Source organism: Gallinula chloropus, assembly GCF_964237585.1.
Source record: "Gallinula chloropus genome assembly, chromosome: 3".
In the NCBI taxonomy this organism is placed as follows: Eukaryota; Metazoa; Chordata; class Aves; order Gruiformes; family Rallidae; genus Gallinula; species Gallinula chloropus.
The window spans coordinates 62142-184037 of record NC_140087.1 but is presented as its reverse complement, the minus strand read 5'-3'; the positions used below and the strand labels follow the sequence as shown (position 1 = coordinate 184037).

General features: G+C 50.5%; 2 protein-coding genes and 4 long non-coding RNA genes across 23 annotated transcripts; all 6 read left to right on the top strand.

The window, feature by feature from the left end:
- The first annotated feature begins 2880 nt into the window (after nt 1-2880).
- Nucleotides 2881-56026, top strand: LOC311190272 (ras and Rab interactor 2-like). The gene is made up of 12 exons (XM_084262147.1): nt 2881-2926; nt 12670-12762; nt 23991-24085; nt 30686-30878; nt 31661-31772; nt 34154-34226; nt 37467-37558; nt 40556-41686; nt 49079-49384; nt 51131-51262; nt 52238-52401; nt 55039-56026. Exons 2-12 carry the CDS (start codon nt 12706-12708, stop codon nt 55354-55356), a joined length of 2673 nt encoding a protein of 890 aa, XP_084118273.1. The 5' UTR covers nt 2881-2926; nt 12670-12705; the 3' UTR covers nt 55357-56026.
- A 1876-nt stretch (nt 56027-57902) lies between these two features.
- LOC311190602 lies at nt 57903-63248 on the top strand. 4 transcript variants are annotated; one of them, XR_014617222.1, is made up of 5 exons: nt 58784-58815; nt 58974-59105; nt 60956-61193; nt 61965-62061; nt 62918-63248. It is a non-coding gene; the product is annotated as an uncharacterized lncRNA (long non-coding RNA). The 4 variants fall into 4 exon arrangements; XR_014617220.1 differs by having other exon boundaries at nt 57903-59105; nt 60980-61193; XR_014617221.1 differs by having other exon boundaries at nt 57903-59105.
- A 2096-nt stretch (nt 63249-65344) lies between these two features.
- LOC311190501 (ras and Rab interactor 2-like) lies at nt 65345-71333 on the top strand. Of its 7 annotated transcripts, none has more exons than XM_084262432.1 (6): nt 65345-65414; nt 66734-66999; nt 69041-69278; nt 69846-69888; nt 70050-70146; nt 71003-71333. In XM_084262432.1, the coding sequence occupies exons 2-6, from the start codon at nt 66953-66955 to the stop codon at nt 71028-71030; spliced, it is 453 nt and encodes a 150-aa protein (XP_084118558.1). In that variant the 5' UTR covers nt 65345-65414; nt 66734-66952; the 3' UTR covers nt 71031-71333. The 7 variants fall into 7 exon arrangements, 5 of the variants coding, with proteins under 5 accessions (XP_084118558.1, XP_084118562.1, XP_084118559.1 ...); XM_084262436.1 differs by having other exon boundaries at nt 66734-67446; nt 69065-69278; XM_084262433.1 differs by having other exon boundaries at nt 66734-67446.
- A 2234-nt stretch (nt 71334-73567) lies between these two features.
- On the top strand, nt 73568-79541 carry LOC311190608. Of its 4 annotated transcripts, none has more exons than XR_014617224.1 (5): nt 73568-73622; nt 75267-75398; nt 77249-77486; nt 78258-78354; nt 79211-79541. It is a non-coding gene; the product is annotated as an uncharacterized lncRNA (long non-coding RNA). The 4 variants fall into 4 exon arrangements; XR_014617225.1 differs by lacking the exon at nt 73568-73622 and adding an exon at nt 75077-75108; XR_014617226.1 differs by lacking the exon at nt 73568-73622 and having other exon boundaries at nt 75214-75398.
- A 2356-nt stretch (nt 79542-81897) lies between these two features.
- On the top strand, nt 81898-87871 carry LOC311190314. 4 transcript variants are annotated; one of them, XR_014617201.1, is made up of 5 exons: nt 81898-81952; nt 83597-83728; nt 85579-85816; nt 86588-86684; nt 87541-87871. It is a non-coding gene; the product is annotated as an uncharacterized lncRNA (long non-coding RNA). The 4 variants fall into 4 exon arrangements; XR_014617203.1 differs by lacking the exon at nt 81898-81952 and adding an exon at nt 83407-83438; XR_014617202.1 differs by lacking the exon at nt 81898-81952 and having other exon boundaries at nt 83209-83728.
- A 2356-nt stretch (nt 87872-90227) lies between these two features.
- LOC311189352 lies at nt 90228-101836 on the top strand. Of its 3 annotated transcripts, none has more exons than XR_014617164.1 (5): nt 90228-90282; nt 97562-97693; nt 99544-99781; nt 100557-100653; nt 101506-101836. It is a non-coding gene; the product is annotated as an uncharacterized lncRNA (long non-coding RNA). The 3 variants fall into 3 exon arrangements; XR_014617165.1 differs by lacking the exon at nt 90228-90282 and adding an exon at nt 97370-97401; XR_014617166.1 differs by lacking the exons at nt 90228-90282; nt 97562-97693 and having other exon boundaries at nt 99248-99781.
- The last annotated feature ends 20060 nt before the right edge of the window (nt 101837-121896 follow it).

Here is a 121896-nt window from a genome sequence, read left to right as displayed (position 1 = left end):
TTGACAAAAGTTTACCCAACAGGAGGCTTCAAACAGGTGGCTCTTGGGTCTCAGCTCTGCAGCACTGGTGGTGTGGGAGAGTCAGTGTTTGGAACTGTACAGGGAAGTGCTGGGAGAAACTGTAGGCTAATATACCACTGGCAGGATGGGCCAAATGTGGAAGGAGAAGTGCAATTAAGAGTGAGAAGTTATATGGATGTTTTTAAAGCTGGATTACCATTTGGGTCTCTTCCGCTATGTGTTGGTGAACAATAGATTCCCTGGATGGGAGAGGGACCACGGCAGCTAGCTGGGTGGGCCTGGGGAACTGGTTCTAGCCCTAAGCTGGAATGCACAAGCTGAGCCTAAATGCGGGATATGCAAGCTGAAGGCAGACTGGCAGCTGACAGCTGCCAGCCAAAGCTATGCTCCTGCTTGAGCCCTGCAGCACACTAGGAAGCCCAGATGATGGCAACAGCCCCTGGGGCTGGTGAAGGTGGGTGTGGGATAGCAAACCAGCAGTCCCTCCAGGCTTAGCTTGTCATCATGGTGTTATCAGCACTGCTTTCATTTTAACTCTCAAACACAGCATTCCATCCGCTGCTACAAATGAAGTTAACTCCATCCTGACCGAAACCAGGACAGGCTGTCAAGGCGTACTCAGTATCAAGTGCTGGCTGATTGCTTGGGTAGCAGGGGGTGTTGGCCTCAGCAGGGTCTTTCTGGGCATCTCCAGCTGTCCTGTGCCTGGCTGCTGCTTCTGAGGCCGATACCAGCTCCTGGCTGGGCACTGTTAATCACCACCTTCCCCAGGGGCTGGAGTAGGACTTTGCAGGTAGGAGGAGACACAAGACTGCCCATGTGAGGTCACAGCCAGCAAACTGTGAAAGGAAGATCCTTATTTCCTCCTTGTTTTGCCTCCTGGTGCTGTGGTTTTGGAAGGAAGGCAGATTGGGAAAGAAATCATGAGTTTTAGGGGTGGATTGAGTTCCCCTAGCTCGGTCACAGCAGGTCAGGTTACTCGCTCAAGAGATTTGTGACTCCCCAGAGATGTGGGTTTGTGTTTGTGCGTTTGTGCAGGGGATGCATCATAGCTGGGGTACAGAAAAATGCAGAGGAACCAACTTGTCAGTGTTTATTTTTAAGAGTGGTTGATAGACTTTGAAGGGGTTTTTCATGTTTCTGAATTTATACAAAGAAGCTGTATAAAAATAACTGGCACCAGATGCAAAAGCAATAAAATAATGCTGTGTTAAGTCTTGAATCTGTGGTATGTAACCACAAGAACTCTTTTTACCCGTTGGAAGCTTTCTCTTTATTTGCAGAGAGAGAATAATGGAATTTGTTAGCTGTTACTTTTTCATTTGTGGAAAGGATGGAGTAAAGCTGTACCCCTGTGTGCTTAGTCCCAGCTCCTTGTACACAATGATTGCTGGTGTTTGTTGCTAGTGGTTACGGGAATTTGCTGGTACCAGTGTGTCAGCAAGAATTAAACCTAGAAAATGCCTTGTTACCTGACTGCTGCCTCACTTTCTGGATTTGATCATGTTTTACCTGGATCAGAAAGAAAAAAGTGGCAGTAACGCTTTGTCTTACCTACGTACCCCACATAATCCCCAAGGCAGTGAGCACACAGTCACCGGTGTGCTTTACTTCAGAATGGTCTCTGTTGTCAGTGCCCTGACCCAGTTTCACCATTCCAACAAGTGAGGCACACTCTAAAACACTTTATTTTGAAACACTTTGTCCCAGGAGAGAGAAAACAAATTGTTTACCCAAGCAAACTAATAGTGGTGAATTAAACACCCACACTTCCTCTTTCAGGAGTTCCCCTGCTACTAGTTTCTATGAACTCCCAAATCCAGTGAGCAAAGAGAAACTGTGAGTGGTAATCAAAATGCTTTTGATGTGGCTGCTGAGGAAGCCATCTGTGGTGATGGTGATATTCCCTGTACCAGTGGTGGGGGGGGGGGGGCGGTCAAAACCAGGTGGGACAGAGAAGGAAAAACTGCTCGTCCCAAAATCTGTGGAGGGGGAAGACCTTCTTACTTCCTTATCTGGGTGAGGATGGTCTAGACAAGGTTTTAAGCCTCTCTCTGCTGCAAGAGCTGTTTGGTGGCTGTAGTGATGGCAGTGTGAGCATCAATGCTGGCTGGTGCTATGGAATGCCACGGTGGCTTTCTCCACTGCTGTAAGTGGTGAAGGTTGTCGTTTTTGCACTGATGCTACTTTTTATTGTGTTGTCAAGGGAATTTAATGTGCTGCCTAATACGTAGTCACAGGAGTGAGGACTGAGGATGCAGTAGTGCTGAGTACAGGCCCCCAGCTGTAGTAGTATCCTGTGGGCTGTGTGTCTCTGGATGTGTTACTGTGCAGCTTCTCAGTACTGTGAACATAGAGTGATGTGCAGTCTGACACAAAATTACTATTTCATGTAATATGCTCATAGCTTGAATAAAGTGTGGAGTTGTTCCTAAGTAATGCTTAGGGCTGAAATGCAAAGTGGCCCCGGCAGTTACATGTGTTAAGAAGGAAGTACAATTTTGCCCCTTTCCATGGACTCACCGAAGTAAAGCTGCTGTATCTGTAGCTGCCTTAACTTGCTCGGAGGAAGAGCAGCCTGTACTGGAGAGTAGTGGCTACAGTCACTGGGAGATGTCTGACAAACAAGGTGTCAAGCGTGATCCAGTTCTGGTGACCTGATTCCACAGCCACCAGCTAAAGCGTTCAGGGAGGGTCCCTTTGGCACAGTGTATACTTTTGACTGTCTCACATGGAAGATGAGCTCAGGGTCAGCATCAGAATAAGAAAGTGCTTTCTGTTCCCTAGTTGATCGTTGCCCCGATGTGTCCTGAAGTTGAGGTGTGCAGCAGATGACAGTCGGCATTTGTATTCGGCGGTCTCGGGGTGAGCAGCACAGGCTTCGGAGTAGCGCCTGGAGTAACAGGTACGTTCGGTGGTGTACGGGCTGGGTATAGACTCCTCTTTCGGACCATTTACTGTGCTCCACACTGAACCTTGTTCCAGCACTTGTGGATGCTGATGGCATTGGCTGCCCCCTGAACAACAGCTTACTGCTTGTATCCACAGGCCTTGGTGAGGCCGTATCTCTGCAGCGCGTTTCTTAAGGAATAGTAAAACGGTTGCTTGTAACTATAAAATAGCTATTTCCTGACAGGGAGGCATCACATCAATCATTGATATGACAGACACAGCTGGAAAGCACTGTCGTGTTGTAGTTGGAAGAAGCTGTGCTTGTCATTGGTCAGTGGTGTACACAGTATTTAACATCTGGTTGTATGAACTTTTATAAAAGTGAAAAGCCTGAAAGATATTTAGGGTTATCTATTTATTGGGAAAAAAGTAAATAACACAGCTTTTGCTGTTCTCTTAAGATCAGTTTCTGTCTTGCAATCCATGGCTAATTTTTAAGGTCAAACAAACAATTTTTAATTCTGTTTGCCTTCCCTCCCCTCCCCCGCCCCGCCTTCTGAGCGCTGCTTTGAGCAAGACAGATGGATTCCTTTTCAATTAATTGTATGAAGAAGAATTTTTCAAAAGTAATTTGTTTTGCTCTGTCTCTGAAAAGGGGGTTACTTTTACTGGAATTCATCTGAAACTTACTGATGAGTATTTCTGAAAACTCTGAGCAAAACAAGTGCAAGCTTTGATGCACATAATGCTCTGCTGCACCAGAGAAATGTGTTAAAATGGGGGTCTCGCATGTTTTAGAGGAATTTAGCCACCTGACATTTGTAAAACAGTCTAGACTTGATGAGTGCTAGAAGCATAGTGAAGCTGAGTAACGGAGGGCAGTACATGTAGTCTTGTGCCTGTTCCACTGCTGCTTGGTACCACAGAGGAGGTACTTCAGCAGGGGAGCTACAGATTGAAATTGACTGAAGGAAAGAACATTTTGTGTGTGAATAATTGATGTCCACTGTAAGAGGAGTTTATTGTGTGGTGGCTTTGGCTTATTCTCTTGAGGCAGGTGAACACTCTGCTATTTCAGGTATGTTTTGTGAGGTTTCAAGTTGGCCTGTGAATTTAGGGTATCAGGAGTCAATTTTGGTTAAAACCCGCTTATTGTAAGCGCAGAGCATCAGCCACGTCGTCCCAACTTTTATGTGCGACTGGCCTGGCTTATCCTGTTGAATTTGGAAAGCTTTGATTTGTGCCTGTCAGTCTTTCTGAAGAGTGGCCTGATGGAAGACCTGGGGAGGGTTACCTTGAGGTAGGGTAGCTTCTGTCCTCCGCCTGCCCCGCAGCCAGGCAAGGTGTGGGCAGGTTGAGAGGACCTTTGTGAGTCTCTGCTCTGTGTTCTTCCTTCTTGTATGGATCTAAGTTCAGGTTTCACTTGCTATATTACTGTGTCGTGGGATTTCTTTTTCTGTATGTTACAGACTCAGTGGCTGGTGAAAATAGAGAGTACTGGTCACAAAGTAGTCCTAAAAACTTACATGTCTGGAGAACAGACAGATGCCACGTAGTAGCTTTGAGAATGTTGATGCACATTTTGGAAAGTCCTGATAATATAGGTGAAGGTATCTTCTTTCCTTCCATCAGGTTATTTTAGCAGGAAAATCTTATTTAAACTTTCTCCCCTGTTTTAAGTTTTGCATCTCTACAGTTAGTGTGCGTGCATTTACGAAGCAGTGACGCATGCCTTGGGTGCTGATTCTCAGAAGCTGCTGCAGTGTCCTACCCTGGCTTTCAGCAGGGTCAGCCTTCCTGTATTTTATTTCTTTTAAACAGCATGACATAGAAAATATCATGTGTATCAGTAATTGTTAGGTGCAGAACAATCTATTGTGGAGAAGCATGCTGTCTGAGGCACAGCTATCCGATGCCAGAAAGACCATATCCAATCGGTTAACTCCAGACCATGGCAGTACTTGGGCAGATGGAAGTGCTGGAGCTCACCTGACCAGCAGAAGGTCAGGTCTCTGCTTCCCCCTTGCTGCATGGAGGAGTGTTACCTCCTGCAGCAGTGTGGTCGGTGTTCCTTGGTGCCTCTGTCGGGCTGAGACCCTCTCCCTTCCCTGGCATGTGTGGTACAGGACATGCAAACATGCTTTTCCCAGGTGCCCAAAGTAACCCACGGTTGAGCCCAGCAGTGGTTACCTCGTGTGTCTCCATATAGATGCAGGTGCTGTAACCCATCTTCCTCTGCACTTTGTGCTTAGTTATGTATTCTGAAGCTTCTCCAGACATGGAAGCTATATTGTAATTCAAGTGATTACCTTTCCTTGCCAATTCTAGGAACTGCAGCTCAATGCTAAACTTTTTAAATGAAGTTTGAAAACATATTTCTGAATGTTTCCACTTCATTTTTCACTGTTTTTCCCAAGAATAACACATGGAAGTTACTGAAATACTGCTAGAAATTCTAGTTCTGGGAGATACCCAGGCCAGGGAATTTGGGAAGGGCATGAACCCTATGAAAGGTTCTTCAAATCAAAGCTGATCTTATAAATGTATCTCTGATGCGTCTCAAGGCAACACGAGAGATGAATTTCTCAACCTACAGTCATTCTCTTACAAGAGATGTGGTAGTATCCTTCACGAGTGAGTGCCGTGCCAAAGGAAATGACTTGGGATTTTATTCCTTTGCAGTAATGTGGAAAGTATGCCAGGGGAGCAAGCAGGAAGGGGTTGTTTAGTGGAAGGGAGGAAGAAGAAACTGTTTGGAAGGGATGCAGGGAGACAGCACTAGCAGCAAACATCATCCTCTTGGTAGCGTGCCAAGTCCAGCAAAGCCTCAGGACTGGCTCTTCGGCAGCATGCAGTGTTTGCCTAGCGGGGTGCTCCTGTGGGGAGGTCACTGGGAGCAGAGTCAAGCCAACTCTAGCACGCTCCTCGGATGCTTTCGCTTCTGCCTTCGTGGCTCCAGCATAGACAAAAAGAAGTGGGCAGGCAGAAGTGGGCGGGACAGCAGATCTACCCAAAAACTAACGCGGCGTAAAACCAATCCTGAGTGCCGTGCTGAAACACGTTCAGAGTCATTCCTCTTTATCCTTTAGTCTCTTCAAAGGCTTGCCAGCGAGTAGGATCTGGAATCAAGGGGTAAAAATAAGCCTGCGGGCAAGAGGCTGATTGAGGCAGGAGTGATGACTTGCTGAAACCAGATGCAGAATGCTCACTGTAAGTTTGGCAGTGACTTCCCACGTTAGATTGTCAGATAAATACACTAAGCCTGATGCACAGGCTGGTTCGCAACCCCTGAAGATCTGAGTCTGTCCAGGCGATAGTTCCTTAAGCAGTTGCTGATATCATATGGCTTCATGCATATTGAGGTGAAGGAGTCCTTGGAAAGTGGCTGTGATTTTAATAGCTAGCCAGGATGAGGGGATGCAAATACAAGAGTCAGAAATGATCAGCCAAGGAGCTGCAAACAGCTCTGACCTGTAACAAGCAGGTAAGTTGTCAGTGTTGGGAGTGCAGGAGTTGCTTTTGTGTGTTAGTTTGGTATCTAGAAGAATGTCTCTCTAAGCCTGAGCTATGAACAGGGAAGGCAGTCTGCTCTTTGTTTTAGGAAGGACCACCACTAGGAAAGGAGTAGCTGTACTGCGCCCAAGGGAGGCTCCATCTAGTCTATGATCCTCCTGGTTTTGAGGAGGACATGAGGTTACAGCCCTGCAAACTCTTCGCTGTGCCTCCGGATGCTACACCTTGCTCCTCAAACTTGCATTGCTTCTGCCTCTGTATTCACAGCTGCAGCAGACTTTACCCTCACACCAGCCAAGGCTGTGTGGGGCCCTGGCTAAGTTTGGGTTGTCCCCAGGGAGGGGGCACCGGTTCTAGGAGCCCCAGAAGCTCATCTGCTTGAGGAGGTCAGAGACTTTTGCAGGCTCTGGGGCGCTGCTGCTGGCCAGGTTCTGGTCCTTGCTGTGAGGCACAGGTGACTGAGGCTGCCGGCCCAGGACTGGACAAGTGCTCAGTGCCCTTCTGCTCAAGCTATCCCAGCTGCAGGCATGCAAGGGATGTGCCAGGGACAGGGATGCTGTATGGTGGGGGCATGCTCTGGGGGCTGTGTCTCCTCCCCGCCTTGAAAAGGCATCAGCAGGAAAGGGGTGAAGGGCACTGACTTTGTGTCTTGGTGCAGGGGGAGGCCTCGTGTTTGTGAGCTATCTGGATCCCTTGGCCAGGTCTCAATACTCGGCCATTCCTCTCTCCTGTCAGCCATTTTGCTGTGTTCTCAGCCTTTCAGGGCCTGCCAGAGCCTGGAGCTGGGGGAGCTGGGGCTTCCTCCAAGCAGCCCTTTTGCCAAGCGGAGCAGGCCTGCCAGGCACTCTGCGCTTGTCCCTGCCATGAGCTGTAGGACAGTTGGCCTGCATGGATGCCTACTCTCAGGCAGGCTTCTGCACATGTGGTGTCCACAGCCAGATGTCACTGCCCTTGTCCTCAGTGGCTGTCCCTGTCCCATCCTCTCCCAACCTTTGGAAAGCCAGGTCTCTCATTAGCACTGAGAGCGAAGTGAGAGGTGAGGATCTGTCTGAAAGGCGGGACTAAGTGAGGTCCCTGACCCGAGCTTGTCATTGCTGCTGTACACATTGCTTGTTTTCTACAAGGCACATGCCCTTGCGTTATTTGGAAAAAAAGACTGTAAACCCTTTCTGGAGCCAGAAGAATGATGGAAGTTAGAGGCCTTTTTGCATAATCCCCTGGCTTTTTGCTTGTGGATACAGCTGTGCTAACACAATGCAACATTTGAGTTGAAAGGTCTGCAAAACCCTGGCACCAATGATAGCTTGCAGACTGAGGCTCTTATTTGCTAGACTCTCAAAGTGATACTGTGCTCAGCCATATCTGTGTCCCTGGAAGTAGGCTTTTCAGTTAACTTCTCAGAGGAAATACTTTCAAAGGGAAAAGTTTGGTTTTTGCCAAGAATCAGATAAGGTCAGAGTAATTAGACAAACCAGAGCTTTGTAGGTTAGAGATGAACACAGCCCTCTCCGTGGGGCAGTGCAAATGTGCTAAAACAGGAGAATGAAAGGCACGAGGTGGTTGAGGATGCTTAAATTTGCTGGAAATCTGAAGGGTCTTTTCCAGCCTGGTGATTCTGTGAGGTCCAGTGTGAGTGTCTTAACATGTTCTCAAGTGTAGGGTTTTAGAGGTTAGGGTTTTTTTCACATTCTTTGTTCTAAAAGTAGAATGTATCTATCCTTCCTGTTTCCTGGGCTCCCGTTGAACCCACGAGAAGGCAGGCTCACTGAATCAACTGTATGTTTTATAATTCTGTGTATTGGTAAATTGCTACTATGATGTGATGGCAATACGATGCTAATTCACCACAGGTTTTAGGCTCTGCCTAGCTTCCATGCATTTCTATTAGAACACAGTAGGGATTGTGTTTCAGCTCCTCTGTGGTACCCCACCACCAGCAAAGAGGATGGCCTGAGGACTGCATTGACAGGTATCGATCGGCGCAGGTCTCCTGGCACCAGCTGACCTTTGCCATTTATATTTGAGGTCTGGGCTGATGTTTTCTCCTGTTCCTCCTTGGCTGAATGATGGCTGCCCCTTTCTTGTTTGCTTAAAGTTGTTTCTGAGTGCCTGCTCAGTGGTGGCATGGCCTTTACAGGTTAGGAAGAGGACAGACAGTTCCTTCAGTGGGATAACTTGCACTTACAGTACAGAAAAAGTGAGTTCTGCTGGCTGTGCTGGCCAGCAAAAGCCAGGCTGCGTATCTCTTCCCTCTTTTCCTTATGTCAGTATTTGCAAGCAGAGACTATTTTCCTCAAACAGATCTTGTTAGGTTGGCAGAGAGATCAAAAATCATACTTGGAAACTAAGGCACAGGAAGACGGTGCAGTTGAACAGCCTCAACTGCTCAGACCTCGGAGCAGCAGTGGGGTAAGGAGGGCTGTGGGCAGTTCCCCAGATAGCTGTGGCCTTTGCTCCCAGGCTCAGGGGAGCGATGCAGCCTGTTGGGTTTGTCAGTGCTTTTAGCTAAGGAAATCGGGATGTGTGGCCTTGTAAGAGCATTAAGGGGGAGGATCCTGAGACAGGTAGGAGGGCTCTGATTAGCACTACTGCAGTTAAGTGCAAGAGCATAAGAACATGCAAAATGCCAAATAGAATTGGAGGAGGAGGAGGGAAGCAGGAGCTGTTTTGACAAGAAGTCAGAAGTCTCAGTTACATCCAGGCGCCTGAATGGTGCTTCAGCATTCCTGCCTAAATGAAAACCAGGAGGAGAAGGAAATGGAAGGAAAGATGAAAGGCACCAGGTTCTTTCTGTGTTTCTTCTTGTTTTTTCTGTTGGGTGGTTGGGGTTGTGGTTGTGTTTTGCTGTGTTTGGGGTGTTTTGTTTTGGGTTTTTTTTTTTTTTAACGCAGCTTGCCTGAGTGTCAGCATCCATGGAGCAGCACTGCATTTCAGAGCAGCTTGCCAAGCAAACAGATCCTTCCCTTTCCCTGCCCTCTCTTTTATACATCAGCTTCATCCTGGGTTTGAGGAGCTGTGGGAAGACAGTGCTGCTTCCCTGAGAGAGTAGTGATGCTGAAGGGAGCCACCCAAATGTTGGAGCAGCAGGCAAGAGTCTAGCACCTGCTGCCCTTGGGGACCTCAGAGCCGTGAGACTGCTAAGTAGAGGGCTGACCACTGAAACCCAGCAGCGGCTGCCTTCCAGATGGCTAGACAAAAGGTGCGTGCTGGCTGTGGCAGCTTGATGACATTTTCTGATGGGTTTCTGAGCAGTCACCCAGGCAATGTCTGAAACAAATCTGCCTAGACTCTCTGCCTTGGTCCTTAAAACAGAGGAAGGAGTAAGTGGACATCTCTGGTACGTGCAGGAGGCGGCATCCTTCGCCATCCTTCTCCACCCAGCTTTCCAGGCAAAGGTGGGAGATTGCTTTTCCTTTCTGACACCTCACGCTGTCCTAACTCAGCAAAGAGCATTTCAGAGCAGATGTTTTTCAGCCTCCTCTGGATCTGAATAAGCATCAGGAATGTGTAGTTGTGTGGAGAAATGAAATCTCCTGATGGTGGGTTTGTTCCTCTGCAGCTGTTTGTGCACTGTATGAAGGTACCTCTGAACCCCAGGGCGGGAGATGGGGAGGGAGAGACCCTAGAACCCCCTCACGCATGGAACAGTGTTTAGGTTAACCCCCCCATCAGGCTGTGATTGCACCCTGACCATGAAGGGCAGCATGGATGGACTCGCTGGCTGTGTTGAGAGCTGGGAAGAGCAAGGCTTGAGCCCAGCTGGGGCTCAGAGGTACGCTCGTGGGGACAGTAATAACAGCACATAAACAGTAACAGTGATATCAGCTATGGAAAAGTTTAGGGCTTCCAGAACCTTTTACAAGCAAAATAAGCAGTGATCTTGTTTCAAGCTTTGTTTCTGGCTGAGAGTCGTACTTCTCTTTGAAGGGCAAACTGTTTTTGTGTGTTTGCATTCCTCTGGATGTCTGACTGTGGAAGCTTACAAATTCTGTTCTGTTTTGAAATAAGATGAATGTAGAAATCTTGGCATGATCTTATTTTGGTAATAGGATTGCATGCAGACGTCCTTGTGGTTAAATAAAAAAAAAAATTAAAAACATGAGATTTCCTGTGAAAGGATCCTTGTTTGGGAATGGAGTGATTAATGGCTGAGGCTAGAGACACAAATACAACTGTGTGATCCTCCTCTCACACTCCTCATGTAACTCTTGTAAAGTATCTGGGTTTTTTTCCTGTGGAACTGAATTTAGTTTTGTCATTAACAGAATAGCATCAAAGTGGAAAATGCAGGTTTTATACCAATTCCTGTTTGGGTTTCTTGGGTTCTACCTGCATCTTCATTATTTCAGGTGCAGATTCCCTTCTTAGAAGTCGGTGAAAGAAAACACCACGAATTTTTAAGTTCTAAACCAAAAGTATTTGGCAACCTTTAGGTAGTTTATAATAGCCAGAATCAAATACCAAATGTCTTTAAGGTGTCTGGTGTTCCTCAGGGTGGATCAGCTGCTATGTGCCTGTGTGCTCATGGTAAACAAAGACACAGAGCTTACCCCCTGCAAGCCCACCCGCATCCCTGGACTCCAGTCCAGTACAGGACTGTTGCAGTCACAACTTAGGTACCAAGCAGCGGGGATGGTATTTGTATCCCCGTTTTCTGAAGCAATGCAGTTTCTTCTCTTGTTTTTCCTCTAGTGTTTGAATTTGATGAGAAGGCAGACCTCAGGATTTTGCTTTCAGCCTTAAAAGTCTGTAAGCTCTGCCTGGGACACAGGCTGGTTCCTGAGCTTCCTGGCATGTCTGCTTTTTAACCAGAAACTGGTGTGGAAAAATGTAACCTCCCTAGAGCTCTTGTGGCGTGACCTCTGGAAACGGGGTGAACAGTTTAAAGCTGCTTGTTGCGTGTTGAAACCAAGAGAAAATGTTTCTTTTTCTCCTGCATCCATCTCTCGCCCTTTTCCAGTATTTGTGCTTGCTAGGGCTTTTCACTTCACCCTTTTTCCTTTCAAGCCCCTGCTTTCTCCTTGCTCCTGCTTGCCCTGTGAGCACTCTCATCAGGCTCGGGGGGAGCAGAAGCGTGTCCGTGTGCCTGGGGTACGTGTCTAATTGGGGTGGTCTTTTTAATTCTCAGCATTCTCTGTCCCAGCTGGTATGTTCTGCTTAAGGTCTGCCTGCAGCTGTGCCACTGAACTTGTTTTTCACTGCTGCTTCCCTGACAGTTGTGTTTTACTTTCTGCCGGTGTCAGTTCAAAAGCCATGCCTCTCTTTTAATCTGCAATGCTTTTGCACCTCCAGTATTTGCAAAACAAAAAAAGACTGAAAGTTCCAGAATGTCTGCCTGCTACCTGGTGAGTACATATGTGAGTGAGGAGAAGGGTCAGGCTCTTGTTAAATGCAATCATAAGCTCTCTGTTAAAGACCCTCGAAGGGCTTTTTAGCTGTGTAACTTGGCTGCTGTTTAGTTCAGAAGTTTGCTCAGTAATTACTGGTGTGAATAGGTTGTGACTTCAGAGGAACTCTGCTCCTCAGCTGGAGCTCACCCTGTATTTTTCATTACCTGTGCATGTTCTAGCTCTGTGTTGTTACATCCTTCTGGGCATTGCACTTGTCCAGTTTACCTGATGGTGGAAAATGAGGCTTCTTCCTAACTGCATCTTCAGTTTCTCACCTAGACATGACTCTCAGAGAAGCTAATTGCAACTTGGGAACTTCAGGCGGGATTTTTGGGGAGCCTTTGGGTTGTTTTTGGTTGTGTGTTTTGGGTTTGTTTGGGTTCTTTTGTTTGTTTGGGTTTTTTAACATTTATAGTAATGTATTTTCTCTCTTGCTGGTGATTTTTAAATTCTTTTCGCCTCCTCCTGGCCAGCCCCATTAATACTGTATTATTTGAGTGGAGTGATGTCCAGCATCTCGTTCTGTTTGTACTTCAGGCTGAGGTCAAGCAAACAAAGCATGCAATCATTATGTTTTAGCATTCTTTTTTAATGAGCACATTAAAATCTACTTACAGCGACAGGATCAGCAGTGAGGAGAAGGGAGGAACATGGAGTAGCACTGTCTTTTTGAAGCAGTTTACGGAAAAATAACAGGCTAAAGGCACATGTAAGGGCTCTAGTAGGAAGCAAATGGCACCGTGCTGCTGAGGGAAAGGGCCTTGGCAGAAGGCTTGTTGTGACTGCTTCTGTGGCTTAGAAAGGAATTTTCTACAGACTGGACTAACCATTAAAAAAATGTCTCTGCTTTTAGGACTTCAAGGCATACAGTGGAGTCTTCCCTGGGGAGATGTCATCTTCCACGATGAAAGCCTGTTGTCTGGACAAAAGAGGAAGCTTCTTTAAGGTAAATGGGATACTTGCACAGAACCTAAAGCATGCAGTTCTATGTGAAACGAGTGCGGCAGAATGTGCAGTACAGTCTGTGGTATGTAGCAAGCCTCTCCTCTAAAAGGGGAAGCACACTCTGGAAGCAGTGCTCAGCGTCTCTCTGTACCTATGGTTAGATTGCCACCTGTAATTTCCCTCTGATATTGCTTAGAGTACTCGGTGTAAAACAGCTTTTGGCTTGCTTTGCTGGTAATGCTGGGAACATAAGCTTGATTATGCACAGGCATAAAATGAATAGAGTTTTCACAAACTGGATTTGTGTCCCTTGAACTCGTGGTACAGATTCATGATTTCCATTATTGGATTGAACATTGGTTTTCTTTCCTTGCCTGCTTTAAGAAAAATTGGCAGGGGCTCCTTGCTTGTGCATAACCTGACTAGCTACCAAAGTATCTGTGTGTTCTCCATGTATATTTCAGTCCTTTTGTACAAGTTTTGGTGATTTAGCTTTGTTTGGTTGGGGTTTGTTTCCAAGCCTGAGTGCATCCTGTTTGCAGTCAGGGTGAATGCTGGTGCTTAGCTCACTGCCATACTCTCAGAAATCCAGCAAGGCAGAAGTCTGTATCTCTGTGTGCCTGCATGCTTTGAAGGAGTCCAGTGCTTCCTCCCTTAAGATGCTCAGCCCAGCTTGCAGGCTGACACGGGCACGGAAAGCTGCTGTTTCTGTTCTGGCATGGACGTGCTTAGGGAAACCAGAAGTAATTGCATTTCTGTGTTCTGGGGGCTGTTCTGAGATGTCGTGTGGCTTGCAGCACACCTAATACAGCCTGTTGCACGAGAAAGAGCCTTTGGTGAGACCCCTTCAGTCTTCCCATCACAGAATACAGCTGGTGTGTGGCAGTGTACAGGAGGGTGGGATGCAAGGTGGGATGTGGGATGCAACCTGAGTGTAGAGGCAGGGGCAGAGGCCTCTCCAGACTTGAGCTGGTGCTCACAGCTGCAAGGAGGTGGAACCCTTGGTTGGAAGGACCTCCAGATAGTCCCCAGAAGTGCATTTTTGCCCTGTCACTCTGTGTGACTCTCCCCAGATTTGCTGGGCAGTGGTAGCTTAGTGTGGGCAAGAACAGGCACACTGCAAAATTCAGCATGGGTCACTGTATCTTTGGCCTCCTGCTCTGTGTGAGCTTTGTAAAGGGTAATGGGGGATTGGTCTGAGGGCTTTCAGGGCTGCAGTGACCTTACTGCTTTCTAGGGTAACATGGGAATGTGTTTTGGGCTTTTTATATGATAGAGACTTCCTGCAGCAGGGAGGTTTTGGAGAGCTGTGGTCGTGCAGGTTGGCATCACAGGAAGCAGAGGGGCAGTAGGAGTTATTGATATGGCTTTCAAAAGGTGACTGAGTCCCACTTAGTGTGTTTTATTTCTGTGTAGCAGAGGAGGTCTGAGGGCAGTGCTGAAGTTAATTGTAGAGGAGGCTACAGTTGACTTCTGGCTTTTTTCCCCAGTAAAAAGGTTTAGTTGGTCTGAAAGGTAGTTACCCAAGCCTTCACGTGTGCTGTGTGGGTATGGCTGCAAACACCCTGTACTCCTGGGGAGCAGGGCAGGGAGAATAGCATCTAGGCAGTGCCACTGTGTTGAAAGGGTGCTCGCCTGTCAAGCTGCAGCATTCTATCTCTGGCCAGGAAGATAGTTGTGTGTTCTGATGGGGGAAGAGTAATCTGTCTCATAGACCAGTGTGGGACCAGGGTTGAGCTTTCCTCTTCTGCACTTGAGTTCTGCTGCTGACATGAGGCCAGGGTCACAGTGGCTGTCTTGCTGGGCAGGGCTTGGTTCTGAGGAGCAACTGAGACTTGAAGGTGCTCCCAGCACTTTTCCTGATGGAAGAGGCTAACAATTGCTGCCATCTCAGCTTGTATTATGATGTTAACGTGTTCTTCTTCTGGCAAGGGGGTGTGGTTGACCAGCCCAAGCTCTCAGGAGTGGCCTCTTGAACTGGACTTGGTGGTTCCTGGCTCTGGCTGTCTCTGCAGCCCCTCCTGCACCGCGCTGTCCTGGGGCACGTGTTTCGGGTGTTGCCTCTGCCAGTCCCGCTGGGGCAGTTTCCTCTGGCACAGAAATGCCCTCCTGCTGCTGCCTCAATCCGACCCTAATGCTTGGCAAGGTAGGAGGCAGCAGGTGATGAATGCACTCAGGACACAGGCTGCAGACAAAGGGGAACCAAGCACATAGTGACTGGTGCCTTTAGCACCCCATGGGAGCTATAATGACCACTGGTGCAGTGTGTGGGACCAGTTTCTGCACCAGCAGCTTCATGGTGCTGTTGTAGTGTCACACAAACACATCAAGAGGTTTGTTTTGTGTGTTGCATGTTTTCTTCATCTGATGGCAGCCTTACCAGGCCAGTCTTTAGGAAGCCAGTGATTAGTGCTGCAGTGACTGCTCATCTCTTTGGCTTACTTCATGTGGTTAGCAGTAAACAAACAGGGTCTTCTGGGGACAGGAACCACGGCTCAGTTTTGCAACACACTTTTGTTGTGTCTTGTATCTCCGAAATACAAACATTAACCTTGTTTTAGGGCAGTCCACAGCCACACAGGGAGAATGATTGTATTCTCAAATCATGGCAAGAAACTGTCACCCTTATGAGGACTGTTTCTAGGTTGTCACTTACACCTGTGAATCGTGGATGTCATGATGTCAGGAATCGTGATGTCAGTGGGACTGCAAGCATCTATGTCACTTTCTGCAGTGCCCCTCTGTGTAAGTAATTCCTGTGTGGAAAACACACAGCTCTTGTGTGCCTCCTGTTCATGATGTGGTAGTTACAGTGAGCCAAACCGATCAGGAATGCAGTATGCCTGAGCAGCTTCAAGAATCCAGACTCTTAAGGCTGTGAGAAATGCTGTCAGTTAAGAAACTAAAGCTGTCTGGAGGCTTGAGTAATTCTGGGACTGTGGTCATTCTTGCCAGTGTTTTCAAAAGGGAGTTTGTGGTAAAGCAAGGAACTGAGTGTGTGTCTCTGACAAGCCTCCTGGTTTCCTGAACCATCCTCTTCCTCATCGCAGTGTCCCAACCTCTATTTGAACTGGCATCAGAGGTTTTGCACCATTAAAGCTTTTTTTGGGTCCCAAGATCAGCTATCAGGTAAAAAAAGTTCCTTGCTTGCTGATGAATAAGATAGTGAATATTGTTACTGGTCTTGGGAATTCCTAGCTTGCTGTGCAGAGTCACCAGAAATCACAGCCATGTATCAAAACTGTTTGATTGTATTTGGACAAGTCTGGAAATAGCGTTCCCAGTTTGGCTTGCCTCTGGCACATTGCCACCCTGTCGCACAGGGTGCTCTTTGAGGGTTGCTATGCTCTGCTTATCAAAACAGGAAGGAAGAACTCTGGTGCCAAAGAGGATGCAGGTCCCCAGAAAGAATGGAAAATGAGATGCTGGCAGGAAGGGGGGTGGCAAAAGCTGAGGCTTGGTTGTCTGGGCTGATACTGATCCTCACTGTCCTTAGCCCTTGTTCCCTTACCAGATTAGGAACACTGATCTTAACTTTTCCTCTTTAGCTGCTGTAAATCTCAGGGCTGGGAAACATGCTTGGCTGACCTTGTCTGTCTCTCTCTGCACAGTCTAGGAAAGATGACAGTTCTGTTAATTCTCTGTATGAGTTCATTTACATTCCAACACAAATCCCTCCAGGAATTCAGTTCCATGCAGTGATGGGTGAGTGATTTTTCTAAAGACATCCCAGAGCCATCATCAGAGCCACCTGTCTGCCTCTTGGGAGTGGGGAACTCTCCGTGGGTTGAATGAGTGAGACGACCTGTAGCTCTGCAGAGAGGCACTGGTCTGTGTCTGGTCCTGGGTGTGCGCTTGCCCCAGTGCACGGCAGTGCTGTCTGTGCAGACACAGCAGCTTCAGAAAGGTGACTGTAGCTCTTAGGGAATACATGCCCTCTAGTGAATAGGCTCCCTCTTGATTTTCTGATGCTTCTGTGATGTCCTGAACAACACAAAGCACAGAACCCTAATGCAAGTGTTCTGCTGAGGGAGCACCGGGAGCTGAGTTCCATTTGTGCTCTGTGTGTAGGAACTGTGTTGTCTCCCCTGCCAGCTTCTCAAAGCTGAAATCAGTCTGGTTGAACAAAGAGACAGTTGACGATAAACATTGTATGATACGTTAGGAAAGGAAATGTTGTGGTTTGATGTTTGCATTTCACTACATGTTTGTGGATTTTAGGAATGTAAACAGTACGTGGGTATTTCTGGAGATCTACTGCTTAGGATGTGTTCTGTTAGGAAATACTGTACTGGGTTGCTATGTCAGCTCACGCTGTCTGACTCAGGATTATTATTTTGGTTTACAGTGGCTGTATTGTAGTTTCTTTTTAACTCACAGAACTGCTTTACCAGAAATCAACTCCGAAGGAAAAACATGAGATGCACAAATGCCTGTTTATCGTGCTATATGAGGCCTCTTTTTGATAGTGTTTTAGTGTGAGATAATTCACCACCTTTTGAAACATTTCATGTGAACCTCTTCTTCCTGCAGCATAGCAGGGTAATAACTATATCATAGTCCTAAACAATCTGCAACAGATTTCTTTGCATCACTTTTTAAGTCTTGGGGCTCCTATGTGTTGTTTTACACTGACAGGGGCCTCTGACAAGCACATCTGTCAGTTCAGTTGTATTTTCCTTTAGAAACTCTGCCTTTTTTAAGGCTTGGTTCCAAGTCTGTTGACACCAGTAGTTGATTTTCCCCATTATTTCCAGCAAAATAGGAATCATGCTCTCTGCATTTGTTGGAAGAGTTCAAATATTCTGAGCCTTTCACTTCAAAAAAGAAAAGTGGGAGTAACATATGAAAAATAATTTAAGGAAGATGAATTGCTGTTTGTGGGAAATACTGCCTTTTTGTTGACTAAGGAGAGGCTGCCTTGTGTCATGGAGGGTATGTAGTATACCCAAGAAATTTAGCCTGTAGAAAAATAATGTGAGCATAAGTCTGCTTGAGATGTGCCATTTTGCTTAAGTTCTCTTTAGAAAAATAAAATAAATTGCTGAACACAAAAAAAGTCTGCTGGGGAGAGATGGTTCCTGACAAGCTCCCTTCAGGGCAGACGTATGCGTTAGAAAGGCCTTGACCCTTTCAAGATAAAACTGTTCCTTATGCTATTCCGATCTGCAGCCTTTGTAAGTTAAGACCCATTTTGAAATACTTGTTTTCAAGAACTTAAACCTTTTATAAGCAAGAACTTTTCCCAGACACAGATTTAAACAGCGGTTGTGTTAGAGGCCCAGCGTGGCAGCCGTACAAAAATAACTCCAGAGAGCTTCCAGAGAGAAACTGAATACTGGATAGCACCAGAAAACATGCTGCTATGGTTAGCTTTTAGGTGTAAGTAAGAAAAAGAACTAACCAGAGAATTTATTTTATTTTTATTGTAGCTGGTCAAAGCCATTTACCAGCCAGGCAGGGCCACAGCCAGGCAGGGCCACAGCCAGGCAGGCGCTGAGTCGGTGGCTGAAAGCTACTGTGGAGAGCTCCTCCTGTTGTATACTTCTTGGAGAAAGATGCTGAAAAGCTCTATTGTGCCAACTGTTGGGCTGTGAGCCACTTCCTCTCTGTAGGCGTGTCAGAGGACAGGGAATGCTGGCTACTGTGATGGCTCCTTGTGGCTACAGTGGGTCTGGAGGGTAGGAAGACTAAGGTGATGTTGCCCATGTAGAGGACCCACTTAGAGAGGGCCAGTGGATCCTGCCGTTGTGTCTTGCAGCTGACTTGTGGGGAAAAGCAGCTTAGCGCTGACAGGGTTACTGGAGAGGGAAGTTTTGTAGGGAAAGAAGCCTGAGCTGTGTGCTGACAGCTTGTGACTCAGAAGCAGCTGCTCATGTAACAGAGGGTTGCTCCCATCCTGGTTTTGAAGCAGAAGCACGTGCCTCCCGTGCCATTCCTCATGATACCTGGTGCCTCCATACCTGCGTTCAGCTGCCCAAGGCTACCTTGCCATCTTTACAGCTTCTGTGAGTGTTCACTCATGCCTCTGCTGTCAGCTGCTGCTGCAGTGAGGTGTCTTCCCTGCTCAGCCTGTTGCCTGCAACCCTTCCCCAGGCATCTCTGCTCCCTCTCTGCGAGGGCAGCTCTGGGGAAAGGGACCTTTCCGTCAGGCGTTGGGAGCTGGGCAGAGCTTTGTCCTCATCAGCTTCTCTGGACAGGTGGGCGATGCCTTTGAAGAAGCCCGAGCGCTGCCAAACAGTCTGTCTCCTGCTCCGCATGAGTCTTAAGCAAACAGCTGATGTCTGAAGGAAGGCTGAGGCTGACACGTCTGTTGCCAGGCAGACCTGACAGAATCCCTTTTGGCTGTTCACAATGATTCCTTCAAAGGAAATAGATGGTTGATTCCAGCTTGATTATTCGGAGACTGGCTGTCTTTAAGCTGCTTGTGTGACTGGCCTTAGGATTTACCGTGCCCCATGCTGTGGAAGGAGCTGGGGCTGGGTGCCGCTCCACTGCAGGCCCTCTGTGTTTCCTCATCAGACCCTGCAGTGCGGCATCAGACAGCCTGTGGCACTGCGATGGAGACCTGTTGCTAACTGGGTGCAAAGACTGCTCTGCTGGCCTTACACAGTGCTGTGGGCGGCTGAGCTCTCATCTGCAGCAGGCCTGTTTCATTAACAGATGAAATCCTGGAGTAGTGTTCAGTATAGTACGTTCAGCTTCAGGGAGTGATTCCCATCACGAGTTCATATTTTAAGTAGCCCAATACAGTTGCAGAGGGCTGTGAATCAGTTGCCAGGTATGGTGAGACTCCCAGTGCTGACACACACTTGAGTGCTGGGAGCTGACCAGTGGTGCCTTCCTCCTGAGGTGGCTCTAGGACAGCTGTGACTGGACACCTCGGTATGATTACAGCTGGTGAAATCACTCGTGTGTGGGACCACTTGATGCTTGGAAAACTTCACACCCTCTCAGTGAGTAGGAGGCATCTTCAGGGGATGCTGTGATGTAAAACTAAAATTGAGCCTTGCCTCCTTCATGATAAAAGTTAGGGTTTTCAGCCATTGCTGCAGGATGAAGCACGCAAGGCAGTTCCGTTTCTGATGTGGCTGCGTTCCTGACCCCACAGACAGGGTTAGCGCCCTTGGGGCTCTCTGGTGGGGAAAAGAGAGAAGGCTGCAATCTGGTCAGTACAAATAGTAATTCAGCCCTCGGGTTGTGTCCAGGTTCAACTTTGGGAAGGTTCTACCAGCAGCAGAGAGTCACTGCAGCAAGGGGCTGCATGCTGCCATACGGCAGCAGTTGAGAGGTTACAAGGTCTGAAAGTACTGGAAACCTCACAGTAGACAGAATGAATTCCATGTTACCCATTCAGCTGCTGGACAGACTGGGAGCATTTGGCCTGAGAAACCAGGTGCTCAGTCTGACAGGCAAGAGAAGGGTATTGCCTTAATCTAAGTCCCAGTACTACTTAATCTATAAGTTCCATTTCCTGGGACTGAAGTCAATTAAGATTTTCAAGTCTTGTGTTTGCATACTTGGAGAAGGGGCTAGTGGGAACATGCTGCTCTCGAAGGGAGGAGAGACGATATGGGAAGGGAAGTGGTGAGATGTGTGTCAAGACGTACAGGCAAAGGTGTGAAGTGTGAGGGAGTGTAAAAAGAAAAAGGCAGGCAAACAGGACTGCTATGCAATTATGAGCTGTCTTCAGGAACTGAAATTAAAAGCTTCAGCAGAACCAGGAGGGTACAAAAGCTGTAAAGACCTAGTAAGACTTTCATCAGCAGTGTGCATCTCTAGTAGTAACTACTTGTAAGGTTGTGTTTGACTGCCTCCTTGCAGGTAGCGAACGCGGGGGAATTCAGCAGGTACTTCAGAGTGTCTTCTGCTCCTGCCATGCGTGCTTCTGTCCTGTACTAGAGCAAGCCCCTCTCCTGGGTGCTCCACTGCAAAGCACCACCTGCTATGAAATGTGATTTTTAAGACAGGAAGAGAAAAACCCTAATTGAAGTATTTGACCAACCCTCATTAAACCTGCAGTGGGTGTTCACCAGAGGTGGGCTCTGTTTCGTCTGTAGACCTGTCACACTCCTTGTTTAAAAATGAGGAATTGTATCTTTCTCCCTGAACAGTGTATTTTCTCCTGAACCTGTAAGGTTCCTGGGCTTGTGTTTTGTACATCTTGGTAAGTAAAGAAATCACTTGTGTGTCAGTATTTTAGTTCTGAGCAGCTAAAGGCATTCTGACATCAAGGAGGCACATTCATGTGTAGAACTAACTGAACAGTGTAAGAGTGGTTATTGTAGATGATTCTTCCAGTTCCACTGCTTCACCATGGCTTGGAAGATAAAGGCAGTGTTTCTGTCCTGTTACACTTGTAGTCAGTTTCTCCCTTTCGAATTAATTGGCTATTGAATGGAGTTACTGGATATCTCTCTCCACAGGTACAGAATTACTGTAAGGAAGGATTGCTGTTTAAAAAAGCCTGGCAGGAGTTTGAGCTTGTAGCCAAAGACTTTCTCTATATAATTGTTTGTTCTTTAAAAGCTGAACAGCAATCTGCATGATCCAAAAAATAATAATAATTCTTCTAATGGTGGACTTGAAATCTTGGTGTGGCCTATCATAATCCCAGGTGTTATTTTTAAAACAAAAATGCTTTATTTAAAAATCCTGGGAGCTGTTTCTTAGACTGTCGTGTGCACACATCTGCTCTGAGTGCAGTGCATGGGTACGGGGCTGCAGCTTTTTGCTCCCTGTGGAGTGTCAGCCCAAAAACATGTTTCCTGCTCTTGGGCAGATGTCTGGAAGAACTGGGTGGTCTCAGTTCCAGATAGTAGAGTCTTGGGTGGCCAATCCAGTTATCAGCTAGTTTGGGATGCTGAACCCAGGGCATAGGTAATCTCTTCCAAGGTCAGCGGGTAGCCCAAAGCTCTGGGCTGTTTGCTGGGGTGGGTGAGCAACCGGGAGTGATTGCACATGGGGCCAGTGGGATCTGGTGGCTCACACACTCCCAGCTTTGTGCTGTCCTCTGTGTGCTGCTCTGGGGGTTGTCTGGCCCCCTCAGAGATTGGATTCAGGTCAGTAAGTCAGCAGAGAATGAACTGAAATACAAAGTGAAAGTCTTCAAACCCTCTAGCACACTCAACCAGCTATTGTGGTGAGGTGAAGAGTCAGGCCAGCCTGAGGGAAGCAGAGAGACCTCCATGTTGGGGACAGCACAGCGTGGCATGAAACTCCCCCTCCACCGGGTCAGTGAGAGTTGCAGCTCCACGGTGTTGCAGAGTATTGTAAGGATAAACATAGGAAGGTTGATGCTGTTGAGGCAGTAGAGGCTTTAAAAGAGAAAAACCAATGCAATGTGATCTGCAGAATACAGCCAGCTGTGTGCTGGACAGAGCCTGGTACTGCTCTCTGAGCACCCTGGTCATATCTTCCTTCTGAGGAGATGCTGCTGCCGGTAACTGCTGTCAGATGCACGTGATGATGGAACGGCTTTGTGGGGAGACTCATCCAACAGCAGTGGCACGTGTGCTTCTCACTGTCTAGAGTCAGCGTGGGGGCTGGGTTCATCCCTTCTGTGACAGGGGAGTGCACTTACCTGTGCCTGGCAAGGTACTTGGCTCCCTTGAGGTGCGGCTTTGAGGGAGCAGTGAGCGCTGCGGTGAGGCTGCTCCCTGGGGACAGCATGGGTCCTGCTGCTGCTCTTGCTCATGGTCAGGGAGGCATCGCTCACATCTCATCCCAGTGACTCAGGGGGTGCTTGGGAGTCAGCGGGTGGAAGGTCTTTGTAAGCTGCAGTGCCAGGGGTACGGTGTGGCTGGGAGCTCTGACCGTGGCAGAAAGAAGCCTGTGGTGTGGATGGAGCGTCTGTGAGTCGTTCTCACTTACAGGATGCTTAATGGAGTTGTCCCGTTGTAAGGGGAGAGTCAAACTTCTCCTGAACTGATCAGAGTAATGCTGCACAGTGGAGCAGGGTGTGAGCTTCTGAGGCACAGGAGAATGTTCAGTAAACCAGCATAGGAGAAGGTTGTCTGCAGCTCTTTGAGAACACCGCTGTACTGAGCTACCTGACATTGCTGGACTCGGGGTCATGTCTTGTGGGCAGTCACAAAACTGCTTTAGGCCTGAAAAACTGGATTTATCTCATCTGCTGGGGCTTTTGTTTGTGTGCTCTGAGACTCAGAGGTGGGGGCAGAGGAGATGGCATCAGTGCAGACTTTCTCATTAGGCTTTGCTATGGGAGAGGTGGGCACGGCCAGGGTTTGTGTATTGTCTCATCGTAGTGTGGCAAGCAGGTTTGATGCAGTCACTGCAGAGAGTGTCCAAGGCAACACGCCTTGCAAACTCCACAGCTGGTTTCTGCTCAGCAGCCCATTTCCCAGACACCTGCCAAGCATGATGCCATGTTTCCCATAATGCAGCAAGCTCTTGCCCTCTGCCCAAAACTGGGGTTGGGTTCTTCCTGAGCCTGTGCTACAGGGCAGCTCTCTTGAGCGGGGTCATTCTGCTCAAGGGTAGCCCAAGACCTAATGTCAGAAGGAGACGCCCGTTTTCTTCTTGACCACCTTCTTCATCCACCATATCTTAATGCTGGATTCGTGTTCCCTCTGAAACAGCTCTTACAGATGGAGTTCTAGGTGTGTTTGTTTTTTATTTGAGAAAGTAGGAGGGAAGGTTCAGATTAGATATTAGGGGGAAGTTTTTTACAGAAAGAGTGGTGAGGTGCTGGAACAGGCTGCCCAGAGAAGTAGTAGATTCCCCGTCCCTGGAAGTGTTCAAGACCAGGTTGGATGGGGCCCTGGGCAGCCTTGTGTAGCTCCAGGCCTGGAGGTTGGTGTCCCTGCCTGTGGCAGGGGGGTTGGAGCTCTATGATCCTTGGGGTCCCTTCCAACCTAGACCATTCTATGGTTCTGTGAAAGTAAATGCTGCAAACAAGCAAGTCTTGTTCTTTTAAGCTGTTGTATCGTATGTTGAGGCTGCAGATGTAATATACATAAATAAAAAGCTATCCAACCTGGAAGGTTCTGTACTGGCACAAAAAAGGATTTATTGTTCCTCAGAGAACGACTGTAAGTGGCCCCAGCCCATACTTTTTCCTTTGCAAGGGGAAGTCCAAATAGGATGCGATTTAGGGAAAAAAAAAAAAAAAAGGTTTGTAATCTCTGATGACTAAACTTGCCCAGGCTGCATTTCCACGCCTCTTCCACTCACTTGATGTCATACTATTTTTGTCCCTTTCTCTAGCTCATTGACACAATTGCCTCAGAAATCGGAGAACTGAAACAGGAGATGGTACAGACAGATCTCACGGTGGAAGATGAATCTGCTGATTTGCAAAGGTGATTAAAAATGTTTATTTTCATCGTTTCTGGAGGTGCACCACGACAGGGATATTGTCGTTGTGCTCTCTTCTCGGGTCACTGATGTGTCAGTGCTTTCCATCCTCGCAGAGTAAGGGGTGTAGGTAACCTTGCTCTTGCTTCAAGGAACTTGCCTTTGTGCAGGAGGAGTGCCCAGAGAGTCAGTTGTTCTGAGTATTTGTCTTAATATCTTCTAAAAGCAACTTCACTTCTGCTTTGTTGTTGCAAACCTTGGATGACGGTGATGTCTAAAGTGGGAAACTACTCATGTTACTGCCATTGTCTCTGGTGAGGAGTTTTGCGTGCACACTGTGCAGACAAAACATATCCATTGCTTCAAGCAGCTCTGTGAAGATTCAACGTAAAATAACACGATTTATTTATGTTCCTGGCTAGGAGGTATGGACTGCTGATGCTTCTGTGGCTGTGTGTTTTAAGTTCATTTCTATATGAGTATCTACCACAAAAATTATAGGGGTCATTTCCTTAACCCTAAAAAGACTTGAGATGCATACTGCAGCGCAGGTAAGAGTTCTGGATTTTTAAAAGAGATGATGCCGTGTAGGTGTGGGCTGTAGAAATCTGCAGTGTTAAAAGGCTTGTGCCTTTTAGGGGGCATAGTGGGACCCCAGCCTTTTGGTTTGGCTGTGGCTGTTGCACTTGATCAGTTGTATTAGATATTGGCAGTATCTAACTGATATCTGGAGGACACTGAGTCTTTCAGTCATTGCATTAATGAGAGAACATGTTTTGTACTTACTGCTGAAGTGTTTGTTGCAAGAGGAAAGCAGCTGGTAGAGGGGTTCTGGTTTATCTGGCTGCGCAGTCTAGGCCAGCTCTGGAGCTGCTGGGTTTTCAAGGCAGTGAGTCAGTGAGGTGGGTAATAGTTTGCTAGTTAGAATTACAGCCATGGTTTTAGCCTTTTTTTTTTTTTTCTCTTTCTAAAAGAACTTTTAAAATGTAGTGCCTTTGTTGCACAGGTGGCAAAGAATGTAAGGCAGCTGAGCTCATCAGTGTCTTTGGCTATGGCCCTGCTTGCACCTTAGGCAAGTTCTAAAGGTTTTGAAAACACAGTTCTATTATGGGGATGGAGAGGACACTTTACCCACTTTGGTGTATTCAGCTAATTAATTTCAACAATCATTAGCTAATTTTGAGTTAAGAAAAGCATCAAAGACTAAAATGTGGTTCTAAAACATTGGTGGAAGCACTTAGCTGGAAACAGACTGACCTCCTCTTTTTACACATCATGGGCATTATTTATTTTTTTACAGATTTTTTTTAAAATATTTTTCTTTTAGTTGCTAACTTCAGTGCAAAATATGTTTTTATTAAAATATGTAAGTAAAGCAAACAAAAAGAATAATGCCACTTCTGTGGCTACTTAACTGAATTCAGTCTTGCACTGAAATAACATCATCCAGCAGAAAAGGAGAATTCATTCTTTTCTGTCATTTGTAAGATATGAAATACGAATAAATCAAGGTCCATTTTTTTCTATGGCTGAGTATTCTGAACCGTGTGCTTCTAGGAAAGCAGAAGCTGTATCAAAGCTGTAAATTATACAGTTAGTTGTGTGCTGATGCCTTCTGTTTAGGGAACTACAGAGCAAGACCACAGTAGGTTCAACTGGGGTTCTCCAGAGTTCTTATTTGAACTAGTCCCCACAGAGTTGTGTTTGCTTTGTCTTCACTTTAGCACTTTGGTGCAGGTTGTTTCTGTTACTGTGGGTTCTGCTGTGCAGAAGCTGGTACCTGTCTGTGGTGTTTGTGTTTGCATCCAGAGGAATCTGAGCTGGAAAGAATGTCTGTTTTCCTTGCTGCTCTTTCACTGCAGCATATGTCCATGTGCACCCAGAGCAGTTTTAGCAAGGCCACAGCTGCAAGAGCTCTTGGTTGTACTCAGGGAAAGAAGCGCATAAAATAGCCTGTCGTGGTGCAGGGGTTGTTGGGGTTGTGTTGTAGTGGGGTTTTTTTTGGTGGTTGTCTGGTGACTTTCAGGTTTATACTCCTCCCAGCAATGTTTTGGACTTGTCTCCCTCTTTTTACATTTGTGGCCTGAGTGACATTGAGAATTGACTCTGTGTAAGCACTGCTCAGTGGTAACTAAAGCATCCTCGAGTTCCCAGCGCTGTTCCAGCACAAATGAGAAACACAGCATCATGCTGGCTTCCCTGAGGAAAATTAGCTGTCCTCCAGCCAAAACCAGCCCAGTGGGGGAGCTGTGGGAAGCTGTGTGGGGACTCATCTGGCATTTACCTGTGTGTTGCTGTTCTCTTTACCCTTGTACCTGGGAGAGCTACAAGGGTGGTATTTCTCTCTGCTGGGTAGCAGTGGAGTGGCAGAGCAGTGCCCCTGGACAGAGAGCTGTGTTTGGCAAACCTCTGCACGATGCCGAGCAGTTGGCAACAAGGCCTGTGAAGTGGCGCTGCCAGGCAGATGCTGAGCACCCACTGCCACAGGCAAAGAGCAGATCCCTCCCTCCCCTTGTTATCATGATATTATCACCTGGTCTGTCACTGTGACCCCCCACTTCCTCCTGGCTAGTGAGCACATCTGGGGTGGGAGGCAAAATCCAGAGTTACTCTTTGCTTTGGGATGGTAACTAGCTTTATAGTGTGGGAGCAAACGTAATCCTTGGAATCTGATGGGTGTTGGTCATGTGCACTCAAAGCTGGGAGCCCCTTCTCCGTGTCCATAAGCCCAAGGAGAGAGAAGCCCATTCCTCAGGCCGCTCCCTGTTGATGCAGGAGGCTGGCAGTAACCTCAGAGAGCAGATGGGTTTGTTTTCCCAAGTCCCACAAACTTGGGAGAAACGTTAGCAGCTTATATTTTTCCAAGGGTAGAGGAAGAGACGTAGGTGGGATTTGAGAGACCACAAGGAAGCTGCTGTAGCAAGCAGGAGGAGAGGAGCATTTGCTTTGCAGTTACATGATCGAGGGGTACGCTGCAGTCCTGTGGGCATGAGGGAGAGGATCAGCCAGGTTACAGCTTCACCCTGTTCCCTGTCCTTTTTACTGCGATTTAAGCCTAATCAGGATGCAGCACAGCTTTGTTTACCTTGGCAGTTATCTCTGCTTCACACACCTCTGTAGGTTTTCTCAAAAACTCCGCAAACTGTGTGTTTTCCTCAGTTCATTGCCAGTTGTGTGGAAGCTGCTCTCTTGATAGAGAAGAACCAGCGTGGTACCCCTGTGCTAAAGCAGACCCTCTGCAGAGAGGAATTTGGGTTTCCATTTTGGGTTTGATGTGACCAGGTCAGATTGGGAGTCACTATTAAAACAAAAAGTACCTCCAGGAGAGAGAGTTAATGGTTGGATAATACACAGTATATTTTGCTAGCGTTTAGCTTGCAGCAGGTTCTTATTCCTTCCATGCTGTCGCTCCCAAAGAAATTACATGTCACAGTCACAAATAATTTTACAGTCCAACTCTAAGACATGACACGTTTCAAGAACTCCCACGTATCGGGGTTTGACTGTATTTTTAGTGTCTGCACCATTAAAATAATTCTGAGAATAAAGAACTAACTTGGGCCGTGATGCTCTGTAGTGCCCAGGCAAAGGGGCTGTCAGAGCAGGCTTCTGACTGCTTTTACCTCCTGGGCCCTGGGAAGCAGCTTCTCATAGGTTGCATGTGGTTTGCTGGATGTGACTTTTCCAAGCTATGCTCTTGACAGAGTTCACCAGGTCTGATCTCTTCTCTCTGCCTCTTCCTTTGCTCTGTGGATACTGAATATTTCATTTAAGCACTGCTTGCTCCTAGTTTACCTTCCCGTGGATTGCAGTGGTGCTGTAGGACTGATGCAGCTGAAGTTCCTCGGGGTTGTTTGTCCTGGTGGCGTTTAGGAGCTGAAGGAAGTCTCGTCATGATGGGATACTCACACTCTTTGGCTTCTTTCTTGAGGGGGCAGAAGAAGCTGCAACAAGGAGGTGGGTGTATATCTAGATCAGTAAGGTGTGGGCTCAGGGGTTGCATGCCTCCTCCTTGGGTCTTGGTGTGTGGGAGGGATTGTGAGTATACGTAAGTGCCTGGAGGTAGCAAAAACCCCACAGGTCCCTGTTTGGTTTATAAGGTCAGGGTGTGTTTGACAACATGAAGCCAGCTGTCCCGCAGAGGGACGCAGTGACCCTGTGAGCACCTGCAGCCTGTCACTAGCTGTAGGTTGGTTTGTGCAGCGAGCAGCGCCAGGCCTCCTGGCTGATACCAGCCCTGCACCTTCTTTGGCATGGGATGTAACTGTCTTCTGTAGGCAAAAAATGTTTCCTTCTTGGATGTGTTCCCTCTGCCACACGTTTAGTTTCCACCTCTTGACCCAGGAATAGACATGAGGTCTCTGTCATTCAGCCCAAGGCCAGTGCCAGGGTCTAGGCTGTGCTTTCCCACCACTGCGCCTGCTCTGTGGAGTTGCTGACTGGCACGGAAGGCGTGTGGGAACTCTGAGCAGTATTTACTGGAGGTTACAGCTCGTGAAAACACTTCTGTGATTCACAGTTTGACTTCTATGGACTTTCATACGTTACAACACTAGGTTCTGCTGGGACTGTGGCCGAAAGAGGAACCTGAGATCCCTATTGTGGCAGTCCCAGAGCCCTGTAATAACTGATGTAAGCACTACTTCCCTCCTGCACGCAACGTGTTTGTGTGTAGTTTGTGCTCCTGGAAGGCACACTGACAGCCAGTAAAGGCTTCTGACACTCAGGGAGGGGACATCCTCTGCATTTTGGATGCCTTGCAGATCTAAAAGGTGTCACATCATAAATAAGCAAGTGGAGAAAGAGGACATAAAGGAAGGGAGAGGCCCACAGGGTGATCTGGTAGAGGTGAGTGTGCCTGTTCTTAGCCCCTCATGCAGCGACAGCTCTCTACCCCATTCGCTTGTCTTTCTAGCTGCATCCAGAGATGCCACAAGTGGCTGGCCAAAATCAGAAATAAAGCATTTTGGCTGTTTGGGGTGTTTTGTTGGTGGTTTTTGTTTTGGGGTTGGCCTTGGGGGGGTGTGTGTGAATTTTTATGTGTTTGCTTTTAAGTATTCAGTGCTGCTGTGCCTATAAAATCTCTACCCCCTTGCTCTGGGTACAGTGGGTGGCTTAATGAAAGTGGTGGATGCTGTTACGATGCTCAGATCAGGAGAGCTGCAGGATGGTTTGCAGTGGGGAAATGCAGCTGCCTTGTTCTCTGCTGCTTGGGGCCCCTTCTGACATGGGTAAGGGGCTGCAGGGAGGATGCAGCCTCTGTACCTGGCTGCATAGTGAGTCAGACCTTGGGCCTGCATGATTGTTTTGTTTGTGCTCAAATGCTGTCATCAGGAAGTGGTTACCAGAGGAACTCTTCTGGAGTGACTTTGGGCTTTGGAAGAATCACAGGATGTACGTCTAGCTCACAGATAAGGAGTCTGAACCAGCAGCTCGTGGGCTGGGTGCTCTATATTATGGGAAGGACAGCGAAGCTTGACATAGCAGAAGGAGTTCTCAGTGTATTTTGTTCATTTGGATTGCTGATGCATAACCAGTGTCTGTAGCCTCCAAGCACTGTACTTTGTTACTGAATTTAGCAGTGAGGTAAGCTGCCCTGCCCCAAGTAAATTTTAACCTTAGCCATATTCACGCTCAGTTCAGCCTTTATTCCTCATGTGGGAGTCGATCCAGCCCCCGAGGAATTAGGAGCACAGGTATGCAGTTCCATACTTCTGATCTTAGGAAGTGTGGTATGGGCCTTTCATGGCCAAGTGCAGAAGTGGAAACGTGTGCAGAATTTAGAGCACGGACTATAAAAAAATCACCACAACTTAGGAGGATTTCCTAGTGAGAATGTGCCTTAAGGAGGGTTAGTTGGTGGATTTAACCTCTGCTGCTGCTGTTGTTGTCCACTTTTTTCTGCTCTTTCTCCTTTTTGTTTTCTTCTGACCGAGGTTTCTGATTGCTTGTTAACAGAGAACAGAGATGGATATACAGCTGTGAAGATTTCAGGGCTGGTGGGGAGCCTGGGGATGAGAGGAAGCGATGTGAGCTTGTGGGCTTCTGTTGTGACAATCATCCTCACAAGCGAACAGAGAAAGTGCTTGTGTGTTGGTGCAGCGATCACCAGCAGGTAGTGGGCTGCTTTGTGGTCAGAGGACTGCACAGGCTTTTCTGTGGTACAGGTGGGACAGGACAGAGGAAGATTTCAGCTGGTCTCAGCTTTTGCAGTCTCTCTGGGAATAAAGATATCTGAGGTGAAATGTCAGGTCAATCGTGTATGTGTACACACCTGCACCTGAAGCAACTGCTGAACTTCAACAAGCTGATAGAAGAGTGGGAAGGCTTATCTTAAAGCCAGCTGTTAAATTGAGTACAAGTGAGAGAAAGCTTACAGATATGAGCATTTTTACGTGTACCTAATTATATGAATTGTCAGTAGGAGAAATACCAGTCCAGGGGCCAGCAGTGCCAGCGAGCGGCTGCGTGGTGCCTGGCTCTGGGCTGGGGTGAAAGCATGACACCAGCTTTGTGAGAGTGCTGTTTGCTGGACTGATTGATTGTTTATAGCAGGGCAGCATGTCTGACTTTTTTAAAAACATAATTAATTATTTTTTTTGCAGTATACTAAAGGAGATGGATAATGTCTCTCCTGAGAAGAATGATGGAAAAAGCTGCCCCCGGGACTCTGGATATGACAGCCTCTCCAACAAGCTAAGCATACTGGACAAGCTGCTCCATACGCACCCTGTGTGGCTGCAGCTTGGTCTGAACGATGCTGAAGCCATGGAAATTCTGCAGGCACAGCCTCCTGGGGTAAGAACTTAGGTTTCAGTTCATCTGATGCAGGTGTTAAAAGAGCCCACAACCACCATCAACAAATAAAAACCCCAAACCACCAAACAGAAGAAGCAAAAACGATGTCCCCCCAAAAGGAAAGCAACAAACAAACCACCATCCCACCCCCATTTCTGTCTGTGCTGTGGATGATCCAAGCGAGGGCTTCGGGAGCGCTTGGCAGCTGCAGCAGTTGGAGTGTGACAGGGTGATACACCAGTGGCTCATTGCTCAGAGCTGAGAACTAGACCGCTGCCGTTTCGGCTCTGAAGCTGGATCATGCTAACCAGGGCTGTGGAAATGTCAGCATTTTATCCTTCAGTGGTGCCTGCATCAAAGCTGCTGTGGTGGAAACCAGCCCCTGTCTGCTTGGATGAGGCTGGTGGTGTGTTTCTAACGCTGCCTCCATCCTGGCATGGTGTGAGTGGGCTGATGGGACACTGGGACAGTCTGCCCCAGTCACCCCCAGGCTCTGCAGCCTGATTCGCTGTGTGTTAAACTGGAGAGCTCAGGGAAGGACATAGTGGACTTGAAGTTATGTGCCTGTTGTACAAGGATGAGAGGCTTTTCTAAATGTCCTGGTGCTGTTTTACACCAAGTGCTGGTAGGACCTGACACAGGGACAGCCAAGTAAATTCAGAGATATGTTACGTGAATCAGAGAGTGTGAAGTTATTCTGTTTCCTGTTGCTTATAATCTTACCTCTCTCGAGGCATCTGTGATGAGACTAAAACCATGTCCTCCTGCCTTCTCCACAACAGATATTTCTGGTCAGGAAATCCGTACGGCTGCAGAAGAAAGTCATCTCCCTGCGTCTGTCCAGCGACTGCAGGCCCTGCCTGAAGGAGTTTGCCATTAAAGAGAGCACCTACAGTAAGTGATGAGTTAGATGCTTGTCAGCTGTTTGTTGGTCTGTGTGAGCCAGGATGCACGCTGCATTGGTGAAACCCTCAGCAGAAGATGCCAGAATCTTTCAAACGGTGTCCCAGACAGCCTGCAGTGCTCTCTGCAGGGTGCTGCGCGGGCGTCTGCTGTGTCCTGGAGAAGGGAGGAGACACAGAAATGCTTGAATCTGTGCTGGGCACAGCTGGAATGTTTCTTCTCTGTGCCTCATTGGATCCAGGATTCACTGGTGTTCTGGGTAGTTCTCCTCCTCTGTAGAAACATGGGCTGTAACCCTGGCTCCTGTCTGTGCAGTGCTCCTGCATTTCCTTGTCCTCGGGGCACTGATCTTGGATATGGCGCTGTCATGGTCTCTCTGCCCATAGATTTGGGTGTAGTGGTGGGGATTTTGGGGGTTTATGTCGTTGCTTTTTATTAATGTAGTAACTAGATGTGTTTTAACTGTTTGGAGCTGCTTCTGATGTGAGATCAATGATTTTTTTTTTTTTTTTAATTCCAACTAATTGGTTCCCTGTTTTCTAATAGAAATGAGCAAATTATTGTTTCTAAACAATACTGCCCTCACCTCTTTAGAGGGAGGGTGCAGAAAACATTTTTGAGATACAGGCAGCTGCAGCCAGTGAGCGTGCATGGTGCAGGAGCTGCAAGGGGAGCAAATGGCTCACTTTAACAAGAAAATGAAAACTGGAGAAAATGGGCGATAATTTCAGTTAAACTTCCCTGAAGCAGGGTGTAGTTAAGTTCTATTTCTACTAGTTAAACAGGTAACTTGAGTGTTTTCCTTTTGACTTCTGCCTTCCCTGCCCCCAGCAACAAAAAGCCGTTTCTGTGTGCCTGGTTTGGGTTGCAGTTACAAGCCAGATGTGACAAAGAGGAGAAAGCTATCAAGGATAGTTGTCTAAGTGGGATCTAAGGCTGCGTTTGTAGCCCTTCGGTACTAGGGAATTCCCCCCTCTCCCATCTAGAAAGTAAAATTGCCTTTCATAAATAAAATGTTGCCACAAGGGGGAACTGTGCACTGAATTATTTTTATTACTCACCAGTCATAGCTGAGGTTCTGTCAGAGATATGAACACAGCTGCTGCTCGCAGCCTGCTCCTGGAGCAGCTCTGTGATTACTGCACATTGTTAATGGCTCTGCTAAAGAAACCCCTCTTTCCAGGCACAGGAACAGCAGGTTGGCCCCAGATAAAAGATCAGCCACCTAACTGAGGTTTTCCTCTGGTTCCTGTGCAGACTTGATGGTAGCACTGGAGCCTTGGCATGGGGGAGCTGGCCTTACGGCACAGAGTGCTGACAAATCACACCTTTGCTGCTTGCTGAGGGAGGCGTTGCTGCCTGGCTTTGGTTTGTCCCACCAAACCCATGAGCCTGCCTCTGTCTGCAGCACTGGAAGGGCTCTCCTCAGGAGACTGATTCCAGAAGTGTTCCTCTGCAGGGGCAGAAGTGACACCACACCAGCCAGAGGTCCACCCCCATGTTCTGGCTCTTCTCACTCTGGGATGGACCAAGGCAATTGCAGGCTCCACGTTTACCCCTTTTAGAAACTGTCCAAGGTGTTTCTGTACTGGAGGAACCCCTCACTACACCCTTCCTGCTGGTCTGGCCTCAGGCATCCCCAGAAGCCAAGGATCTAGCTCAATTCTCTCCAGTAGCTGCTTCTGTTTGTTCTTTGTAGTCACTGGATGAGATTTCCATTGGAATCTGAAAGAGCTTGATGTGAGTGAGGTGGCAATCACTTCTGTGTCACCATACCAGTAACAGGCAGTGGTATAGAGTCAGGGTGGGTGGAAGGAAAGGCATTTCTGCTCTTGTCTTCTTTCCCCACTGTGCAAGCAAATGGCCTGAAGCAGTGCTGCCCAGGCTTTTCACATGGGCTTCAGGTTAAATGGTTTTATTGGGCTGGATGAGAATTTAGGTGCTAACAGATCTGGGGAGAAGACAAGTGAGTGGGATGGACTGCAAGAATAGGTTTAACTTAATAGATTTTAAATTAAGTACAGCAGCACTCTGGGTGCAAAAAGTCCAGGTTACTGTCAACTTCTTGTCTGTTAGCACAAACATCCTGCAACTCCAATCGTGCTTGACCCATATCCCATGAATGGGACCATGTGTTTGGAGTTCAGAAACAAACCACCACCAGGACTACCCCCGGTGTATTTCTGAAAATGCCTTTAGCAGACGTGTGCTCTTCCAGGCAGTTGTTTCCTTTTAACCAGTTAGTTAAAATGGTTGCTTGATGGGGCAAGCCTTTTAATTTTATGCCAAAATCCGAGGTGCACTTAAATAAGCTTTTCTAAGAAATGATGGATAAATGTGTAATTCTCTCCCTCTTGTAACTTTCTTGGCAGCGTTTTCCTTGGAGGGGTCTGGAATAAGCTTTGCTGATTTATTCAGGCTCATCGCTTTCTACTGTATTAGCAGGTAAGGTGCTATTATGTTCTGATTCATGCTTGCTAGACTGTCTTGAACAAATAGTCTCAAGGACTTGTTTCAGCATGATGTTTATGTTGCCAACCTACAAATATTCCTGGGTAGTCTTAAAAGGGTAATGGGAGGGATAGGAGATGACAACTGGCTTGTTTGGTACTGGTGATTGGAAAGCCAGTGTTAGGTTAGCCACTGAACCGTGAGGTGTTGCCACGCTGAACTGGACTTGAGCTGGTACCTGGGAGTGCTTTCACAACTTTTCTGTACCTTAGTTAATAAGCACCACGAACTGTCTTGCAAAGTCTGTTTCCCAGAATTGCTAGTAAAAACCATTTTTAGAGCAGAATGGAAAAATGTCAGGTTCACCCTGCAGAACGTGACGGCTGAGATGTGTGAATGCAAATTGGGAACAACCAACCTGGCCTCACCAGCCTTCTGGTCTATGGTTGCACAGTTTGTATTCCAGTAGTTGTTTTTGAACTTGTTCAGCTTGGAGATGAGAAGGCTTTGGGGAGGGCACTTACAGTGGCCTTCCAATCCCTGAAAGGTGCCTATAGGAAAGCTGGGGGAGAACTGTTCCCAAGGACATGGAGCGATAGGATGAGGAGTGACGGTTTTAAACTAGAGAAGGGGAGATTTAGGTTGGGTTTTAGGAAGAAGTTCTTCCTTCTGAGGGTGGTGGGTCACTGGCACAAGTTGCCCAGAGAGGTGGTGGAGGCCCCATCCCTGGAGACAGCCAGGGTCAGGCTGGATGGGGCTCTGAGCGACCTGATTGGGTGGAGATATCCCTGTCACTGCAGGGGTGGGACTAGATGGGCTTTGAAGGTTCCATCCAACCCAACACATTATATGAATCTAGTATACAGAGAAGAAACAGCTGGTGAGGTTTTTTTTAACCTTTGGGTTTCAATTTTGGTTGAGTTCACTGGCGAAAACTGCCAGAGTGATGCTCAAGCCTTATGTTTGTCCGCAGGCAGGATGCAGCTAAACTGCACCTGTGTGTGTTTTCTGAAGGAAGCTGGGGAGAGGCATCCTGAAAATCTTCATCCTTTTCAGAGGTTGCCAGTTAGTGCTGATGATGGTGACTTCTGGTGTGGGAAACGTTGGCTAGAGATGAATTTAGGTTGCTGTGCTTACTGTTTGTGGTGGAGCATGTGGACCCCTTTTGTTACATGCCTCTGTTTTGCCATGCTGCACATGTATGTGATGAAAGAAATATTTATACGACATAAGTAATTGGTCAACCCTCAAATAAGAAATGAGCTGAAGTTGCATTTAAAAGCATTTTAATGATGAGAGGTTCCTTACCTTGTCACCCTTTGAGTTCTGTGCACTAGCCAGGCTCCAGAAGATTCCCTCTCTGAGTCTACAGGGAGCATGCAGCAAGTGAGGATTTCTGTGCATTGAGGGCTCCAGGTTGCTTTGCAGTTGCTAAAAATAATCCCTCAAATGCAGAGTGGCTCATTGCCTTGTTCCTGAGTCTCATAACCAAGAGCCTCTCTCTATGCACAGTGGCTTTAATCTTCTAGAGGGTGTTTCAGGTGGCCAAGTGTGAGTTCAGTGTCCCCATGCAGTCAGGCCTTTATTCAGGAGGCACAAACCAAACAGCTGAACCAGGCTGGTAACCTGTTTGTTCTGCTGTTCCTTGTTGCCCTTTGGGGAAGGACATGAAAAGAGTGGCAGCCACAGCTTGAGCACGGTGTTAAAGCTCTCCTGGTGCACCCTCCTTAAACAGAACTTGACCTGCAAAGCCATCCACAGGTACTGGTAGCACAAACACAACTCGAGGTGCAAACCTGTCTGGAGGTTTCAGTGAACAAAGCCACTCTTGGATGTGGGTGTGCCTTTGGAAGCAGGGGCTTGTTTCCCCATTCAGTGGAGAAACATCCCCAGTGTTTCTGCTTCCCTAATGTCAGTTAAGTGGCAGCACCTACCCAGCATCCTTGTCCTCTTCAGGCAGTGGTCTGGGATTGCTGGGGACGCAAGAGGAGAATGCGTGGGTTTGGTAGGGAAGCAGGTAGGTAGGTTATCAGGAGAAAGAGAACACCGGTCAGTACCCCAGAGCAAAGCCAGGAGGGATTCCCAGCAATGGAGGGGATTTCTTGCAAACGGATACACAGTCAGTTTGAGGTGTTAGGGCTTACCTGTCATTATACTGAGTCTGTGTGTTATGTTCTAGACTCTGGGTTGCCTGTGTCTCTAGAGTCTCTCTAATACACTAGCTAAAAATTATTCTAAGTCTTGTGCCTGTGTTTGATTTGAATTTGAGTGGCATTCTGAGATCCATGTTCGCATACAACATAGGGAATGCTTATGTGATAAAACCCCACTGTTGGTCTGTGCTACAGCAGGTGGTTGGCTTATTCACAGCCTTAAAAAGCAAAATGCTGACACCAGTTTTACATAGGATTCCTGTGCTCCATCTGTTCTCACTCCTAATCACGTGGGCATTTCTACTATGGGTTTTCCAGTTTAACGTGCGCTGTTGTTTGAGGCCATACTGACACCAGTTGGGCAGGCAGGAGGTATATAGTACTGGTGGATGATAATACTCATCCAGCGTGCATATGGTTTAGTTTTGTCCCTTTCAATGTCTGTCTAAAAGCTTTTAACACTGGATTTGGCTTATGTTTTTATTCATGTGTCACCTTTGTAAATAAGTATTGAACTTGAGTGTGCAGTGAAGAGAAACCCCATATGAGAATAAATGATAAAGACTTTCTTAAATGAACCATGCCTTTGTCCTAGGACAGGGCAGCACAAAAACATCCTAGCCTAGAAGTTCTGAGGATAACTGCCCAAGTACTCATTTAATTTTTTTTTATTCCAAGAACTGGACTGTCATTTTGAGAGCAATCAGTGCTGTATGCAGAAAAGAAGAAGCCTGCTTGAAGGATTAAGGGCAGGTTACATCATTGCATCTCACTGGTATACTTGTAAAAGACCAGATGTAAAAACTTCTGCTGTAAAGGGACAAAGAAATGGGATGGCTCTGTGGAAATGAGCTTAAAGAGAGTGCTTGGGGCTGGACTGTCATTTGCATTTCACACCACTTGTAATGCCAGGGAACCCTGGGACTGGTAACGTTTTTACTGTGCACCATGCATTTAAGACTCTTGTAAATCTGCCACAGCTCCAGAATAAAGTCATCACATTGCCAGTGTTGATAACAAATGCTTTTAAAACTATTGTTATCACTGTGAAAACCGTACTTGTTTTTCTCTTTGACAACAGGGATGTCCTTCCATTCACCCTGAAGTTGCCTTGTGCTATTGCTGCAGCAAAGACAGAAGCTGAGCTGGAAAAGATTGCTCAGCTTGGACTGAGTGAGTAGTTATCCACACAGATGTCATTCTGTGGGGCATTGCTGTAAGCCTGAACAGATAGTCTGTACCAGTAAGTAGTTTCTATAGGTCAGTGATGATACCGATTTCATCTAGAAAAGCAGCCTGTCTTACTGAGGAGGCCAAACCTTGTACTGCCCGAATGGTGAACTTGGTGCTCTTCCTCCCTTCGGCGCCTTCCGTGATATTTTTGTTAGTACTGCTTCCTTCCTTCCTTCCTTCTCCCCTCCCCTCTCTGGGCAGCCCTCTGGCAAGCAGGTCTTGCAGTCCTCAGGCAGAGGTTTGATGTAGATTCTCCCCCGAGGGCTAATGGTGGCTGTGGGCACGCGCAGGAGGCACCAGCTTGGTTCCAGCTGGACTTGCCAGGGGAGCGTAGGAACTGAGGGTCACTGAACTTCTGTGTCTGAGCAGGGTGATTCCTGAGATCAGTGGCTCCATGCAGTAGCCTGTTAAAGAAAGGAGGGGTGTATAAATAAGATCCTCAGAATGCATCCATGCACACTGGTTTGAGATTTTGAAAGTAACAAAACACAAACGTGTCCTTGCATGGCCTGACTGCTTACAGTGGAATAGGGGCTCCTTGTGAAGCATACCTCCAGCTTGCAGGATCTGAGATATGTGCTCCACCCAAACGAATTGTTGAGCAACTCCTGCGAAGTGCTGAATGGCCTCGTTTCCTCCTGCAGGAAGGGAGGATTGCCAGTCTCTAGTCTTGGGCTCAGTAGATTTATTTTTTTTTTCAAACATTTTTAATTTAGAAGCAGATCCTCACTAAATCAGGCTGCTAGCATGAGGCTCTGCAGAACATGGGCTGGACTTTGCAGTAAAGCCATGTGCAGGGAAGTGTTGTGCTGCTTTGCATTTTGTTTTGCTGCAGTAGCAACGTAGCCAAGGGATTTGCTTGAGTGGTGGCACTACTTCTGTGCCGCTGACCTGGGCATTGAGGTAATTAGATGAAAGTGTGGATTATCATGGGAATAGAGGCAAATTAGGTGAATGTTTGGAGAAAAAAGGCCTGATGGGGATACAATGCAGTGAATGCAGTCTCCCAGTGACACCTGGGAGTCTTAAAAGACACAGTGGGTGAGTTTCCTCAGTAGGAGGTACTGGTGGTGGTATTGAGCAAGATCCCTGTGCTACCCATGCTGTCACTGTCCTCAGGACTTGAGCACCCTGGCCTACCTGCTGGGTAGTTTTCTGGCTCTCTGTCACTGTCTGCATTGTGTGTGTTGTTTCTTTAAGCTAATACATTTGAAAGCTGGGGAAGGATTGATGAATCAGTGTCTGCATGGTTGGTATATTTGAGATCAGTTGTCTGCTGTACACCAGGCTAAGGTCGCAGCTTCTTTGAGCAGAAAACAGACAACACAGTTGAGATGCTGATGGAGTTTTAGTCTAAGTGCAGAAGAGCACACACCAGAAGCCAGCCTTTTGATCAGTGACCCAGGAGATGCCTAAAACCTCCCAAGGGCTCTTCCTGATAAGTGTGAGCTTTCTGTGATCAGCACACAGGCACAAAACACCCTTGTCTCAACACAGAGGGTTGTAGCTCCTGTCAGAGCTGTTTCGCCCCAGGCTCAGAGGGAAAACTGCATGAGGCAAGTCAATAGTGTGTAGCCCAGTCAACCGCATTGGGAGGAACTGGTGGTAAAGGTTTCAAGGCTTTTGCCAACCTGTCAAGACCCCCGTGCTGAACATGAGTCCCACTCTAGGTCCCTCGCTTGTGTTGCACCTGCAGCAGCTCCCCCATCATGTGCGTTTGCAGCACCCCACATGTCAGGCACACTGGCCAGTCTGCTGAGGGATCTGCAGGCAGGATGTGAAGTCAGGGGCTGGAACAAACAGCAGCCTCGCATGACTATGTAGAGAAGTATGTCTGTGTCTGCATGTCTTGGCTGGCAGCAGCCTGTTGCCATGAGCCCTTTCCTGTCTCCCATCCGTTAGGCAGCTGCTGGGCTGTGGAGCACAGCCACTGTTGTGGGGCACAGGCCCTGTGCTTGAGGTCTTGCATTTGGGCTTGGGTGTCACCTCTGACTCTATGCTAAAGGAAAAGGGACTGTGCTAAGATGGGCAAATTTTAGCTAAATCTCCTTCCTCTGGTATGTCTCCCTTATTTCAGTCCAATTCCTGTCCTCAGGGGCTTGTCTTGTTTCCACCTTCATACTTTGAGGAGCTGATGAGCTTTAGCACTGACTCAGTTTCAAAAGCATGCTGATGCTCTGCTGGGACAAGTGTGGAGGCTGCAGCTGAAACTTGCTGGCTTAGCACAGGTTTTCCAGGCAGTGCTGGCGTGGGGTTGTACTTCTGTGCAGCCGAGCCTCTAGAACCTGGGGAAAACTGTGTAACAGTTGGAAAGGCAGGCTGCAGGCCAGGGCTCTTAGAGGCGTGGTGTTTGGTTTGTGTTACTAAAGATAAAATGTGCTCCCACCACAGAAAAATGTGAGCTCTCTGTTCACATGTGGTTTCGTTTGTTCACCATCAAAAGGAACCGAACCAAAATTTGGGTTCAGTTGCCATGAGTGGCTGTCAGATGCTGTAAATCACCCTGGCTGTTGTCTTTAATGGAGTGAGCTTATTAATACCGCTGGAGAATCCAGGCTTATTTCTCCTGAGTGAGATGCTAGTGAGTAGTTGATGTTCATTTCACTCTCAAGCTGGTAAGAATTACTGTGTCACAGTCTCCATTCCTTTCTTTGATTCTCAGGTTATTTTTAAGCTTAGTTCACTGGGCCGATTTGAAGCGGCACGTTGGTCGTGGTATTTACAAGTGAGTAATGGCAGCCACAGCAGCACAACATCAATTAGGTCTGGTGGTGCTTTAAGAGGTTCTCTAAGAACTTTTCCCACCATCCCCCCTTGAGTTAATAAAAGCTTGTCTAAAGTTCTGAATGCTTGAAGCTGGTGATGTTGAGCTGAATGTTCTGAAAGCCATCTGCATGCTGTTCTGCACTCTTACATTAATGCAATGATGATTTTCAGACTTCTGGAACTCCCCAGCTAACAGCAACCCCCTGGATCCTTCACCTCCCCATCGGCCCGTGCCTCTGGACAGTGCTTGTAAAGACTCACGTCAGCTCTGCCTTATAAATGGCGTGCATTCTATACGAACCAGAACGCCTTCAGAGCTGGAGTGCAGCCAGACCAACGGAGCGCTGTGCTTCATTAATCCGCTCTTCTTGAAAGTGCACAGCCAGGATGTCAGTGGAAGTCTGAAAAGGCAGAGCCCAAGAACTCAAGACACGAATGGCACAGCGAGGCCCCGCTCCCCCCCACCCCGGCCACCACCTCCTTCTATTAATAGCATCCTCACGAGTCCACAGCTTTCCAGGACTATAAAGCAGGCGAGCATGCCAGAAACAGTCAACCATAAGAAAGAGAGAGGTTTGGATTTGCTGCAGAATAAGCCGGCCCCTATTCCGCCTCCGCGGCTGAAGAAGCAGGCTGCTTGCTCAGAGGCGGAAGGTGGCTCCAGGAGCACATCAGTAATCCGACCTGGCTGCAGCTCGGCCCGTGTGCCCGAAACTGACGGTGTTCCAGGTGAAACCCTGCTCGAGCCGCCTCCCGCGGCTGCCAGAAAGACGGTAGCTTCCAGCTCTGAGTCACACATACCGTGGAATGGAGGCAGGCAGAGACTGAGCGACATGAGCATTTCCACCTCCTCGTCCGACTCGCTGGACTTCGATCGGAGCATGCCGCTGTTCGGCTATGAGGGGGACACCAACAGCAGCCTGGAGGATTTTGAGGGGGAGAGTGACCAAGAGAGCATGGCACCCCCTTTGAAGCCCAAGAAGAAAAGAAACAGTTCGTTTGTTCTCCCCAAGATTGTGAAATCTCAGCTGCGGAAAGTCAGTGGAGTTTTCAGTTCCTTCATGACTCCTGAGAAGAGGATGGTTAAGAAAATTGCAGAGATGTCCCAGGACAAACGCACTTATTTTGGATGCCTGGTGCAGGACTATGTCAGCTTCCTCCAGGAGAACAAGGAGTGCCACGTTTCGAGCACTGACATGCTGCAGACAATTCGGCAGTTCATGACCCAGGTCAAGAACTACTTGTCCCAAAGCTCCGAACTTGATCCCCCAATCGAGTCGTTGATTCCCGAGGACCAAATAGGTAAGAGACACTCTTCCGTGACTTGGGGGAGGGTAAAAATGTTTAGTCTGTGTTCATAGCCGTAGACTTTTCTGCTAGTTTGGAGAGGCGGGGTTGACCTTGCTAGCAGAATTTGAGCCACCGAGTGTTTGGGTCCCAAAACAAAACAACCCCCAACTCCCCTAGCCCTCAGCCCCCTAGCAAGTCAAACTGCTATGCAGTGAGGCTCCTAAAAGTTACTCTTGACATAGCTGCAGTGGTACCCATGATTATTACTGGGGTTTTTTGTGCCTTTATTTGCTGGCACACAGGTATTTTTATTCTTCCCACCCCCCCACCCTGTATTGGGCTGAAATAGCTCTTGACTCTGGAAGCAAGCCTGTGCCAGTTTTAACTGTGGACTGTAGCTGTAAAACTAGAATTTATTCCAAACCAGTAACAGTTAAGGACAGAGAGACATTTCATAGCAACTTACTTTGGAAATAAATTCCATTATTCCAACCATTCTCGTTGGCTCCTAGCAAAGCTGCATTGTCTCTGTGCTTGAAGCTAAATGAAAAGATACATTAGAGCACACAAACGCCTGCGAGAGAGAAAGGGCTGCTTATCTCAGGTTTTCTATACCTCTCTGTTACATGTAAGTGTTTATAAATGGTTGCAGATGAGCTATATATTTGAATGCATGTTATAACAACAGAGACTTGTGTATCCACAAAAGTGAAATCATTGTTGCTGCATAAAATCTTGATGCTTCTCTATCTTGCCAAGCATGAGCAGTGTTTGTAAAAGAACCCATAAGCCACATTTAGGAGGTAAACATCCCTCAGGGCAGAATACTTTCCTTGTGAGCTCACTACAGTTCTAATTTGCTTGTTTTTCTCCTGTACCCCAGTGTCCTAACACTTGGCCCAATGCAAGATTGGCAGTGGTTCATTCTCTGGGACTAGAGAGGGATTTTATGTTGATGTTATTTTCTGTCCTTGAATGGGAGGAAGTATTCTCATGTAACCTCAATTTCACTTCCATAAAGTCAAGCAAAAGTTAACGAGTGCTGCTAAAGCAAATACAGGACTATGAAGAGTGTCCTGAAAACCGAAGCTCTTTCAAAGACATGTAGTGTTCCCACTAGAACAATAAAGACTATTGCGTGGGTGTTATGTGGAAGGAAAAATGGCAAACTGAGCAGTGGTGCAGGCTCGTTGTGGCCTGGATTTCTGTGGAGTGCTGGACATTTGAAAAATAAATACAGATCTAGTTTGCTTGTCGTTTTCTAAAAGCTTGGTTTGACTTGTGCTTTTCACTATGAGGGAGTAGTGAGATTGTGGGTCTCTGAAGACTGGCAAAATAATGTCTGCTTTTAAATGTTTCAGTAGTTTGGAGTAGCACAAGCTATGAAATGTAATAGCTAATCTACATTGGTGTGTTCTTCAGTGGCAGAGAGCCTGGGTTTGATCATTTGATTAAATGCAATTCATTTATGAAGCAGGATAGTTTAAGCAAAGGAAGAAATCGCTTTTGAGTCATCTGTTGGCTGTGGCTTGAGCCTGCAAACAACCACAGTGGATCCAGGAGCATCAGATGTTGCTGATCTAAGCAGATAGCTATGTGACAGCAAGATATAGTCATCCCTGTGGAGATCTTATGATGCAGCCCTGCCTATTACCCGGTTTTGCTTGACTTCTTCAGCTCAGAATCACAGCCTGAATTTTAACTTTGTGAGTAGTTCGTCCTCCCTTGTCAGTTTACACTTCCATGGTGCAGGTGTTCCCTCTGGACCTGTCAGCCTGGGGCTGGATGTGTGCTGCTGGGAGAGCACTCTTCCTTCCCGTTCACTGTGTGCTGTGCTACAGCAGTGGCAAGCCGGTGGCCAAGCTCGGGGCCTCTGTTCAGGCCTGGTGACCGCTGAGCTGGAGCAGGCCACAGCGGCTGTACGGGCCTGCTGGCCCTCGCAGGAAGCGTGCCGTGCTGGTGTGAAGCGGCTCCTCCCTGCGGCTTGGAGCTTGGCGCCAGCGTGGCAGGGAGGGAGCCTCCAGCAAAAAAGGTTCTGTCTCTTCCACTCCTGGTGTGTAGTCCTGCCTCTGTGGAGAGGAACTCGCTTTCCTCCCTCTGCTACCCAATAGAACTGCAGCTGCCTCCTAGATTTCAGGACGTGCTGATGCAGCACACCTGCCGAGGGCTTAGTGGAACCCTGGGTGAAATGAGGGCTTTCTTCTTTGTCTCTGTAGTGGTCTTTGTGATGACGTAGCTTTTTCTTGTAGAACTGCATCATGGACTTCCTGGACTTTAGCAAGCAAAAGATTCCTGTCAGATGTTTAAAGTTTCCCAGACGGGGAAGGGATATCAAGCAGCTTGACTTGCACCAAATCATCGGGACAATGTGCATCGGCATTCCAGATGGCTCCTGGCGGGTCCCTCCTAGTCTTAGCACCGTGTGCTGTTAAGCCTTCCTGAAACAATGAGATTCACAGTGTCAGGACAGATTTGAGACCAAGGCACAAGGCTTTTTATTGTTCAAGGGTGAACACCAAGTATTTCTTCAGAAGCCATCCCTCCCTGTGTATGCATCCACAGTATAAAGACCTAGACTGCTGAGAGGAGACCCTGATAGTCCACTTCTGCTCTAATAGCAAACGTTCAGGAGTTTGTGTTTGTGTTTCTCCTTTTGCTGGCTGCAAACAGACAGGAGGCAAGTTGACTGTCACTGCTTTGACAGGTCATCACCGAGCCGCATCCAACACCTGAACAGCTTCAGTCTCCATGTCCGAATCTGGGCCTAGCCCAAGAAATGACGGGTTTAAACAATACAGCAATAAGGTGCTAGCTGATGGTGTAGGAAGCTCCCGAAGCAGTACTGCCTGTTCCTTTTTTTGAAATCTCTAATCTGTAATGGCTTTTTTAAAGGTTGAATGCTAAGAAGAGGCTTGGAGAGAACATGTTGGCCCCTTTCTGGCAGGACGTGCCTTGTCAGAGTGTCCGTGCAGAGGAGTGGCAGGCAGACAGAGCTGCAGGATGCATGGAGGAATGTCCTCCATTCCCCATGGGAGCCGTTGTGCTTGCTGCTCTGAGAAAGGCTCCTCTGAGCAGAACGTTTGCCTCTGAGAGATGACTACAGTGTTTTACTTCTTACAGGACTTCACTGTGTTAGCTTTAGGCCTGTTTCCCATGTTGGAAGATTACTTTAAACCTGCTCTCCAGAGGACTGGTGAGGCCTGCCTCATGCTCCCGCCCCAGTAGTGCTTATGATCTCTCTGCTTTCTCTTCCAATTTTTTAATGAAAATACTAGACTACAGTCCAAGGCTGACCCCCAAGGTATCTCTTCTCAGGTATCTGTCTTTTGACAGTCAACCGTTGATAATTAGGCTCTCAGGGCAGTATTGTATGCACCCACCTTATGGTAATTGTGGTGAGACGCCATTTCCCTTGTTCGCTTGTAGGGACTGTAGGGTTATGGGTCTTAAAAAGGCTAAGATATAGCCCACCCCCTGCTCCCCTCTTCCCGACTTCCCGATCCAGTTATCCACTTAAAGGAATTAGAATGGTGTGCCAGTATTTCTTCTTTAAAAACTCGTGTTGGCTGAGTATTTTTCAATATTGTGTTACTTGTTGTATGCTGGTACATGTATTGTGGTGCCCCTTCCCCCTCCCCTAGTATCACCCTAGTATCCTTTCATGCTGAGTTGAGGCCAGCCAACATGTCCGCCCCGTGCTCCTCCTTTCACTACGGGAGCAGGCGGATAGGGCAAGTAAGCAATGTTAAAAGTGCTGAGCGGAGGCAGAGGGTTTGGTTCTCCCTTGACCAACCATCCCTTTTAATTTGCGTGGTGACTTACTCCCTGCTGCTTTGTTGCTACTACTTACAGAAGATGTGTTCACCACACCACCCTAGCATGAGTTTCAATTAACCCGTGGCAGATTACAGCAAAACAAACCTAGCACAGTCCTGTGATTCATTGGTGTGCTTTGTGGCTAACAAAGTGGGGTGTGGTTTACCCCAGAGACCTTTCTTTCCTAGTTGCTCAACTTCTGCCACCTCCATCCCACCTCTGTTTTCAGGGTTGCGCAGGTTATCGAGGAATGTGGGTTGTGTGAGGACTTACTCCATCAGAGGAGGTGCCCCTTTCTGCACCCTGGACTAGGCATGTGTCGCCATAGACATCCACCAGGAACAGACACTGGGCCACCCTGGCATGAGCTGTCTTAAAATAGATCCGGATCAGTCATGCTGGTTGACAAACGTGCAAGAAACTAGGAAAACCCAAACCAGAGCAAATGCAGTGTAGTCAGGTGTCCTGAATGTACACACCATGGTGTTGCAAAGCAACCTTCTGCTTTCAGCCTCCCAGGCAAGGAGGACATGGCCTTTTTGTGATGGCTTCCAGGCTCTCTCAGTTTCTTACTGAGCCCTTCTCTCATGGGGGAGTGGTTTGGCTGTCACAGGTGATAAACAGGAAATCCAGGAATGGGAATCTGACAGGTAATCTCAGTGGAGTAACAACAGCTGTTAACAGGTAAACCAACAGCCTGGAAGAGGTGAGAGTGCCCCTACAATTCCAGTGAGCAGGGGTGGTAAAGAGGCTGTGTAAGGACACTGGTGATGACTCATGTGTTGTCTTCTCCAGATGCGGATTTGTGTGGTTAGCAGCAAAGTAAAATAGCATGTCAGCACAGGATACAGATGTGTTTCCACAAGTCACAACGAAACTAGCTGGCCAGCCTTTGCAATTCATTTATCAAAGCATTTCCAGTTCCCGTTTTGAGGCTGGAGGCTAATTATAATTTCAGGAACATTACATGGCACTCTGCTCAAAAGATACTACACTTGCAAAAATTAAAATTTGAAGAATGTCTGTTTTGGTTTTGGAGTATTAAGCATCTTGGGAGAATAATTGAAAACACTTTGCATCTGCTGAAGTAAACAGCAATTTTTGATCCTGATTCGGATGTGAGAAATGTAGAGAGAGGTTAACACAAAGGATCAGTCCTCAGTCCATGGTTTAGACACTCATTTGCCTAGGAGACCCTCCTATGCTCATCTGTGGCCATGAGAAGTTAAACAACGAAAGCTGTTGGTGACTAGGAATTGTTGCTGGTGGGATGGTATCCAGAAACACCTTTCAGAGAAAGGGACCAGTAATGTCAGGTCAGAAGAAAGGGTAAATAGTTGGATGGTCTGGTCCCCTGGGTCTCAGGCTAATGTTCAGTGTCCCATCTCAAGACATGCTGTCTTTCTGGGCTTTGATAATAATAATACAAATGTTTATGCAGGTTTTGTATTGATTAGGGCAAGTTACAGGTGTTATTGTTGACCATTTTAAAAAAATGCCCAACAACTCTAGTCCTTACCCTGCGATGTTGTTGGCCTTGTCAGCTTACTAGAATTTGTGACTTCTGGAAGATTTAAGGCTTCCCATTCTTGTCTACAGATGAGAAGCCTGGCCCTGACCAAGAACTGGGGCTCCAGGGAGGAATTTTCCCTCCCAGCAGCATCCAGTTCCTGTAGTCTCCACAGAGGAGCGGCTGCTGCTGCTGCTCCTCCCCATACTGATGCTGCAGGCAGCAGCTGAACCGCGTCCAGCCTGGAGCCTTCAGGGGATCAGCCACACAAGCGTAATGAGTTTTCCGGTCTCCTGTCCCAGGCGAGCTGTCCCCACCAAGGGGAACAGACCAAGGGCATTGAGAATCCACACTGAATTCTTCACAGTTTCTAGAGCCTCCAGTGACCAAATGTGGTGCTGACCCAGCTTTATTGAGAGTGAAGGGTGGCTGATGCTAACCCTTCACGCGCAGAGCTTCAAGTGTGAGCCCGTGGGAGTTAAAATTCCCTGGGGGTAGAGAGTTCTCTTGCTTAACTTAATGTTTGGCAGCTCTGGTTGATTGAATCTTGGCTTTAACAAGACCAGGCAGTTGGAACACGTGCTGCAGAGGTGTTCTGCTTATGAGCAATGCAGTCAGTGTTTTTGCTGTTTAAAAACCAAGAAGGCAGTAGAAGAATTGTCACCCAAAAAAAAAAAAAATCATAATCAGTTGAAGGGAGCAAGGAACTCTCTGTGTGTGCCCACCTCCTAGGAAAAATGACTGAACACAAGGATAAAATAAATGAAAAGCATACAGCAAAAGCAAAAAGCCAGAAGTAGGTAATGCTAGTTTGAGGAGCGTGTGGGTTAAATCCCAAGCCTTAGAAATACTCAGCAGATTTAAAAAAAAAAAAAATAAAAGGGAGGGGGAGATTGGGGGGTAGAGGCAGAGAGAGAAAAAAGAGGCTGTGGTCTAAGCAAAGCACATAAGCGCAGGCAGAGTACCTCGAAGGGGCATGGGGGTTAATGACACTGCAACAAGTCGCCATCAGTGCCAGGAACATCTGCTGGCAGCTTGTATAAAGGTGTGGCCTGGCAGGGGCATATTCTCTTCTCTTCCTGCTCTTGGTCCCTGTGCTCTGGGAGTATGTCTGCCTGCTCTAGGTTCTGGTCCTGCCCCCCACCAGGGCCTTGGGGTGAAGGGTTCCTGCTTTCCTTTATGCTTGTGGGAGTTCATTGTGGTACAGGTAATTAATGTAAGCTATGTTGCCGTAGTGACGCTGAGTGGGAGAGAAAATTGGCTGATGAAGAAAAAGGCCTGCCAAGTAAATGTTCAGCAAAGAGCTTTCTCTGTAGGTGTGGCCTGTACATGGGGAATGACTGTTAAAGAAAGATGTGAGTAGAGCAAGAATAAAAAAACCCCTGAGTTAGTGGTTACTGTGCCACGTGCAGCTGTTGCCAAACAAAGAACCTCAAACTTGATGACAAAGCTATGTGTAAGCTCTCGTGATGAAATCTGAAGCTGGACAAACCCAGCTTGGTTTTAATTTATAGCTTAAAACCCATAATCCATCCAACTTCATAAAGATCATGACAAAGTTGAGCCAAGTATCAGGAGACTGTGAGTTGGGTTGTAGTTTCTGATGGAAACTATGTAGGAGGGATGGAATTCCATCCCAAAGTAGACAAAAGTTACGATTTCAAGTGTTTTACTTAAAGCTTGGGAGTTAAAGTCTAAACTCAAAGTAAAATAAAACTCAGGAGATTTCAGGCCAGCAAAAAAAAAAAAGTTAACTGGAGCCACAGCTTGTTTTTTGGGGGGTCAGTGGGTTTGTGGTTTGGGTTTGTTTTGAGTGTTTTTTTGTGACAGCCTGTAATCTGTCTTGATTTTGGAGTGTGTTTTTTTCATTTACCGCATTACTGTAAATGAAAATGGAGCACAAGTTCTGCTCTGCCTTTTGTTTCCTTGTCAGCAAACGTGTGCAACCTCAGCTACTGTAAGAGACGGGCCCTGGCAAGTAGGTCTTGCACTCGGGTGTCTCTGTTGGGAATGGTTACGCTGGTCTCGGCTCTGCTGGAGAGGAGGAGCTGATCTGGACTTGTGCTTTGCCCTTGCAGATGCCGTCCTGGAGAAGGCCATGCATAAGTGTATTCTGAAGCCATTGAAGGGCCACATTGAGGTGATGTTGAGAGAGTTTCATACTGCAGATGGTTCTTGGAAACAGCTAAAGGAAAACCTGCAGCTGGTGCGGCAGAGGAATCCTCAGGAACTGGGAGTCTTTGTTCCCACACCAGACTTTGTGGACGTTGAAAAGATTAAAGTGAAGTTCATGACCATGCAGAAGATGTATTCACCAGAAAAGAAAGTCACGCTACTGCTGAGAGTCTGCAAACTGATTTACACTGTTATGGAGAACAACTCAGGTACAGTGCTTCTCATGGCTCAAGTTCCCTGATGCTCCAAACCTGGTGGTGTCTTTCGGTACAGGAAACCAAGCTGCCCAATTCTGCAGATACGTCATCATCTCCCGGCGCTCTCGTGGCATCTCCATGCCCTTTTGAGCAGAGTGTGTGTGGCAGGACGGCTGCCAGCGCCAGCTGCTAATGTGGGGAGCGAAGCAGCCTCTAGCCCGGTGCTTATGGCTTGCTGCACCTCTGCGTGTTCTCGTTCGGATACTTTATTTCTCTCCTGGTTTTGGAACAGAAATAATATGTTCCTAGTCTGTAGCAAGAGTCCCAGAGTGACCTGGAAACACAGATAATGTAGTGGAACTCCAGGCGGTTTGAGACCTCCTGAGTAGTCAGCAGCGCAAATAAGACGCTCCGGTGCATGGCCTGCGTTCACAGGGGCAACTCCGTTACTCAGAGCCGTACCGTGCACTGCTGAGGTCAGGTGAAGCAACACTGGTGGCCGCAGGAGATTGTTCTTGTTTTTTTCCCCCCAGGCAGGTACAAGTGCTGCAGGTGGCTGGTAGTTTTCTTCCTAAGTGAGCACTGGGTCCAGTTCTGGTCAAGATGCCAGCTTTTGAGATGTGAGAGGAATGGTCAGAGCTTGTGGCCCTTGAAAGCCCTGGGGCTCTCCAGCAAGATTTAGGTCTGAGCTCCTGCCCAGCTTGTTACTCCTGTGCAGAACTCTGCCTTTTAAAATGCATATAGGGCTCTTGGGCTGAGGTGCTGTGACCACAGAGTCAGGTGTTTTGAAAGGGCAGAAGCAGAGTCCAGAGAGGCCACGGGCGGTTAACTGAGGCACTGAGGGGCTCAGGTCGAGATGTGGCAAATGCTCCTTAGGTTGTCTTGTTTTGTCAGGTGAGGTTTGTCACCACCAGCACTGAGCCAGCTGCTGTTTGAGCGTCGCTTTGTGACATGCTCTCAGCTGGGTAAGAGGGTCAGACTGGGAGTCTGTGCCGTACCTGGCACAGCGTGAGGTACGTCTCGAGCCTCACCCATGCACATCAGCTTTTGCCCTCGGTGGTCTGAGGTGACTGTGCCACTGGCCACGTAGCGTTTTCTAATGGCAAAATCGCAATGCTGTGGGAGCTCTGGCAGCACAGCTAGACCTGGGCATAGCACCGGGTCCCCACATCAGGTGTGTGCTGCCATTGCCAGCAGTGCGGCTTGCAGCTGGTGGGAGTGAGGTGAGGCTTTGATGGCTGGTGTTTGTAACTGCCCTCTGCTGAGGAGATGAGCCGAGTTTTCCCATCAGCTCTAAGAGATTTTTCTCTTCGGGCTTCTCTCCGGGGTTTGGGGCTCAGCACTCTGTAAGGAATCAGCTACACACACAAAGTGGATGCTGTCACTGCATGTATGAAGAAAATGCCTACTTGTCATCACTCAGGCAGTGCTTGAAGTGCAGGGCGAGGTGAGGCCAGGCTGGCACAGTATAGCCTTTCTTTGAGGTCACAGCTTGAGCCAAGGCTGAGGTGAACCCAGGCTTAATATTGCTGCGCACACCTCGAGCTGCGCAGTGTCAGATGTGTGCCTGCCAGAAGCTCAGGACAGAGATGGCATTGGGGTCCTGTCCAGCTGGTGTCCGGCAACGTCCTCTGTGCTGCACATGGGTAACGGGAGGCTCCAGAGCGGTACAGACGTGCTGCTCGGTGAAGGCAGCGAAGTAACGCTTTCCTTTTGAATGCTGTCTGCTTCTCACTGTCCATGTTCCCTTTGACCCAGGGAGACTGTATGGAGCTGATGACTTCTTGCCTGTGTTGACGTACGTGCTTGCCCAGTGTGATATGCTGGAGCTGGATACTGAAATCGAGTACATGATGGAGTTGCTGGATCCATCTTTGCTGCATGGAGAAGGTAACATGCCCTTTCATTTCTTTTTCTTAGACCTGGGCAAAAGATTAGGGAAGGGAGGGGGATTTTTCCTCTCGGCACTGTTGCTGTTGCCCTTGTTGGAGGAGAAATCCATCCCTGGGCAGTTGGTCCTACAGTCGGTAAGGTCTGTAGCATAAGAAGAGGTAGGCATTTTTATGAGCCTGAGGGATATGCTTCCTGTGGCATTCTCAAATGGCAGCTGGAGTCTACTGGAGGTGAGGAAATCTCCCTCCTTTCTTGTCTTCATGACTGTTTTAGCCAAGAGGTGTTCTGCCTTAGCCCCAGAATTGATGGGTTTATGAAGAAGTTTTAAGGTCCTCGTGGCCAAGCTCAGCTGTGAGTTTAGGTATATGGGTATGTTTCCCATTCCTGCTCTCTCAGCTTGCTGAAGTCTCTCTCTTTTATGTGCTGGTCTGCACGGGAGAGCTGTGTCAGGATTCCTCCGGTTTGTCGCTGGTCTGGTCCCTGCTTTTTGTACGGTGCATCCTCCAGCATGGTGTTCAGTGAAACGGAAAGTTCAGTTTGCACGGAAAGTATTTGAGGTGTGAAGCTGGAGAGTGTTAATGGGCTTGACAGGCAGAAAGGTTCACTGGACTATTCAGTCCTGTTGTTCTTCAGCAAACCATCCACTGGCCGGCCCTGTCTTCGGCACCAGCCAAGAACTGTATAGTGCAGGGAAGATTGCTCAGTGTTCATTCTTGGTTATGCCAAGAGGATGCTGTCAGCAATACAGGTGCCACTGCCCGAGTGTAGAACATGTCTTTGAGTGATCTAGCGAAGAGGCTGTACTGCCTCCTTTGAGTGGACACTCCCACTCAAATACTTCTTTTTTTTTAAGAAAAAGAGAAAGCGGGAAATGAACCAGAAGCATGTCTCTTGCTTCGCTTCTGGTTGTTGAGGGCTGTTACCTCCCATTGTGACCACGCTGAAAAGTTCTTCCCTCGCTGCCCCTCACAGGAGGCTACTACTTGACCAGCGCTTACGGAGCGCTTTCATTGATCAAGAACTTCCAGGAAGAACAAGCTGCCCGACTGCTCAGTTCAGAAGCCAGAGACACTCTCCGGCAGTGGCACAAGAGGAGGACCACGAACAGGACAATACCATCAGTTGATGATTTTCAGGTAAAGCTCTTAGGGCTGGGGTAAAATAGCGAAACCAAACCACACCAAAAAAGTGATTGTTTTGTTGGAAGTCCCCCTTTGGGAGGCATGACTGATAATGCTTCCCTTGGGGCCAGACGGTAAGTGAGTGGAGGGAAGCAGTGCTGAAATTGGGGTGAGAAATTATGCTCAGTTTCCAAATCTTTGCACTTCATAAAAGTTGCCAGTGTGGTGGCCTAAGGAGAACTCTCCATCAGGGATGGAGCTTTCCTACCATGCCTTCTGTTTCAAGTCGCACACAGCCAGGGATCACATCTTGGTTTCAGCTGCCTGATTTCCAGCGGCATAAATCAGCACAACTTGTCCGTAGCTGGGGCAAGGGAGAGGGGGTGTGGGCCATCCAACAGGCAGTAGAGAGGAGAGGCGGGAAAACAGCTTGCCTACAGCTTGAAGGAGCAGAGTTCTGTACTATGGATGTCTTCATGTTTGTTTCTGGTTTTTTTTCCCTCCCCTCCCATTTCTTACCACCCTTTCAGAGTAGGGTGGTAACTTCAACTGAAGAATAACAAAGCAGTCGGATCACATCGCCTATTAAAACCCAGACTGCCTGTCCATCATGTAGTATGCTGGTTGTCTGTTCAGATGCATCAGTTTGTGGACTGAAGTGAGGAGGATGTTGGAAGCCAGAAGAAAGATTTACTTCTTTGTGTTCGGTTGTTTGCAGTTCATAGCATGGGGCAAATTTGCTAGAGGGGCTAATGACAGCCATCAGTTAGATATGATGTTGTTAAGAGCTTGAGAAGTGGCAGTGTGGGGTCATCAGGAGATCACTAAACCTTTCAGTCCAGGCTCTGTCTGCTCTTTCCAGTGTCGGTACAAAGGACTACAGCGTGTCACCCAGCGAGAGTTGGGAACAGAAGCTTGCATCTCATAGGAAGAGGAGAACTGATGAACAGGAATTCCAAAGTATGGCCAGCAGTGCCCAATGCTCATCTGTCTTAGAAGACGTTGTGCTTCCCTGTAGTTAGATGTTAGATGCAAGGTCTTTCTAGCAAGACGCTGGGCTTGTCATAGGAAGACTCATCTCTTGTATGGGATTCATCTTCTGCTGCACAGTCATCTGGCAGAAATACGGTCTGGTATTCCCTTTCACCCTTTTCCTCAGCAGACGAGCCTGAGCCATGCTCACAGTATAGCTGGACCTGGTGAGATGCAGGGGAGCTGTGGGCGAGCTGGCACCTGGCGTGCCTGGCGCTTCTCGCTGTGCGGGTTTCAGAAGAGCCTCTGGAATGGGTCTGCTGACACGGCTGCCAGGCCATGATTAGTACAACACAAACGTTTTGCTGCCTGCTGGGGAGGATGATATTTCCATCTCCTTTTCTCCACGCCCTGCAGTCCCAAAACGAAGCTCCTTCCCTACAGCCACCCTGTAGCATAACTTGAGCTCTACTCCTCTTTCCCGCATTGGAGCAGGATGCGATAGCTACGTTTGTGATGCGCTCATGCAGCCTTACCAGCTGTTGGACCACAGGAGGCCCTCAGCCTCCTCCCTTCTTCAGATGACAAAGCAAACCATCCCATATTTTGAGGATGACTGAGTACAACTTTCTGCCATTCCATAAATACCTCGGATAGTTAGTGTGTGTTACAGGCGTTTGGAGGAGCCTCCTCCTCTCCTTGAAGCAGTCTTGCCTGTCTAAAAGCACATGTGTTTCAAAACACCTTCTCAGTGTTCAATACATCAGGAATTAAAACTGCCCCATGTTTTGCTTTCTCCAGGGCTGATTTTTTTTCATAATTTCTTCAGGCTGGTAACAAAAATGGATTAGTTCTGTTCTGTTAGGGTCAGCGCTGACCTGGTTTAAATGCTGCTGCAAAGGTTAAGTGTTTCAGCCTGCAAGTGATCAAAACCACTTGTGTTAAAAGACAAGAGCACTGTCTGGAACTTCAGTGGTAGGAATGTCTGTTGTGGTTCTGCCTCCAGCCAGGAGCTGAGCACCATGCAGCCTGGGCAGGGTGGAGAAGGAAAAAAGGAAAAAAAAAAACAAGGGCAAACCTTGTGGGTTGGAATAAAGAGAGTTTACTAGGATGGCAGAGAAAGAAGTAACAATAATAGGAATTTTATAGCAAAAAATATATGAAACTCGTGATGGACAATGTAGTTTCTCACCACCCACACAACTTGGGCTGTACAGCTCAGGGCTGTCCCATCCCCAAAAATTGCATGTCCTGGGGCCATGTGCTCCTCCCCCCACAAGCATGACATAATTGGCATGGAATACCTTCTTTAGCCAGTTTGGGCCATCTGTCCTGGCTGTGTGCCCCCTCACCCCCCACCCTGCCTTTTCCTCAGCAGGGCAGTATGAACAACTGACAAATCCTTTACAGCTTGGCAACAGCTGAAAACAACATCATTGTTACCAGCACTGCTCTCATCTGAACTCTCAAACCTGGCACCACACCGGCCCCTAGAAAGAAAATTAACTATGCTGGCCAAACCCAGGACAACATTCTTCTCACTCCTAGCTTTTACCAGCTTGCTTTGGTGCAATGTAAATTTTGGCCATTGTGGTAATACTGTTTGTTGCCAATGCTTCAGCTGGCAGGGGGTGAAGTTTGGGTTTTCAAGTTGCTGATGTGTGTTTTCTCATTCTACAGAACTACCTTCGGGTTGCGTTCCAGGAAGTTAACTGTGGATGCACAGGAAAGACCTTACTAGTAAGACCATACATCACCACCGAAGATGTATGTCAGCTCTGTGCTGAAAAGTTTAAAGTGGACAAGCCAGAAGAATATAGCCTGTTTCTTGTTGTTGATGACACCTGGCAGCAACTGACGGAGGATACCTACCCCCAGAAAATTAAGGCGGAGTTGCACAGCCGTCCACAACCCCAGGTCTTCCACTTTGTCTACAAGCGCATTAGCAGCAATCCGTATGGGGCCGTGTTTCAAACCAGCGGCAACCCAGCGCCTTAAACCCAGCAACTCCTCGTTTGATTCCTGTTCCTTTTGTTAACCGACGAGAGAGTCTTTGTTGGCTGGCTTCCTTCAGGAGCCCAGATGGGCCTTAAACCAGGAATGCCCAGTAAAAGGCCCTCAGCCGCTCGCAGCGCAGCTGCAGAACCCCACGTCAACCCCGCACGGGGCCAGTCAGGCGCAATATTCCCCTGGCACCTGTGAGCGCACAGCCGGGAGGCTGAATGTCTCGTCCCGCAGGCTCTTCTGCACCATGTTACACTGTGGCCCTCGGCAGGGCTGCTGCTGGAGCGCCTAAACCTCCTCTTTTCTTACGCTCGGCCTTCAGCCCGGTGTCCTTTTGACGTACGCTGGGCAGGTATTGCAGCGAGCTGGCTGGCACGAGCTCAGGTTCCCCAGCGTGGGTTGGACCAGACTTGTCCGATGCAGGGCATCAGCTTAACTCGGAATTACCTGGATGATTGCATCCTGTCCTAATTTTTTTAATTACAGAAAATCACCGTTTTTTTTATATATCTATCTATATCTATGATAGAAATGGTATAGCAGTTGCAGGTAAACTGTCAGGGTCGTTTTTCAAGATATTTTTTTAACGATAAAGAATTCTATAATTCTGCATGTGATTTTAACATTTAAGATACAGGAATAAATCTCTTGCTGGTTTTAGAGTATCGCATTAAAAGTCTCAGCAGTTTCTCTTCTTTCCCTGCTACAGCCACAGGCAAGAGCTCGTGAGCTCATGTTCCCCGGGAGAAGGCGGCACGGACCCCCGGGGCTGGGGATCCCGGTGCCTTTGTCTGAACCGGACACATTGCGCTCTGGGTCAGGGCTTGTGTCCATTGTTTTCAACAGAACCTGGTAGGTAGGAAGAGGAAGGGGGAAGAGAAGGATGCTGAGAAGGGGCAGAGAAAGACTGTAAAGAGCTCCCTTCAGGGTCTGGTGGTTGGGGCTCCTTTCAGAAAGCGAGCAGAGGAGGGTGGGAAGGAACTCCTCTGTAAGCAGTGCAGTAGCTTGGGGGGGGGGGGGGAGGGGAGTGAAAGGGAACCGGCCCCAGGTAGCGTTTGTGTTGGCAGAGGGTAAGATGCATCGGCAGAGACAGTGCTTGTGAGACAGAGCGGCCTACGACCGGGCGCAGAGAAGTCAGGGCCGCAGCGGAGGGGCGAAGGAGCCAGCGCGAGGGGGCGGAGCGGCGGGCGGGGCGTGGCCGGAACGCCGCTGAGGCTGCGTGGGGCCGGAGCACTGCTGCCGCGCATGCGTGGCGCTCAGCACTGGCAGGCGGCTGGCGGAGCGTGCGCACTTCAGACCGTGACTCCAAAGACGATCGCGGTCACCCTTTATTCACTGTCATGAGCTAGCGGCTGTGAGGCTGCGCATGCGCATTATGCGGCCGAAAACCTGCTCTCTACCGCGTCCTGGCGCAAGACGGCCGGTACTGCGGCTGTCGGGCGGAGCACGCACAGCGCGCGGAAACCGCTCGGTGCCGCCGCCTGGCAAGAACGCCGCGGTGCTGCAGCTGGAAAGCCGCGCATGCGTAATAAAGATCGTGGCTCCGCGCTCCTCGCAGCCGCCTCTGGACAGAGGCGCGTTACTGCGGCTGGATCGCACAGGATGCGCGGGAGGCCGCCAGAAACCGGCTTTCTACCGCCGCCCGGTGACAAGAAGCCGGTACTGCGGTCGGGCGGCGCACCGCGAGCAGCAGGGCGCTTTAAAGAGGGCCGCTGCCATTGCCGGGCGACCGCACCGTGGTAGGGCCGCTGTACCAAGGAGCATGCGCAGTAGAGCGCACTGAAGCTGCCCCGAGGAGCCTGCCCGTGCTTTCCGGGGCGATGAGGCGCCCCGTCGGGATGCCGGCAAGTGCTCCGTGCGCACGCGCAGTAAGGCTCGCCCACGTCCCGGCATCCGCTGCGGAGCGCGCGGAATTCGCCTCGGTTCTCGCCGCCGGTCCCGGCTGCGTGCCGGGCGCTCCCTCCCGGTGAGGCTCCGGTTCCGCCGCCCGTCGCGGGGTCGGCCGGGGCCGGGCGGTCGGCGGGTCGCGGCGCGAGTGGTCGCGGCGGGCCGGGGGTCGGTGCGGGGCGCGCGGGCGGCGAGGCGCCGCGCCTTCCACCCCCCCCCAGCCGCGGCCGGCCTTCTGCCGGCGCCGGTCCGTGCCGGGACGTGTCTCCGCGGCGTCCGGCGGGGTGTCTGGGCCGGGAGGGGGGGCTCCGCGCCGCGCGGGCAGTGCGCGGAGGGGGTCGCGGCGGGGGCTCGGGGGTGCGGCCGGGCCAGAGCTCCCGTTCCCCGAGCAGCCGGCACGGGAGACACGGGGCACCGAAGGGGCCGGCGGGGCGGGGCGCGACTGGACTCTTCCGGTCAGTCTGAGCGTGTCCGGGCCGCGGGGCTGGCAGGTTTGGGGGGATTTGGGGGTTTGCGTGGGTCTGTGTCTCTCTCTAGTTGCGGCTTGTGGGTTTTCTGTCTCGCGGGGCTCTTTTGGCAGAGGAGGGCTTAGGGCTTCTCTTGTGGCTGCTGTGGCGTTCAGTGGTTATCGGGGGTTCTTGTGGTGTCTGGGGTTTCCGGGTTTGCTGGTTTCTTCGGCTCGGTGGTTATTTTGCTCTGGTCTTTTGTTGGTTTTCTGGTTTGGGTTTCTTTTGTGGTTTTAATTGGGTTTTTGGGGGTTCCGTGGCTCGCAGGGTTTCTATAATTTTTTATGGTAAATGAAAATGGAGCACAGGTTCTGCTCTGCCTTTTGTTTCCTTGTCAGCCTTTGTTGCCCTTGTGAAACGTCCAAGCCCATTGGAGACATTACTGTTTGGCTTGCTATTTGAGCTTTCTTCTTGGATACCTTGTACCCATTAAGTCCCCAAAAGTTTAAGAGTTGGGTGGTTACCCATCCAGAACCTGTTGTCCTTCTTGTGAGTCTTGGTCCTTCCCAGCCCTCCACTGACCCCTGCCCTTTCTTACTACTCCTCTGATTTTTTTTTTTTTTTTCCCCTTGCCTGTACTTCTCTATTCTACTGTCCTGCTCCCTTTTCTTCTCTCCCTTTCTCTTTCTTCATCTCCCTCTCCCTTTTCTTTTTCTCTCTGTGCTTTTTTCCTGCTTTCTCTTCCTCCTTTTTTCGTCTTCCATCTCTGTCCTGCAGGCCACTGCAGTTACTTTCCTTTTCCATCTCTTTGTCGTGATCTGCACCTGTCTTGTTTTCTCCAACAATTTCTCTAGCCTGTTGTCTGGTGTTCTTTTTTTTTTTTTTCATTCTATATCTCACTGTCCCAGGCAGCAAGCTGGCCCTTGAATATGCTTTATTCTCCATAAATGCAGGTGCTGTTGGCAGCAGTTCATGAAACGAGGGGCATCTCCAGCAGATCCTGTAGAAGACAGAGTTGCTGCCTGAGGAGAGCACGCCTCAAAGTGTGCATCGTCAGATTTGCGCTCGCTAGAGAGTATGGGACGAAGCTGGCATTGGCGTCCTGTCCAGCCAGTGTCAGGTGACACCCACTTTGCTGCGCACTGGTTACAGGAGGATCTAGAGTAATACAGATGTACTTCTCAGCGAAGGCAGCGAAGCAACACTTTCCTTTCAAACGGTGAGGCTGGTAAGGAAAGCGCAGTTTGTCTCTGACTGTCTCTATTCCCTTTGTCTCAGGGAGGCTGAATGAAAATGATGACTTCTTGACTGTGTTATCACACTGGGTGAGTAGGTGTGACATGCTGGAGCTGGATACTGAAGTTGAGTACGTGGTGGAATCGATGGATCTGTGTTTTCTGCATGGAGAAGGTAACCTGTCATTCGTTTATTTTTCTTAAAATGAAGCAAAGGACTAGGGAAGGTGGGTTCTTCTTCACAGCGCAGATTTTGATGACATTGTTGGAGTAGAAATCCATCCAAGGGTGGTCCTAAAGTTGGCAACATCAGTAGCATAACAAGAGAGTCTCATGGTTCCGCTGTAAAGTGGAAGTACAGAAAGCTGTTCAGCTCGCAGAGTGCAGGCCTGTGTGACCTGGGAATCTACTGATGGACTCTGCCTTATGAGGTGAGATATTTTCGATCGAGCAGGGGGAGTCATCGTGACTTAACAATGTGGTAGCTACACTTGTGATGGGCTCCTGCAGTTTTATCAGCTATCGGACCCCGGAAGGCCTTCATCCTCCCTCCGTCTCTAGGATGAAAAGGCAAAACATGCCATATTGTGAGGATGATTGAGTACAATTTTCTGCCGCTCCATAAATAACTTTGATACTTAGTATATGTTAGGAGTGCTTGTGGGAGCTTCAGCCTCTTCTCGAAGCAGTCCCGTCTGTCTAAAGCGCGTGCTTTTAAAAACATCTGTGTGTTACATGCATTAGGAACTAAAACTGCAGCTTGATTTTCCTCCTCTAGGGCTGATTTTTCATAATTGCTTCACCCCGGTAACAGAAACGGATAGGCCCTGTTTCGTCAGGGTCAGTCCTGACCTCGTTTAAATGCTGCTGCAAAGCTTCAGTGTTTCAGTTTGCAAGCTGTAAAAATACTTTGTTAAAGATAAGAGTGCTTCTAGGAACTTAAGTGGTAGAACCACCTTCTCAATGGTAGCTTTTGCTGGCTTGCTTTTGTGCAATGTACATCTTTGCCATTGTGATTTAGCGTGCCTGATTGGTTTAGCATACAGACATTGGCACCCGCTGAGTTGATAAACAGGTCTTTCTCACTGTGCCATTTTTCCACTTCCTTTAATTGTATCTTTTTCAGTCTGTAACCACAGTTAATGTCTTTTTTTTTAAAAAAAAGCACACTACAGCAGCTTGCTTTGTTCATGTGTTCAAAAGATGTTTGTGGTTGCTTTTCCCCCAGTTGTTGCTTGGTTTTTTTTCCTCTTTAAATGCTTTCTGAAAGGTAGAACTGCATTTCCTTGTAGGGTGCACTTAGACTTTTTCCATGTTATCGGACTTGTAAGAACATGTCAGTTTCAACACAGAAAAAAGGTCCAGCTTTTGCCACGAGGCTTTTGCCATTAGGGTTTAGCCTAATGTTGCCGAGGAAGCTTTCTTTCTGCTTCCCTCTAAGCCTTACTGTAAAAAAGAAAAAAAGCTGTCATGGGAAAGCCGGTTAAATCGGGCTCGGACCCCAGATTGTCACCGGTTTAATGCAATGAAAGTGTCCTGACTGGACTGAAGCACCCTAAAACACTTTGCGTGCTGCAGCATAAGAATGCAGATGGCTTATCACGCAGTAACTTGGGGATCAGCACCGTTTGCTGCCACTGGCAGAGGCTTTTTTCTTATTCCTTCTGACTGACACGGCGATAGGAGGTGCCTGTTTTGTGGCAGTAGTGCAGCAGCACCATCTCTCGACCCTGCTGCCTCAGACATTGCTTAGCCTCACTGCATTTTGTTTCCTGGTTTTGCTCGGCAGGACAAGTCCTGTTTGGCTGTAATTGCAGGGTTAGAGTGTAATATGAGGAAAGGAGGGTGTTGGCTTAGGAATTTCTGTTCCGCTTGCCACAGTTTTGCCACCAGTATTGCAGTTGGCGAGGTGGCTGTCGGGCGTGGGAATCGCGGGGGTGAGTCTCAGTGTGGGGACAGGTTTGTTGCTGACGCTTCAGCTGTTGGGGTTTTTGAGTTGCTGATGTGTGTTTTCTCATTCTACAGAACCACCTTCATGTTGCGTTCCAGGGAGTGTACTGTGGATGTACAGGAAAGATCTTTCCTGGTGAGACTGTCTATAACCACCGAAGATGTTCGCCAGCTCTGCGCTGAGAAGTTCGAGGTGGACAAGCCGGCAGAGTGCAGCCCGTTTCTTGTTGTCGATGACACCTGGCAGCAGCTGACAGAGCATACCTGCCCTCGGGAAATGAAGGCTGAGTTGCACAGCTGTCCCCAACCCCAGGTCTTCCACTTTGTCTACAAATGTGTTAACAGAGATCTGTGTGGTGCCATTTGTCACAATGATGACTCCACGTTTTAAAAGCAGCAGCTCGTCGTTGGATTTCTGTTCCTCTTGTTAACGGCTGAAAACATCTTTGTTGGCTGGCATTCCTTAGGAGCCGAGACTGGTCTTAAACCAGGATTGCCCAGTAAAAATCCCTTAGCCACATCAGGCATAGCTTAGAAAACGCCATGTAAATCGTGCCCAGGGCCGGTTATGCAGACTATTCCACCAGCGTGTTTGAGCGAACAGCCACAAGACTCTGCTGCAGCATATCATATCGTGGCCCTCGGCAGGTTGTCTGCTGTGGTGTGCAAATGTCTTATTCTTTTTGCACCTGGCCTCTAGCCACATGTCATTTTGATTTATATACGTATATGCTAGACAAGCATTGCAGTAAACTGGCTGGTGTTAGCTTGGGTTCGACTTGTCCCATTCAGGGCATCAGTTAACTCAGAATTACCTGGATGATTGATTGCATTCTTTCCTGGTTTGTTTTTTTTTTTGTTTGTTTGTTTTTAATTACAGAAAATTGTGGGGGTTTATTATAGACATCTTGCAGCAGTTGCAGGTAGACTGTCAGGGTCGTCTTCTAAAAATATTTTTTCAGCTGTAAAGAATTCTGTAATTATGCATGTGATTTTAACATTCAATATACAAGAATAAGTCTCTTTCGGGTTTTGGCGTATTGCATTTAAGGTCTCTATGGTTTCTCCTCTTTTCCTGTTACAGGTGAGTTCTTGGGAGCTTGTGGTACCTGTAAGAAGGTCGTAGTATTGGCGCTGGTGATTTCATTGCCTTTATCTGAACTGGATGTACTGTTACCTGGGTTAGTGTTTCTATCCATTGGTTTAGACAGCCTTGTGGGTAGGAAGAGGAAGTTGAAAGAAAAGGATGTAGAGAAGGGGCAGAGAAAGAACGCAGAGAACCGAGTTTAGGAGTAAAATGTGTTAGTCTGTCTGCTGGTGCAGGCTCCTCTCAGAAAATGAGCCAAGGAGGTTGGTAAGGTGTTTGTAGTTTTACTGATTTTTTTTTTTTTTTTTTTTCCTGGTTTTTGTGGCTATAGGGGTTGGGTGGGTTGGTTTTTTTACAGGCTCTGGGATTTGTGGGGTTAGTGTGGGCTTGTGAGGTTTTTCTGTTGGTTTGTTTTTTTTAACTGGGGTTCTAAGGGGGGGTTTTGGTTCTCTGCCTTTTGAAGGCTTTGGGGTTCTGTGGGTTGCGGGTTTGGGGGAGGGCTAGGGGCTTCTGTGGTGTTTTGAGTTCCCGCAGCTTTTCTTGTGGGGTCTGGGGTTTGTGTGTGTGTCTTTAATGGGGGTTTGTGGCTTCTTTGGTTTTTGGGCTTTGTGGGGGTTTCTAGTTTGTGGGAATTCTTTGGGTATTTTGGTTTGGTTTTTCTTAGGCTGAGAGGCTTTAGGAGGAAAGCCTGTTCTGAGCGTGGTGTTCTCCTTGTAACAGAAGCAGGGTCTCACTGTGGCATGCCAGCTGTCGTGGCTAACAAGGGAGCTTTTTTGTTTTGTGTTGTTATCAATATTACAAGAGTTCCACTTTGTAAAATGCTTTTGTGATGAGTTCAGGCTACGTCTTGCATCCATTGAAAGCAGTATTTACTGGGGCTGAGTCTTCCTGTTTGGAGCTGAGGAAGGAAGTATGGATTGAATAACAATGTATTGGTTTTTGACCTGCAGATGGTGGAAGAAAGTGAGGAAAGACTAACAGAAGAGCAGATTGAGTCACTTCTCCAGGCAGTCACCAGTCTTCTTCCAGGGGATCCAGAAGAACAGCCAAGAGACTTGGCAATGTTGGCTGAAGACGAAGGTGACCAAACCTTGGAGGCATCTCAGCCCAAAGCTGGCAACGGTTTCGACAGAGGAGAATCGGCTAACAATTTTCTGGGTTATACTTGGCAGCAGTTTACTGTTGTATTGGACATTGTTGTAAAATGCCTTAGAATTTTTATTATTCAGAGGTGATGAGGGAACCAGTTGTTTCCAAGAAAGCGTGGCCAAGGCCACTGTTGTTGTGGCATCTTTCCATCGATGGGGCTGGCAGCAGCTGAGTCAGGGCGGTTGGCTCTTTTTGGGGGACTATGGGGTCTTTACAGGGTCTCTTTTTGGTGGGGTCTAGGGCTTTTGGGGGGGGTTCTCTAAGGGGGGGTGTGGGGTTCTTTGAGGGGATCTTTATGGGGTCTCATTTTGGGGGGGATGTGAGGGGCTTGGGGGCGTCTTTAAGGAGTCTCAGGTTTTTTGGGGGGTGGTTAGGGTTCTTTATGGGGTCTGTTTGGGGGGTCTGGGTTTTTTGGGGGGGCTCTTTGGGGAGTTGGGGGGCCCTAAGGGCCTTTTTAGGGGATCGTGGGGGGGCTCTTTGGGGGGGGGTGTGTCTCTGAGGGGTTCTGGGGGGGTCTCTCTAGGGTCTATTTTTGGGGTGTTGGGGGTTCCTTCGGGGGTCTTCTAGGGGGTCAGGGGCCAGGGTGGGGTTCGAGGGCTCTCAGAGGGGTCGCAGTAGGGTTGGGAGGGGGGTTGAATTCGCTGGAGGAGATGGGGGGTTGTTAATGAGCGCAGGTCAGCGGCAGACGGGTAATTAGTGGGGCAGGGGGAGCCGAAAAGGGCCGAGCAGAGGCGGAGAGATACGAGCAGAGGCGGAGAGATACGAGCACTGGCGGAAAGGCCCGAGCACTGGCGGAAAGGCCCGAGCGGGGATTCGAACACGGGGGTCCTCGGTGCTGCCGCCTTGCGGACACGCAGCGGTACTGCGCCCGGGTGGCGCAGCGCACGGAAGCCGCCGCGTCCTGCTGCCTCCGTGCACACTCGCCGCGTTCCTGCGCGGGTGCGCGCAGAGCCCGCTGCGTGCGGACTGCGGCCGGGCGGCGCAGCGCGAGCGGCAGGGCGCTTTAACGAGGGACGCCGCCATTGCGGGGCGGCCGCTCCCTCCCGGTGAGGGGGGGGTTCCGCCGCCCGTCGCGGGGTCGGCCGGGGCACTGTCAGGTCCGGGGAACCCCCGAAGGCGATGGGACTCCCTCGGGGGGGCAGATTTTGGGAGGGGGCGCGCGGGTGGGGGGGGGGTCACTGTCATGTGCGGGGATTCGAAGACGGGGTGAGGTCGCCCATCCGGGCGCTGACCGAGCTGGTACCTGCTTAGCTTCCCGGACGGGGAAGCTGTGAGGTCACCGGACGCTCCCTCCCGGAGAGGCGCCGGTACCCCCCCCCGCCCCCCCCCTCGCGGGATCACTCGGTGCTGCCGCCTTGCGGACACGCAGCGGTACTGCGCCCGGGTGGCGCAGCGCACGGAAGCCGCAGCGTTCCGAAAGTTCCCTCCCGGTGAGGCGGGGTTTCCTTCGCCCGTCGCGGGGTCGGCCGGGGCACTGTCAGGTCCGGGGAACCCTCGAAGGTGATGGGACTCCCTCGGGGGGGGTCAGATTTTGGGAGGAGGGGCGCACGTGGCGGGGGCACTGTTAGGTGCGGGGATTCGAAGACGGGGTGAGGTCGCCCATCCGGGCGCTGACCGAACTGGTCCCTGCTTAGCTTCCCGAACGGGGCAGCTGTGCTGTGTAGCCCCCCCCAAGCTCGCGCCCCCAAACGGGGGCCCGGAAGCCCCCCGGCGGCCATTTTTCCGTCGGAGCCTCACGGAGATGGGCGCCGCCATGCTCGGAAGCCCCCCGGCCGCCTTTTAACCGCCGGAGCCGCACGGAGATGGGCGCCGCCATGCCCGGAAGCCCCCCGGCGGCCATTTTTCCGCCGTAGCCGCACGGAGATGGGCGCCGCCATGCCCGGAAGGCCCCCCGGCCGCCTTTTAACCGCCGAAGCCGCACGGAGATGGGCGCCGCCATGCCCGGAAGCCCCCCGGCGGCCATTTTTCCGCCGGAGCCGCACGGAGATGGGCGCCGCCATGCCCGGAAGCCCCCCGGCCGCCTTTTAACCGCCGAAGCCGCACGGAGATGGGCGCCGCCATGCCCGGAAGTCCTCCGGCGACCATTTTTCCGCCGGAGCCGCACTGGAACGTATCCCGGCATGCCCCGCTCCCTTGCGGGGGAGTATATCCCGGCATGCCCCGCTCCTTTCCGGGGCAGTATATCCCGGCATGCCCCGCTCCTTTCCGGGCAGTATAACCGCGGAGCTGCCACGAGGAGCCTGCCCGTGCTTTCCGGGGCGATGAGGGGGCCCGTCGGGATGCCGGCGCTCCCTCCCGGTGAGGCTCCGGTTCCGCCGCCCGTCGCGGGGTCGGCCGGGGCCGGGCGGTCGGCGGGTCGCGGCGCGAGTGGTCGCGGCGGGCCGGGGGTCGGTGCGGGGCGCGCGGGCGGCGAGGCGCCGCGCCTTCCACCCCCCCCCAGCCGCGGCCGGCCTTCTGCCGGCGCCGGTCCGTGCCGGGACGTGTCTCCGCGGCGTCCGGCGGGGTGTCTGGGCCGGGAGGGGGGGCTCCGCGCCGCGCGGGCAGTGCGCGGAGGGGGTCGCGGCGGGGGCTCGGGGGTGCGGCCGGGCCAGAGCTCCCGTTCCCCGAGCAGCCGGCACGGGAGACACGGGGCACCGAAGGGGCCGGCGGGGCGGGGCGCGACTGGACTCTTCCGGTCAGTCTGAGCGTGTCCGGGCCGCGGGGCTGGCAGGTTTGGGGGGATTTGGGGGTTTGCGTGGGTCTGTGTCTCTCTCTAGTTGCGGCTTGTGGGTTTTCTGTCTCGCGGGGCTCTTTTGGCAGAGGAGGGCTTAGGGCTTCTCTTGTGGCTGCTGTGGCGTTCAGTGGTTATCGGGGGTTCTTGTGGTGTCTGGGGTTTCCGGGTTTGCTGGTTTCTTCGGCTCGGTGGTTATTTTGCTCTGGTCTTTTGTTGGTTTTCTGGTTTGGGTTTCTTTTGTGGTTTTAATTGGGTTTTTGGGGGTTCCGTGGCTCGCAGGGTTTCTATAATTTTTTATGGTAAATGAAAATGGAGCACAGGTTCTGCTCTGCCTTTTGTTTCCTTGTCAGCCTTTGTTGCCCTTGTGAAATGTCCAAGCCCATTGGAGACATTACTGTTTGGCTTGCTATTTGAGCTTTCTTCTTGGATACCTTGTACCCATTAAGTCCCCAAAAGTTTAAGAGTTGGGTGGTTACCCATCCAGAACCTGTTGTCCTTCTTGTGAGTCTTGGTCCTTCCCAGCCCTCCACTGACCCCTGCCCTTTCTTACTACTCCTCTGATTTTTTTTTTTTTTTCCCCTTGCCTGTACTTCTCTATTCTACTGTCCTGCTCCCTTTTCTTCTCTCCCTTTCTCTTTCTTCATCTCCCTCTCCCTTTTCTTTTTCTCTCTGTGCTTTTTTCCTGCTTTCTCTTCCTCCTTTTTTCGTCTTCCATCTCTGTCCTGCAGGCCACTGCAGTTACTTTCCTTTTCCATCTCTTTGTCGTGATCTGCACCTGTCTTGTTTTCTCCAACAATTTCTCTAGCCTGTTGTCTGGTGTTCTTTTTTTTTTTTTTCATTCTATATCTCACTGTCCCAGGCAGCAAGCTGGCCCTTGAATATGCTTTATTCTCCATAAATGCAGGTGCTGTTGGCAGCAGTTCATGAAACGAGGGGCATCTCCAGCAGATCCTGTAGAAGACAGAGTTGCTGCCTGAGGAGAGCACGCCTCAAAGTGTGCATCGTCAGATTTGCGCTCGCTAGAGAGTATGGGACGAAGCTGGCATTGGCGTCCTGTCCAGCCAGTGTCAGGTGACACCCACTTTGCTGCGCACTGGTTACAGGAGGATCTAGAGTAATACAGATGTACTTCTCAGCGAAGGCAGCGAAGCAACACTTTCCTTTCAAACGGTGAGGCTGGTAAGGAAAGCGCAGTTTGTCTCTGACTGTCTCTATTCCCTTTGTCTCAGGGAGGCTGAATGAAAATGATGACTTCTTGACTGTGTTATCACACTGGGTGAGTAGGTGTGACATGCTGGAGCTGGATACTGAAGTTGAGTACGTGGTGGAATCGATGGATCTGTGTTTTCTGCATGGAGAAGGTAACCTGTCATTCGTTTATTTTTCTTAAAATGAAGCAAAGGACTAGGGAAGGTGGGTTCTTCTTCACAGCGCAGATTTTGGTGACATTGTTGGAGTAGAAATCCATCCAAGGGTGGTCCTAAAGTTGGCAACATCAGTAGCATAACAAGAGAGTCTCATGGTTCCGCTGTAAAGTGGAAGTACAGAAAGCTGTTCAGCTCGCAGAGTGCAGGCCTGTGTGACCTGGGAATCTACTGATGGACTCTGCCTTATGAGGTGAGATATTTTCGATCGAGCAGGGGGAGTCATCGTGACTTAACAATGTGGTAGCTACACTTGTGATGGGCTCCTGCAGTTTTATCAGCTATCGGACCCCGGAAGGCCTTCATCCTCCCTCCGTCTCTAGGATGAAAAGGCAAAACATGCCATATTGTGAGGATGATTGAGTACAATTTTCTGCCGCTCCATAAATAACTTTGATACTTAGTATATGTTAGGAGTGCTTGTGGGAGCTTCAGCCTCTTCTCGAAGCAGTCCCGTCTGTCTAAAGCGCGTGCTTTTAAAAACATCTGTGTGTTACATACATTAGGAACTAAAACTGCAGCTTGATTTTCCTCCTCTAGGGCTGATTTTTCATAATTGCTTCACCCCGGTAACAGAAACGGATAGGCCCTGTTTCGTCAGGGTCAGTCCTGACCTCCTTTAAATGCTGCTGCAAAGCTTCAGTGTTTCAGTTTGCAAGCTGTAAAAATACTTTGTTAAAGATAAGAGTGCTTCTTGGAACTTAAGTGGTAGAACCACCTTCTCAATGGTAGCTTTTGCTGGCTTGCTTTTGTGCAATGTACATCTTTGCCATTGTGATTTAGCGTGCCTGATTGGTTTAGCATACAGACATTGGCACCCGCTGAGTTGATAAACAGGTCTTTCTCACTGTGCCATTTTTCCACTTCCTTTAATTGTATCTTTTTCAGTCTGTAACCACAGTTAATGTCTTTTTTTTTAAAAAAAAGCACACTACAGCAGCTTGCTTTGTTCATGTGTTCAAAAGATGTTTGTGGTTGCTTTTCCCCCAGTTGTTGCTTGGTTTTTTTTCCTCTTTAAATGCTTTCTGAAAGGTAGAACTGCATTTCCTTGTAGGGTGCACTTAGACTTTTTCCATGTTATCGGACTTGTAAGAACATGTCAGTTTCAACACAGAAAAAAGGTCCAGCTTTTGCCACGAGGCTTTTGCCATTAGGGTTTAGCCTAATGTTGCCGAGGAAGCTTTCTTTCTGCTTCCCTCTAAGCCTTACTGTAAAAAAGAAAAAAAGCTGTCATGGGAAAGCCGGTTAAATCGGGCTCGGACCCCAGATTGTCACCGGTTTAATGCAATGAAAGTGTCCTGACTGGACTGAAGCACCCTAAAACACTTTGCGTGCTGCAGCATAAGAATGCAGATGGCTTATCACGCAGTAACTTGGGGATCAGCACCGTTTGCTGCCACTGGCAGAGGCTTTTTTCTTATTCCTTCTGACTGACACGGCGATAGGAGGTGCCTGTTTTGTGGCAGTAGTGCAGCAGCACCATCTCTCGACCCTGCTGCCTCAGACATTGCTTAGCCTCACTGCATTTTGTTTCCTGGTTTTGCTCGGCAGGACAAGTCCTGTTTGGCTGTAATTGCAGGGTTAGAGTGTAATATGAGGAAAGGAGGGTGTTGGCTTAGGAATTTCTGTTCCGCTTGCCACAGTTTTGCCACCAGTATTGCAGTTGGCGAGGTGGCTGTCGGGCGTGGGAATCGCGGGGGTGAGTCTCAGTGTGGGGACAGGTTTGTTGCTGACGCTTCAGCTGTTGGGGTTTTTGAGTTGCTGATGTGTGTTTTCTCATTCTACAGAACCACCTTCATGTTGCGTTCCAGGGAGTGTACTGTGGATGTACAGGAAAGATCTTTCCTGGTGAGACTGTCTATAACCACCGAAGATGTTCGCCAGCTCTGCGCTGAGAAGTTCGAGGTGGACAAGCCGGCAGAGTGCAGCCCGTTTCTTGTTGTCGATGACACCTGGCAGCAGCTGACGGAGCATACCTGCCCTCGGGAAATGAAGGCTGAGTTGCACAGCTGTCCCCAACCCCAGGTCTTCCACTTTGTCTACAAATGTGTTAACAGAGATCTGTGTGGTGCCATTTGTCACAATGATGACTCCACGTTTTAAAAGCAGCAGCTCGTCGTTGGATTTCTGTTCCTCTTGTTAACGGCTGAAAACATCTTTGTTGGCTGGCATTCCTTAGGAGCCGAGACTGGTCTTAAACCAGGATTGCCCAGTAAAAATCCCTTAGCCACATCAGGCATAGCTTAGAAAACGCCATGTAAATCGTGCCCAGGGCCGGTTATGCAGACTATTCCACCAGCGTGTTTGAGCGAACAGCCACAAGACTCTGCTGCAGCATATCATATCGTGGCCCTCGGCAGGTTGTCTGCTGTGGTGTGCAAATGTCTTATTCTTTTTGCACCTGGCCTCTAGCCACATGTCATTTTGATTTATATACGTGTATGCTAGACAAGCATTGCAGTAAACTGGCTGGTGTTAGCTTGGGTTCGACTTGTCCCATTCAGGGCATCAGTTAACTCAGAATTACCTGGATGATTGATTGCATTCTTTCCTGGTTTGTTTTTTTTTTTGTTTGTTTGTTTTTAATTACAGAAAATTGTGGGGGTTTATTATAGACATCTTGCAGCAGTTGCAGGTAGACTGTCAGGGTCGTCTTCTAAAAATATTTTTTCAGCTGTAAAGAATTCTGTAATTATGCATGTGATTTTAACATTCAATATACAAGAATAAGTCTCTTTCGGGTTTTGGCGTATTGCATTTAAGGTCTCTATGGTTTCTCCTCTTTTCCTGTTACAGGTGAGTTCTTGGGAGCTTGTGGTACCTGTAAGAAGGTCGTAGTATTGGCGCTGGTGATTTCATTGCCTTTATCTGAACTGGATGTACTGTTACCTGGGTTAGTGTTTCTATCCATTGGTTTAGACAGCCTTGTGGGTAGGAAGAGGAAGTTGAAAGAAAAGGATGTAGAGAAGGGGCAGAGAAAGAACGCAGAGAACCGAGTTTAGGAGTAAAATGTGTTAGTCTGTCTGCTGGTGCAGGCTCCTCTCAGAAAATGAGCCAAGGAGGTTGGTAAGGTGTTTGTAGTTTTACTGATTTTTTTTTTTTTTTTTTTTCCTGGTTTTTGTGGCTATAGGGGTTGGGTGGGTTGGTTTTTTTACAGGCTCTGGGATTTGTGGGGTTAGTGTGGGCTTGTGAGGTTTTTCTGTTGGTTTGTTTTTTTTAACTGGGGTTCTAAGGGGGGGTTTTGGTTCTCTGCCTTTTGAAGGCTTTGGGGTTCTGTGGGTTGCGGGTTTGGGGGAGGGCTAGGGGCTTCTGTGGTGTTTTGAGTTCCCGCAGCTTTTCTTGTGGGGTCTGGGGTTTGTGTGTGTGTCTTTAATGGGGGTTTGTGGCTTCTTTGGTTTTTGGGCTTTGTGGGGGTTTCTAGTTTGTGGGAATTCTTTGGGTATTTTGGTTTGGTTTTTCTTAGGCTGAGAGGCTTTAGGAGGAAAGCCTGTTCTGAGCGTGGTGTTCTCCTTGTAACAGAAGCAGGGTCTCACTGTGGCATGCCAGCTGTCGTGGCTAACAAGGGAGCTTTTTTGTTTTGTGTTGTTATCAATATTACAAGAGTTCCACTTTGTAAAATGCTTTTGTGATGAGTTCAGGCTACGTCTTGCATCCATTGAAAGCAGTATTTACTGGGGCTGAGTCTTCCTGTTTGGAGCTGAGGAAGGAAGTATGGATTGAATAACAATGTATTGGTTTTTGACCTGCAGATGGTGGAAGAAAGTGAGGAAAGACTAACAGAAGAGCAGATTGAGTCACTTCTCCAGGCAGTCACCAGTCTTCTTCCAGGGGATCCAGAAGAACAGCCAAGAGACTTGGCAATGTTGGCTGAAGACGAAGGTGACCAAACCTTGGAGGCATCTCAGCCCAAAGCTGGCAACGGTTTCGACAGAGGAGAATCGGCTAACAATTTTCTGGGTTATACTTGGCAGCAGTTTACTGTTGTATTGGACATTGTTGTAAAATGCCTTAGAATTTTTATTATTCAGAGGTGATGAGGGAACCAGTTGTTTCCAAGAAAGCGTGGCCAAGGCCACTGTTGTTGTGGCATCTTTCCATCGATGGGGCTGGCAGCAGCTGAGTCAGGGCGGTTGGCTCTTTTTGGGGGACTATGGGGTCTTTACAGGGTCTCTTTTTGGTGGGGTCTAGGGCTTTTGGGGGGGGTTCTCTAAGGGGGGGTGTGGGGTTCTTTGAGGGGATCTTTATGGGGTCTCATTTTGGGGGGGATGTGAGGGGCTTGGGGGCGTCTTTAAGGAGTCTCAGGTTTTTTGGGGGGTGGTTAGGGTTCTTTATGGGGTCTGTTTGGGGGGTCTGGGTTTTTTGGGGGGGCTCTTTGGGGAGTTGGGGGGCCCTAAGGGCCTTTTTAGGGGATCGTGGGGGGGCTCTTTGGGGGGGGGTGTGTCTCTGAGGGGTTCTGGGGGGGTCTCTCTAGGGTCTATTTTTGGGGTGTTGGGGGTTCCTTCGGGGGTCTTCTAGGGGGTCAGGGGCCAGGGTGGGGTTCGAGGGCTCTCAGAGGGGTCGCAGTAGGGTTGGGAGGGGGGTTGAATTCGCTGGAGGAGATGGGGGGTTGTTAATGAGCGCAGGTCAGCGGCAGACGGGTAATTAGTGGGGCAGGGGGAGCCGAAAAGGGCCGAGCAGAGGCGGAGAGATACGAGCAGAGGCGGAGAGATACGAGCACTGGCGGAAAGGCCCGAGCACTGGCGGAAAGGCCCGAGCGGGGATTCGAACACGGGGGTCCTCGGTGCTGCCGCCTTGCGGGCACGCAGCGGTACTGCGCCCGGGTGGCGCAGCGCACGGAAGCCGCCGCGTCCTGCTGCCTCCGTGCACACTCGCCGCGTTCCTGCGCGGGTGCGCGCAGAGCCCGCTGCGTGCGGACTGCGGCCGGGCGGCGCAGCGCGAGCGGCAGGGCGCTTTAACGAGGGACGCCGCCATTGCGGGGCGGCCGCTCCCTCCCGGTGAGGGGGGGGTTCCGCCGCCCGTCGCGGGGTCGGCCGGGGCACTGTCAGGTCCGGGGAACCCCCGAAGGCGATGGGACTCCCTCGGGGGGGCAGATTTTGGGAGGGGGCGCGCGGGTGGGGGGGGGGGTCACTGTCATGTGCGGGGATTCGAAGACGGGGTGAGGTCGCCCATCCGGGCGCTGACCGAGCTGGTACCTGCTTAGCTTCCCGGACGGGGAAGCTGTGAGGTCACCGGACGCTCCCTCCCGGAGAGGCGCCGGTACCCCCCCCCGCCCCCCCCCTCGCGGGATCACTCGGTGCTGCCGCCTTGCGGACACGCAGCGGTACTGCGCCCGGGTGGCGCAGCGCACGGAAGCCGCAGCGTTCCGAAAGTTCCCTCCCGGTGAGGCGGGGTTTCCTTCGCCCGTCGCGGGGTCGGCCGGGGCACTGTCAGGTCCGGGGAACCCTCGAAGGTGATGGGACTCCCTCGGGGGGGGTCAGATTTTGGGAGGAGGGGCGCACGTGGCGGGGGCACTGTTAGGTGCGGGGATTCGAAGACGGGGTGAGGTCGCCCATCCGGGCGCTGACCGAACTGGTCCCTGCTTAGCTTCCCGAACGGGGCAGCTGTGCTGTGTAGCCCCCCCCAAGCTCGCGCCCCCAAACGGGGGCCCGGAAGCCCCCCGGCGGCCATTTTTCCGTCGGAGCCTCACGGAGATGGGCGCCGCCATGCTCGGAAGCCCCCCGGCCGCCTTTTAACCGCCGGAGCCGCACGGAGATGGGCGCCGCCATGCCCGGAAGCCCCCCGGCGGCCATTTTTCCGCCGGAGCCGCACGGAGATGGGCGCCGCCATGCCCGGAAGGCCCCCCGGCCGCCTTTTAACCGCCGAAGCCGCACGGAGATGGGCGCCGCCATGCCCGGAAGCCCCCCGGCGGCCATTTTTCCGCCGTAGCCGCACGGAGGTGGGCGCCGCCATGCCCGTAAGCCCCTCGGTCGCCATTTAACCGCCGGAGCCGTACGGAGATGGGCGCCGCCATGCCCGGAAGCCCCCCGGCGGCCATTTTTCCGCCGGAGCCGCACGGAGATGGGCGCCGCCATGCCCGGAAGCCCCCCGGCCGCCTTTTAACCGCCGAAGCCGCACGGAGATGGGCGCCGCCATGCCCGGAAGTCCTCCGGCGACCATTTTTCCGCCGGAGCCGCACTGGAACGTATCCCGGCATGCCCCGCTCCCTTGCGGGGGAGTATATCCCGGCATGCCCCGCTCCTTTCCGGGGCAGTATATCCCGGCATGCCCCGCTCCTTTCCGGGCAGTATAACCGCGGAGCTGCCACGAGGAGCCTGCCCGTGCTTTCCGGGGCGATGAGGGGGCCCGTCGGGATGCCGGCGCTCCCTCCCGGTGAGGCTCCGGTTCCGCCGCCCGTCGCGGGGTCGGCCGGGGCCGGGCGGTCGGCGGGTCGCGGCGCGAGTGGTCGCGGCGGGCCGGGGGTCGGTGCGGGGCGCGCGGGCGGCGAGGCGCCGCGCCTTCCACCCCCCCCCAGCCGCGGCCGGCCTTCTGCCGGCGCCGGTCCGTGCCGGGACGTGTCTCCGCGGCGTCCGGCGGGGTGTCTGGGCCGGGAGGGGGGGCTCCGCGCCGCGCGGGCAGTGCGCGGAGGGGGTCGCGGCGGGGGCTCGGGGGTGCGGCCGGGCCAGAGCTCCCGTTCCCCGAGCAGCCGGCACGGGAGACACGGGGCACCGAAGGGGCCGGCGGGGCGGGGCGCGACTGGACTCTTCCGGTCAGTCTGAGCGTGTCCGGGCCGCGGGGCTGGCAGGTTTGGGGGGATTTGGGGGTTTGCGTGGGTCTGTGTCTCTCTCTAGTTGCGGCTTGTGGGTTTTCTGTCTCGCGGGGCTCTTTTGGCAGAGGAGGGCTTAGGGCTTCTCTTGTGGCTGCTGTGGCGTTCAGTGGTTATCGGGGGTTCTTGTGGTGTCTGGGGTTTCCGGGTTTGCTGGTTTCTTCGGCTCGGTGGTTATTTTGCTCTGGTCTTTTCTTGGTTTTCTGGTTTGGGTTTCTTTTGTGGTTTTAATTGGGTTTTTGGGGGTTCCGTGGCTCGCAGGGTTTCTGTAATTTTTTATGGTAAATGAAAATGGAGCACAGGTTCTGCTCTGCCTTTTGTTTCCTTGTCAGCCTTTGTTGCCCTTGTGAAATGTCCAAGCCCATTGGAGACATTACTGTTTGGCTTGCTATTTGAGCTTTCTTCTTGGATACCTTGTACCCATTAAGTCCCCAAAAGTTTAAGAGTTGGGTGGTTACCCATCCAGAACCTGTTGTCCTTCTTGTGAGTCTTGGTCCTTCCCAGCCCTCCACTGACCCCTGCCCTTTCTTACTACTCCTCTGATTTTTTTTTTTTTTTCCCCTTGCCTGTACTTCTCTATTCTACTGTCCTGCTCCCTTTTCTTCTCTCCCTTTCTCTTTCTTCATCTCCCTCTCCCTTTTCTTTTTCTCTCTGTGCTTTTTTCCTGCTTTCTCTTCCTCCTTTTTTCGTCTTCCATCTCTGTCCTGCAGGCCACTGCAGTTACTTTCCTTTTCCATCTCTTTGTCGTGATCTGCACCTGTCTTGTTTTCTCCAACAATTTCTCTAGCCTGTTGTCTGGTGTTCTTTTTTTTTTTTTTCATTCTATATCTCACTGTCCCAGGCAGCAAGCTGGCCCTTGAATATGCTTTATTCTCCATAAATGCAGGTGCTGTTGGCAGCAGTTCATGAAACGAGGGGCATCTCCAGCAGATCCTGTAGAAGACAGAGTTGCTGCCTGAGGAGAGCACGCCTCAAAGTGTGCATCGTCAGATTTGCGCTCGCTAGAGAGTATGGGACGAAGCTGGCATTGGCGTCCTGTCCAGCCAGTGTCAGGTGACACCCACTTTGCTGCGCACTGGTTACAGGAGGATCTAGAGTAATACAGATGTACTTCTCAGCGAAGGCAGCGAAGCAACACTTTCCTTTCAAACGGTGAGGCTGGTAAGGAAAGCGCAGTTTGTCTCTGACTGTCTCTATTCCCTTTGTCTCAGGGAGGCTGAATGAAAATGATGACTTCTTGACTGTGTTATCACACTGGGTGAGTAGGTGTGACATGCTGGAGCTGGATACTGAAGTTGAGTACGTGGTGGAATCGATGGATCTGTGTTTTCTGCATGGAGAAGGTAACCTGTCATTCGTTTATTTTTCTTAAAATGAAGCAAAGGACTAGGGAAGGTGGGTTCTTCTTCACAGCGCAGATTTTGATGACATTGTTGGAGTAGAAATCCATCCAAGGGTGGTCCTAAAGTTGGCAACATCAGTAGCATAACAAGAGAGTCTCATGGTTCCGCTGTAAAGTGGAAGTACAGAAAGCTGTTCAGCTCGCAGAGTGCAGGCCTGTGTGACCTGGGAATCTACTGATGGACTCTGCCTTATGAGGTGAGATATTTTCGATCGAGCAGGGGGAGTCATCGTGACTTAACAATGTGGTAGCTACACTTGTGATGGGCTCCTGCAGTTTTATCAGCTATCGGACCCCGGAAGGCCTTCATCCTCCCTCCGTCTCTAGGATGAAAAGGCAAAACATGCCATATTGTGAGGATGATTGAGTACAATTTTCTGCCGCTCCATAAATAACTTTGATACTTAGTATATGTTAGGAGTGCTTGTGGGAGCTTCAGCCTCTTCTCGAAGCAGTCCCGTCTGTCTAAAGCGCGTGCTTTTAAAAACATCTGTGTGTTACATACATTAGGAACTAAAACTGCAGCTTGATTTTCCTCCTCTAGGGCTGATTTTTCATAATTGCTTCACCCCGGTAACAGAAACGGATAGGCCCTGTTTCGTCAGGGTCAGTCCTGACCTCCTTTAAATGCTGCTGCAAAGCTTCAGTGTTTCAGTTTGCAAGCTGTAAAAATACTTTGTTAAAGATAAGAGTGCTTCTTGGAACTTAAGTGGTAGAACCACCTTCTCAATGGTAGCTTTTGCTGGCTTGCTTTTGTGCAATGTACATCTTTGCCATTGTGATTTAGCGTGCCTGATTGGTTTAGCATACAGACATTGGCACCCGCTGAGTTGATAAACAGGTCTTTCTCACTGTGCCATTTTTCCACTTCCTTTAATTGTATCTTTTTCAGTCTGTAACCACAGTTAATGTCTTTTTTTTTAAAAAAAAGCACACTACAGCAGCTTGCTTTGTTCATGTGTTCAAAAGATGTTTGTGGTTGCTTTTCCCCCAGTTGTTGCTTGGTTTTTTTTCCTCTTTAAATGCTTTCTGAAAGGTAGAACTGCATTTCCTTGTAGGGTGCACTTAGACTTTTTCCATGTTATCGGACTTGTAAGAACATGTCAGTTTCAACACAGAAAAAAGGTCCAGCTTTTGCCACGAGGCTTTTGCCATTAGGGTTTAGCCTAATGTTGCCGAGGAAGCTTTCTTTCTGCTTCCCTCTAAGCCTTACTGTAAAAAAGAAAAAAAGCTGTCATGGGAAAGCCGGTTAAATCGGGCTCGGACCCCAGATTGTCACCGGTTTAATGCAATGAAAGTGTCCTGACTGGACTGAAGCACCCTAAAACACTTTGCGTGCTGCAGCATAAGAATGCAGATGGCTTATCACGCAGTAACTTGGGGATCAGCACCGTTTGCTGCCACTGGCAGAGGCTTTTTTCTTATTCCTTCTGACTGACACGGCCATAGGAGGTGCCTGTTTTGTGGCAGTAGTGCAGCAGCACCATCTCTCGACCCTGCTGCCTCAGACATTGCTTAGCCTCACTGCATTTTGTTTCCTGGTTTTGCTCGGCAGGACAAGTCCTGTTTGGCTGTAATTGCAGGGTTAGAGTGTAATATGAGGAAAGGAGGGTGTTGGCTTAGGAATTTCTGTTCCGCTTGCCACAGTTTTGCCACCAGTATTGCAGTTGGCGAGGTGGCTGTCGGGCGTGGGAATCGCGGGGGTGAGTCTCAGTGTGGGGACAGGTTTGTTGCTGACGCTTCAGCTGTTGGGGTTTTTGAGTTGCTGATGTGTGTTTTCTCATTCTACAGAACCACCTTCATGTTGCGTTCCAGGGAGTGTACTGTGGATGTACAGGAAAGATCTTTCCTGGTGAGACTGTCTATAACCACCGAAGATGTTCGCCAGCTCTGCGCTGAGAAGTTCGAGGTGGACAAGCCGGCAGAGTGCAGCCCGTTTCTTGTTGTCGACGACACCTGGCAGCAGCTGACGGAGCATACCTGCCCTCGGGAAATGAAGGCTGAGTTGCACAGCTGTCCCCAACCCCAGGTCTTCCACTTTGTCTACAAATGTGTTAACAGAGATCTGTGTGGTGTCATTTGTCACAATGATGACTCCACGTTTTAAAAGCAGCAGCTCGTCGTTGGATTTCTGTTCCTCTTGTTAACGGCTGAAAACATCTTTGTTGGCTGGCATTCCTTAGGAGCCGAGACTGGTCTTAAACCAGGATTGCCCAGTAAAAATCCCTTAGCCACATCAGGCATAGCTTAGAAAACGCCATGTAAATCGTGCCCAGGGCCGGTTATGCAGACTATTCCACCAGCGTGTTTGAGCGAACAGCCACAAGACTCTGCTGCAGCATATCATATCGTGGCCCTCGGCAGGTTGTCTGCTGTGGTGTGCAAATGTCTTATTCTTTTTGCACCTGGCCTCTAGCCACATGTCATTTTGATTTATATACGTGTATGCTAGACAAGCATTGCAGTAAACTGGCTGGTGTTAGCTTGGGTTCGACTTGTCCCATTCAGGGCATCAGTTAACTCAGAATTACCTGGATGATTGATTGCATTCTTTCCTGGTTTGTTTTTTTTTTTGTTTGTTTGTTTTTAATTACAGAAAATTGTGGGGGTTTATTATAGACATCTTGCAGCAGTTGCAGGTAGACTGTCAGGGTCGTCTTCTAAAAATATTTTTTCAGCTGTAAAGAATTCTGTAATTATGCATGTGATTTTAACATTCAATATACAAGAATAAGTCTCTTTCGGGTTTTGGCGTATTGCATTTAAGGTCTCTATGGTTTCTCCTCTTTTCCTGTTACAGGTGAGTTCTTGGGAGCTTGTGGTACCTGTAAGAAGGTCGTAGTATTGGCGCTGGTGATTTCATTGCCTTTATCTGAACTGGATGTACTGTTACCTGGGTTAGTGTTTCTATCCATTGGTTTAGACAGCCTTGTGGGTAGGAAGAGGAAGTTGAAAGAAAAGGATGTAGAGAAGGGGCAGAGAAAGAACGCAGAGAACCGAGTTTAGGAGTAAAATGTGTTAGTCTGTCTGCTGGTGCAGGCTCCTCTCAGAAAATGAGCCAAGGAGGTTGGTAAGGTGTTTGTAGTTTTACTGATTTTTTTTTTTTTTTTTTTTCCTGGTTTTTGTGGCTATAGGGGTTGGGTGGGTTGGTTTTTTTACAGGCTCTGGGATTTGTGGGGTTAGTGTGGGCTTGTGAGGTTTTTCTGTTGGTTTGTTTTTTTTAACTGGGGTTCTAAGGGGGGGTTTTGGTTCTCTGCCTTTTGAAGGCTTTGGGGTTCTGTGGGTTGCGGGTTTGGGGGAGGGCTAGGGGCTTCTGTGGTGTTTTGAGTTCCCGCAGCTTTTCTTGTGGGGTCTGGGGTTTGTGTGTGTGTCTTTAATGGGGGTTTGTGGCTTCTTTGGTTTTTGGGCTTTGTGGGGGTTTCTAGTTTGTGGGAATTCTTTGGGTATTTTGGTTTGGTTTTTCTTAGGCTGAGAGGCTTTAGGAGGAAAGCCTGTTCTGAGCGTGGTGTTCTCCTTGTAACAGAAGCAGGGTCTCACTGTGGCATGCCAGCTGTCGTGGCTAACAAGGGAGCTTTTTTGTTTTGTGTTGTTATCAATATTACAAGAGTTCCACTTTGTAAAATGCTTTTGTGATGAGTTCAGGCTACGTCTTGCATCCATTGAAAGCAGTATTTACTGGGGCTGAGTCTTCCTGTTTGGAGCTGAGGAAGGAAGTATGGATTGAATAACAATGTATTGGTTTTTGACCTGCAGATGGTGGAAGAAAGTGAGGAAAGACTAACAGAAGAGCAGATTGAGTCACTTCTCCAGGCAGTCACCAGTCTTCTTCCAGGGGATCCAGAAGAACAGCCAAGAGACTTGGCAATGTTGGCTGAAGACGAAGGTGACCAAACCTTGGAGGCATCTCAGCCCAAAGCTGGCAACGGTTTCGACAGAGGAGAATCGGCTAACAATTTTCTGGGTTATACTTGGCAGCAGTTTACTGTTGTATTGGACATTGTTGTAAAATGCCTTAGAATTTTTATTATTCAGAGGTGATGAGGGAACCAGTTGTTTCCAAGAAAGCGTGGCCAAGGCCACTGTTGTTGTGGCATCTTTCCATCGATGGGGCTGGCAGCAGCTGAGTCAGGGCGGTTGGCTCTTTTTGGGGGACTATGGGGTCTTTACAGGGTCTCTTTTTGGTGGGGTCTAGGGCTTTTGGGGGGGGTTCTCTAAGGGGGGGTGTGGGGTTCTTTGAGGGGATCTTTATGGGGTCTCATTTTGGGGGGGATGTGAGGGGCTTGGGGGCGTCTTTAAGGAGTCTCAGGTTTTTTGGGGGGTGGTTAGGGTTCTTTATGGGGTCTGTTTGGGGGGTCTGGGTTTTTTGGGGGGGCTCTTTGGGGAGTTGGGGGGCCCTAAGGGCCTTTTTAGGGGATCGTGGGGGGGCTCTTTGGGGGGGGGTGTGTCTCTGAGGGGTTCTGGGGGGGTCTCTCTAGGGTCTATTTTTGGGGTGTTGGGGGTTCCTTCGGGGGTCTTCTAGGGGGTCAGGGGCCAGGGTGGGGTTCGAGGGCTCTCAGAGGGGTCGCAGTAGGGTTGGGAGGGGGGTTGAATTCGCTGGAGGAGATGGGGGGTTGTTAATGAGCGCAGGTCAGCGGCAGACGGGTAATTAGTGGGGCAGGGGGAGCCGAAAAGGGCCGAGCAGAGGCGGAGAGATACGAGCAGAGGCGGAGAGATACGAGCACTGGCGGAAAGGCCCGAGCACTGGCGGAAAGGCCCGAGCGGGGATTCGAACACGGGGGTCCTCGGTGCTGCCGCCTTGCGGACACGCAGCGGTACTGCGCCCGGGTGGCGCAGCGCACGGAAGCCGCCGCGTCCTGCTGCCTCCGTGCACACTCGCCGCGTTCCTGCGCGGGTGCGCGCAGAGCCCGCTGCGTGCGGACTGCGGCCGGGCGGCGCAGCGCGAGCGGCAGGGCGCTTTAACGAGGGACGCCGCCATTGCGGGGCGGCCGCTCCCTCCCGGTGAGGGGGGGGTTCCGCCGCCCGTCGCGGGGTCGGCCGGGGCACTGTCAGGTCCGGGGAACCCCCGAAGGCGATGGGACTCCCTCGGGGGGGCAGATTTTGGGAGGGGGCGCGCGGGTGGGGGGGGGGTCACTGTCATGTGCGGGGATTCGAAGACGGGGTGAGGTCGCCCATCCGGGCGCTGACCGAGCTGGTACCTGCTTAGCTTCCCGGACGGGGAAGCTGTGAGGTCACCGGACGCTCCCTCCCGGAGAGGCGCCGGTACCCCCCCCCGCCCCCCCCCTCGCGGGATCACTCGGTGCTGCCGCCTTGCGGACACGCAGCGGTACTGCGCCCGGGTGGCGCAGCGCACGGAAGCCGCAGCGTTCCGAAAGTTCCCTCCCGGTGAGGCGGGGTTTCCTTCGCCCGTCGCGGGGTCGGCCGGGGCACTGTCAGGTCCGGGGAACCCTCGAAGGTGATGGGACTCCCTCGGGGGGGGTCAGATTTTGGGAGGAGGGGCGCACGTGGCGGGGGCACTGTTAGGTGCGGGGATTCGAAGACGGGGTGAGGTCGCCCATCCGGGCGCTGACCGAACTGGTCCCTGCTTAGCTTCCCGAACGGGGCAGCTGTGCTGTGTAGCCCCCCCCAAGCTCGCGCCCCCAAACGGGGGCCCGGAAGCCCCCCGGCGGCCATTTTTCCGTCGGAGCCTCACGGAGATGGGCGCCGCCATGCTCGGAAGCCCCCCGGCCGCCTTTTAACCGCCGGAGCCGCACGGAGATGGGCGCCGCCATGCCCGGAAGCCCCCCGGCGGCCATTTTTCCGCCGTAGCCGCACGGAGATGGGCGCCGCCATGCCCGGAAGGCCCCCCTGGCCGCCTTTTAACCGCCGAAGCCGCACGGAGATGGGCGCCGCCATGCCCGGAAGCCCCCCGGCGGCCATTTTTCCGCCGTAGCCGCACGGAGGTGGGCGCCGCCATGCCCGTAAGCCCCTCGGTCGCCATTTAACCGCCGGAGCCGTACGGAGATGGGCGCCGCCATGCCCGGAAGCCCCCCGGCGGCCATTTTTCCGCCGGAGCCGCACGGAGATGGGCGCCGCCATGCCCGGAAGCCCCCCGGCCGCCTTTTAACCGCCGAAGCCGCACGGAGATGGGCGCCGCCATGCCCGGAAGCCCCCCGGCGGCCATTTTTCCGCCGGACCCGCACGGAGATGGGCGCCGCCATGCCCGTAAGCCCCTCGGTCGCCATTTAACCGCCGGAGCCGTACGGAGATGGGCGCCGCCATGCCCGGAAGTCCTCCGGCGGCCATTTTTCCGCCGGAGCCGCACTGGAACGTATCCCGGCATGCCCCGCTCCCTTGCGGGGGAGTATATCCCGGCATGCCCCGCTCCTTTCCGGGGCAGTATATCCCGGCATGCCCCGCTCCTTTCCGGGCAGTATAACCGCGGAGCTGCCACGAGGAGCCTGCCCGTGCTTTCCGGGGCGATGAGGGGGCCCGTCGGGATGCCGGCGCTCCCTCCCGGTGAGGCTCCGGTTCCGCCGCCCGTCGCGGGGTCGGCCGGGGCCGGGCGGTCGGCGGGTCGCGGCGCGAGTGGTCGCGGCGGGCCGGGGGTCGGTGCGGGGCGCGCGGGCGGCGAGGCGCCGCGCCTTCCACCCCCCCCCAGCCGCGGCCGGCCTTCTGCCGGCGCCGGTCCGTGCCGGGACGTGTCTCCGCGGCGTCCGGCGGGGTGTCTGGGCCGGGAGGGGGGGCTCCGCGCCGCGCGGGCAGTGCGCGGAGGGGGTCGCGGCGGGGGCTCGGGGGTGCGGCCGGGCCAGAGCTCCCGTTCCCCGAGCAGCCGGCACGGGAGACACGGGGCACCGAAGGGGCCGGCGGGGCGGGGCGCGACTGGACTCTTCCGGTCAGTCTGAGCGTGTCCGGGCCGCGGGGCTGGCAGGTTTGGGGGGATTTGGGGGTTTGCGTGGGTCTGTGTCTCTCTCTAGTTGCGGCTTGTGGGTTTTCTGTCTCGCGGGGCTCTTTTGGCAGAGGAGGGCTTAGGGCTTCTCTTGTGGCTGCTGTGGCGTTCAGTGGTTATCGGGGGTTCTTGTGGTGTCTGGGGTTTCCGGGTTTGCTGGTTTCTTCGGCTCGGTGGTTATTTTGCTCTGGTCTTTTCTTGGTTTTCTGGTTTGGGTTTCTTTTGTGGTTTTAATTGGGTTTTTGGGGGTTCCGTGGCTCGCAGGGTTTCTATAATTTTTTATGGTAAATGAAAATGGAGCACAGGTTCTGCTCTGCCTTTTGTTTCCTTGTCAGCCTTTGTTGCCCTTGTGAAATGTCCAAGCCCATTGGAGACATTACTGTTTGGCTTGCTATTTGAGCTTTCTTCTTGGATACCTTGTACCCATTAAGTCCCCAAAAGTTTAAGAGTTGGGTGGTTACCCATCCAGAACCTGTTGTCCTTCTTGTGAGTCTTGGTCCTTCCCAGCCCTCCACTGACCCCTGCCCTTTCTTACTACTCCTCTGATTTTTTTTTTTTTTTCCCCTTGCCTGTACTTCTCTATTCTACTGTCCTGCTCCCTTTTCTTCTCTCCCTTTCTCTTTCTTCATCTCCCTCTCCCTTTTCTTTTTCTCTCTGTGCTTTTTTCCTGCTTTCTCTTCCTCCTTTTTTCGTCTTCCATCTCTGTCCTGCAGGCCACTGCAGTTACTTTCCTTTTCCATCTCTTTGTCGTGATCTGCACCTGTCTTGTTTTCTCCAACAATTTCTCTAGCCTGTTGTCTGGTGTTCTTTTTTTTTTTTTTCATTCTATATCTCACTGTCCCAGGCAGCAAGCTGGCCCTTGAATATGCTTTATTCTCCATAAATGCAGGTGCTGTTGGCAGCAGTTCATGAAACGAGGGGCATCTCCAGCAGATCCTGTAGAAGACAGAGTCGCTGCCTGAGGAGAGCACGCCTCAAAGTGTGCATCGTCAGATTTGCGCTCGCTAGAGAGTATGGGACGAAGCTGGCATTGGCGTCCTGTCCAGCCAGTGTCAGGTGACACCCACTTTGCTGCGCACTGGTTACAGGAGGATCTAGAGTAATACAGATGTACTTCTCAGCGAAGGCAGCGAAGCAACACTTTCCTTTCAAACGGTGAGGCTGGTAAGGAAAGCGCAGTTTGTCTCTGACTGTCTCTATTCCCTTTGTCTCAGGGAGGCTGAATGAAAATGATGACTTCTTGACTGTGTTATCACACTGGGTGAGTAGGTGTGACATGCTGGAGCTGGATACTGAAGTTGAGTACGTGGTGGAATCGATGGATCTGTGTTTTCTGCATGGAGAAGGTAACCTGTCATTCGTTTATTTTTCTTAAAATGAAGCAAAGGACTAGGGAAGGTGGGTTCTTCTTCACAGCGCAGATTTTGATGACATTGTTGGAGTAGAAATCCATCCAAGGGTGGTCCTAAAGTTGGCAACATCAGTAGCATAACAAGAGAGTCTCATGGTTCCGCTGTAAAGTGGAAGTACAGAAAGCTGTTCAGCTCGCAGAGTGCAGGCCTGTGTGACCTGGGAATCTACTGATGGACTCTGCCTTATGAGGTGAGATATTTTCGATCGAGCAGGGGGAGTCATCGTGACTTAACAATGTGGTAGCTACACTTGTGATGGGCTCCTGCAGTTTTATCAGCTCTCGGACCCCGGAAGGCCTTCATCCTCCCTCCGTCTCTAGGATGAAAAGGCAAAAAATGCCATATTGTGAGGATGATTGAGTACAATTTTCTGCCGCTCCATAAATAACTTTGATACTTAGTATATGTTAGGAGTGCTTGTGGGAGCTTCAGCCTCTTCTCGAAGCAGTCCCGTCTGTCTAAAGCGCGTGCTTTTAAAAACATCTGTGTGTTACATACATTAGGAACTAAAACTGCAGCTTGATTTTCCTCCTCTAGGGCTGATTTTTCATAATTGCTTCACCCCGGTAACAGAAACGGATAGGCCCTGTTTCGTCAGGGTCAGTCCTGACCTCCTTTAAATGCTGCTGCAAAGCTTCAGTGTTTCAGTTTGCAAGCTGTAAAAATACTTTGTTAAAGATAAGAGTGCTTCTAGGAACTTAAGTGGTAGAACCACCTTCTCAATGGTAGCTTTTGCTGGCTTGCTTTTGTGCAATGTACATCTTTGCCATTGTGATTTAGCGTGCCTGATTGGTTTAGCATACAGACATTGGCACCCGCTGAGTTGATAAACAGGTCTTTCTCACTGTGCCATTTTTCCACTTCCTTTAATTGTATCTTTTTCAGTCTGTAACCACAGTTAATGTCTTTTTTTTTAAAAAAAAGCACACTACAGCAGCTTGCTTTGTTCATGTGTTCAAAAGATGTTTGTGGTTGCTTTTCCCCCAGTTGTTGCTTGGTTTTTTTTCCTCTTTAAATGCTTTCTGAAAGGTAGAACTGCATTTCCTTGTAGGGTGCACTTAGACTTTTTCCATGTTATCGGACTTGTAAGAACATGTCAGTTTCAACACAGAAAAAAGGTCCAGCTTTTGCCACGAGGCTTTTGCCATTAGGGTTTAGCCTAATGTTGCCGAGGAAGCTTTCTTTCTGCTTCCCTCTAAGCCTTACTGTAAAAAAGAAAAAAAGCTGTCATGGGAAAGCCGGTTAAATCGGGCTCGGACCCCAGATTGTCACCGGTTTAATGCAATGAAAGTGTCCTGACTGGACTGAAGCACCCTAAAACACTTTGCGTGCTGCAGCATAAGAATGCAGATGGCTTATCACGCAGTAACTTGGGGATCAGCACCGTTTGCTGCCACTGGCAGAGGCTTTTTTCTTATTCCTTCTGACTGACACGGCGATAGGAGGTGCCTGTTTTGTGGCAGTAGTGCAGCAGCACCATCTCTCGACCCTGCTGCCTCAGACATTGCTTAGCCTCACTGCATTTTGTTTCCTGGTTTTGCTCGGCAGGACAAGTCCTGTTTGGCTGTAATTGCAGGGTTAGAGTGTAATATGAGGAAAGGAGGGTGTTGGCTTAGGAATTTCTGTTCCGCTTGCCACAGTTTTGCCACCAGTATTGCAGTTGGCGAGGTGGCTGTCGGGCGTGGGAATCGTGGGGGTGAGTCTCAGTGTGGGGACAGGTTTGTTGCTGACGCTTCAGCTGTTGGGGTTTTTGAGTTGCTGATGTGTGTTTTCTCATTCTACAGAACCACCTTCATGTTGCGTTCCAGGGAGTGTACTGTGGATGTACAGGAAAGATCTTTCCTGGTGAGACTGTCTATAACCACCGAAGATGTTCGCCAGCTCTGCGCTGAGAAGTTCGAGGTGGACAAGCCGGCAGAGTGCAGCCCGTTTCTTGTTGTCGACGACACCTGGCAGCAGCTGACGGAGCATACCTGCCCTCGGGAAATGAAGGCTGAGTTGCACAGCTGTCCCCAACCCCAGGTCTTCCACTTTGTCTACAAATGTGTTAACAGAGATCTGTGTGGTGTCATTTGTCACAATGATGACTCCACGTTTTAAAAGCAGCAGCTCGTCGTTGGATTTCTGTTCCTCTTGTTAACGGCTGAAAACATCTTTGTTGGCTGGCATTCCTTAGGAGCCGAGACTGGTCTTAAACCAGGATTGCCCAGTAAAAATCCCTTAGCCACATCAGGCATAGCTTAGAAAACGCCATGTAAATCGTGCCCAGGGCCGGTTATGCAGACTATTCCACCAGCGTGTTTGAGCGAACAGCCACAAGACTCTGCTGCAGCATATCATATCGTGGCCCTCGGCAGGTTGTCTGCTGTGGTGTGCAAATGTCTTATTCTTTTTGCACCTGGCCTCTAGCCACATGTCATTTTGATTTATATACGTGTATGCTAGACAAGCATTGCAGTAAACTGGCTGGTGTTAGCTTGGGTTCGACTTGTCCCATTCAGGGCATCAGTTAACTCAGAATTACCTGGATGATTGATTGCATTCTTTCCTGGTTTGTTTTTTTTTTTGTTTGTTTGTTTTTAATTACAGAAAATTGTGGGGGTTTATTATAGACATCTTGCAGCAGTTGCAGGTAGACTGTCAGGGTCGTCTTCTAAAAATATTTTTTCAGCTGTAAAGAATTCTGTAATTATGCATGTGATTTTAACATTCAATATACAAGAATAAGTCTCTTTCGGGTTTTGGCGTATTGCATTTAAGGTCTCTATGGTTTCTCCTCTTTTCCTGTTACAGGTGAGTTCTTGGGAGCTTGTGGTACCTGTAAGAAGGTCGTAGTATTGGCGCTGGTGATTTCATTGCCTTTATCTGAACTGGATGTACTGTTACCTGGGTTAGTGTTTCTATCCATTGGTTTAGACAGCCTTGTGGGTAGGAAGAGGAAGTTGAAAGAAAAGGATGTAGAGAAGGGGCAGAGAAAGAACGCAGAGAACCGAGTTTAGGAGTAAAATGTGTTAGTCTGTCTGCTGGTGCAGGCTCCTCTCAGAAAATGAGCCAAGGAGGTTGGTAAGGTGTTTGTAGTTTTACTGATTTTTTTTTTTTTTTTTTTTCCTGGTTTTTGTGGCTATAGGGGTTGGGTGGGTTGGTTTTTTTACAGGCTCTGGGATTTGTGGGGTTAGTGTGGGCTTGTGAGGTTTTTCTGTTGGTTTGTTTTTTTTAACTGGGGTTCTAAGGGGGGGTTTTGGTTCTCTGCCTTTTGAAGGCTTTGGGGTTCTGTGGGTTGCGGGTTTGGGGGAGGGCTAGGGGCTTCTGTGGTGTTTTGAGTTCCCGCAGCTTTTCTTGTGGGGTCTGGGGTTTGTGTGTGTGTCTTTAATGGGGGTTTGTGGCTTCTTTGGTTTTTGGGCTTTGTGGGGGTTTCTAGTTTGTGGGAATTCTTTGGGTATTTTGGTTTGGTTTTTCTTAGGCTGAGAGGCTTTAGGAGGAAAGCCTGTTCTGAGCGTGGTGTTCTCCTTGTAACAGAAGCAGGGTCTCACTGTGGCATGCCAGCTGTCGTGGCTAACAAGGGAGCTTTTTTGTTTTGTGTTGTTATCAATATTACAAGAGTTCCACTTTGTAAAATGCTTTTGTGATGAGTTCAGGCTACGTCTTGCATCCATTGAAAGCAGTATTTACTGGGGCTGAGTCTTCCTGTTTGGAGCTGAGGAAGGAAGTATGGATTGAATAACAATGTATTGGTTTTTGACCTGCAGATGGTGGAAGAAAGTGAGGAAAGACTAACAGAAGAGCAGATTGAGTCACTTCTCCAGGCAGTCACCAGTCTTCTTCCAGGGGATCCAGAAGAACAGCCAAGAGACTTGGCAATGTTGGCTGAAGACGAAGGTGACCAAACCTTGGAGGCATCTCAGCCCAAAGCTGGCAACGGTTTCGACAGAGGAGAATCGGCTAACAATTTTCTGGGTTATACTTGGCAGCAGTTTACTGTTGTATTGGACATTGTTGTAAAATGCCTTAGAATTTTTATTATTCAGAGGTGATGAGGGAACCAGTTGTTTCCAAGAAAGCGTGGCCAAGGCCACTGTTGTTGTGGCATCTTTCCATCGATGGGGCTGGCAGCAGCTGAGTCAGGGCGGTTGGCTCTTTTTGGGGGACTATGGGGTCTTTACAGGGTCTCTTTTTGGTGGGGTCTAGGGCTTTTGGGGGGGGTTCTCTAAGGGGGGGTGTGGGGTTCTTTGAGGGGATCTTTATGGGGTCTCATTTTGGGGGGGATGTGAGGGGCTTGGGGGCGTCTTTAAGGAGTCTCAGGTTTTTTGGGGGGTGGTTAGGGTTCTTTATGGGGTCTGTTTGGGGGGTCTGGGTTTTTTGGGGGGGCTCTTTGGGGAGTTGGGGGGCCCTAAGGGCCTTTTTAGGGGATCGTGGGGGGGCTCTTTGGGGGGGGGTGTGTCTCTGAGGGGTTCTGGGGGGGTCTCTCTAGGGTCTATTTTTGGGGTGTTGGGGGTTCCTTCGGGGGTCTTCTAGGGGGTCAGGGGCCAGGGTGGGGTTCGAGGGCTCTCAGAGGGGTCGCAGTAGGGTTGGGAGGGGGGTTGAATTCGCTGGAGGAGATGGGGGGTTGTTAATGAGCGCAGGTCAGCGGCAGACGGGTAATTAGTGGGGCAGGGGGAGCCGAAAAGGGCCGAGCAGAGGCGGAGAGATACGAGCAGAGGCGGAGAGATACGAGCACTGGCGGAAAGGCCCGAGCACTGGCGGAAAGGCCCGAGCGGGGATTCGAACACGGGGGTCCTCGGTGCTGCCGCCTTGCGGACACGCAGCGGTACTGCGCCCGGGTGGCGCAGCGCACGGAAGCCGCCGCGTCCTGCTGCCTCCGTGCACACTCGCCGCGTTCCTGCGCGGGTGCGCGCAGAGCCCGCTGCGTGCGGACTGCGGCCGGGCGGCGCAGCGCGAGCGGCAGGGCGCTTTAACGAGGGACGCCGCCATTGCGGGGCGGCCGCTCCCTCCCGGTGAGGGGGGGGTTCCGCCGCCCGTCGCGGGGTCGGCCGGGGCACTGTCAGGTCCGGGGAACCCCCGAAGGCGATGGGACTCCCTCGGGGGGGCAGATTTTGGGAGGGGGCGCGCGGGTGGGGGGGGGGTCACTGTCATGTGCGGGGATTCGAAGACGGGGTGAGGTCGCCCATCCGGGCGCTGACCGAGCTGGTACCTGCTTAGCTTCCCGGACGGGGAAGCTGTGAGGTCACCGGACGCTCCCTCCCGGAGAGGCGCCGGTACCCCCCCCCGCCCCCCCCCTCGCGGGATCACTCGGTGCTGCCGCCTTGCGGACACGCAGCGGTACTGCGCCCGGGTGGCGCAGCGCACGGAAGCCGCAGCGTTCCGAAAGTTCCCTCCCGGTGAGGCGGGGTTTCCTTCGCCCGTCGCGGGGTCGGCCGGGGCACTGTCAGGTCCGGGGAACCCTCGAAGGTGATGGGACTCCCTCGGGGGGGGTCAGATTTTGGGAGGAGGGGCGCACGTGGCGGGGGCACTGTTAGGTGCGGGGATTCGAAGACGGGGTGAGGTCGCCCATCCGGGCGCTGACCGAACTGGTCCCTGCTTAGCTTCCCGAACGGGGCAGCTGTGCTGTGTAGCCCCCCCCAAGCTCGCGCCCCCAAACGGGGGCCCGGAAGCCCCCCGGCGGCCATTTTTCCGTCGGAGCCTCACGGAGATGGGCGCCGCCATGCTCGGAAGCCCCCCGGCCGCCTTTTAACCGCCGGAGCCGCACGGAGATGGGCGCCGCCATGCCCGGAAGCCCCCCGGCGGCCATTTTTCCGCCGTAGCCGCACGGAGATGGGCGCCGCCATGCCCGGAAGGCCCCCCTGGCCGCCTTTTAACCGCCGAAGCCGCACGGAGATGGGCGCCGCCATGCCCGGAAGCCCCCCGGCGGCCATTTTTCCGCCGTAGCCGCACGGAGGTGGGCGCCGCCATGCCCGTAAGCCCCTCGGTCGCCATTTAACCGCCGGAGCCGTACGGAGATGGGCGCCGCCATGCCCGGAAGCCCCCCGGCGGCCATTTTTCCGCCGGAGCCGCACGGAGATGGGCGCCGCCATGCCCGGAAGCCCCCCGGCCGCCTTTTAACCGCCGAAGCCGCACGGAGATGGGCGCCGCCATGCCCGGAAGCCCCCCGGCGGCCATTTTTCCGCCGGACCCGCACGGAGATGGGCGCCGCCATGCCCGTAAGCCCCTCGGTCGCCATTTAACCGCCGGAGCCGTACGGAGATGGGCGCCGCCATGCCCGGAAGTCCTCCGGCGGCCATTTTTCCGCCGGAGCCGCACTGGAACGTATCCCGGCATGCCCCGCTCCCTTGCGGGGGAGTATATCCCGGCATGCCCCGCTCCTTTCCGGGGCAGTATATCCCGGCATGCCCCGCTCCTTTCCGGGCAGTATAACCGCGGAGCTGCCACGAGGAGCCTGCCCGTGCTTTCCGGGGCGATGAGGGGGCCCGTCGGGATGCCGGCGCTCCCTCCCGGTGAGGCTCCGGTTCCGCCGCCCGTCGCGGGGTCGGCCGGGGCCGGGCGGTCGGCGGGTCGCGGCGCGAGTGGTCGCGGCGGGCCGGGGGTCGGTGCGGGGCGCGCGGGCGGCGAGGCGCCGCGCCTTCCACCCCCCCCCAGCCGCGGCCGGCCTTCTGCCGGCGCCGGTCCGTGCCGGGACGTGTCTCCGCGGCGTCCGGCGGGGTGTCTGGGCCGGGAGGGGGGGCTCCGCGCCGCGCGGGCAGTGCGCGGAGGGGGTCGCGGCGGGGGCTCGGGGGTGCGGCCGGGCCAGAGCTCCCGTTCCCCGAGCAGCCGGCACGGGAGACACGGGGCACCGAAGGGGCCGGCGGGGCGGGGTGTGGGAAAAGCAGACGATGATTCTGCAGCTGCGAAATTGCACAGTGGAGCAAGCGACCAAGATCTGATAGCCTTGGTCGGACGAAAGTTGTGGGAGGCCTGATAGCCTTGGTCGGACGAAGGCTGTGAAGGCTGTGGGAGACCCGAAGAACGGGGCGTCTCAAAACATCATGAAGCGAGGAGCATTCCATTGTGTTGACGGTGTAACTGCAGCTGCGGTGTGAAGATAACCTTTAACCCTGAAGACATCAGTAACCTGTAAAAAGCCTTCTGACGGTTTTATATTATCCAATCAATTTAAAGCTCGCTAAGCTTGACGCACTTAGAAAATATATAAGCTGCTGTATGTGTGCAATAAACCGATCACTTGCTTACATTAAGCGGTGTCCCGTCTCTCAGTTGCGGCAAATGGTGACCCCGACGTGATTCGATCCAAAACGGACCGGACGACGTGATTCGATCCTAAGCGGACCGGAGGACGTGATTCGATCCGAAGCGGACCGGACGACTCGGCACTCCAAGGAACTGGAGAACTGCCTATCTGGCAGCCGGTCGCAACTCCCGCAGAACTACAGAGTACGCTGCTGAAAGGAAGCAGGAGCCGGCAAACAATCCCTCGGGGAAGAGAGGTGAGCTGCGGGTAATCCAGATGGGAGGGCAAGTTTCGACTCCCGTAGAAAGAGACGTATATGAACTTATGAAAGCTTTATTAGCTAAACATGATAAGACTATTTCGGGTCACGATCTTAAATGCACTTTGAAGTGGGTCCAGGTTAAAATCCCCACTGTCACTGCATCGAATATTTTTACAACGGATATATGGGACTCCGTGGGTGTTAAACTTTGGGACGGAGCCACAAAGGGTGACCCCCAGGCGCAAAAACTGCTCCCTTGGTGGAGAATTATATTTGAAACTTTAAAAGAGCAAGAGCGCTCTAATAGAGCGAATCAATCACCTGGAAAAGACTGACGGAGACGATTCCCCTGTCGCTCCTTTAGCCCCACCGGAACTCCCTCCCTCCCCCGAAACCGACCCTTCATTTGTGCCAAAGCCATCCTCAAATAAAGGGGGATTAGTAAATTACCCTCCTGAAGACGACCCCTTTGATCCTGGTCCTTCGGACCCGGAGGATGAGCCTGATTTGTTCCCCCCTGACCCGCACAACGTATGGACCAAAATCAAACGGCAAGCGTTACGGGAAGGGGACTTGGAAATGGCACAAAAAATCGTAGCACCGGTCATGTATCAAGGGCTCGGGCGCAGGGCTCAGTGGGAACCTCTGTCTTTTTCTGTGATTAAGGAATTGCGTCGCACGGCTACGGAGCACGGTTTATCTTCTCCCTACTTTGTTACTATGCTATCGTCAGTTTTGGATACTTATACTATGACACCCCATGATCTCAAAGCTCTCGCACAATTACTGTGTACACCCACGCAATACACCTTGTGGGAATCTCAATGGAGACAGGGGTTACAAACCCTCCTGACAAGCTATGTAGGACATAATGATCCTAATATGGCTGCATTAACTTTGGAGCATTTAACGGGGACGGGGCAGTACGCTGACCCCGTAACCCAAGCCAGAGAGGTCCCAAGGGAAGCTCTGAGAGCTGTACGCGAGGAAGCAAAAAAGGCACTTTTAAAGACCCCCGATACTCAAAAACCACAAAAAGCCTTTACTGCTATAATACAGGAACCTCGTGAGTCTTATATGCAATTTATAGATAGACTGAGCATGGCGTTAGAGAAACAGATTGACAACAAGGAAGCGAGAGAAATACTACTTTTAAAACTGGCTGTAGAGAATGCTAATGTGGACTGTAAACGAGTCTTACAGGCTTTACCAAACAGGAATCCTACTCTAATTGAAATGATTGAGGCATGCAATCGCATAGGGACAATGGATCATAAATTTGAGACTATGGCTGCTGCCTTTGCAGCTATGAGACCCTTCCTATTGAGAAATTGCGCGCTCTAAATGATCTAGTAGAGGAACAATTACAAAAGGGACATGTGTTACCCTCGGTCAGTCCCTGGAATTCTCCTGTTTTTGTTATCAAAAAACCAAATGGCAAGTGGCGCCTACTGCATGATCTTAGAAAAATTAATGACGCTATGGAAGATATGGGACCACTCCAACCGGGGCTCCCCTCACCAACCATGTTACCTCGGGATTGGCATCTTACAGTGATTGATTTAAAAGATTGTTTCTTTAACATACCTTTGCACCCTCAGGATGCACCCAAATTTGCCTTTTCAATTCCAAGCGTCAATGTACAAGAGCCTTTACGCCGATTCCATTGGGTAGTGCTGCCACAAGGAATGAAAAACAGTCCAACAATTTGCCAATGGTACATAGCAAAAATTTTAAGCCCAATAAGGAAGTCCATGTCTACTATTTTAATATACCATTATATGGACGACATCCTTGTAGCCGCCCTTCATGAAGAAGACATGCAGAAGGCCGTAGCCCTTGTCATTAAAGCTGTAGATGCAGCTGGATTCTGTATTGCCTCTGAAAAGGTTCAATCAATATCCCCATGGAAATATTTGGGCTGGCTAATACGATCAAAAACTATAGCACCTCAGCCACTTACCCTAAACACAAAAATTACCAATCTGAATGATGTGCAAAAACTCCTGGGAACCATAAACTGGGTTCGTCCACTATTGGGAATCACAAACTCTGATCTTGATCCTCTTTTTAAACTCCTGAAAGGAGACACTAACATTTGTGCTCCGAGAACATTAGACAAACTATCTCAGATGGCTATTGCAAAGGTGACTGAGGCTATTGAGTCTAGACAGGCACACCGTTGTGACTTAAACCTTCCTTTTTATTTAGCAATTTTAAATCCTGCACGACAGCCATACGCCCTCATTTTCCAATGGGATATTACACAAAAAGACCCATTGATAATCATTGAATGGATATTTTTATCACACCAACCCTCAAAAACTATACTTACGCAACATGAGATGTTTGCCTCTCTGATTCTTAAAGCGCGTCAACGACTACTAGCCTTGGCAGGAATTGACTTTGTACACATATATTTACCAGTGGTCAAGGCTTACCTTTCGTGGCTATACCACCGGTCAGACGTCTTTGCCATGGCCCTCGCAGACTACTCTGGACAAATCTCTTCTCACCTACCAGCTCATAAACTCTTACACCTTGACTTTCAACTGTCACAGAAACCAAAGCGAAGTGAGACACCTCTGGAAGCTTTCACAGTATTTACGGATGGGTCCGGAAAAACTCATAAGTCTGTCATTATCTGGTGGGACCAACAAACCCAAAACTGGAACTCAGACATTTCTCTAGTACCGGGCTCGCCTCAAATTGTAGAACTTGCAGCAGTTGTACGTGTTTTCCGTAAATGGTCAGAACCACTTAACATAATTACTGATTCTGCCTATGTTGCAGGAATAGTTCAACGTGCAGAAGCCGCTGTTTTGAAAGATGTTTCTAACTCTCTCTTATTTGATCTGTTTCAGGAACTTATTGCCTTGTTGGACTCTAGATTAACTCCTTATTTTATTATGCATGTCCGCTCACATACCACCTTACCAGGCTATATTGCGGAAGGAAATAGACAAGCTGACCTATTAACCCTTACTGCACAAATTCTCCCAGATCTCTTTGCTCAAGCAAGGCTTAGCCATTCTTTTTTCCACCAGAATGCCGGAGCATTAAAACGCTCCTTCAACCTCACTACACAACAGGCAACAGAAATTATTGCTACATGTCCTGATTGCCAACGAGTGTCTTTCCCATCAGTCGCGGGTGGAATTAACCCCCGAGGACTGCAAGCCTTACAGTTATGGCAAACTGATGTCACACACTATCCAGAATTTGGAAAACAAAAATATATACATGTTTCAATAGACACCTTTTCGGGAGCCTTGTATGCATCCTGTCATATGGGAGAGAAAGCTCGCGATGCTAAACGCCACTTTTTACAAGCCTTTGCCACTTTAGGCATACCCCAAAAAATAAAAACAGACAATGGACCTGCATATATTTCTGCTACTATACAAAACTTTTTCAATACCTGGGGCATTACACATATTACAGGAATACCTCATTCCCCTACCGGTCAATCTCTCATTGAGCGCTCCCACCAATCTTTAAAAAATATTTTACAAAAACAGAAAGGGGGAATGAAGCAGGCAACCCCAGGAGAAAGATTACAGAAAGCATTATATGTTTTTAATTTTTTAAATTGTTCCTTGATGGATCAAAATCCTCCTATTGTTCGACACTTTAACATGAGCCAAGAATTTACAGAATCAAAAAAGGCACCAGTTTTAATAAGAGACCTAGAAACAGGAAAAATTTTAGGCCCTTATCCGCTTGTCACTTGGGGAAGGGGTTATGCTTGTGTTTCTACAGAACGTGGTCCGCGGTGGATCCCGGCGAGGAACGTTAAACCCTTTAGAGAACCACTGACGACGACCCCAGCCGAAGAACCGGACGCGGACGTTTCACTGCCTACTTGAAAACTACTATCATGATACTCCTTTTGCTTTTGTTTGGAGCCGCAGTGAAAGCTAATCCTTTTCCCCCATTTTTCCCTAAGGTTAACATATGGGTTACACTGGCCAACCTAACAGGTCAAGATACTCTTTGTCTGGCTACTGCCTCCCCAGAAAATCCCTTTTCTACCTGTCTGGTAGGATTGCCACTTGATAATTGGACAACGCTTTACGGCCTCATTCCTTGCCCCTGGTGTCGTGTCTGCAAAAGCACTCGGCACCTTGGACAAATTGGGATGCTGGCTAACAAAGCAGACCAATGCTACTAGTAAAGCGCTTTCTGGTCTTTTGCTTGATGTAGATAGTGTACGACATGCAACTTTGCAAAATCGTGCTGCTATAGATTTTTTGCTTTTAGCTCAAGGACATGGCTGTGAGGATTTTGAAGGCATGTGTTGTATGAATCTTTCAGACCACTCGGAATCAATCCACGCCAGCATACAACAACTTAAGAACGGAGTTATGAAACTCCGAGAAGATGATAGATGGGACTGGCTAGACCAGCTATTTTCTAGCTGGGGCTTTACAGGGTGGATAAGAAGCTTAATCAAAACAATGCTATATGTAGTACTTGTTATTTTGTTGTTTTTAATACTTTTGCCCTGCTTTTTACAGTGTGTACAGACAATGATATCTAATGCTATTCACAAGGTTCTTATTGTTCAACAGAACGGGGGAGATGTGGGAAAAGCAGACGATGATTCTGCAGCTGCGAAATTGCACAGTGGAGCAAGCGACCAAGATCTGATAGCCTTGGTCGGACGAAAGTTGTGGGAGGCCTGATAGCCTTGGTCGGACGAAGGCTGTGAAGGCTGTGGGAGACCCGAAGAACGGGGCGTCTCAAAACATCATGAAGCGAGGAGCATTCCATTGTGTTGACGGTGTAACTGCAGCTGCGGTGTGAAGATAACCTTTAACCCTGAAGACATCAGTAACCTGTAAAAAGCCTTCTGACGGTTTTATATTATCCAATCAATTTAAAGCTCGCTAAGCTTGACGCACTTAGAAAATATATAAGCTGCTGTATGTGTGCAATAAACCGATCACTTGCTTACATTAAGCGGTGTCCCGTCTCTCAGTTGCGGCAGCGGGGCGCGACTGGACTCTTCCGGTCAGTCTGAGCGTGTCCGGGCCGCGGGGCTGGCAGGTTTGGGGGGATTTGGGGGTTTGCGTGGGTCTGTGTCTCTCTCTAGTTGCGGCTTGTGGGTTTTCTGTCTCGCGGGGCTCTTTTGGCAGAGGAGGGCTTAGGGCTTCTCTTGTGGCTGCTGTGGCGTTCAGTGGTTATCGGGGGTTCTTGTGGTGTCTGGGGTTTCCGGGTTTGCTGGTTTCTTCGGCTCGGTGGTTATTTTGCTCTGGTCTTTTCTTGGTTTTCTGGTTTGGGTTTCTTTTGTGGTTTTAATTGGGTTTTTGGGGGTTCCGTGGCTCGCAGGGTTTCTATAATTTTTTATGGTAAATGAAAATGGAGCACAGGTTCTGCTCTGCCTTTTGTTTCCTTGTCAGCCTTTGTTGCCCTTGTGAAATGTCCAAGCCCATTGGAGACATTACTGTTTGGCTTGCTATTTGAGCTTTCTTCTTGGATACCTTGTACCCATTAAGTCCCCAAAAGTTTAAGAGTTGGGTGGTTACCCATCCAGAACCTGTTGTCCTTCTTGTGAGTCTTGGTCCTTCCCAGCCCTCCACTGACCCCTGCCCTTTCTTACTACTCCTCTGATTTTTTTTTTTTTTTCCCCTTGCCTGTACTTCTCTATTCTACTGTCCTGCTCCCTTTTCTTCTCTCCCTTTCTCTTTCTTCATCTCCCTCTCCCTTTTCTTTTTCTCTCTGTGCTTTTTTCCTGCTTTCTCTTCCTCCTTTTTTCGTCTTCCATCTCTGTCCTGCAGGCCACTGCAGTTACTTTCCTTTTCCATCTCTTTGTCGTGATCTGCACCTGTCTTGTTTTCTCCAACAATTTCTCTAGCCTGTTGTCTGGTGTTCTTTTTTTTTTTTTTCATTCTATATCTCACTGTCCCAGGCAGCAAGCTGGCCCTTGAATATGCTTTATTCTCCATAAATGCAGGTGCTGTTGGCAGCAGTTCATGAAACGAGGGGCATCTCCAGCAGATCCTGTAGAAGACAGAGTTGCTGCCTGAGGAGAGCACGCCTCAAAGTGTGCATCGTCAGATTTGCGCTCGCTAGAGAGTATGGGACGAAGCTGGCATTGGCGTCCTGTCCAGCCAGTGTCAGGTGACACCCACTTTGCTGCGCACTGGTTACAGGAGGATCTAGAGTAATACAGATGTACTTCTCAGCGAAGGCAGCGAAGCAACACTTTCCTTTCAAACGGAAAGAGGCTGGTAAGGAAAGCGCAGTTTGTCTCTGACTGTCTCTATTCCCTTTGTCTCAGGGAGGCTGAATGAAAATGATGACTTCTTGACTGTGTTATCACACTGGGTGAGTAGGTGTGACATGCTGGAGCTGGATACTGAAGTTGAGTACGTGGTGGAATCGATGGATCTGTGTTTTCTGCATGGAGAAGGTAACCTGTCATTCGTTTATTTTTCTTAAAATGAAGCAAAGGACTAGGGAAGGTGGGTTCTTCTTCACAGCGCAGATTTTGATGACATTGTTGGAGTAGAAATCCATCCAAGGGTGGTCCTAAAGTTGGCAACATCAGTAGCATAACAAGAGAGTCTCATGGTTCCGCTGTAAAGTGGAAGTACAGAAAGCTGTTCAGCTCGCAGAGTGCAGGCCTGTGTGACCTGGGAATCTACTGATGGACTCTGCCTTATGAGGTGAGATATTTTCGATCGAGCAGGGGGAGTCATCGTGACTTAACAATGTGGTAGCTACACTTGTGATGGGCTCCTGCAGTTTTATCAGCTATCGGACCCCGGAAGGCCTTCATCCTCCCTCCGTCTCTAGGATGAAAAGGCAAAACATGCCATATTGTGAGGATGATTGAGTACAATTTTCTGCCGCTCCATAAATAACTTTGATACTTAGTATATGTTAGGAGTGCTTGTGGGAGCTTCAGCCTCTTCTCGAAGCAGTCCCGTCTGTCTAAAGCGCGTGCTTTTAAAAACATCTGTGTGTTACATACATTAGGAACTAAAACTGCAGCTTGATTTTCCTCCTCTAGGGCTGATTTTTCATAATTGCTTCACCCCGGTAACAGAAACGGATAGGCCCTGTTTCGTCAGGGTCAGTCCTGACCTCGTTTAAATGCTGCTGCAAAGCTTCAGTGTTTCAGTTTGCAAGCTGTAAAAATACTTTGTTAAAGATAAGAGTGCTTCTTGGAACTTAAGTGGTAGAACCACCTTCTCAATGGTAGCTTTTGCTGGCTTGCTTTTGTGCAATGTACATCTTTGCCATTGTGATTTAGCGTGCCTGATTGGTTTAGCATACAGACATTGGCACCCGCTGAGTTGATAAACAGGTCTTTCTCACTGTGCCATTTTTCCACTTCCTTTAATTGTATCTTTTTCAGTCTGTAACCACAGTTAATGTCTTTTTTTTTAAAAAAAAGCACACTACAGCAGCTTGCTTTGTTCATGTGTTCAAAAGATGTTTGTGGTTGCTTTTCCCCCAGTTGTTGCTTGGTTTTTTTTCCTCTTTAAATGCTTTCTGAAAGGTAGAACTGCATTTCCTTGTAGGGTGCACTTAGACTTTTTCCATGTTATCGGAGTTGTAAGAACATGTCAGTTTCAACACAGAAAAAAGGTCCAGCTTTTGCCACGAGGCTTTTGCCATTAGGGTTTAGCCTAATGTTGCCGAGGAAGCTTTCTTTCTGCTTCCCTCTAAGCCTTACTGTAAAAAAGAAAAAAAGCTGTCATGGGAAAGCCGGTTAAATCGGGCTCGGACCCCAGATTGTCACCGGTTTAATGCAATGAAAGTGTCCTGACTGGACTGAAGCACCCTAAAACACTTTGCGTGCTGCAGCATAAGAATGCAGATGGCTTATCACGCAGTAACTTGGGGATCAGCACCGTTTGCTGCCACTGGCAGAGGCTTTTTTCTTATTCCTTCTGACTGACACGGCCATAGGAGGTGCCTGTTTTGTGGCAGTAGTGCAGCAGCACCATCTCTCGACCCTGCTGCCTCAGACATTGCTTAGCCTCACTGCATTTTGTTTCCTGGTTTTGCTCGGCAGGACAAGTCCTGTTTGGCTGTAATTGCAGGGTTAGAGTGTAATATGAGGAAAGGAGGGTGTTGGCTTAGGAATTTCTGTTCCGCTTGCCACAGTTTTGCCACCAGTATTGCAGTTGGCGAGGTGGCTGTCGGGCGTGGGAATCGCGGGGGTGAGTCTCAGTGTGGGGACAGGTTTGTTGCTGACGCTTCAGCTGTTGGGGTTTTTGAGTTGCTGATGTGTGTTTTCTCATTCTACAGAACCACCTTCATGTTGCGTTCCAGGGAGTGTACTGTGGATGTACAGGAAAGATCTTTCCTGGTGAGACTGTCTATAACCACCGAAGATGTTCGCCAGCTCTGCGCTGAGAAGTTCGAGGTGGACAAGCCGGCAGAGTGCAGCCCGTTTCTTGTTGTCGACGACACCTGGCAGCAGCTGACGGAGCATACCTGCCCTCGGGAAATGAAGGCTGAGTTGCACAGCTGTCCCCAACCCCAGGTCTTCCACTTTGTCTACAAATGTGTTAACAGAGATCTGTGTGGTGCCATTTGTCACAATGATGACTCCACGTTTTAAAAGCAGCAGCTCGTCGTTGGATTTCTGTTCCTCTTGTTAACGGCTGAAAACATCTTTGTTGGCTGGCATTCCTTAGGAGCCGAGACTGGTCTTAAACCAGGATTGCCCAGTAAAAATCCCTTAGCCACATCAGGCATAGCTTAGAAAACGCCATGTAAATCGTGCCCAGGGCCGGTTATGCAGACTATTCCACCAGCGTGTTTGAGCGAACAGCCACAAGACTCTGCTGCAGCATATCATATCGTGGCCCTCGGCAGGTTGTCTGCTGTGGTGTGCAAATGTCTTATTTTTTTTGCACCTGGCCTCTAGCCACATGTCATTTTGATTTATATATGTGTATGCTAGACAAGCATTGCAGTAAACTGGCTGGTGTTAGCTTGGGTTCGACTTGTCCCATTCAGGGCATCAGTTAACTCAGAATTACCTGGATGATTGATTGCATTCTTTCCTGTTTTTTTTTTTTGTTTGTTTGTTTGTTTGTTTTTAATTACAGAAAATTGTGGGGGTTTATTATAGACATCTTGCAGCAGTTGCAGGTAGACTGTCAGGGTCGTCTTCTAAAAATATTTTTTCAGCTGTAAAGAATTCAGTAATTATGCATGTGATTTTAACATTCAATATACAAGAATAAGTCTCTTTCGGGTTTTGGCGTATTGCATTTAAGGTCTCTATGGTTTCTCCTCTTTTCCTGTTACAGGTGAGTTCTTGGGAGCTTGTGGTACCTGTAAGAAGGTCGTAGTATTGGCGCTGGTGATTTCATTGCCTTTATCTGAACTGGATGTACTGTTACCTGGGTTAGTGTTTCTATCCATTGGTTTAGACAGCCTTGTGGGTAGGAAGAGGAAGTTGAAAGAAAAGGATGTAGAGAAGGGGCAGAGAAAGAACGCAGAGAACCGAGTTTAGGATTAAAATGTGTTAGTCTGTCTGCTGGTGCAGGCTCCTCTCAGAAAATGAGCCAAGGAGGTTGGTAAGGTGTTTGTAGTTTTACTGATTTTTTTTTTTTTTTTTTCCTGGTTTTTGTGGCTATAGGGGTTGGGTGGGTTGGTTTTTTTACAGGCTCTGGGATTTGTGGGGTTAGTGTGGGCTTGTGAGGTTTTTCTGTTGGTTTGTTTTTTTTAACTGGGGTTCTAAGGGGGGGTTTTGGTTCTCTGCCTTTTGAAGGCTTTGGGGTTCTGTGGGTTGCGGGTTTGGGGGAGGGCTAGGGGCTTCTGTGGTGTTTTGAGTTCCCGCAGCTTTTCTTGTGGGGTCTGGGGTTTGTGTGTGTCTTTAATGGGGGTTTGTGGCTTCTTTGGTTTTTGGGCTTTGTGGGGGTTTCTAGTTTGTGGGAATTCTTTGGGTATTTTGGTTTGGTTTTTCTTAGGCTGAGAGGCTTTAGGAGGAAAGCCTGTTCTGAGCGTGGTGTTCTCCTTGTAACAGAAGCAGGGTCTCACTGTGGCATGCCAGCTGTCGTGGCTAACAAGGGAGCTTTTTTGTTTTGTGTTGTTATAAATATTACAAGAGTTCCACTTTGTAAAATGCTTTTGTGATGAGTTCAGGCTACGTCTTGCATCCATTGAAAGCAGTATTTACTGGGGCCGAGTCTTCCTGTTTGGAGCTGAGGAAGGAAGTATGGATTGAATAACAATGTATTGGTTTTTGACCTGCAGATGGTGGAAGAAAGTGAGGAAAGACTAACAGAAGAGCAGATTGAGTCACTTCTCCAGGCAGTCACCAGTCTTCTTCCAGGGGATCCAGAAGAACAGCCAAGAGACTTGGCAATGTTGGCTGAAGACGAAGGTGACCAAACCTTGGAGGCATCTCAGCCCAAAGCTGGCAACGGTTTCGACAGAGGAGAATCGGCTAACAATTTTCTGGGTTATACTTGGCAGCAGTTTACTGTTGTATTGGACATTGTTGTAAAATGCCTTAGAATTTTTATTATTCAGAGGTGATGAGGGAACCAGTTGTTTCCAAGAAAGCGTGGCCAAGGCCACTGTTGTTGTGGCATCTTTCCATCGATGGGGCTGGCAGCAGCTGAGTCAGGGCGGTTGGCTCTTTTTGGGGGACTATGGGGTCTTTACAGGGTCTCTTTTTGGTGGGGTCTAGGGCTTTTGGGGGGGGTTCTCTAAGGGGGGGTGTGGGGTTCTTTGAGGGGATCTTTATGGGGTCTCATTTTGGGGGGGATGTGAGGGGCTTGGGGGCGTCTTTAAGGAGTCTCAGGTTTTTTGGGGGGTGGTTAGGGTTCTTTATGGGGTCTGTTTGGGGGGTCTGGGTTTTTTGGGGGGGCTCTTTGTGGGCTTTGGGGAGTTGGGGGGCCCTAAGGGCCTTTTTAGGGGATCGTGGGGGGGCTCTTTGGGGGGGGGGGGGTGTCTCTGAGGGGTTCTGGGGGGGTCTCTCTAGGGTCTATTTTTGGGGTGTTGGGGGTTCCTTCGGGGGTCTTCTAGGGGGTCAGGGGCCATGGTGGGGTTCGAGGGCTCTCAGAGGGGTCGCAGTAGGGTTGGGAGGGGGGTTGAATTCGCTGGAGGAGATGGGGGGTTGTTAATGAGCGCAGGTCAGCGGCAGACGGGTAATTAGTGGGGCAGGGGGAGCCGAAAAGGGCCGAGCAGAGGCGGAGAGATACGAGCAGAGGCGGAGAGATACGAGCACTGGCGGAAAGGCCCGAGCACTGGTGGAAAGGCCCGAGCGGGGATTCGAACACGGGGGTCCTCGGTGCTGCCGCCTTGCGGACACGCAGCGGTACTGCGCCCGGGTGGCGCAGCGCACGGAAGCCGCCGCGTTCTGCTGCCTCCGTGCACACTCGCCGCGTTCCTGCGCGGGTGCGCGCAGAGCCCGCTGCGTGCGGACTGCGGCCGGGCGGCGCAGCGCGAGCGGCAGGGCGCTTTAACGAGGGACGCCGCCATTGCGGGGCGGCCGCTCCCTCCCGGTGAGGGGGGGGTTCCGCCGCCCGTCGCGGGGTCGGCCGGGGCACTGTCAGGTCCGGGGAACCACCGAAGGCGATGGGACTCCCTCGGGGGGGCAGATTTTGGGAGGGGGCGCGCGGGTGGGGGGGGGGTCACTGTCATGTGCGGGGATTCGAAGACGGGGTGAGGTCGCCCATCCGGGCGCTGACCGAGCTGGTACCTGCTTAGCTTCCCGGACGGGGAAGCTGTGAGGTCACCGGACGCTCCCTCCCGGAGAGGCGCCGGTACCCGCCCCCCCCCCTCGCGGGATCGCTCGGTGCTGCCGCCTTGCGGACACGCAGCGGTACTGCGCCCGGGTGGCGCAGCGCACGGAAGCCGCAGCGTTCCGAAAGTTCCCTCCCGGTGAGGCGGGGTTTCCTTCGCCCGTCGCGGGGTCGGCCGGGGCACTGTCAGGTCCGGGGAACCCTCGAAGGTGATGGGACTCCCTCGGGGGGGGTCAGATTTTGGGAGGAGGGGCGCACGTGGCGGGGGCACTGTTAGGTGCGGGGATTCGAAGACGGGGTGAGGTCGCCCATCCGGGCGCTGACCGAACTGGTCCCTGCTTAGCTTCCCGAACGGGGCGGCTGTGCTGTGTAGCCCCCCCCAAGCTCGCGCCCCCAAACGGGGGCCCGGAAGCCCCCCGGCGGCCATTTTTCCGTCGGAGCCGCACGGAGATGGGCGCCGCCATGCTCGGAAGCCCCCCGGCCGCCTTTTAACCGCCGGAGCCGCACGGAGATGGGCGCCGCCATGCCCGGAAGCCCCCCGGCGGCCATTTTTCCGCCGTAGCCGCACGGAGATGGGCGCCGCCATGCCCGGAAGGCCCCCCTGGCCGCCTTTTAACCGCCGAAGCCGCACGGAGATGGGCGCCGCCATGCCCGGAAGCCCCCCGGCGGCCATTTTTCCGCCGTAGCCGCACGGAGAAGGGCGCCGCCATGCCCGTAAGCCCCTCGGTCGCCATTTAACCGCCGGAGCCGTACGGAGATGGGCGCCGCCATGCCCGGAAGCCCCCCGGCGGCCATTTTTCCGCCGTAGCCGCACGGAGAAGGGCGCCGCCATGCCCGTAAGCCCCTCGGTCGCCATTTAACCTCCGGAGCCGTACGGAGATGGGCGCCGCCATGCCCGGAAGCCCCCCGGCGGCCATTTTTCCGCCGGAGCCGCACGGAGTTGGGCGCCGGAATGCCCGGAAGCACCCCGTCGGCCATTTTTCCGCCGGAGCCGCACGGAGATGGGCTCCGCCATGCCCGGAAGCCCCCCGGTGGTTATTTTTCCGCTGGACCCGCACGGAGATGGGCGCCGCCATGCCCGGAAGCCCCCCGGCGGCCATTTTTCCGCCGGAGCCGCACGGAGATGGGCTCCGCCATGCCCGGAAGCCCCCCGGTGGTTATTTTTCCGCTGGACCCGCACGGAGATGGGCGCCGCCATGCCCGGAAGCCCCCCGGCGGCCATTTTTCCGCCGGAGCCGCACGGAGATGGGCTCCGCCATGCCCGGAAGCCCCCCGGTGGTTATTTTTCCGCTGGACCCGCACGGAGATGGGCGCCGCCATGCCCGGAAGCCCCCCGGCGGCCATTTTTCCGCCGGAGCCCCACGGAGATGGGCGCCGCCATGCCCGGAAGCCTCCCGGCGGCCATTTAACCGCCGCAGCCGCACGGAGGAGGGCGCCTCCATGGCCGGAAGCCCCCCGGCGTCCATTAAATCGCGGTAGCCGCACGGAGATGGGCGCCGCCATGCCCGGAAGCACCCCGGCGGCCATTTTTCCGCCGGAGCCGCACGGAGATGGGCGCCGCCATGCCCGGAAGCCCCCCGGCGGCCATTTTTTCCGCCGGAGCCGCACGGAGATGGGCGCCGCCATGCCCGGAAGCCCCCCGGCGGCCATTTAAACGCCGGATCCGCACGGAGATGGGCGCCGCCATGCCCGGAAGCCCCCCGGCGGCCATTTAAACGCCGGATCCGCACGGAGATGGGCGCCGCCATGCCCGGAAGCTCCCCGGCGGCCATTTAAACGCCGGATCCGCACGGAGATGGGCGCCGCCATGCCCGGAAGCCCCCCGGCGGCCATTTAAACGCCGGATCCGCACGGAGATGGGCGCCGCCATGCCCGGAAGCTCCCCGGCGGCCATTTAAACGCCGGATCCGCACGGAGATGGGCGCCGCCATGCCCGGAAGCCCCCCGGCGGACATTTTTCCGCCGGAGCCGCACGGAGATGGGCGCCGCCATGCCCGGAAGCCCCCCGGCGGCCATTTAATCGCAGCAGCCGCACGGAGATGGGCGCCGCCATGCCCGGAAGCCCCCCGGCGGACATTTAACCGCCGCAGACGCACGGAAATGTGCGCCGCCATGCCCGGAAGCACCCCGGCGGCCATTTTTCCGCCGGAGCCGCACGGAGATGGGCGCCGCCATGCCCGGAAATCCCCCGGCGGCCATTGAACCGCCGCACCCGCACGGAGATGGGCGCCGCCATGCCCGGAAGCCCCCGGCGGCCATTTTTCCGCCGGAGCCGCACGGAGGTGGGCGCCGCCATGCCTGGAAGCCCCCCGGCGGCCATGTTTCCGCCGGAGCCGCACGGAGATGGGCGCCGCCATGCCCGGAAGCCCCCCGGCGGCCATTTAAACGCCGGAGCCGCACGGACATGGGCGCCGCCATGCCCGGAAGCCCCCCGGCGGCCATTTAAACGCCGGAGCCGCACGGACATGGGCGCCGCCATGCCCGGAATCCTCCCGGCGGCCATTTTTCCGCCGGAGCCGCACGGAGATGGGCGCCGCCATGCCCGGAAGCCCCCCGGCGGTCATTTTTCCGCCGGCGCCGCACAGAGGTGGGCGCCGGAATGCCCGGAAGCCCCCCGTCGGCCATTTTTCCGCCGGAGCCGCAAGGAGATGGGCCCCGCCATGCCCGGAAACCTCCCGGTGGTTATTTTTCCGCCGGACCCGCACGGAGATGGGCGCCGCCATGCCCGGAAGCCCCCCGGCGGACATTTAATCGCCGGAGCCGCACGGAGATGGGCGCCGCCATGCCCGGAAGCCCCCCGCCGGCCATTTAAACGCCGGATCCGCACGGAGATGGGCGCCGCCATGCCCGGAAGCCCCCCGGCGGCCATTTTTCCGCCGGAGCCGCACGGAGATGGGCGCCGCCATGCCCGGAAGACCCCGGGCGGCCATTTTTTCGCCGGAGCCGCACGGAGAAGGGCGCCGGCATGCCCGGAAGCCCCCCGGCGGCCATTTTTCCGTCGCAGCCGCACGGACATGGGCGCCGCCGTGCCCGGAAGCCCCCCGGCGGCCATTTTTCCGCCGGAGCCGCACGGAGATGGGCGCCGCCATGCCCGGAAGCCCCCCGGCGGTCATTTTTCCGCCGGAGCCGCACAGAGGTGGGCGCCGGAATGCCCGGAAGCCCCCCGTCGGCCATTTTTCCGCCGGAGCCGCAAGGAGATGGGCCCCGCCATGCCCGGAAACCTCCCGGTGGTTATTTTTCCGCCGGACCCGCACGGAGATGGGCGCCGCCATGCCCGGAAGCCCCCCGGCGGCCATTTAACCGCCGCAGCCGCACGGAGATGGGCGCCGCCATGCCCGGAAGCCCCCCGGCGGCCATTTAACCGCCGCAGCCGCACGGAGGAGGGCGCCGCCATGCCCGGAAGCCCCCGGGCGTCCATTAAATCGCGGTAGCCGCACGGAGATGGGCGCCGCCATGCCCGGAAGCCCCCCGGCGGACATTTAACCGCCGCAGACGCACGGAAATGTGCGCCGCCATGCCCGGAAGCCCCCCGGCGGCCATTTTTTCCGCCGGAGCCGCACGGAGATGGGCGCCGTCATGCCCGGAAGCCTCTCGGCGGCATTTAACCGCCGCACCCGCACGGAGATGGGCGCCGCCGTGCCCGGAAGCCCCCCGGTGGTTATTTTTCCGCCGGACACGCACGGAGAAGGGCGCCGCCATGCCCGGAAGCCCCCCGGCGGCCATTTAAACGCCGGAGCCGCACGGAGAATGGCGCCGGCATGCCCGGAACCCCCCCGGCGGCTATTTTTCCGTCTCAGCCGCACGGAGATGGGCGCCGCCATGCCCGGAAGCCCCCCGGCGGCCATTTAATCGCAGCAGCCGCACGGAGATGGGCGCCGCCATGCCCGGAAGTTCTCCGATGCCCATTTTACCGCCGGAACACCATCGAGAGTTTACTCTCTATTCCGGGAAGTCCTCCGACAGCCATTTTACCCCCGAAGTACCACAGACAACTTCATCTTTATGCTCGGAAGATGTCTGACGGCCATTTTACTGGAGAGATATCGTAGGGTTTTATGTTGTCTTACCAGCTTCTTTTTCCCAGTCATCAATTGCTCCCTCTCTGCTCTTTAGTATGTCATAGTTGTTTTGTGTGTGTGCTCGGGGACGAGGTTGAGTTGGGAGAGGTTGATTTTTTTTTTTTTAGGTGAGTTGAGGGTTTGTATGGAGTTTTTTTGTTGTTTGTGAGTTTTTTTGGGGTTTGTGTGTTTATTTGCGTCTAGGGTTTGTGTAAATTTTTTGGGTTTTTTTTTTAAATTGGTTTTTGGTATTTGCGTTGGTGGATTGTGTGTGCTTGTGGGGTTTGGCAGTTTGTAGGGTGTCCTGGTTCAGCCCCAGGCAGCAGCTGATCTCCACATGCCGCTCGCTCCCCCCTACCACAGCAGGAATGACAGAATTACTCGGTTGGGAAAGACTTTTGAGATCATGGAGTCCAACCATACCTGTCCTCTACTAAACCAGGAGAAACACACAAAGGCGTCACGGGCTGGGATAAGGCGAATTTACGGACACGGCACAGTGAGGGGAGCAACAACAGAGTCTGTGACCAAAAACATAGACAAACATAGAAAACATATCAGCCTCTGATAACTTAGAGTACTTCATGGATGCTGGACCACACACAGACTGTGTCAGCACCACACAGCCCCACTCCTCCTTGACCTGCCCCTTTTATGGGTGGTGTAGTGTCACGTGGTATGGAAAGCAGTCTGGGCCACCTCAGGTCAACTGTGCTGGCTCCTTGTGAAACTTAACTCTGTCCTGGCTGGAACCAGGACAGGGTTTACTTTGGTTGTGGCTATTTTTGCTTACTTGTTTTGTTCATCTCTCTCTGACTGACTGTCCCTATTTTTTAATTCCTTCCTCTACCTGTCTAAGACAGTATGGACTTTTTCCTGCCTCTCTTCCTATCTGCCTGCTGCTTCTTTCTCCGTATCTGACAAGCTCCCTGGCTCCATCTTTCTCTGGCCGTCCCCTTCCCCATGTCCTGCTTTCTTGCTACAGCCCAGCTATCACACTGGCACCACTTTTCTAACATTCTGTACTCTAGTGTTCTGCTCCTCAATTGTTGGTAGCGTCTTCCACCTTGGCATAGCAGCCCATATCTCCAGCAGCCTGCTAGGCCAGCTGTCCGTTTCCCACTGGACTGCGGAGCACAGCTCTGGGAACGAGTGCTGAGGTACCTTGGAGTGGCCTCTGGAACAAAGTGACTCCCAGGACTGGTTCCATGCTGAATAAACACCTGCAGCCTTTGACCTCCTGGCTGCATCTGCTTGTCCTTTGTCCTGGGGAAAGGGCTTTGAGGGAGGCCAGGGGATGAGCTGTTGAGGATCAGGCAGTGCCACTGGCCCCATCTGCCCTGCCCCCATCTCTTTCCCATGCTGCTGTGATTTTCTTTGCTTCCCTTTACATTTTCTCTTCTCTCTTTTCTTCTGCCCTGCTTCCTCTTTCTCTATCCCTCTTGTACTCATTCTCCCTTTTATTTTAACCTTTATGCTTTTGCCCTGCTTTCTCTCAGCATTTTTTCCTCATCCTCTATCTCGGTCCTGTAGCTGCTCATTGTTTCTTCTTTTTCCATTTCTTTGCCCTGAACTGCATCAATCTATCTTCTTTTTTCTTTTTCTCTTTCTCACCTTTCCATATCCCCCTGCCTCCCCCTGCACCCCTCTCCTATCCCCCTATCCCCCACCACTCCTACCACCCTTTTTTTTTAACTTGTTCTTTTCCTCTCTATACCTGTACATGCCACTCCATGTCCTGGCTTTTTATCTCTCTCTCCCCCCCGCCCTCAATTTCTCTTTTCATTTTTATCTTTATCCTTCTCTCTGCAGTTTGGTGTCATTTTCATTCTGCATCTCACTGGTCTTCTCTCTTACTCTCTCTGAGCCTTTGTCCTGCTTTCTGTTCCTGTTTCTGTTTTTTCCTCTCCTGTTCCATCTTTCTGTCATTTTTCACTGGCACTTTCATTGGCTCTCTCCCAGCATCCTCCTCTGAGTCCACCTGTTTTTTGTATTGTCCCACTTTTTATCTACCTGTCCCTCACATGTTTTCTGCGCCCTTTTTTGTGTCTTTCTGTCTTTCCTTGTCCCTCTGGCCTTCTGCCAGTGATGGTGATGTGTTTTTTTTCCTCATCCTCCCCCCCCCCCCCACCCCCCCCCCCACCCCCCCCCTTTGTCCATCTCTCTGCCTCGGTCCTGTTACTGTCCTGCTCTCTCTCCATCTCTAATATTTCATTCTAATGCCTTTCCTGTCCATTTTCTTTTCTTCCCTAACTTTATGTCTGTACATTTCCACCCCACTGGCTGTCCTATCATTTGTTGCTATATCCTCCTGCCCAGTTCACTGTCCCATTATTCCCTCCTGTCCTGCTTCCTGGTCTATTTTTCTTCTACCACAGTTCATCACTGTTTTTTCCCTTCCATTTCTTTGGTTTGATTTGTCTCTCTCTTCTCCGCCCAGCACCGCCTCCCTGCCCCACCTCCTTCTGACTTGTTCTGTACTTTTCTCTTCTTCCCGCCTTTTTTCTTTCTTTTCTTTTTAATCTATGTGTTCTGCTCCCTTCTTGTCATTTCCTTTCCCTCATTTCTGCTCTCTGACCGTGTTTTTCTTTTGCCACATCCCTGCAGGTCTCCTCATGCCTTTTGAATTATTTTCCATCTTGTTGTCCTTTCTCCTGTACCTCTTTATGTGTTCCTTAATAATGCTCATTTTTTTTTCTCCTGCTGTTCCTCTGTTTTGTTCCCCGTTGCTGTATTTTCATTCTCTGTGTCTGCTGCTCCAGTAACAGCTGACAAGTTGTCCTCAAGGAAGGGTTACTGTACAGACACCAAGCCCCAGAGCAGACTCACTTCTGGGCTTTACACACACTAATCAATAACCACTTGCTGTCCTTTTTGCACTCATGGCTGTGTTTGTAGTCCTTTGTGCTTGCAAGTAGCTGTCACAGAGTCAGGTTACACAGTGAGTATAAGGGCCACTGCTGCAGCTGTGGGCTGGTGCCAGAGGAGCCTGGCAGGGGGTGGGTGGGCAGTGAGGGTGATGAAGAAGGCCCCTCTCTGTAAAAGGGCTACAGTTGTCATTAGCATCGATTGGGGAAACAGTGGCATCTCAAAATGCTCTGGCAGAAGATGGGATTGTTGTCTGAGGAGAGATACAGTCCTCTCTATGGATGAATTGCTTGTTCTTTCCCTCTCTTGTTTGCAGCATCTCATTTTTTGTGTCCTCATTTGTCATTCTTTCATCTGGGATAGAGTTAGTTTTCTTTCTAGCAGATGGTATAGTGTGATGTTTTGTATTTAGGATAAGAACAATGGTGATATATCACTAGTATTTTAGTTCTTGCCAAGCAGTCAAGGGTTCCTGAGTGTCTCATAGCAGCTAGCTGACAAGAAGGTTAGGGGCACCTGAGAAGTCAGAAATGGACAGGGCCAGGACAGCTGCCTGGAACTGGCCAAAGGGATAATCCAAGTGTATGATATCATACTCTGAGTATAACTGAGGGGGGCAGGCAACTCAGGAGCATTGGCTCTGGCTGGTGAACAGTTGTGCTGTGTATTGCTTGTACATTCTTTTATTATTACTATTGTCTTTAATTTTTTTCCTATTAAACTGTTTCTATCTCAAGCCATGAGTTTTATGCTTTTCTTTTTGATTAGCTTCCCCCCCCCCCCCCTCACTGGAGAGGAGTAAACCAGCAAATGGCTGTGTAGTTAACTCTCTACCAGGTTAAATCCATCTCTCATTAGCCACATCCTGCTTTCATCTCCTTGTCTCACAACTCTTTTCTACATCCTGCTATCCTTCCTCCTGCTTTTCATTTTTCTCTCTCTGTCTTCTGCTGTATTTGGGTGCCGAGCCTTGTATCCAACTCACTACCAGGATTTGTTATGTGCACTAAGGAGTAAAATTTTCCTGTCACTTCTGGATGTGTTTGCAGCCCTCGGATGCAGAGCCTGTGGCTGTGGACAGGTGCAGGGATGATGTGCTGGATGATGTGCTGTGTGGCTACAGCTGGGGCAGCCCCAGGCATGGCCAATGAGGCTGAGGGAGGGGCCAGCCCTGGTCCATGAAGGGGCTCCAGCTGTACAAATAAAACCTATTTACATACCAAGTTGCAGCATCAATATGACAGATGCAGTAAAAGTGGCAATTATTGGTTTCAGTAAGAGTCCCTTTCTCCATTCAGCACTTTGCAATCCATCAATTTAAGTCAGAAAACCCATTCCTGCCTTTGAATCTTCTGCAGACAGGACTCTCCCCTTTCCCAGGGGACTGTGGAAAGGGTGGTGGGTGGGGCCAGGGGTATATGAGCAGCTGGCCTTGGCCTAGGCTGCTTACTTTCCTGAAGGTTTTCTTTGGGGTTAGTGCTCTCTCTGTCTTTTGGCAGATGGAGCTTTGTAGTTGGCTTGGCTTTTTAGGAACGTGTATCTGCGATGGCTTGGCTGTTTGGGGAGATATATCTGAGGTAAGAACTTCAGGTTAAGCAGCATGTATATAATGGAAAGCATCTTTGTGTGTAGTTTTGAGTGTTTATGTTTTCAGGGGATTGTAAAGTGACTTTTTTATTATTATTTTTGCTTTGTTCTGTATGCTGTAAGCTGTGAGTATTGTTTCTAACAGGCCTAATGATGAGATTTTTCTAGTTGGGATTAGGGCGAGCATCTTGTCCACGTACTGAGTTTTAGTCTTTTCCTATAAAGTAATGGGTATCAAAGGTGTAGTATCTTCTGGGTTTCAGGACAGCTCATGGCTTTCCTGGATGTTCCCAGAGTCACAGGGTTTTGTGACTTTTCTTGTGGGGTCTGAGGTTTGTGGGTGTTTCTAAATGGGTTTTGTAGCTTCTTTGGGTTTTGGGCTTTGTGGGGGTTCTTTGGGTATTTTAGTCTGTTCATTTTTCCTGTTGCCAGCTTTTAACTGGTGGAGAGAAGCATCAAGATGGTGAAGGTCTCTTGCTAGTGTTAGAAGCTGGTAGGGAGTTGCTTTTTCTGCTGCCGTGCAGATCTCTACCTGCCTCCTGCCCATTCCTTTTTCTTTTTTTCCCCAACATGGAGAAAGGAGACTGAGGAGGGAGACCTCCTCATATTCTATGGCTTCCTTATGGGGGGAGGCACTGGTTTCTCTTTGGTGACTAGTGACTGAACCTGAGGGAATGTTGTGAAGCTGCAACAGGGGTTGTTTAGGTTGGATATTAGGAAGAGGCTCTTTACTCATAGGACGGTCAGGCATTGGAACAGGCTTTTCAGGGAAGTGGTCACAGCACCCCACTCGACTGAGGTCAAGTGTCTGGATGATGCACTGAGTCAGATGCTCTGACTTGGCTGGTCCTGTGTGGAGCAAGGAGTTGGACTTGATGATCCTTATGGGTCCCTTCCAACTCAGGATATTGTACGATCATCTGCTTCTTTCTTGCTCTCTCTGCCAGCCCATCTACCTTTCCGGTTCCCCAAATCTTAAACATTAATCTCTTGCCACATCTGTCTGTGCCACTTTGCCTGATAATCAGTCTTTCATTCCAAATATGGGGTTTTAAAAAAGTTTTATTTATTTTGTATTGTATTTTTAGGGGGTTGTAAGATGGCCCTATACAATTATCTATTGGTCTTTGGTTCTAAATGTGTGGCGTTTTACTGACTTTCCTGACCATACAGAAGATAGAACCTCACCTTTTATTAACTAACATTGCTCTGTAATGTTTAAGTCCTGAGCATCGCTTCTCCTAGCAGGCACAATGATGAGATTGTCTAGGTGGGGTTAGGATGAGCCTTTTATCTGCCTGTAGAGCCTTAGCCTTTCCCAACAAAATAATGGGGACCAAATACGTAGCATTTTCCCGGTTCCTGGTCAGCTCACAACATTCCTAACAGTTCCCAGAGCACCGGGGGTTTTTTTCTAGCTCATTTGGAGGTCACAGCAGGCCCCTCATGGACTATAAGCATTAGCCCTTTATTAAGGCAGAGTAGAGAATGTTTTTAGCAAGAATCCTTTTCTCCATTCAGCATTGATTCTCTGATAAACAACTTGGGTCACAAGAGCCACACCTGCTCCTCCAGCTGCTTTTAATCCCTCTGCAGGCAGCATCATCCCCTTTCCCAGGCCACTGTGGGAAGGGCAGTGGGTGGAGCCTGGGGTATATAAGGCACCTGCCTTGCCTTTGGCAGCTCATTCTACTCTCTGTCTCCTGTCATAGTGTTCTGGTTTTCATTCTGCAGCTGAAGCATTGGAGTTGCTGCTGTTGTCTTGGTTCGTGCATTCAAGGTAAGTGTTTTGCAACTAGCTAAGTGTGGCCAGTGTCTACCTAGTCAAATGTACTTATTGATGAAGCTTGAGTTGCGTTTAGTTTGTGTCTTTTGTGTTGCCTTTGCCAGGGCAACTCAATCCTATCAGGTTAGCTGTTGGTCTTTTGCTTCTGGGTGCACAGCATTTTACCGGCGTTCCTGACTTTGCACAAGATGGACTGTTGGGGTTTTATTTCACCAGCTTTGCTCTTTAAACCGTAAGCCGTTAGCACCGCTTCTGTTACTAGGTCTGATGATAAGCTTATCCGGCTAGGGCTTGAGTAAGATTCTTGCTTGTGTATAGGCTTTTAGCATTTCCTAATAAAGTCATGGGTATCAAAGGCAACTCTCTTCCGGGTTACGGGACAGTTTATGGCTTTTCCTCATTGTTCTCAGAACTGTGATCCTTTTAGAACCAGTGCAGTTTGCAGCAGGTCCTTTGTTGGCTATAAGTATTGGGACTTGATTTCTCCTACGGCATGTTACTGGCTTTAGACTTTGGTGGAAGGCGTTGTACGCAATACCCGAAGCGTGGCTCCATTGAGCAGATCCCGTCAGTGAAGGTCTAACTGCTGTTTCTTATGTTTTACAGGTGGCACCTGAGGGTCGCCTCCAGTGTGCATCTCCATTTCTCTCAAGAATGGATTTGGGATCCCTGGACTTTTCAATGCTAAGTCGAGGGAGTAGGAGAAAAGGGCAAGATGGGGAGCGGCAGTGGAGAGGGTGCCTGCGTTGCAGGTGAGTTATAGGCATCCCTTGTTTATTTTATAGCCCTGGCACGAACCTCGGCGCAGGCACCTGTAAATGGCGGAGGCTGCGAGCGATCAGTCAGGTAAGGGAATGGGAGATGGGAACAGGTTTTGGGCGGTCTCTTGGCATGTGGCCTTCTGCTTTGTTTCCTGCAGGCCCATAGAGAGCATCGTTGGGACATAGCCACGTGTCTGAGCGCACTGAGAAGGTGAAGCGGTTGTCGTCTGTGTTGGTGTCTAACACCAAAGCATGATATGGCAGGTAGATGGAGCGTTTGGCTCTGATTTTGCAGATGCTGCGCAGCCACCTTGCGCCGTGTGCCTCTGTATTGGGGTTGTCTAAGGGATAATGTTCCTCTGTATTGTGCTTGCCTTGTGCCATGCGCCTCTCTATTGGGGTGGTATAATGCATAGTGTGTCTCTATTGTGTTCACCGTGTGCCGTCTGCCTCTGTATTACGCTTGTTGTGCGCCGTCTGCCTCTGTATTACGCTTGTTGTGCGCCGTCTGCCTCTGTATTACGCTTGTCGTGTGCCATGTGAGACGGGAGTTCCTAAATGGAAGCGAAAGGTCTGGAATGGTGCGGTAATGAGTTGGCATCGGGGGACTTGCCTAATAGACACTAGTGTTTTTCAGACGGGGCCAGAGGCGATGCATACGGATGCAGCGACAGAGGAGTCAAGGGGAAGACCCCAAGCAGGTAGGTCGGCCAGTGGCATTAGCGTGATGAAATGATCAGCGGCTCTGTGCCACCTTGTAAGATTTTTGTGCGTGTGTCTGTTTCTCTTTTGAAGGTGCGAAGCGAGGAGGAGAGCAGTCCGTTTCCAGGAAAGGTGACTCGGGCCAGGCGAGCCATTCCCAGCGGGTCAGTGTTGTGTTGCACGTGAGTGTTACAGGCATCCATTGTTTGTGTGTTTATAGGCCAGGCCTGAGCGTCTGCGCAGCTACCAGTAAATGGCATGGGCCAGGTGAGCGATTTGTTAAGGTATGGTAATGGAAGGTGGGAACCTGTTTCTTTTTCAGGCCCCGGAGGCGGTGGTGGGACATGGCCATGGCACACAGAGAAGGTGAGGCGGCCGTTACCTGTGGTGGTAACCATGGCCCCTCGTGAACTGTAAGCATTAGCCCTTTATTTCACAGGCCTGTAGCAGAGCCCAGAGTTCAGTGGAAGACCAAACATAGCACTTGCCTGCAAAAGATGAGGTATGCCCCGCAAGTGCGGCTTCTGGGGAACTGTGCCAACTGGGGACCGGGGAGCAAGGGAGATAAATAATGAGGGAACTGGAGCCTGGGAGGAAGGGAGGCTTCCTGCGGAGACCTGAGGAATCGGTAAACTGTCGGTCTGCATCCGGGTGACTCGCTCAATGCTCTTTGCAGATGCAGCGGGATGAGCGGAGCGCCCTAAGAAAGCAGGTCAGCGTATGTTACGCATGGTAAGATGCCACCGGTGGCTGTCTGACTAGCTTATCCGTTTGGGTCTGATTTTTTTGTCTGAATTCTCAAACTGCCAAGCAAAGCCAGAGGTCAGCACCAGCGGTGACCTCGGCCAGGTGAGCTGAGAGTAGCGGGCTAAAGCAGCAATCGCTTTTTCAGGGGTGACTGTGTCTGTGAAGTTCTAACCATCTCTTTTGCTTTACAGGAGCTACCCGAGGCTTGACACAGCAAAGCGTCCCAGTAAGCAGACATGCAGTAGATGTTTTACCCTGTCAAGAAAGGATTTTGGCTCTCCGGACTCCTCAAAGCTAAGTAGGAGGAGCCGGATAAGAGGGCAAAAATGGGAGGGGTGGGGGTGAGGCTGGGTAAGGCTGCATGGGGAGGAGCAGGTCAATTGTCAGCACAATGCCAGGGTGTGCCGGGCAGGGCAGCTCCAGCACGTGTCTGTCTGTGCGCTTCTTGTTGTGTGGTGTGTCTTGTGTGTCTTCTGTGTCTTAGTCCCTCTCTGGGTGTCAGCATCCTCTTTGCGCTCAAAGGGGCACAGCGTGCCTCTCGGGCATAGTCTCTAGGGTCTCGGATGCCCATGCTCGCTCATCAACATAGTGCCCATGGGGCTCTTCTTGCTTTGCCTGGCAGGGTCATGGCACGGTTTGTCCTTGCGTCTTGGAAGTTTCTGGTCGGTCCTCTCTTAGGGCATCATTGCAGGCTCTGGCGGGAGCTCTGTTCTCTGGTCACCTATTCTCACATCCCGAGGCTTTTTCCTTGCATCTTTCCATTGTTAGGTCTTGAAGATGGTCTTCTTGAGCATCCGTCATCACAATTTTGAACGGCTCGCTGGAAGGACTTACTGTACAGTCCCCCCTCTTCTGGGGTTGCCATAAAGCTTCCTCCCATTCGCTCTCAGTGGCGTAGTTTGACAGTTGCCTGTGCAGGAGCCCTTCTTGCTGACAGTCTTTGGCCATCTTGGAGTCGCATCGTACACAGGGTTCTGTGTTGTGTCATTCTGTGCATGTTTGGCTGGGAGCTGCTCTGCCCGGGGCTGTGGAGTCGGGGTGACATGGCACAGCAGTAAGAGTCTAGGGTTAGCATGCCGGATTCTGCCCGGGAGGCCTTGGTAAAGGCGGTACCGTCAGCAGGGTGTGCAGACCGTCCTTTCCGTCCCGTTCCTGGGAGATGATGGGAGCTGCCTGGGTGGGGCCCTTCAGCGTTGGAAGGAGCAGATGGGATTTTGCAGGGGTGTAAGGCTGTGGGGCTCTGAGGTATGCCGGCTGGGTTTTTTTTCTGTTTGTGTTTTAATGGCTGCTTGCAGTTAGACTCCAGATAGGGTTCCTAAATGGAAGCGAGAGGTCTGCAATGGTGCAGCAATGAGTTGGCATCATGGAGACTTGCTTAATAAATTGTTGGGTTTTTCAGATGGGGCCAGAGGCGATGCATACCGATGCAGCGACAGAGGAGTCGAGGGGAAGACCCCAAGGAGGTAGGTTGGCCAGTGGTGTCAGCGTGATGAAATGGTGCGCAGCTCTGTGCCACCTTGTAAGATTTTTGTGTGTGTGGCAGTTTCCCTTTTGAAGATGCAAAGCGAGGAGGAAATGGGGCCATTTCCAGGGAAGGCAACTCGGCCCAGGCGAGCCATTCCCAGCGGGCCAGTGTTGCGTTGCAGGTGAGGGTTGCAGGCATCCCTTGCTTGTGGGGTTTGATAATCAGTCTTTCATTCCAAATATGGGTTTTAAAAAAAAATTTTACTTATTTAGTATTGTATTTTTAGGGGGTTGTAAGATGACGCTATACGGTTATCTATTGATCGTTGGTTCTAAGTGTGTGGCATTTTACTGACATTCCTGACCGTACAGAAGATGGAACCTCACCTTACTGGCGAAGCGCCGCAGCGGTTTCCCCTCTATGATCGGAAGTCCTCCGGCGGCCATTTTAGTGGCGAAGCGCCGCAGCGGTTTCCCCTCTATGATCGTAAGTCCTCCGGCGGCCATTTTACCGCCGAAACGCCGCAGTGAGTTTCATCTCTGGCCGAAAGTCCTCCGGAGGCCGTTTAACTACCAAGATAGCAGATTTTGATTTTGTGTGTGTGTGTGTTTATGGTCGGAAGTTCTCCAGGGACTATTTTACCATTGAAATACCATAAAGATTAAAATTTGGAGCATGAAATACCCCAATGAAATGCAACGGTCCCTGAATGCTGCCTGGATACTGTGACTGTGTGATTAGTTCGGGGGCATTTTGGTCTGGGACGTAATTTTGTTTTGGCAGGTCTGTCACAGACACCAGCTCTGCTGGCCACCCCCCTCCCTGGAAGCAACAGTTGACATGGGCAAGTATTTTGAGCCAAAGAAAGGGGTCTTTTTTTCTTTTTCCATCTCTCTCTGGTTCCCTCTCTCTGTCACGTAGGGCCCTCAGCCACTATTTTTGCGTTTTCCCTTGTAGCCCGTTGGTATTTTTGCCATCTTTGGCTCTGTCTGGCTCAGTGTTCCTGTTGTTTGAGAGTGTAACACCCCATTTCAATTTCTTTGTCTCTCTTGATCTTGTTCTCTGCCCCTCATTTTTAATTCTTTCCTCTCTGTCCCGTCACTATTTTCCCCTTTCTCTGTTGCACCCCCTGTCTTGTTCCCTGTCCCTGTTTTTCTAAAGCCTCTCCCCTCTAATCTGTAGCCCACTGCTAGATTTTTCTTTTCCCCTCTCAGTTTGTCAGGATCCCTTTCTCTCTTTTTTTTTTTTTTTTGTTCCTCTCTGCTGTATTGCCTGTCCCTTCTTTTCTTTCTCCTTCCTGCTCTGCCCTTCTGAGTCCCTGTCAACCACCACTGTTTTAACTTTCTCTTTCTCTGTCCATCTCTCTCTAATTTCTATTTCCTCCCTTGCTCCGTGGAAGTCCATCAGGACACATTTTCCTCTTACTCTCCAGTACAACTCCCTCTCTCCACCTTTTGATTCCTCTGTCTTTGCCCTGTTGCCTATGGCTGGTTTTGTTTTATCCATCTCTCTCCTTCTGTGTTGCTCAAGATCCTGTTTTTATTTATTTATTAACTCCTAGAATTGTTAGGGTTGGAAAAGACCTTTATTATCAGGTCCAAATGTGAGCCTAGCACAGCCGAGTCCACCTAGTACCTCTATTACATGCAGCCCATACCTTCTGACATACTCTTTCTCCATCTCTCTGACTAGTTCCCAGACCCTCTTCCTCCCTCTCCCCTGCCTTGCCCTTAATAGCTGTTGCCTGAGCATTCATGCATTATTCACACTCGTATTCATTGCACACACACGTGGGTGCACTTCCTCCTCTTTCAAGCTTGACCTTAGGTTTTGCACAGCAGAGTCTCAGGTATAATGAACTTACTTGACAGGTGCAGCAGCAGGACCAGCCCAGGCTAGGTGCCTCCAGAGAGACCCGGAACCAAGTTTTATGTTTTTCTTTTTGATCCTCTTCCCCCATTTTACTAGAGAGGAGCAAGCCAGCAAATGGCTGTGTGGTTCTTTTAACTCCATATCAGGTTTAATTCCTCTCTTGTTAGCAATGTTCTGCTTTCCATCTCCCTGTCCCACAACTCTTTTCTATGTCCCTCTATCCTTCCTCCTGCTTTTGATTTTTCTTTCTCTGTCTCCTGCTGCATTTGGGCACCGAACCTTGTAGCCAGCTTGCTGCTGGGATTTGTTATGTGCACAAATGAGTAAACTTTTTGTCGCGTCTGGATGAGTTTGTAGCCACTGGATGCAGAACCCATGGCTGTGGACAGGTGCAGAGGAGGGGGTGATGTGCTGTGGGACTGCAGCTGGGGCAGCCCCAGGTGTGGCCAATGAGGCTGAGGGTGGGGCCAACCCTGCTCCATAAAGGGGCTCCAGCTCTAAAGGGGGTTATTTGAGCATGTCTGTGGGAGCTGACAAGGGGGAACGGGCTGAGGAGAAGATCCAAAAAGGTGTGTGTGTTGTGTGTTGTTGTCTTGCAGGTATGCAGCTGCCTCTGGGAAAGGACGGCTGGTCCTCACAGTGAGGAAGAATCTCCTGAAGCTGCCTACAAGGTAGTCGACTAGCACATGATGATAGGAGCTCAGTGCCTCTGTTGACTACGTACTAAGCTGCTGTGTAGTGAGGAAGTTTTGTAAAACAGGACAATCAAGACATCAGACCAGGTAAGGGTCTGGCAGGCATCGCTATGGAGGAGGAAAGGGCGGAGGTGGAGAGAAGCATCAAGGTGGTGAAGGTCTCTTGCTAGTGTTAGAAGCTGGTAGGGAGTTGCTTTTTCTGCTGCCGTGCAGATCTCTACCTGTCTCCTGCCCATTCCTTTTTCTTTTTTTCCCCAACATGGAGAAAGGAGACTGAGGAGGGAGACCTCCTCATATTCTATGGCTTCCTTATGGGGGGAGGCACTGGTTTCTCTTTGGTGACTAGTGACTGAACCTGAGGGAATGTTGTGAAGCTGCAACAGGGGTTGTTTAGGTTGGATATTAGGAAGAGGCTCTTTACTCATAGGACGGTCAGGCATTGGAACAGGCTTTTCAGGGAAGTGGTCGCAGCACCCCACTCGACTGAGGTCAAGTGTCTGGATGATGCACTGAGTCAGATGCTCTGACTTGGCTGGTCCTGTGTGGAGCAAGGAGTTGGACTTGATGATCCTTATGGGTCCCTTCCAACTCAGGATATTCTATGATCATCTGCTTCTTTCTTGCTCTCTCTGCCAGCCCATCTACCTTTCCAGTTCCCCAAATCTTAAATATTAATCTCTTGCCACATCTGTCTGTGCCACTTTGCCTGATAATCAGTCTTTCATTCCAAATATGGGGTTTTAAAAAAGTTTTATCTTGTATTGTATTTTTAGGGGGTTGTAAGATGACCCTATACAATTATCTATTGGTCTTTGGTTCTAAGTGTGTGGTGTTTTACTGACTTTCCTGACCATACAGAAGATAGAACCTCACCTTTTATTAACTAACATTGCTCTGTAATGTTTAAGTCCTGAGCATCGCTTCTCCTAGCAGGCACAATGATGAGATTGTCTAGGTGGGGTTAGGATGAGCCTTTTATCTGCCTGTAGAGCCTTAGCCTTTCCCAACAAAATAACGGGGACCAAATACGTAGCATTTTCCTGGTTCCCGGTCAGCTCACGACATTCCTAACAGTTCCCAGAGCACCGTGGTTTTTTTTTTTTTTAGCTCATTTGGAGGTCACAGCAGGCCCCTCATGGACTATAAGCATTAGCCCTTTATTAAGGCAGAGTAGAGAATGTTTTTAGCAAGAATCCTTTTCTCCATTCAGCATTGATTCTCTGATAAACAACTTGGGTCACAAGAGCCACACCTGCTCCTCCAGCTGCTTTTAATCCCTCTGCAGGCAGCATCATCCCCTTTCCCAGGCCACTGTGGGAAGGGCAGTGGGTGGAGCCTGGGGTATATAAGGCACCTGCCTTGCCTTTGGCAGCTCATTCTACTCTCTGTCTCCTGTCATAGTGTTCTGGTTTTCATTCTGCAGCTGAAGCATTGGAGTTGCTGCTGTTGTCTTGGTTCGTGCATTCAAGGTAAGTGTTTTGCAACTAGCTAAGTGTGGCCAGTGTCTACCTAGTCAAATGTACTTATTGATGAAGCTTGAGTTGCGTTTAGTTTGTGTCTTTTGTGTTGCCTTTGCCAGGGCAACTCAATCCTATCAGGTTAGCTGTTGGTCTTTTGCTTCTGGGTGCACAGCATTTTACCGGCGTTCCTGACTTTGCACAAGATGGACTGTTGGGGTTTTATTTCACCAGCTTTGCTCTTCAAACTGTAAGCCGTTAGCACCACTTCTGTTACTAGGTCTGATGATAAGCTTATCCAGCTAGGGCTTGAGTAAGCTTCTTGCTTGCGTATAGGCTTTTAGCATTTCCTAATAAAGTCATGGGTATCAAAGGCAACTCTCTTCCGGGTTACGGGACAGTTTATGGCTTTTCCTCATTGTTCTCAGAACTGTGATCCTTTTAGAACCAGTGCAGTTTGCAGCAGGTCCTTTGTTGGCTATAAGTATTGGGACTTGATTTCTCCTACGGCATGTTACTGGCTTTAGACTTTGGTGGAAGGCGTTGTACGCAATACCCGAAGCGTGGCTCCATTGAGCAGATCCCGTCAGTGAAGGTCTAACTGCTGTTTCTTACGTTTTACAGGTGGCACCTGAGGGTCGCCTCCAGTGTGCATCTCCATTTCTCTCAAGAATGGATTTGGGATCCCTGGACTTTTCAATGCTAAGTCGAGGGAGTAGGAGAAAAGGGCAAGATGGGGAGCGGCAATGGAGAGGGTGCCTGCGTTGCAGGTGAGTTATAGGCATCGCTTGTTTATTTTATAGCCCCGGCACGAACCTCAGCGCAGGCACCTGTAAATGGCAGAGGCTGCGAGCAATCGGTCAGGTAAGGGAATGGGAGATGGGAACAGGTTTTGGG

Coding starts and splice junctions, on each gene's coding strand:
- LOC311190272 (XM_084262147.1), top strand. CDS start 12,706: ATGTCATCTTCCACGATGAAAGCCTGTTGTCTGGACAAAAGAGGAAGC. Junction 34,227..37,466: donor GCTTTCTACTGTATTAGCAG/GTAAGGTGCTAT, acceptor CTTTGACAACAG/GGATGTCCTTCCATTCACCC. Junction 51,263..52,237: donor ATCTTTGCTGCATGGAGAAG/GTAACATGCCCT, acceptor TGCCCCTCACAG/GAGGCTACTACTTGACCAGC.
- LOC311190501 (XM_084262432.1), top strand. CDS start 66,953: ATGTACTTCTCAGCGAAGGCAGCGAAGCAACACTTTCCTTTCAAACG. Junction 69,889..70,049: donor ACATCTTGCAGCAGTTGCAG/GTAGACTGTCAG, acceptor TTCCTGTTACAG/GTGAGTTCTTGGGAGCTTGT. Junction 70,147..71,002: donor CTGGATGTACTGTTACCTGG/GTTAGTGTTTCT, acceptor TTTGACCTGCAG/ATGGTGGAAGAAAGTGAGGA.